This window comes from Pelophylax lessonae (genome assembly GCF_965119305.1).
Source record: "Pelophylax lessonae genome assembly, chromosome: 2".
In the NCBI taxonomy this organism is placed as follows: domain Eukaryota; kingdom Metazoa; phylum Chordata; class Amphibia; order Anura; family Ranidae; genus Pelophylax; species Pelophylax lessonae.
Window position 1 is genome coordinate 128,276,531 of NC_138769.1, and position 144,179 is coordinate 128,420,709.

A 144,179-nucleotide genomic window follows, 5' to 3' on the forward strand; every position below is an offset into this window, starting at 1 on the left:
AAACCATGCTGAGAGCTAGAGGCAGCAGAGAGGAAGGGGGAGGAGGGTAACATATGTTAGGCAACAATGGTGACTTTGTGCTATGGATAAAATGCTCAGGATTTCGTCTTTACATAAGGCAGTTTACCAAAGAAACCATCATCAAAGACACACATTCAAATGTGTCTTTTGTTTCTTGTTTCAAATTCTAACCAACGGTTGCATACATTTACACTAAGCCTGTTTTTTTTTGTTCATCCTTTAAGGAATACTCCACTATGACAAAAATAAATGCTATAATGACCTTTGTATGGCAAGCTGTTGCTGCTGTGATTTCCCAAAATGGACCAAAATTGGAAATGTTATTTCTTAGCAAACATGGCAACTAGAGGAGATCTGGACAGTTTGTGAATGGATAGATATTTCACCTTCGGATTTTTGGTTTACTACTGCAGAGCTTGAAATCAAATTACAGACAGCTTCCACAATGGGAATGTTTATAATTGGGAACCGATTTTAAATGCTAAGCCATGTGTTTAATGATAAATAAGGCCATACGGTTTCTTATTATTATGCTGATCTGCAATAATTATGGTTGCAATATCTTCAAAACAGTGAAAGTAAGAATCTGCTACGTTCTCTGATATCCATGTAATCTGAAAGTAGAATTTCAGCCTAACACTTACTAGCCTTACATTTTCTCCCCTTCTTCTGCTACCTAATCTATGTAAAAAAGATTTTTATACTCACCTATTTTTAGTCACTCTGGCCCGGTCATGTGATCCCCCTGTGCCAGTGAGCAGCAGCTGCAGGGGAGTGGAGGGAGTGCTCGACAATGGCCAGGAATTCCAGGAGCCATAACATCACCTATAGCATGGGTGTCCAACCTTTTGGCTTCTCTGGGCCACATTGAGTGTAGAGAAATTTTCTCGGGCCGCATATTAAATATATACTATAGTTAACCGCCTTAGCGGTAATCCCGAGCGTGACTCGGGGTTGATTTTTCATTGCAGGAGCGGTAACCCCGAGTCACGCTCGGGGTGGATTGCAGAGAGCGCAGCGGAGCTTCTCTTACCTTATCCTGGCAATCCAGCGATGATCTCTCATTGCTGCGACCGCCAGCAGAGAGTCCCGCCGCTCCTCCGTCCCTCCGTCGGTACGATCACTTCCTAGTTCCGTTCCCTGCAGCAGCAATGCTGCATGGGAGCGGAACTAGGGAGGGAAATTCAAAAAAAAAAAAAAAAAAAAAAAACGTTGCACAAAACACACTTTATATTATATTATATATATATATATATATATATATATATATATATATATATATATGCATATATATATATATATATATATATATATATGGATGCATATATATATATATATATATATATATATGCATATATATATATATATATATATATATGCACATATATATATATATATATATATATATATGCATGCATATATGTATATATATATATATATATATATATAAAATTATATTATTGATTCAATTATAATTCATGCGTTATATATTATATATATATATATATACACACACACACACACACATATATCTATATATAATATATAATGCATGAATTATAATCTAATCAATAATATAATTTTATTATATATATTATATATTAAATAATAAAATAATATTATTGATTCGATTATAATTCATGCGTTTGTGTTTCAAATTTATCACATCTGGGATGTCTACTAGAGTCTTCTTTTGGTCAGGTTTAAGTCAGTAATTACTAAGAATTATAGGCCTATAATACATAACGCCAAATTTCCATGAAAAGAATTGTACCGCTTTTGGTATGTAATTCCAGACATAATCATACCGCCAGGGAGGTTAAGGTAGATAAGTAATAAAATGCTGCCGCGCCCTTCCCGCGCCGCCGGGCCCCCCCGCACTAATTTAACACAACTAGAGGATGATCAAATGAAATGGAATCAGTATACAGAGGTTTACTTCTTCTGAGCGATAATAAAGGAACACTCTAACCACCATGACCACTTCAGTGATTTGAAGTGGTCATGGTGGTAGGAGTCAGAAACACTGCACATGCTCCCCTCCCCCCTCTGAGGTAACCTCTGTCTACCGTTAGTTGGAAGCTGCTGTGGCTGTGCCCCGACCTGACTTCCTTCCCCCCTAGCAAAAAGAAAATTGTTAGGGGGCAGTGGGCCGCATTGCCTGAGGTTCTGGGCCTCAGGTTGGACATGCCTGACCTATAGGCTCCCATGTCCCAGGCTTTGCTGCCACTCCCTCCCCACCCCTGCAGCCGAGCCATCGCTAACCAGAGCTTTGGATCATGTGACCGGACCAGAGAATATTAAAAATAGGTAAGGAGGGGGAAGGGAATAATTTTAAGATTGGTTATTGGTAGGCTGGAATTCTAATTGGCCAAAAGTTTCTCTACACCTGCTCATCACATCTATGTGTATGATGTATGTATATGTATGTATAATAAGGACATCCTATTGCAAAACCATGGACATTAACATGGAGTTTCTCCCTCTCCCCCAATCCTGGTGGCTATATCAGTCTTCACCTCCTTCCTGGGAAGGCTTCCCACAAGATTTGGTTGGAAAATGTCTATAGGAAAAGCCAAAAGTGTCATGGTGAGGTCATGTTCTGAAGCTGGATGAGAAGACCTGGATCTCAATCAGCATTACAATTAATGCCAAAGGTGTTACTAGGGTTAAGGTCAGGATCCAGTGCAAACAGTTTGGGTTTCCCCACACTAAACTGGTCAAACCATGTCTTTATGGAGACGGCCTTGTGCACAAGGGCACAATCATGATGGAACAAAAAAGGACCTTCCTCAAACTGTTGCCACAAGGTTGAAAACCCAAAATGGTCTAAAATATATGATGCAACAATAACAATATCCTTCATTCAAGACACCTGAACTAATTTGGAGGAGTGTTCACATAACTTTGAACATATTTACACTTGGCAAAGGAAATTTTCTCTTTAGTTTAGTGCAGTGTTAATTTCGTCGACTAAAACCGACTAAAACGTTTTCGTCGACTAACACAATTCAGATGACTAAAATACGACTAAAACTAAAATGGCATTTTAGTCTTAAGACTAAAATACGACTAAAACTAAAATGGAATTTTAGTCAAAAGACTAAAACTAAATCGAAATTTGCTGCCAAAAATTAACACTGGCGCATGCTCAAACCATAAATAATAACATATTAGATTTTTCACTCCAGGACCAGCAGTAGTATATAATGAGTTTGGAAATTGTAGAGAAATGCTTAAATAATGCATTACAAATTACAATTGAACTACACCCATTCGATTATAGATGACTAAAATGAGTTTTAGTCGACTAAAATATACAGGAGTTTTTTTTTTTTTTTTTTTTTTTAAATATACAGGAGTTTTAGTCGACTAATTACGACTAAAACTAAAACACTTGCAGAAGACTAAAATAGGACTAAAACTAAAATGCCATTTTAGTCCTAAGACTAAAACTAAAACTAAATTGAAATTTGCTGCCAAAATTAACACTGGTTTAGTGGATGTGGTGAAAATTCACTTTGCAAAGAACACCCAATCATGCGCAAGGAAAACAAAAGAAAGTCGGCATATTTGTTTGCATATAAGGATAATGGAAGTTAGCAGGGCTTGATCCCATTCACTAGGTTAAGGTAAAATTTTAATATCCTATTTACTTTATGAAATAAACATCATAGTGCATTTCTGTTTTTTTTGTTTTTTTTCTCAACAAATTTTTACTTTAAAGATTTTTTGTGTTATATTTTATAGCTTATTTCTGTTAGAATGTATTTTCTGTTAACTGGATTTAAAACATCATAAGTAGAAGCAGACACCAATATAGTTCCTTCAATAAAAATCTTCACCCTGAGTTTTTGGCTAAGACTGCTTGATTCTTATTATAATTTTCCTATGAAAAAAAAATGTATGCTGCATCTTCATAACTTTAGAACAAATTGTGTTCCAATAAAATGGATCAAAATGTATGTGTTAAACGATAATTAGGCAATCCAGCATCAATACAAATGTTCAAAGAAGAAAATGTTATTGGTGTAATGTGTGGACATGAGCCATTCTACTACTAAAATAAATAACATTTCTGCTGAATCAGTAAATGTCTGGATTATTGTTACAATATAATCTTAGGTTCATGTTGGGGACAGACATTTTGAATGTTTAACTGCCGTTTCCAAGCTTAGAATGGGTTTGAGATTTCCCAACTCCAATTTTCTACCATACGGATGGAGATATAAAAATAGGTTGTTAAGCTGCATATTTTTCACTGTCAATGTGAATTTAGGAAATAAAGTTGATTTTATGTCTCTCGCCAGTCTCAGATTCAACAGGATTTCAGTACAATCCCAAGGTCCCATTGTGTAGCATATGCTACTGCTGGAACACTTGTAAATAAGGTAACCCACAGAACACTGGTGTCCCCTCTTACCCCCACTGAGCACTAATGGCGTTTTTCTACTTTGGTGAGTATTTGTTTTAAAATTCTAGCATAGAAAACAAAAGTATCAATTTTATTTTTATTTTTAATGAGACTAAAATCACTTATCTGGTACAAAGGAATAGCAAAACTATTTACAAATAAAAAAAAAAACTTTTGTCATACAAAAAACTATTAATAAACAAAAGGAATGACAAATAAAAAAATATTAAAGGGAAAAAAATTTCAAGGTAGAAAATGGGATTTTTATGGTGCTAAATATCTTAGGAATTAACATAAAGCATCGATATATGCTGGGAGCGAGTACCCAATTGGATAGATGTACAGTAAACCCCCCTCCATTGCGGGTGTTACGTTCCGGACCCAGCCGCGAAAAGTGAAAATCCGCGAAATAGAAAAACCCTATTAAAATGCATTGTAGGCATGTTTTTTTTACTGTCACTGTACGTGTAAAAGCATTTTAAGGTCTTTAAACACACTTTTAAAACAATAGAAACTCATTTAAACACATAAAAGATACTGAGAGATAAAGCAAGAGCTATGGAAAACACAAAAATATTTTTTAATGATTTATATAGTAAAATAACATTACAAAAAAAAACGCAATATACCGGGACCGCAAAAACTGAACCGCGATGGAGCGGGGGTTTACTGGAGTTCAGATGCATTTGATTTTTGGATGGTTCTATGATACATTTGTTTTGTAATACACTTTGCTGTGTAAAGTGGGTTTAGGGTGGTATTGTGTCTGGCATCTGATATACCTACTTTGTTTTTATTATATTGGGCTATAACCATGTGCCCAGGTTTTATAAAATTATTTGTAATAATAAAATATCTTTTTTAACCATTCATTACTGCTTTATGTTAATTTCTGGGATATTTAGCACCTTAAAGTCCCATTTTCTGTCTTGGAATTATTTTATGGCTTTATAGGGATGTGGTGCTTTACTTACCACTAGTGCCCTCCTTTCTATAATTAATGGCAAAAAAAAAAAATCTGCAGAAATGTAATGTAAGGAATAAGTTAAATAAAGTGGTTGTAAAACAAAAGTTTTTTTTTTACCTTAATCATTATCTGCATTTTGGTAAAAACCTTCCACTAGCTGTTCCCTCTCACCCCTAATTAAACACTTACCTGAGTCCTTTCTTGATCCAGCGCTGTGCCCATCTGCAGGATTTGATTGACAGCGGGACCATGCTGAGTTTTAGGGATAGTGTTGCCACACCCATTTTCAGCATTGCGCTCTGCCTTTGCCGATTTTTTTTTTTTTTTTCAAGGCTGTCCCTCTTTCTCAACTGCTCATGTTTGGAGGTATAATTATTTTATTTAAATTAGCTTGCCCCCAACACAGCTTTAGGAATTAATTAAAGCCAAAATCCAGACCAGCATCTAAATACAAATTTGATATGTAATGTATATGGGTTTTCTATTTTATTTACAAAAAATTATTTTAAAACAGAACACAATTGCACTGTTGTACAGAGCCATCTTCTGTACTGAAATTGCTTGCTCCAACTTTCCTGCACATTGTGAGCTTCTCACAGTGTGCATTAGAAACTGCAGCAAGTCAGATGGAGCCCTCTTCACTTCCTGGCTGGAGGACATACAGCGTCAGCGTCAGCGTCAGCGTCAGCGTCATACAGCTACAGCGCCATCTAGCCATTTCCTCCCCATCCTGACTGTTCTTGCTCACCCATTTCATTAAAGAGGAAGAAAAGCGCTGCCTTTGTTTTTTACTAGCACATTATGTAAAAACTTCCCTGCAAACAAAGCCCTAGTTGTCACAGCTGGAGGCCGCATGCGCATGGGAGCCGCCGATCACGGAGTAAATATCTCCTAAACGGTGCATGTTTAGAGGATATTTACAGTACCTATAGGTAAGCCTTATTATAGGCTTACCTATAGGTACAAATAATCGATGTAAGTTTACTCCCACTTTAACTGGAGTTCTTTCAATCACTGAGGTTCAGCTCAGGCCTAGAAATGCCCACTCCCCCTGTCTGACATCCATACATCAAGGCAACTTAATATTTACACAATTTGAATCAGGTCTGAGGGCCCTTCAGCTTTAAAGTGGGGTACACACTAGTAGAAAATCTGCCGAAAATTCCCGTCCGAAGTAAAATCGTACGATTTTTGGCTAGTGTGTACACAACTTTCAGCAGCCGATGCGGACACTTTTAACAAAAAAAAAACGGAGGGACAAACACCAAAATTTTTATCGTCCATCCCCAGATGACCAATTTTCGTTTAATGTATATGCAGTACGTCCGCAAAAAATCGGATATGAAAGACCGCGCATGATCTGAAGTTGCTGACGACCCGGAAGTCTAGAAACAAATGTCCCAAAAAAAAAAACGGACGAGAAATTTCATGAATATTATGCACAAAAAACGGTTATGACCGCTGAGCATGAGAGAGAAGAATCTGATGATATTTTGTCCGATTTTCGTCAAGTGTGTATGAGCCTTAACTCTGTACAGCCAATCCTGTAATTAACACACATCTACTACATTACATAGCCAGACAGGTAACACAATTCAGCTTCCTTTGACACATTTCCGCCTCCTTATTTTATGTACAATGAATCAGCACCTTCATATCTGTCCAGTGGGCAGGGTGATAATACAAAAGTAGCAGAGTGATATGTAACAAAGGTGTGAGATTCACAACAACAGCCAAACAGAATTGCAAATTCTTTCACAGACAACACAGTAAACATGTAGGTTTTAACTTGTAATTGTAACAGTTTGTTCTGCATTTCACTTTACAGAAGGACAAGGGGAGCATGAAATGTGAAGACAGTTTTAAGAGTTTGGCAGATGTTAACTGTATAAACATGTAGCAGATTGTTTTATAAGGCAGGGGCGCTTACATAAAACATTTTCTCTTTCTGCACAGAAAATGGAGCAGCCTTTTCATTGTGTATGTGGGATGAATTATATAAAATGTTACTAATAAAAATTATTGCCGGCACGCTCTGGATTGCTGTCTCAACGTTTTCTGTAGCAGATGTAATTTTCTACGGTACTTAACACTGCAGAGTCAATCAGTTAACCCTATCTCCAAGCCCTGAAGACAGTGCTTTACTTTACCCCAAAAACATTTTGGCTTTCAAGCTATAATTATAGCGGAGTTCCGGCCACAAAAAAAAAAAAAAAAATTATTTCAATGAACATACCCCTGGGACAGTCAGGGCTAGTACATTCCACAATGGCTAGCCTCTGATCTGTCCCGGTTCGCACTTACCTGCAAGAAGAAATACTTACTTATAAAATTTCTTCTCCAGCGTTGCCATCTCGGATGTGGGCAGCTGAAGCCAGTGCGATCCTCTTCTGCATCCTCTTCCGTGTCTTCTTCTCCCAGAATGCGCCTGCACCGGCCCCTCTCGTCACTTCCGGCGCGGCGCCGCATTCCTCCACAGCTTCTGGGCATGCCCAGAGCTGTTTAGCAGGGAATGCGGCGTCTCCCCGGAAGTGACGAGCGGGGCTGGTGCCGTCGCATTGATTCCTGGGAGCGATGACGTTCAGCTCCCAGGAATCATTGCAAACCGGAAGTGACGGTGCAGGCCGCCGCCGCCGAGGGAGGAAGTGGAAGAAAGGTGAGTATTTCTTTCTACAATAACAAGGTAAGTAAAAAAAAATCCTAACTATCCATTTCCTTTTCAGGTGAAGAAAAGCAAGCGGATGGCCACAAAATCGGTTAGGTCGATTTTGTGGCCGGAACTCCGCTTTAAAGACAATCATGTATGCCTAACCATCTTATCAATTCGTCCTTTTCAGGTCTCCTTTTCTTCTAAACCTCAACTCTTCACCCAAAGGCCCTCAATGTGTAGAGAAGACCTTCTCAACCTTTTTAACACAGAGAAAAAATGTTCTGGTTTCAGGAAACCCCTGCTAATAATTACTATATCTACAGCTCACTGTACATTATCATGAAGATCATTTGTAAGAAAGTTCCTTACATTTTTGGTCGGTTGGAAGAGTCCCAAACTTATATTTCTGGTTCCCCTATATAGATCTTTAGTGAGACCTCATTTAGAATACTGTGTCCAGTTCTGGAGACATCACTTACAAAAAGATATTGAGAAGTCCAGAGACGGGCCACAAACTTGGTGAAAGATCTGAGGGATAAAACATATCAGGAGAGACCTCAAGAACCTAATATGTACAGTCTGGAGGAAAGAAGGGAAAGGGGAGACATGACTGACTGAAACCAAGGGGTTATATAAGGTTCAGGAGAGAAGTATTTTCATAAACCAAGATCAAATTGACAGTGTTATATAAGTACCTGTATTAAACAAATAAACAAAATAAATACGATAAATAACATAGGGACATGACCTCAAACTAGCAGGAGGGAAGCTCAAATCTTAGAATGCTTTATTTACACCAAAGAGTAGTTGATGCTTGGAATAGATTTCCAGAAGAGGTAGTGAAACATTCAACAGTAATGGCACTTTTCCACTGCAAGTACCGGCTCGGCTCCACTCGGCCCTGCTTGGCTCGGTTTGGTATTCCACTGCATGGTACGGTGTTGGAACGATTCGATACGGTTTGGTACGGTTTGCTTTTCCACTAATAGTAAGTGGGTGGGATAACAACGATTCTCTGACCAATCAGTGGCTAGTAGTGACAAACAGTCAAGGCTGCATGCAAAGGATTGTGGGATATGGTACCAGTACGGCCCCCTTGGAACCCCAACTGAGGTGGCACTGTTTAAGCGAGCCGTACCGTTCGGTTCCATGTAGTGGAAAAGCGCCGCCGTACCGTACCAAACCGTTGCAACACCGTACCATGCGGTACCATGCAGTGGAAAAGAGCAAAAGCGAGCTGAACCGTTCGGTTACATGCAGTGGAAAATCGCCATAAGTGGACTCCAACACACTTTGAACAAACATAGATCTATACTCACACAAAAAAAAAATAGGGCAAATTCGATAGACCACTTGGTCTTTTTTTCTGCCATCAATCTTCTATGCTTCTATGTAACCCTTACAAATAGCTAAAAGATCATTGGTGTTAGCGGTTACATTTCTGAGAGGCAAAAATTACTCATTGTTCAAGGAACCCCTAGCAACCTTTGAAGAAATCCCAGGGTTCCACAGAACTCTGGATGAGAAAGGCCAATGTAGTGGCTAACCTTTGTGTAACCTTGATGTATAGCAGCTAACTGCTATACCGATGCTGCTAATGCTACAGATCTCTACCTTGTCATGGTCCATCGACTCCCTCAGGTCCAGCTGCAATCCCAACCCTTCTACTAATAAAAATGGGGTACATTTATAAAAATGTAAATCAAATGAAGGTTTTGAATCCAGTGGCTTATGTTCTAACACCGATTACATCTCTCAATGAACCAGAGCAAATCAAATGGTCTCAGAAACTCTTCCTGCATGCCTACTCTTATGTCCCCAGTTATTGAGGCCTGAGACTTTGTTCCTGGGCTGGTGGATCCAAAGTTTCGGGCTTTCCTTCTATCTAGCCAGTTTCGGTTCCAGCATTTCCTACAAATTGATCACTGGTGGACGATTCCAGAAATTCAGGACGTCCTCCTCTGGACAATTGCAAATTAGAAATTTTCTATCTTCTTCACCATTGCGGAGCATGTCTTTGGCTCTGATTTTTCAGTTTAAATATCATTGTCTGGATACTTCACCACTTTGCCATAAGCTGTCGATCTCTTATTCACTAGTGAATAACCCACCAGAAGGTTATGTCCCACCGTTTTTACAAAAATGGAAGTGGAGCTTGAATACAACTCTTACAGATAAACAGGAATTATGTTGTGTTCTTCGCACACAGGTCCTCTATTTATAGTAGTCAACAGGAATCGGGTTATAAATTGTTGACTTTACGGTATAGGACTCCATCACTTTTAAATAAGATCCTCTGTGGTGGTGATGTCTTTAGGACATTGGCACATTGCTCCATATCTTCTGGTTGTGCCCACGTATACGTCCATTTTGGGAAGACATCAATAGACTGATCTACAAACTTACCAACATTACACTAGCATTTCACCTGGAGGTATTTTTCCTATGTTTTATCCTACTTTCAAAGTGCAGATATAAACAAAAATCTTGTCTGATCCATCTTCTCAATGCCACAAAAGTGTGCATTCCTCAAAAATGGAGAAGTACGGACCTGCAGAAGGTTGAACAATGGATAACAGTGATAAATTAAATTAATGATACAGAATGCCTGATGGCTGCTCTGGAAAGTACAGATGAGCAATTTCTCAAAACATGGTTTAATTGGCACAATTTCCACTACACACTCGACTATGCTGCGAACTTGGCAGATGCAGTCACCCGAGACCCCATGTAATGAGTCAGGATTGGCTCATTCTTCCTTATTTTAGATTCATACTAGACCTATGAACCCCAGCCTCCCTTTGCCCTTGCCCCCTACCCCTTTTTTTATTTTCTGTTCTCTTCACACTCCTCTTCCCTTTTCTTGACTTCTTCTCTTAGGACTCCACCTTGCCCTTACAGGACCTCTCCGTGTTCTGTTTCCCTCCTTTTATTGCTTTCTTTTTTAAAGCAGTCCTTTCAGCTTTTGCATAGTCGGTGCTTATACCTAGATTTTACAACTACATGTGAAAATAGCACGGTTGAATCATCTACTCCCTTAATTGGGATTTTAAGATTCCTCAGTGTCAGGGTTTGTTTTTGTAATTTCTAATTTTTGTTTACCCATGATTTCCATGTTGCTTGTGTACCATTTACTGTTCTGGAGAAGTTCAGTTCATTACTTTTGGAATAAGGGTCCTTTCACACGGTCCGTCTCCTTTGGTGAACTCCGTGCTGCTCAGCGGGGGATTGATCCGCCGATCCCCGCTGAGCAGGCAGGTGACAGCTCCCTCTCCACTCTGTGTGCGGAGAGGGAGGTGTCAGAGCACCGCTGCTCTCTATGGGGGAATCGGATGAGAACGGACCGCTCTCATCAGATCCCATCCGATTTGATTCCCTGGATGGATGAAAAATAGGGTTTCCATCCGTCCGGATTTTACAGACAGGATCGGAATTGGATAGCAGTGAGTGTCAGCGGACATGTCTCCGCTGACATCCGCTGCCCCATAGGGATGCATGGAGGATCCGATCAGATCCGCCTAAAAAACTGACAGGCGGATCTGATCGGATCGTTCGTGTGAAAGGGGCCTAAGTCTTTTCCGCTTCAGATATGTATCTTTTCTTTTCTATACTTTGAACTGTATGCTCTGCTGAAGGAAGCAATTAAATTTATAATTATAACAATGTCTGGTTTTGTTTCAGATCAGCGATAAAAAAAGTAATAATGAAGCTATCGCATCAGCAACCCTTAGCAAGATCAAATCAAATGTTAGCTGACTCCAGTAAGCTGACATCTGATTGGTCATCACTGTCTTTACATCCCACTGAACTGTTTAAAAAATAAACCTAAAAGTAAACTAAACTAAATTTGATCTTCAATAAATACTCCAAGATTCACAAATTGGTTTGTTGGTTGCTATGGTGATTATTCACAAGTTATTAACTAAATAGGAATATTGAAATGCTTAAAATTACCAACACCTGGTGCTTAATGGATCAGTTCTTAGATCACAGCACGTAATACAATCTCTGCACTTTAGAGAGAATTGTAAAAAAAAACAAAAAACATAAATGTGTTTGGGCTCTTATATGAGCAAATGTATTCATAATATTTGAAGGGATTGTAGTACACAGTGATTGGATATGTTGAAAAGGTTATAGCTGGCCCATGTGTTAACTGATTTACAATCTAACAATTTACTTTGCACGATATTTTCTTTTTGCATGCCATTATACTTAAAACGAATAGATTGTACAGTCAGGCTAGGACAAGTGGGCATTTTCTTCTATACCATATATAAATAAAGTTTGAATGATACAAAACAATTTCTTCAAAAAAAAAGAAAACACTAATTAAAAATAGTAATCTATGGCCAGCTCTGTACTAAACTTATTTTGTATGTAATCCTTTTACCTAAATATTCAGCATAATTGTGTAGCCAGGTCGCACGGCTGGCATTGTTCAAACTGTTATCTGTTATTAAAGTTCTGCAAAGACAGTGACTCTGGAATTATGGGAGAAGATGACTGCTGTGAGAGAGAGAGAGAGACTCTTCTCCCAGGGAGCAATGGGAAGCGTGAAGCTTGCTGGGAGTGTCTTTATAAAAGGGGGCGGGATCGATTCTCGCTCTCTTGCCTCGAAGACAGCGCACTGGAAGGAAGGGGAAGAGCTGCTGCGGATTGCAGGAGAATAGGCTGAGGTCTAGTGGAGGACACCGGAGCTGAAGCGGGCGGTGTGAGTGTGTGGCGAAGTCTCGGTAGCGTGACCGAGCGGAAGATTGCTGGCAGGCAGAAGGAGACGCTGAGTCGAGCGGGGCCTGGCCGCAGCGGAGAGCGGAGTTCCCGGTTTGGGTGAGAGACATCCAGTATCTACACATGCATTAATCACAGACCTAGGCTGAGGTAGGGCAGGACTATCAAACTGTTTGCTTCAAAAAGGCCATACTGACATATAGTTAAAACACTGGACACTGCAGTTATACATATAGTGCGAGGTGGGTGAACTAGGCCTCAAGCCCTCCACTCAGTCCTAGGCTGTTAGTTAGACACATCAGGATCTGTTTGTCTACCTCTCTGTGGATTACAATTATTGGTTGCTTTGGGGAATACAGTTCATCATCATTACCTTTATTGGATTACAATTACTTTCCTTGGATTGTTGGGATTTCCTTGCCGTTGAAGACTAGTGAGGCCTCACTCTCCAGGAGACTCTTGCAATTCAGCATAAAGGGGGACCCGTTAATACACAGAGTGCACTCTGATAGTAATCTAGCATTGTTATATTCTTTATTCTACATTAACCACTTAAGCCCCGGAGGATTTGGCTGCTAAACGACCAGGGGGTATTTTGCGATTCGGCACTGCGTGACTTTAACGGACAATTGCGCGGTCGTGCAAAGCTGTACCTAAACGAATTTGGTGTCCTTTTTTTCCCACAAACAGAGCTTTCTTTTGGTGGTATTTGATCACCTGTGCGATTTTTTGATCATGCGCTATAAACAAAAAAAGAGCGTCAATTTTGCAAAAATAGCAATATTTTTCACATTTTTTTATATGAAATTCCCCCCAAAAAAAATGTAAAAATCAAAATTTTTTAACATTTTCGGCTAATTTGTTTTATGCTACATATAAATAATAGGAGTAAGAATATAAAAAACCCACTCAACCCAGCGCTAATATAATAGAAATTCTAAAAACAAAGCAGCCGCTATAAAAATCAAATAATATCAAAAAGGTGTATAATGAGAAATGGAGGAAGCTCACATACACTAGCAGCGCTAATTATATTAACTTATGTAAACAATACATCAAAAAATTATAAAATTATACATCAAAAAAATTATTCTCTGTAAATGATGTCCATGCAAAGTGAGTAATGTCCATAAATGCTAGGTGATACAGTTCATATACTGAGTGGGGTCCTGGAGTGCAAGCCCATGAACACCCAATGGTGCTTCCTGTTAAGGTGGACCACCGTCACCACACCTCAAAGTACGTGCCCCCCTAGGTAGTAAAAACTCACCACAGGATGGCAAAAGGGACGCCTTATATGGGATATATTCCACAATGTGGTGAACGAATTCCAGGTAACACCTCTCCGGATTGACCAAAATCTGATATATAATCAGGACTTCCGTTCAGCATAAACTGCACCAGACACCAGACCATAAGAAAAATGCTCGATAACACTTGGTATATTTTCCCAATGGAGAGGTAACCTCAGGGTCCCAATGACAATCCGGGCAAATCACTGATAAATACCACGATGTACCACTTATTGTGCCTAGGTGGCCTCTCGGACCCCCTAATGCCGCAAGCTGAGCCGCTGTGGTTCTCAGGGTTACAACGCCAGACCAGCCTTTCCAGAAGAAACACAGGATTTTGGAGTGGAAGGGATGGATGGAGGCATCAGGATTCAGGCACCATCAGGTGGAGAGGTCGGGAGGAGGATTTCTTGGATTTCCAAGAAATCCTCCTCCCGACCTCTCCACCTGTGCTTGCCCCGCCCACACTCCCCAACAGTTTTCCTCTCAGAAGATGAGGTATGGGCGGGAAGAATTTGCAGACCAGGAACAAGAAGAGTAAAGATGGTGCCTGAATCCTGATGCCTCCATCCAAAAATAATTTTTTTGATGTATAATTTTATAATTTTTTGATGTATTGTTTACATAAGTTAATATAATTAGCGCTGCTAGTGTATGTGAGCTTCCTCCATTTCTCATTATACACCTTTTTGATTTTATGCTACATATGTTTGGTAAAAAAAATCGCAAAAAGCGTATTTTGATTGGTTTGCGCAAAAGTTATCGCGTTTACTAACAAAGGGAAAGATTTTTGTCATTTTTGTTGTTTTTTTTTTTAAACGCGTAATGGCGGCGATCTGCGATTTTTTTGCGGTACTGCGACATTGGGGCGGACAGATCGGACCCTTGACTGACATTTTTGACACTTTTGGGGTTACCAGTGACATTTCTACAGTAATCAGTGCTATACATATGCACTGTTACTGTAAAAATACACTGGTAGTGAAGGGGTTAACTTTATTTGGGAGGGAGGGGCTGTGTGTGTCCCTAGGGGCGTGCTTTCTACTGTGATTGGCTGTGGCTTGAGCTGTAAGGACACTGATCAACGGATCTACATAGTAGATCCGTGTGATCAGTGTCTTTACACCGAGGAGAATGACAGGCAGCTTGTTTACACAAGCTGCCTGACTTTCTCCCTCTCCCCCGCCGATCGCAGAGTGGCCGGCGGACATCGGGTCCGCCGGTCACACGCGCGGGGGGGTCCGTGACCGCGCGGGAGCGGGAGCGCGCCGCCGGCGGCGCGCGCTCGCTCCCCAGACCCTCCCAGGCTAGTGACGTACCGATACGTCACTCTGCCTGTGAGGGGCTAACTGCCGCAGTATATAGTCGTGCGGCGGTCGGCAAGCGGTTAAGTTACTAAGTGTAGTTATTCTAATCTGTGGTCACTCTCTAAGTACACTAATACAGTTCAATGTGTCTTTATTGTTGCTGAACGCAATCCTCTAGCATACATATGAATTTATTTGCATATGCATGTGCGGCTTGTGTTCCAGATTCTGAGTGCTGAACTAAACTTAAATCTTTGTTTGGGAATTCAGGATCTACTTCCTTGGCAACATTTGCATTATCTTTGATTCTGTTTGTATACTCTTGTTTATTTCAAAAGTCAAAAGCAGTAAAATGATTCTTCACTGCAATACTTGTGGTCTCAATCATTCAGAATGACAGGACAAATAGTGTCAGTTGGATCGGAGCAGGCTCAGGGCCGAAGAAGTGAAAAGGATACCCATGCAATAAGCCACCCCCTTGGGGGCAGGGCTACAATTGCTTGCCTGATTTGTATGAAATTTTATTTTTTTTCTTCTTCTCATGTGTGCATTAGAAAAATGTTGTGGAAGAAAAATTGATTTTACTGTTTTACCTTCACCTTTGTTAACATATGTTGATGTTGAGTGCAGAAATAAATCTGTAGCTACTCTTTGATCTTCTGAATTTCTATAGAAAACAAGTACAGTCCTTTGACTGCATACCCGAAAAATGTAGTGTAACAAGTTAGAAGGGATGTCACTTCGAGGAATGGCAGATCCTGTAATCCCTTTGGGATCTGCCAGCCTTTAGGCATCCTAAGGGGCCACTTGTTTATCTAGGAAACCTGGGAGCTGAAATATATGGTCTTTTTATCTGGGTTCCATTTATAGCAGGCCTAATGATGGGCTTCAGGTTTTTGGTTAGCTCAGGGCAAATGCCTCCTGATTATAAGATTACTGCACCTGTATACAGCTACCTGCACCAGCCCTCATAATTATATATACTCTTATCATGTAAATGTGTAATTGCTTTTTTCCCTTACACAACTATGAGTGACTCATCACATGAGTAATAACAGTTTTATCAGTGATCATTGATGTATCAGTGACATGTTTGTTACTCACAAATCTTACATAACCTTTGGGTTATTACCGATTTCATCTATTAGTTTGTTTCCTTACTGATAATGCCTATCTAACCTTTATTAATGGGTTTAGAAATGGCATATTTGGGGTTTATCAGCTTTGTCATATTATATCATTATCAATATTATGATCACATGGTCTCAGCAAAGCAATGTAAACCACTGGAAAGAAATTCTGAAGAAGCTTAGTATCGGTAAGAGAGACCACCTACTGTTTTATGGCAGGAAAACATAATATATAGGGTATGTCAGATAGTAGATCTTATCTATCAAATATGCAAAATATTGCTAAGGGATAAAATACTGCATTTAACAGAATGGCTTGGTGCATGAGCCAGCAGTTGGTGTGAATCATGTCGGCTGCATTATGCAGGTTTTGATGTATAGGCTACATACCTCACAACCATCCCAGATTCTGCGGGACTGTCCCAGGTCTGAGCTGAAGTCCCGCAGCCCACTGCCAGAGCAAGTTCCAGCACTGGGCTCCACTCAGTGGGATATCCTCAAGAATGCAATGTGTACTCTCACAGACTGCACTCCATGAGGATTCCTGCATGCCTGCGCTCTCGCTTCTCCCCCTCCACTTCAGTCTTCTTCCCAGCCCCTGGTTGCTAGGACCACCGCCATCCTAGCAACCGATGATGTGCTTTGTCACCCACTCTGCCGCCAGATTCTGGCTCCCGCTTACTGCCTCCCAGCATCTCCCGACACTGCATCCATGCATAATAGGTGTCAGGCGCTACAGCTGCGGTACGGGTTAAGTAGCCCCCTACCTGCCGCTCCACCCTAAAACAAAGACCCCCCTTCCCTGCCTCTCCACCCTTAACAAAAACTCTGTGTTTAAGGATGGGATTAGTATGGTGGAGGGGGTCCTGTGTAATGATGTAGGAAAGAGGGTCCTATGGAACAATGGAGGACAGTATTGAGGAAAGGGTCCTGTTTAATGATGGGGGTAACATGGGGGAGGGAGAGTTTGTGGTAGGGAGGATTTGGGGGATAATATAACAGGATTTATGCTAGAAGGAGGGGTATGGGAGAAGTATTTTTGTTTAACCAAGCCCCTTAAGCCCTCGCATTTGTTAACAGTCTGGCCACACTCACTTTTTGGCGTGTCGTGGTGTGGCGTGGCATGCCTCGTGCTTTCATCAGCCTCAAGTGTTCCTCATTCTCAAGTTCTAAAGTTGGGAGGTATGTTATAGGCACATCTTACAGCATACATGCACATCCACTTCTCAGTAACAGGACTGGTGCCAGCTTTTTGAGCAGTGGAATTTGAAAACATTACCACCAGGTGTGCTGTTCCTGCCAAACTCATGTGGATGAGCCTTAAAAAAGAATTTCAGGAAAAAATGCCCGCACTGCATGGGTTACTTGCTCATTTATGTCTAGGGGTAAGAAGAGCGGAGATTTACCTCCAATTGCAAGACTAGTTCCTGTCACTCCGGCCCCCCAATTCCAGCAGTCTTGTGCATTAACTATTCCTGTCATTATCGCGCCTATAGACCGGGTCTAGACATGAGGATAGCAGGAACAGTCCACCGCTGGATAGAGGGGAGCACTATTTTCTGGAGGATCAAAGAATCGGGTAAGTATAGTCTTTCCGTGCGCCCATGGATGGGCACAGCCATGGGGAAAAATAAAAATCTTCTTTAAAACCCAAAATCCAAGAATCATTGTCAAATTTTTGATTAAAGTGATGAAGGGTTCTACCCTTTAGGGTTTTTATTAGGGTCCTTGTCCATGCTGGAGAGATTTACTCTCTTGGTTTGTCCTGGTGGCCATTGTCACCTGGACTGAAAATTAGGGATGCACCGATATATCGGCCGCTGAAAATTATTGCCTGAAATTTGTGTTATTTGCAGTTTGTTGAATTGTCAGTAGAGAAAAAATGTGTCGATAATGGCTACCAAAAAGCACATGATATTTTACTGCGTTTATCAAAGGTCAAGTGATTCAAAAACCACAACACGGGTGCGTTTTTGATGCGTTTTAGCGGCATTTTTCATGCATTTCAATGGAAGCGCAATGGACCAGTGTAAAGACATACATAGAATATGAAGGGATGCATTTTTCTTGAGCTTTTCTTGCGTATTTTTTAATATAAATAGCTTCAAAAACTATTAATTAAAAAGTCGAGCATATTACAATTATATATAAAAAATACATATATATATATTTTTTAAAAACTGTTCATTTTGATTTTCGGCCAAGTGTATCCTGAATTTCCGGTTTTGGTCCAGAATTTTAATTTTGGTGCACCACTACTGGAAATGAGGAGAAACTCAGAATTTTGAGGAAACGAAAAGAGCGAAAATCTCCTAAAGGGGACAGTTGTTAATAATGACAACTGTCTGGGAGTAGATTTCCCTTATAGAGAGATTTCTTATCACATCCTGTGGGTTCATATATTTGCCATACACTAGAAAAATGTTGTTTAAAAACTTTAATTTCAGGAATGTTGTTCGGTTTTCAAACTGTTAGTTGGGTCAAAGTGATGGACACATTTCTAACACTGAATATGGTACTCATTCAGGAAATCACATTCATTCCAAAATCAAATGTTCAAACCAAGCAAAATTTTGAAGTACCTTTGAATGATATTAGTCAAGCCATTGAGTGTATTGATGAGAATTTTTGTACCAATGCTTGAAAAAATTCTACTAGTGTATGGCCAACTTAAGGCCCCTTTCACACTGATGGACCGATCGGGTCTGCTTGTCAGTTTTTCAGGTGGACCCAATTGGACCATCCATTCCTCTCTATGGAGCCGGGGATATCAATAGACATGATCGGATTGAATGACAGTTGGATGGAAAAGGACAGGCATTTTGTTTCCACCCAACAGCCCATAGAGGAGAGCAGGCGGTGTCCATGTCTGCTCTGCATCAGCAAAGCAGGCAGGGAGGGACCTGTCATCTGCCTGCTCAGTGAGCATCAGCGGAGAGATCCACTGGTGGATTCCGCCAGTGTGAAAGGGGCCTAAGGGACATGAACTGAGAGGAATTAATCCAAAATGTATTTGTGTGTATTTGTTGATGGGCATCCCTTAGGTGCTTGCAGTCAGCTTTTAGAGGACATTAGTATTTTAACAATTTAAATGAAAGGTAATTATCTCCTAAATTGGTCTGTTGTTCTGTGTCCTTGGGCTGAAAGTGCACAGGTTTATCCAGTCTGTCCAGACAAGAGATACTAATGATAATATAGACACATCTAGGACAGCTCAGTGATACTGTATAGAATAAGAATAGCTTCAGGGGTGCATGCAGACTGCCCCCTCTCATTTACAGGATGGACCAATAAACACTGAAGGTATTGTAATATTTGCAACTATAGCTAAAACTGCTTCAGCAGCATTTAGAAGAAAATTTAATTGCCTAGGTTAAACCTAGGCATTTTTTAGTGCATTTCGCAGATTGCAGAAATGCACCACAGTCCACTTTCCTATAGTACACACTCACATCTATGTGCTTTCCAGCCAGTGCGTTTTTGGAAAGGGTCAAGGACTTTTTTTTCCTGCAGCAGATTGCGTTTTGCATTTAATAGACTTCAATGGTCCAGCGCCAGAAAACACAAGTGTTTCGTTTTTGATGTGTTTTTACAAGCGTTTTGCAGATTGTTTTTTTTTTTCTCTTTAACAGTGTACAACTGGCTGCTAAGGTTTAGGCCGGGAGGCTGGCTGTCGCGTCCTTAGGGACTGATGAGTCATCAGCTGTCAGTGGCTTTCCTGCTGACAGCTGAATGTAAAAACAAGAATTGCTGGCAATTAAAAAAAAAAAAATCTGCAAAAAAAACGGCGTGTTGTCCCCCCATCCGAAGGGCCTGGTATGGATTTCGAGGGGAACCCCACAGCAAAAAAAATGGGATGGGTCCCCCTTCCCCCCCAAAATTCATACGAGACCCTTATCCGAGCATGTAGCTCGGCAGGTCAGGAAAGGGAGGGGAGAGGCGTGTGCACCCCCCCCTGAAGCAACCCCAGAGCACCTTGTCCCCATGTTAATGGGGACAAGTGCCTCTTCCCCACAACCCTGGGCTGTGGTTGTTGGGGTCCACTGGCGAAGGGCTCATCGGAATCTGGAAGCACCCTATGTAAATGAGTATGGGGTACATAGTACCCCTACCCATTCACCAAAAATGTGTAAAAGGGAATAAAGACTTTTGACAAGCGCTTTATTAAAAAATAAAAAAACAATGTCCCCAGATGTAGATCCATCATCAATCATGACGCCTGCCATACCGCTTGACCCAAAAAAAATTAAAAAAGGTTCTGCTCGCGCGAACGCTCCCACGGTCTGCCTGCTCCGCCTTGAGCCATTTCTTAAATAGCTAAGAGGCATCAGTGAGCCTTAGCTGCCCATGACCATGTTGCTGGTTTTCCTTTCTTGGTCCTTTCATGATCACTGCCTTCCACAAGAGCTGCGGTTTTGGAGTTGCTCTGACCCAGTCATCTAGCCATTACAATTTGGACCAAAGTTGCTCAAATCCTTCCGCTTGCCCATTTGTTCTGCTTTGAACACATCAATATGTTGTAGCATTTACACCTACAGTTTTTTCTTATTCCCTCTAAAAAGGCCCACAAATAGTTGATTTTACCAGTGAAGTCTACCTAATGCAGCTTTCTGTGATGGGGTGGTAGCGGTGCCACACTCTTCCTCAGTTCAGAGCAGTGTTGCCACCCTCATGTGTACACTTGTTTGGGATGTTTGTACTAATGTTGAATAATTGGCTTTGCTATTGGTGTAGGCTATTTATGTACCTCCTGAAGCCTGACTGGGATACTTCTAGGATGTTTGCTAAGAGAGGCCTAACTCCTACTGCTCACTTCTACCATCAAAGTGAGATCTTTCTCTGATTCAAACCCCCTCACATACTCTCTTCCCTGATGCAGTAGCTCTGAGCTCATCACTTGAGAGCTCACTCCTGTGATGGTGGAGGTGAGCAGTGATGACTAGGACTCTCTTAAGCCCTGTACACACGATAAGAAATTCGGAAGGGAAATTTCGTCCGACGACCGATCTGCCAATTTTCGGATTGTTAGTATGGTGCTTTCGACAGCCGATTCCGACTTTTCGGCTGACAAAATCCTGATGTGCACGCATTAAAATTTATGTCGTCCGTAATACAACGTCCGATTTTCGTCTCATTAGTACAGATTTTGACAGGGAAAAATCTTATGAGCAAGACTAGGCATGCTCAGAGATGAAAGAACACATACAAAGCAATCCAACACACGACATCACTTCTGAAGTAGAATTCTGTCGTACGGGAAAATTAGTGTGCAGTCTAGAGCACATTCCAACCAACAGACACCACATATCCCACTCAGGCTTCAGGAGGTACATAAATGGCCTACGCCTATAGCAAGGGTATTGTTCAACTTTAGTAAGCGCTACATACAGTTTGTAAGTTTTATCTGCATAGGCAGTTTTTTTGGTAGCGATGAACTAATCCTTTAAGGCTGTATTCACACCTGAGCAGTGTCTTTGAGCGTTTTTCTGGCGTTTTTGAGCATTTTTATGCGTGATTGGCATGTTTTTATATAGAGTTTTTGAGCTTTGGCGTTTTTTTTTTTTTTTTTTATTAGCCAATAGAGCAATCAATCATCTGTTAACCATTTGTTGCTAGGTTTTTCAGCTTGTTTAGCTTTTCCATCAGCTTTTTTTTATTATTATTATTCTTTTTTTTGTTAGGTTAAGGGGTTAGAGTTAAGTTTAGTTTAGGATTAGGATTGGTGGTTGGGTTCAGGGTTATTTATTTTTTGTTGGAGTGTTAAAGGAATTGTAAAGGCAGTAGGTTTTTTAAAAAAAAAAAAACCTTCCGTGTGCAGCAGCCCCCCTAATACTTACCTAAACCCATCTTTATTTATCGATGTTGCAGGAGTTTCTCAGCTGCCGGGACTCCCCTCTTCATTGGCTAAGATGATAGCACAGCGATATTGGCTCCCACTGCTGTCAATCAAAGTCAGTCAGCCAATCAGGAGGAAAGGAAAGCAGGGCAGGGTCGCTGCTCCGTGTCTGAATGGACACAGGGAGCTGTGACTCGGCTCGGGTGCCCCCACAGCAAGCCGCTTGCTGTCGGGGCACTCAACAGGATGGAGGGGCCAGGAGCACAGAAGAGGGACCCGAGAAGAGGAGGATTCGGGCCACTCTGTGCAAAACCACTGCACAGAGGAGGTAAGTATAACATGTTTATTTAAAAAAAAAAGAGAGACTTTACAATCACTTTATTACTACTACTACTAATAATAAATAAATAAATGTAAAATAAACACACAAATAAATAAAATTATTTATAAATAATAGAAAAAACAAGTAACTAAACATGCTAACACAAACTAAAATATTATTATTAATAATAATTAAATAATATTCTTTTTTTTTGGTCCGGTTTGGGTGTTTATTATTATTTTTTATTAATATTAACATTAATAATTTATTTAATATATTTTTTAAGGTTATGGGTTATTTATTTATTATTACATATTGGTAACATTTTTTATTAATAAAGATTTTAAGCTATTTGTGTAAAAAATTTTACATTTATTCATATATTATTTATTTATTTCATTTAAAAAGAAAATTGTGCAAAAAAACGCACGAATGCCGTTTGTGAATTTGCCCAATTGGAGCTTTTGAGGCGTTTGGCTTCAGGCGACTTGGAGTAGAGATGTGAACCAACTCCATAGAGAATATTTGATTTTTTTTTTTTTTCTCTTTCAGCGTTTTGGAGTTTCGAGCTTCAATCTTCAAAACATTGAGGTAGGAATGGGGTCTAATAGTTTCAATACTTTTGGAGTCAATGACCTGTAACAAGTAATGCAGCAGGTGTAATTCACTTTCTGCGAACATGTTTGGTCTCAGAGTCACAACTGAAGCAATTGGATCCGCATTTTAGCTTAGTAAGTTGAAGGTTTGCAATTAGTCTATGTATTTCTGGCAGCACAAATTCCCTTTGAAGCTGATAAAAACCTATTTTCACATAAAAAAAAATTGCAATTTGAAAATTGAATTCTACATTTTAATCTGTGGCTGATAAGATTTTCTTAAACTGCCAAAAAATGTAACTGTAACTACTTTGCAACTACAGGCTGTTTTGCACACTGTGTACAGAATAACCCCAAATATCTACTCTTCTGCTCATGTGACTGACAAACTGCTTCTCCCTGAAGTCTATAAAGAGCTTGAAGTCAAATTACAGACTCCAGGAGCTTTATTTTTGGTGAGACACTTTAATCCTCGACTACTTTCTTCTTACTACTACCCTGGGACTGCTCAGCCTGTGCTAATGAAGGTAAATCCTTGCACTTAGCAGTCAGTTTGAAATAGGGCAAAACTAGGGCTACACTTCTGATTATATTGCATCTCTAGGCAAAGATTACTTGGATAAAGTGGGGAAGTTATTTGCTGTTTTTTTGTCCCCATTGGAAAGATTCACAACTGACACCAAGAAAAAGAAAGTGAGGGGAAATCCAAAATTATAGAGTTGTCCCCAGAAGAGGTAAGTCCCCTTTCTAGGAATTTCCCCCTCACTTTGAGAGATTTCTACCAACTTCTTTGTGATTCTGGGACAGGAAGGGAAATTTCCCAAATAGTACATAGACTGAAAAATATAACCTGGCAGGGGGAAGCGGGAAGTTTAAAGTCAGAAGAAGAGACAAAAATATTTGCCTGAGCCTCCATATAATGGGGTAAGTAAGCTCTCTCTCCTGCCTCAGTATATAAAAGAAATGTAAGGGGGGCTCTGTGTGTGTGTGGGGGGGGGGTGTCTCTGATGTAAGGGGTCTCTGTGAGGGTCTCTGATGAGAGGAGGCTCTGTGTGGTTCTCTGATCTAAGGGGGGCTCTCTGATGTAAGGGGGGCTCTGTGTGGGGGGTATCTGATGTAAGAGGGGGCTCTGTGGGGGGTCTCTGATGTAAGAGGGGGCTCTATGATGTAAGGGGGGGCTCTGTGTGGGGGTCTCTGATGTGATGGGGGCTCTATGATGTAAGGGGGCTCTGTGTGGGGGTCTCTGATGTAAGGGGGGACTCTGTGGTGGGTCTCTGATGTAAGAGGGGGCTCTGTGAGGGTCTCTGTTGTAAGGGGGCTCTGTGGGGGTCTCTGATGTAAGGGGGGGGGGCTCTGCGGGTGGTCTCTGATGTAAGGGGGGCTCTGTGAGGGTCTCTGATGTAAGGGGGGCTCTGATATAAGGGGGGTCTCTGATGTAAAAGGGGCTCTGTGGGGGGTCTCTAATGTAAGGGGGGCTCTGTGAGGGTCTCTGTTGTAAGGGGGGCTGTGTGGGGGGTCTCTGATGTAAGAGGGGGCTATGTGGGGGGTCTCTGATGTAAGGGGGGGCTCTATGGGGGGTCTCTGATGCAAGGGGGGCTCTGTGGCTATGTTGATTAATTTTTTGCACATTGTAGAGGTTATGAATATTTGTTATTTAGTAGTGGTATATGATATGTATACCATAGTAGCCATGCAGATTTAATTAAAAATTTAGCACTGTGCACTTTTTACAACAGAAACAGATTTGGGTGACCTATTTATATATCATTTTGGGGTAAATACTTAAGAGTATTTTTGCGCAGATTTTTTCCCTGTTTTTATCTTGCTGCTGCACCCACTTGCAGTCAATTATACTCTTAAATAGTTTTTCAATAGATACAGCCATGTTTAGGGGGCAAGGGGTGAGGATGGGGGGGAGGGGGGAGACGCCACAGGATTAGCTCGCACGGGGCAAAAGGACACTGACACCACCATGTTTCACTGTAGGCACCATGTCTTTTTCTTTGCACTCTTCACCTTTGCAATGCCACACAGTTTTGAAGCCATCAGTTCCAAAAAGATCATCACTCCAGAGTACAGAGTCCCAGTAGCCTTCTTTTTTAGCATGGGCTCTGGCAAGTTCTAGGTGGGCTTTTTTGTGCATGGACTTTAGGAGAGGCTTCCTTCCTGGACGATACCCATGCATGCCATTCCACTGCAGTGTATGCCATATTGAATCATTGTAAACAATCACCCCAGTTTGGCTTTCTACTTATTTAGCTAACTGCAGTGAACTTGCATGGCGATTTTCTTCAACCCTTATCAGAAGACGCTCCTGTCAAGGTGTTAACTTACATGGATGGCCTGGACGTCTCTGAGATGGTTGCAGTTCCATCTTTGTTACATTTTTATATCACTTTTGCTACAGTATTCTGACTGAAAGGTAAAGCTTTGCTGATCTTTTTGTAGCCTTCACATTTCTTGTGTAAATTATTTTCTTTCTCAGGCCTTGTGACATTTCTCTTCCATGTGGTGCCATTTCTGACAGCAGGTAATGGGAAGGGGTTTTCTTTGTTAACCGCTTGCCGACCGCCGCAAGTAGATTTACTGCGGCGGTCAGCCCCGGCCAGGCAGAGTGACGTTAATTAACGTCACTAGCCTGGGAGGGTCTGGGGAGCGAGCGCGCGCCCGCGGAGGCACGCTCCCGCGCGGTCACGGACCCCCCCCCGCGCGTGTGACTGGCGGACCCGATGTCCGCCGGTCACTCGGCGATCGTCGGGGGAGAGGTAGAAAGTCAGGCGGCTTGTGTAAACAAGCCACCTGTCATTCTCCTCGGTGTAAAAACACTGATCAGACGGATCTACTATGTAGAACCGTTGATCAGTGTCCTTACACCTCAAGCCACAGCCAATCACAGTAGAAAGCACGCCCCTAGGGACACACACAGCCCCTCCCAAATAAAGTTAACCCCTTCACTACCAGTGTATTTTTACAGTAACAGTGCATATGTATAGCACTGATTACTGTAGAAATGTCATTGGTAACCCCAAAAGTGTCAAAAATGTCAGTCAAGGGTCCGATCTGTCCGCCGCAATGTCGCAGTACCGCAAAAAAAAAAAAAAAAAAAAAAAAAAAAAAAAAATCGCAGATCGCCGCCATTACGCGTTAAAAAAAAAAAACAACAAAAATGACAAAAATCTTTCTCTTTGTTAGTAAATGCGATAACTTTTGCGCAAACCAATAAAAATACGCTTTTTGCGATTTTTTTTTTACCAAACATAGGTAGGATAAAACAAATTGGCCGAAAATGTTAAAAAATTTTGATTTTTACATTTTTTTGGGGGGAATTTCATATAAAAAAATGTGAAAAATATTGTTATTTTTGCAAAATTTACGCTCTTTTTTTGTTTATAGCGCAAAAAGTAAAAAGCGCACAGGTGATCAAATACCACCAAAAGAAGGCTCTGTTTGTGGGAAAAAAAGGACGTCAAATTCGTTTAGGTACAGCGTCGCACGACCGCGCAATTGTCCGTTAAAGTCACGCAGTGCCGAATCGCAAAATACCCCCTGGTCGTTTAGCAGCCAAATCCTCCGGGGCTTAAGTGGTTAAGTAACGCCCTTTTATAATCAACTGTCTGCTGGACACCTGTTTGTTTAATGAATAATTAGACTCACCTGTAGGTGATTGCTTGTTAATTAGGATTTTGTTGTCTAAATTTTAACTTTGCTCTTTATATAAAACTCGCCTTGATTCCTTTCGAACTGGAACCTGCAATGTTTCCCAACATCTTTGCCATGTGCATAGCTTACCTTGAGGGTATTTTTTTTTATCCTTAAAAAAAGTAATATTTCACTTAAGAGTTAAGAGCTAAAGTTTGCGAGACTATGGGGTTGATTTACTAAAAGCAAATAGACTGTGCACTTTGCAAAGTGCAGTTGCACTCTACAGGTGCAGTTGCCCCAGAGCTTAGTAAATGAGCAAAAGCTTGGCTGACTTCCATCATCCAATCTTGTGCAAGCAAAAATGCTTTTTTTTTTCCTTTTTGTACTCCTTGCAAAGTGAAGCTTTACCTCATTTACTAAGCTCTGGGGCAACTGCACTTGCAGAGGGCAACTTCAACCCCAATGGACTTTTTTGGTTATCTTTCTAAATGACTTAAGGCAAACATGTGCTTTGTCCATGTAGGGCTAAGCAATAAGTTTAGTCCCATTTTCAGCAACATATACTCACCATTTTTTGCTCACATTGCTCAACTGCCAACGAGCACAAAAACCTTGTATAAGCTTCAGTTTTCTCTAGGTGGATCTTACATAGGGTTGGGGACTGTCGCCTTACCCTCATAAGACAGTGCTGGGCCAAGCACCAAAGCACATACAAGGCTGGGTCCCTACTTAATGGTAATGCAGCAGATATACTGTATTATACAACACATTACTGTGATATATCATTTCAATATACTCAGTATTTCTATTGCTATTTTTACACTTCCTTCCATAGTAATTGCATTAAAATGTACTTAATTTAGGAGATTGTAAAAAAAGAATTAAGATTAGAAAGAGGAAAGGATAGCAGCAATAGCTGGCTGTATAAGAAATAATCCCAAAGCTATTGAGAGAACAGTACGTCGGTTATGTAGGTACACACTGGAGCTGATCTTCAGTAGTCTGTTCCATCATTTGCATATGTTCATCAAGCGAACAGAAGAAAGATATTTGTGTCAGAGCCGATCCTCTCCCAGAGAGCAGACTCACACAGTAAAGGTTTGTGTTCCAGACTATGAGCACAGCATATGAATGTGCTTCAAGGAAACTGACTTCTTTCTTTCCCTTTTTTTTTTTTTATATATAGGAATTCTGTCAACTGCAGAACACTTGGTGAAAACCTGTCATTAGGGAAACATTGAGGCTGCCATTGCTGTCTTTTTGTCAAATGCTGGTTTGACTGGCCTCATGCTGACCCTACAGCTTTAGTACAGAGATACTGACCTTCAGCAAGTTTGCAAATGAGAACTACGAACCTTCTTGATCGGCATACTTGTTTTGGGTAAGTAACACACTATGGGGTTGATTTACTAAAGGCAAATAGACTGTGCACTTTGCAGTTGCTCCAGAGCTTAGTAAATTAAGTAAATCTTCACTTTGCAAAGAATACCCAATTACGAGCAAGGAAAATGAAAAACAACTGCATTTTTGCTTGCACATGATTGGATGATGGAAGGCAACAGAGCTTCTGCTCATTTACTAAGCTCTGGAGCAAATGCTCTTGCAGACTGCAGTCTATTTGCCATTAGTAAATAAACCCCAATTTATTGAAGCCAGTGGCTTAGTACAACAACCAGGCAACAGGAGTAAGGCTGGCCATACACTATACAATTTTCTTGTTCAACTTTGCTTTAGATTTACCAAAACCATGTGATATAGGGTCAAACCTAAACACTTTCAATGTGTATGCAATCTGGCAGGCCCTTGCACTACATAGTTTAAAGGTAAATCTAAAGGAAATTGAATAAGAAAATTGTATAGTGTATGGCCAGCTTAAGAAGTGGCAGCCTTGATCTGAGGAAGGAAAAAAATGGGGCTCACAAATAAATGTGCCACATCACAGCAATACTGGACCTCAGGCCCCTTGTGGCATAAGAAAGATTAAAAATAGTGGTCTCTCTGCAGATTTACTTTGAGAGCTCACAAAGCTTCTCAAGGAATGTAATCAATCCAGAAGAACCACACATAATCCTAAAACTGCATTTATGGGACACTCACTTTACTGGATATACCACACTACTGTAGAGACAGCATAAGGTTTTAGATCTCTTGCCTTCAATCCATGGATGCCTATGAATTAAAGTGGACAAAAATATGGGAGCTGCCACTGCTGGCTTGAAAATAGGGGCCTACGTTGATGAGCTTTTGGTCACATCAGACAGGTTTTGCATTTCCATACAGGTCAGTAGGGGATCAAAGGCACCTGTCAATGTATTCTGAATAATCTCAGAAGCATCTCATAATGATGTAACCGATACAATCCCAGGGCCTATTGATACAGGTGTGGAATTCAAAATGTGTTCCCTATCCTGAACACAAAACTTAGTTAGTGACAGACCTTTATATTGGATCTCTTCCTCTTGGTGATGCCTGATTTTACTTGGACGGTGCTCCTTCACAGCAATAGCTTTTGCCAGCAGTTAAGTGTATCCAATCCCAAAAACAAATACAAAATATTGGTGCTTACCAGTGCTTAGATTCTCTTCTAACAGACGAACAAACCAATGCATTTAGTTCAAACCACTGATGGACTTCATCAGGACGTGGGGAAAAAGCATTGGAGTATTCTCCTGTTTGTTCTGGGCCACTCCAATTATAGCCTTTTCGACTACATTGAGGGGTGATAAAAGTTATGTTGGATATATGGCAGAAATAGTTTGCATTCCACTGGTTTTTTTTCTTTGCAGTGGAGAAGTTGACAACATCTCTACTATAGTTTTAGGACTATTAGACCCCCAACATGAGCATAAATAGATACCCAGGACCACTTATTTCAACAGAGGGTTGCAATAGTTATAAGTAGACCTTTACATCAGTCCTCGATTTCTTTCAAGGTATTTGATGATTACATTATAGATCATCTAATGTGGCCACAGTTAAGCCCCGTACACACGTAGCGATTGTCGGCCGTAAATATTCGGCCGAACGATCGGCCGATTGTCGGCTTGTTAGTATGATGCTTCCGACAACCGACAGCGACTTTTCGGCCGAACAGAATCTGTTGTGCAGGCATTAAAATTTTTGTTGGCCAACACCAGAACGGCCGATTGTTCGCCAGTCAGTACAGAATTCGGCCGACAAACAGCCGATTAGCAAGACTGGGCATGCTCAGAAAAGAAAAAACACACGGAAAGTTAACCATCACATGACATCACTTCTGCAGTCGGCTGTTGTTGGCCGACAAAATTCATGTGCAGTCTTTTGCAGTTTTCAGCCGACAGGACAGCACCGTACAAAAGACGGCCGATCGTTCGGCCGACATTCGGGACGTGTGTACGGGGCTTTAAAGTGATTGTAAAGGTTATACTTACCTGCTTGGGCAATGGTTTTGCATAGAATGGCTCCAAACCTCCTCATCTGGGGTCCCCCACCAGCGCTCCAGGCTCCTTCTCTTCTTAGTGTGCCACCATAGGAAGCCACTTCCAATGGTGCACATAATGAAACGGGGATGTGCATTCCTACACACCAAAAAGCCACAGGGCTAAAACCTAACTTTTATTAGGATTCCAATAAAAATGTATGTGTGTCAACTGGATATGTATATTTCACTTACAAAGAGGAAGGTGGGAACTCCAGAAGGCTCTCGACACCAATGAAGAAACTTCAAGGAGTTTGATGGCTCATATGTTTAGGGCCAAACATAATTATATTTCTGCAAACATGCCCAACAGGCTGGAAAACACCCTCGCAGTAACAAACAAAAAAGGACTACACAGTTGTACCCCCAGATTCTAAATAAGGCTTTGGCTTTACTCTCAGGGATGCAGTGACTACTGAAGGGCCTAACTAAGCTACCTGAAGCCCAGCATGTCAACTGCTCTGGCCCAATTTGCACTTTGTGCTTACTTCGTTTTCAGACCAAGCAAGAGATCATTTACTTAGAGCAATATTGAGTTCCAAATACCCTCCTCAATAGCCACCAGTTTCCAAAAGAAAAAAGGTAAAAAAAGAACCCAATAACATGTTTCACTCTCAAAATGGAGATCATCGTCAGGGGTGCAAAAAGTAATGAAAGGAGTGTGTCAGCTTTGGTCACAAAAGTAGCAAATGGTTTGTGGCAATGTGCATTTTGTGATTGCCACATACGTGTACATAGGTATCCTACTGTATATAATAAACAAGCAAAAAGTTGGGGGAGCAAAACCTGAACATGCATTTCTAAAGCTGGTGCAGCTATGAACCAAGCGACATGCATATTAAAAAAGAATAGAGCACACATGCAAAAGAAATGACTACCAAATATGGAGACAATCCATAAATAAAAATGGGGATTTGGTCCCACCATATGGCCATATCGTGCTCAAGCCCACCACTACGTCAAAGTACCCCATTGTCAGTGGGTCCTACACTATCCATAAAGGATTAATCCAGCCTCTCTAACCCTTGGAGACAACACTCCTTGCTGGGAGAGATGTGCTAATGCACTACAAGGGACTCCTCCTATATATACTTGATAGTTGACACTGATAGAGTACAGGTGTGTGTGTGTGTGGGGGGGGGGGGTGCTTAACCCCAGAAGTCTGGTCAGACCGAATACAAAATAAACAAGCAAAAAGTTGAGGGAGCAAACCCTGAACATGCATTTCTAAAGCCGGTGCAGCTATGGACCAAGCGACATGCATATTAAAAAAGAATAGCGCACACATGCAAAAGAAATTACTATCAAATATGAAGACAATCCATAAATAAAAATGGGGATTTGGTCCCACCATATGGCCATATCGTGCTCAAGCCCACTACTGCGTCAAAGTACCTCATTGTCAGTGGGTCCTACACTATCCATAAAAAAGGATGAATCCAGCCTCTCTAACCCTATCAAGTAGATATAGGAGGAGTCCCTTGTAGTGCATTAGCACATCTCTTCCAGCAAGGAGTGTTATCTCCAAGGGTTAGAAGGGCTGGATTCATCCTTTTTTATGGATAGTGTAGGACCCACTGACAATGGAGTACTTTGACGTAGTGGTAGGCTTGAGCACGATATGGCCATATGGTGGGACCAAATCCCCATTTTTATTTATGGATTGTCTTCATATTTGATTGTCATTTCTTTTGCATGTGTGCGCTATTCTTTTTTTAATATCCTACTGTATATACCTGACGTTTATAGTTTGGAACACTTCCTATGGTTGCATACCTGTAAACTCGATCCTGAGCAGGGCTGTATCGACCCAGTGCTGTGTCCAGCTTCAGTTCTTCTGTCCCGCTCCCTCCTCTCGTAATTTGACTAACAGCTTAAGGAGCAAATGTCTCCCACTGCTCTCAGCCAAGCTTGTGAGAACAGGGAGAAGGAGAGAAGAACTGAAGCCAGGCACAGCGCTGGATAGATACAGGACTCAGGTAGGTTTAGGGAGGGGGCACTGCAGTTGTAAGTTTGTTTTTTGTTTTTTTTTACCCTTATGCAGAGAATGAAAAAAAAATGCCTTTACAACCACTATAATTGAGCACTTTTAGTCCAGAAAGGGAGATGTTTGTGAAAGGTTTTCTTTTTTAACTTCATGAAGGATTTATGGATTTGTAATTTGTTTTGTACTCCTGTAGAGCAAGTAGTAGCCCCCCAACATCTGATGGAGAAACCTGGTGATCAGGCACATACTGAGAGAAAACACACAGACTACATATTAATCAAAGAAAGAATGACATCATAAAGCAGCAGCGCATAGAACATTTGCAGGAGATAAAGGTAGATTTGGTCTAGGACATGCAACGCATTTGCAAAAGATTAAGTGAGATGAAGGGCAGCGCTCCTGCATCTACAGTACTGAACTCTTCAAGTTTACTGGTGAGGTTCGGAGTTGTACACCTCTAGCAACTATGAAATAAACAGACAAATGAACTTTAACATGGAGAGGATTTATTATACAAAAGTATAAAGGCAATCAGCCACCCCCTCCCATCCAATACATTAATTCTTCATTCAACAGAGATTTTTTAGACAATAAATAAGAAAAATAAAAAACAACAAAATAAGAAATCAGACACACTATAGAACATCAATATCACAGTTGCCAGATCCATCTTACTATGTTTCTAGATCTAGAAATGTCAATAGGTTCCAGATTTTCTACATAAGCAATCAGATCATTTCATCATAGCACCATCACTGTACTGTACAGTGCTGGATGTGGCTCGTTAGTCACACTGTTGTAAAACCCACCACAAACTGTGCACAGCAAGATATTTATTATTGGCATTTCAACAGTAAAATCATTTGTATGACTCGTTATCAGAATTTAGACAATTTTATCATTTTATTATTCTGGGATAGTGCAGGTTATTCTGAAAGCTAATTGTATGCTTGCCAAAAAATCAGACAGTGCTAAACTGCCTTTCTGGTAATAACAAAGTACCTACTGATCTGCGATTTCCAGTCTTCAGCACTGCGGACCTCATAACTAGAAACAGGTTGTTTCTGCTAGCGGAGGACAAGCAATGGAAGCAGGTCTTTAAAGTGGCCAGTGCTGTCAAGAGTCAGATCCTGGTGGACATAGCATGGTACTAGTTATGGGATCAGTGGTGCTGGAGCCCATAAACAATGCATGCAGTCCAATAATGTCCTTGCAGAGACCCATAGGTACTTTGTTGTCATTAGCAAGGCAGCCCAATGCTGCATCTCTTATCCTTTTTGACCTGACATACAATTAAATGCATATTCCAATCAAATATAATATTACAATTAGCCCACCTTAATTTCACTTTGTCCACCACGGTAATTAAAATGATATTAGTATATGTGATACTCTGAATAGCCTTAAAATGGGGATTATGAGAAGGCAAGCCTCTGTTCTCAGGTGCAGCAATTGCTCTCTCTCGCTTTGTCCACATACACAAGCATGTCAGGGAGGTAGCAGCGTTGTACCCCAATCATGTGACAAAAGGCTGCAGTCCCCAACCTAAGCCCTGCAAGAAGCTGTCTTAAAAGGAGAAGTTCACCTTTAAAAAAAAATAATGCACATTTTTTTTTGCAGGTAAAAAATGAGCATTTATTTTTTATTATTTTAAGGAGCCCACAGCAGATCGCGGGTTCAATGCGGGGCTCCAGCAGACTGTCAGTGGATCTGTCTGCTCGTAGCTTGTATGGGCAGGCAGTTACACAATGACAACAAGAATCAATTAACTACCGAAAGCACTCAACAGCGCCCTGGTAGTTCATTGAGAACTACAAGCTGTCAGCCACAAAAGGCTGTCAGTAATTGTAGTTCATTCATTCACAGAACTCTGTAAATGATTAACGTGGTTGTGTGGGTGGAGCCCCGAATGGTCACGCTCTTTTCAAATCGTGACAGCAGGTGTGGGAAGAAGATCCCTGGCCCCCCTGTCGCAGATAGAAGGGGAAGCGGCTGCAAGAGTGGGAACATGTCACATGTTCCACCCTAAAAAACGGATGGCACATGTATCATGTTCCCAAAGATGAACTTATCCTGTAATCTAGCTGACTGGGCTTTTATGAAACTCAAACGAGGGAAAGCAAAGTAGTCTTTCCGATTTAAGCACAATGGGAGAGCACAGACATTCACTGGCTGACTTCACAACAGTAAACTTGTCATAAGAGAAAAATGGAGGATGCCATTGCAGGCCTTCTTCTGAAATGGCTACCTACCTGGCCAATATGGAGACTGCTTAAGCTTTCATTTTTATTCATTAACCAGGAACATGTACCCAGGAAATTTTGTATACTTGTTCTAGATCAGTAATAGAAGGCATTCAACCAAGAAAATTCTCCTAGAAACAATCATTTTCAAAAGTGATCAGCTATGGCAGCATCCATTTTTCTGCAATTTAAGATTTCCTTTAATTTAATATTACATTTGAAGGGTAGTTAACTTATCTTGTTTAAAACAGTTGTAACACTTTCCAGTTGAACATAAATTTGCTTCAGATGGCTACCAAACCACGACAGTATCCCACAATAGGTGATCTCTGGGTATAGGTTATCTAATGTAGGTTTTATATGTGATACAATGTCATCTTGAGAACAGACCAATAACAGAGCCATGCGTGTCTTTCATGGATTGATATGCCAGAAGATTTTTCATTGAAATGTATAGATTAAATAGTGCCACAGCACTCCTATTAGACACATTACATCAGACAATGATTTCCTGTCATACGACTGATCAGTAACAGAACATCCCCAGCTAAGAAATCATCAGAATTAAATCCCAAAGCTGTCCCGCACATTTAATTATCAAATGGTCAATTACAAAAGGAGTAAAAATGCTATAAAATTTAGAGTAGAAAATCTTGCTGCCACTAGAGGCCACGTAAAATACAAACAACCCTGGCAGCCATCTTGAGGAAAAAAGGACCACAAGACATGGTCCCACTTTGTCACGTGGCATTTTGCTGAGAACTTATTGGCTTTTACTTGTTTCTCTCTTAACATTGACCCTTTTGTAGCCAAAAGACTCATTCAAGTTACCAGTTAAATATTCATCCTTGCACAGGACTCCAGCACCACAAATATTCCTGAGGTAGACCCACCTCTGCTCTATTGCATGGGGCACACCTCAGGGTTCTCACTCTGATTGGACACTTTGGCTTCATCTTAACACCTGGTCTTTAGTTCTGAATGATGAGCTCTCAGGTAAAAACTGCTGTTGACCTCAACAACAACAAAAATGCCTAGCAGAGCCTTCCACGTCTCACAGTTAAACCAGTTATCCCTTGGTGCCAGATGTTTAGATATATTGCACCAACCATATGTAAAAATCCACTGTTGTGTGGTGCAAAGGAATGTTATTCAGTATAGGCACCCAATGTGTTATTGTTAAATGCCACGTGGCAGTTTCAGACTATTGCAGCAGTTGTCACACTGTTCCCATAAGAGAAGAACAAAAGGTGAACATTTTGGTCATATACACATTTTGCTGTTTATTCAGGGACACCATCCCCAAAAAAGCATTATTGGTGCAGTGAACCACCGTTTTTCACAAGGCATCACAGTTGACTTGGTCATAATAACTCAAAACTATCTGTTCACTGGCTAGAGGACAAGATATTTGCAGCTCTTCTGTAACCATCCTCCTTTGTGGAGCTAGAGCATCTTGAGTAGTGATCAAGAACAGTAAATAATGAACCAAAACACTACTAACTTCTAATAGGAGTCTCTTTCGTTTTTACATGTCCAAGCTCTGTAATTATGCAATTATTTTCTGAGGGATATCTACAGATGCTCGAAGGAATACAGCATTGTCACGTACATAGTTACGTTTCCGTATGTCCTCATGAGAGATAAATTTGGGGTATCCGAAACCAAGTGTACTTTCATCCAAGGAATTTCGGGAGCCACTTGGTTTCTGGAAGTTCTTCCAGTTAGGGTCAGGGTTGAAAGTTTTGGTAATGTGCTGGGGTTTGGACAGCGAAGGATCACTCTGGTCAAGAAGTGAAAACGTAACACGATAAGAGAAAGGCCATTCCAGTAGGTTGTCATAATCTCCAGGAAGCACCCGAATATAGACTGAAAGGTAGCTTCCTTCACCACTACCATTCCCATTCAAAAAGGCAGAAACCTGGAGCTTGTAGCCATATCTGTGTGTGTAGAACGGTGGACTAAATGACTCAAAGTTGCCTCTGACTTTGGCTTCCTGTAGTTTGCGGGAGTAGTCGCTGATCTTCCAGATAAGAACCCCTTCACTGCTCACAGTCATATCTTCCACCTGCTTCCTCAGCTCTTGGATCTCCTGCCTCTGTCGGCTTACCAGAGAAGACATCATGCTGAGGTGGGCCCTCATATTCTCTTCCAGGTGTCTGCTCATGCCAAGCTTGGGGCACTAAAATGCAAGTTGAAACACAGCAAAATAAATTCTTTAAACTTTTTCTAAACAAGACAATGTCTTTCATACATACAAAAATACTAGCAGTCCTGCCCAGTAAATATTTTAGAAGCATTATTACATATTCTAAATGAAAGTATATTTAAACGCAAAACATGGCCTTTTGGCCTGTTAAATACACTACTGAGAGTATTTCGTTACGTCTGACATGAATAAGAAATAACCTGTTAAGCCCCCAAGAAATCTTATTGATAACCTTCTGTGCTCTCCACCTATGCTGAATGCTATTAGTTAGCATTGTTCCCAGTTCTCTCTTTGGACTACAAAACAACTCCACCCTATGTTGAAGAGAAGAGGGAGGTGTTCTGTGGACCCTTCCCAGAGCTTATATTCTATAGATTTTAAGAAGTGAGCCTTGTCACTCTAGTACAGGAAATGTGTTTCTGGTTGGATCACCAGGTGAAAATAAAGGGGGGAAAAAAAATCTGAAAACTATTGCAGCCACAACATCAAAGGATTGGTAAGCTGCAATATATTACATTTTTGTTCTTGAGTTTAAATACACTTTAATGAAAACATGTAAACTCCTCCAAGAAATAAACACCTGACAGATGTAAAAGATGAATAAATTAAAAATCTGTTATATATTTGCACCTCCTAAATGTCACTCTAAAGCCGGCCATATATGGATCGAAAATTTGGCCTGTTCAGCAAGGACCAGCCGAATTTTGATCCATCCATGGGTAGACTGGCTGAACAGAAGTTGATGGACTTCTGAATATCCAGCCTGTCTGGTTTTTTTTTGCTCAGCAGCTGTAGCCGGCAACAATCAATGATCATTGTATTCTGATAGCAGGGAACTCTCCACGCTGTCAGAATAAAAAAACTCCATAGGAAGGAATCACCCATCAACACCAAGTATGCTGATGTAGGAGTCGAGTCTTTTTTTTTTTTTTCATTTTTGTGGTAAGTGGGTAGACATGGAAACTAAGGTTCAAAGATTTCTAGGGCTGGATTCCCACTGAGCTATAACAACCAGTGAGTGATTCAAACATCAGGCATCTAGGCAAATCTGCAATATTAGAGACTCCAAGCAATTGTCAGAAATTGATTTAATAACAGCACAAAGAGCAACAGTGAGCGGCAACCTACAGCAAAAATAAAATCAGTTCAGAAAAACGACTGATTACTAGGAGTTACAAAACACCTGTGCTCTTATCGCTATACGATTTAAAAAAAGCCATCATAAGCCAATCATTTATATTTTATAAAAATATCAACTTGCTATTCTGCATCTGTAACTGATTTGTTGCGAAATGTATACCAACGTTCTTTGACTTGTCTTTGTTCTAACACTACTTTTGAAAATACCTTAGATCATTATTAGATTTAAAAGTGTTTTTCAAAAACAGGAGCGAATGGGCAGACATTCTGCAACTTCATCTCATACCTAAAATGTGTACTGTATGTTGAATTGATATCTTACCTTGTGTTTACATCCAGAATCTTTGAAAGGGCAGAGCACTAATGCAGAACTACAACTGTCCTTTAGGTGCCCACTTAGGTCTTCTCTGGCAACATTGGCGATGCCACACTGGTTAGGACAGGAAACCGGGTACCGAGGACACTGGAACTGATGACTCTGCAAAGATAAAAATACACAAACTCCTATTATGCATTGTTCTGTCATCCTTGTACAAGATGCATTTGAAGGAGTATGAAGAAGCATGTATACGACTGGACTGCATTTACATTTATTATGATCATGGTGGTGGGCAGAGGAGGGGATGAAGAAATCAAGAGAAAGAACAGCTACCAGTGTGCTTGTACTGAGGCCTAGAAGTAAGAGGGGACCTTTTTAGTCAACTGTAAGGCTCTGAAGGAACAGGTCATTCTACAGTGGCCAGAAAAGTATGTAAACTCTTGGGATTAGCTGGTTTTCCACAGTAATATGCCATAATTTGTGATCTGATCCTCATTTAAGTCACAAGCGACCAACACAAAGTGCTTAAGATGATAACAGACAAGCAATTCTAATTTCACCTCATAGAACACATCCATTAAACATTTACAGAGCTGGAGGAGAAGGTAATGGAACCATTGGAGGCAATAGCTGGTTAAACCTCCTTTGGCAGTAATGACTTTAAGCAAGTGCTCTCTGTAGCTCTGGATCAGCCCTGCACAATGCTCAGGAGGCATTTTTGGTCATTCGTCTTTACAACTCAGACATTTTTAGGATATCTGGTGTGAACGGCTCTCTTCAGGTCCTTTTAGAGCATCTCTATGGGGTTAAGGTCTAGACTGGGCCACTCCAAAAAGGTGCATTTTCTGTGGTGGATTTACTTCAATGCTTCGGTTTATTGTCCTATTGTTGCGATTTATTTGAGGATCCTTTTTATGGCAAATTACTGCAGAAAACAAGTTATTCCAAAGGTTCACATACTTTTCTTGCCACCGTATAGTCCTGGCACTTGGGGCCTGGCCATCTCTGAAAGAAACCATTTGCTTACACCAGGGTTTCCCAAACTACGGCCCTCCAGCTGTTGCAGAACTACACATCCCATGAGGCATTGTAAAACTCTGACATTCACATACATGGCTAGGCATGATGGGAATTGTAGTTCCTGAACAACTGGAGGGCCGTAGTTTGGGAATCCCCGGCTTACACAGTACAAAGCTAAACACATTGTTTGCATTGCTTCATTGTAAATTACTAGGCGACATCCATAAAGCCATCGTTTATAGCTGCCTGTAATGACAAGCTGTCACTGTCAGTGTCTTCCTGTCATAATTAGGGTTAGCAAATAGATGTGGTTGTGTAAACGCACATGATTTACAGAATGGAAAAAAAAAAAAAAGGTGTATACCTGCAAAGAATGCTTCTATATAGAGAGAGACGGAGATATACAGCATTTACAAATAGGGCCACATCAAACAATATTTCACTTAACAAAAATGGAACATGTTTAAAAAAGAAAAAAAAATATTGAAGGTTACTGAGATTAGATGACAGATAGCTTGAGGCCTAGTCAGGGAGTCAGTATCCGAAACCCACAAACATTCATTATGACTCACACTACAAACAGGTCAAAACGAAGTTCAAAAATATTACAAAAAACTTAAACACAGACATTTCAGGCATACCATATGTATATAGAGAGAGGAAAAGGCAATTTATCCTTCCTAAATCATTGAAGAGTTTAAGTGCCGGTTCCCACTTTAGCGATGTCAGACATCGCATGTGATTCGCACCGCATTGTTCTGCAAATCACATGTGTGCGATGCAAATTCAGCCATGCAGATTTTGGCTGAATTCCCATTGCATTCGGACCAAAGTCGTGCCGGACCCTTTTTTTGGTCTGCCCCAGAATTGGATCGCATGGGTGTTCACACCTATGGAATCCAATTTCTGTCTGAATTGACCGATAATCAGGGGGTGTCATTAACTTTGTTTTGATACTCCCAGCAGTTCGCATATGGCAAGATGAACTACCTACCTGCGAGTCGGGTGTGATGCGGGAACCCGCAGTGCAGTCACAGGGTTCCCGCATCGCACCAGTGTGAACCGGCACTAACATTCCAATCATGCATTTACATATTCTAACATTTTCCTGTTCATGTGGAATTCCTAAAACAGAGGCTGTGGATAATTCAATACTTATAAAAAGACACTATAAAGCCATTAGGGATCAGCAATATCACCACAACAGGAAGCATTGTGCCTAATACCCAAGTCATGTTGCTAGTTGATAAAGAACTGGTAGGGTAGGTTTTGGTTCGCCCACATTGTAGTTTTTAGCCTTCTGACACCCTCACTCTTTCATATTCCCCTCCCGATTACAGGCCACCATACTATTTATTACCTGAATGGTGTCAAAAACAAACTCCTTGCTGCAGTACGGACATGGTTGAGTGCGCTTCGGGCACTCCGACAGGGAATGTTGGGATAAAACACGTCTCATCATACGAGCCCCACACTTGTTTTCACAATAAACGCTCTCTTGAGGACAGCAGCCTTGGTGTTCCTACAGGGCGAGAGGGTTGGAACGGGTTAAAACACAGAACCATTGGAGTCTTCTCTGCGGAGACAAAACGGGCACGATGTACTCAGCGTGAGAAAGATGAGAGGCGTTTAAATCTTTGACAGTGCTAATACATCAAAGATTATCGCTCCAAATTGTAAATGTGTAAGTCATTAGCTGGAAATGTGAAATATTAGGCCAGGGAAGAAGCTGAAAAATAGTGGCCTGCATTACAAGGATTTTCTGGGGTAAAGTAAACTGCCTTATATGGTCTCAAACATAGGAAAATAAAGATTAAATAAAATCATTCAAGTGTAAATGTTTAGGGAAACATATGGATATAATCCCATTCTCACCAAGAAATGTACTGACATCTGTTTTTAATAGACAACAAACAATAACACATCTCAATGGGAGGGTGGGTGCTAAAAATATATAAATATGTTAATAACATTTTAAATTTAAAGTGTTACTGAACCCAGGAGCCTGCATTCACTATATCTTGTCCCCCACACTACACAGAACATAAAAATGCAATAGTGCACGTAAATATAAACTGCTAAATACCTTTTTTTCATCAGCAGTCTTGTGACTTCTATCAGTGTCCAGCAAAGCACTGGTTAAAACTTGTAGGAGGAGTTTTCATTCTCCCCTGATTGTCCTATGAGGCTGCAGGGCCCCCCGAACCCTCTGTCTGGACAGTGCTGATTGGTCCAGTGCACTCTCCCAAGAAAAAAAAACTCTAGCAATACACACCAAACTGAGCATGTGCAGCTTGTCCCCAAGGCTCTGTTCTACCAGGAGATGGTTTGGGGACTGTGGAAGAAGGGGAGGATCAGAGAAGACACGATCAAACAGCCTTTTTACACAATGCAGAGGATTAACCCCTTTAGTTCCACAGTGAGTATAACAAGCATGCTTTAATGCATATACAGACTGATTTTACTGTTGTGGGTTTAGTAACACTTTAAAGACTGAACAAAGAATGGCCAAACATGATACAGCATAAGAGCCCTCCTGAACTTGTTTGAATCATATACAGCAAGTGATCCAGCAACAATTTTGTATTAATTTAACATTAACAATTGTATTTTTATATGCAACTAGCTTTTTTACTTAAATTGTGTGACTTTGAGGCTCTTGTACAGTAATTTGCTGGAAGGAAGATATCCACTATCAGTCCTGGGTGCTGGACCTTGGATCGCCACAACAAACAGGAACATAAAAAGAAAGCGGCCACACACCAAACGATGACTTGATAGTAGAAAAGGGTTTATTGTACAAAAATGGATACAAGGTACAACAGAATGGAAGTGGTAGACGCGTTTCACACGACCAACAGCGTGCTTCTTCACTACCAACAACAACAGTGAACAAGCATGCCGTTGGTCGTGTGAAACGCGTCTACCACTTCCATTCTGTTGTACCTTGTATCCAATTTTATACAATAAACCCTTTTCTACTATAAAGTTTGGTGTGCGGCCACTTTCTCTTTATGTTCCAGTAATTGGCTGGACAGCAGAATAGAAGAGGGAGGGGCAGCACTGGGAGCGAAGTAGGTATACTGCATGCAAACATGCACAGGACAAGCTGACAGGAGGAGAGAGCAGTGTGAGGAGAGAGTGCAATTTTCTGCTCTTTTATAGTCCAGATACCCGCTGAGGGAGAGAGGTGACCTATAGCAGTATTGCTTAATTGCTGTGCAGTATAAGGTCACTCAGCTGTGTAAACTCTTAGGACTGGGCGGATGAAAAGAGGTACCTTGTACCATGCCAGCCATATCATATGATCCTATACAGAAACAAATGAGTACAGGGGATGTTGTAGATGTGTTCTCACCTCATAGGCCTCCCCTGTGAAATCGCTGCCACAGAATTCACAGCGAACTTTGCGCTTAGGACAGTCGTGCTGCATGTGCTCTGGCAGGTCTCTGCGGATGAGTTTGGTGCTACAGCGATTGGGGCAAGGGATCACATTAAAGGCACAAACACTGAGATGTGTCTGAGGAAACAAAAATTAAAGATTTAATGACATGGAATTCATTTAAAAAAACAGAATCACAATGTTAGTTTGCAACGTCAATCTCTTTCTTTAGTCAGGATTTTGCTTACCAACAAGAGGAAAGGTTCCTGTAAACAAATGTTCCTAAAGCCTCAAAGGTTTTTCACCTTCATGCATTCTGTGCTGCAGCCCCCCCAAGACCCCCCCCCCTTTTCTTACTTGAGTCCAACCCGATCCAGCAATGTGCACAAGCGATGCGGCTCCAGCCACTGTCTCTCTCCTCATTGGACAGAATGATAGCAGCAGGAGCCAATGGCTATCACTGCTGACAAATCCAGTGACAGTGGCGATTGGGTGTGAGGCCAAGTCCCGCTGCCTGTGTCAATGGATGCAGCAGCGGGACTCGGGAGCGAGCCTGCATAGATGCCCACAGGGAAGTGGCTTTCCGAGGGGGCACCTGATAAAGAAGAGGGGCCTAGAGTGCCAGCAAAGTACCCCAGAAGAAGAGGATTGGGGCTGTTCTGTGCAAAATGATTGCACAGAGCAGGTAAGTATAGGCATGTTTGTTATTCTTAAATAAAAAAAAAAAAAAAAAAAAAAAAAAACACAAACTAACAAAACCAACATGTTCTACTTACCTGCCCTATGCAGTTGGTTTTGCATAGAGTAGCCCAGATCCTCCTTTTCTCGGGTCCCTCTTCTGTGCTACTGGCCCTTCCCTCCCGTTGAGTGCCCCCACAGCAAGCAGCTGGCTAAGGGGGCACCCGAGCTGAGCCACAGCTCCCTGTGTCCATTCAGACACAAAGCAGCAACCCGGCCCTGCCCCCTTTCTCTCCTTATTGGCTGACTGACTTTGACAGCCAGTGGCACCCTGCTGCGGTCTCATCCAATGAAGAGGAAAGCCCCGGGCAGCCAAGAAACCTCTGAAACATCGCTGGATCTACATGGACCTCAGTTAAGTATTCAGGGGGCTGCTACACACAGAAGGCTTTTTATCCTGACCATGAGGGTTTACAACCCCTTTAGGTCTCTTTTAAAAACTCTTTTCAACATTATACAAAAAGTCACAAACAAGCAAAAAAAAAGGAAAATGAATTGCTCTTTGTTTTGCTGTATTTGTCCAATTTCTACTAAAAGTGTACTGAATGACAGTTATGTTTAAAACATGTGCAAGATATTACACAGTGCTTTTCAAAGCAAATGTTCACCTCCAGCAATGGCAAGTATCTGGATGAACATTACAATTTAAAGTAGACTTAAACACTAAAAGGTAGGTGCAAGTGATGCTTAAAAATATCAAATCCCTTTCTGGAAAAAAAAATACATCAAGAAAATATAATACCCTAAATCCGGCCATAGATGGATTGAATCTCGGCTGGTTCAGCAGGGACCATCTGAGATCCGATCCATCTATGGGCAGGCTGGTTGTACTGAAGTAGATCCATCGACTTCAGTACAACCAGCCTGTTGGATTTTTTTTTCCATGCGATTCTTGCCAGCAGCTATAGCAGCCAGCTGTAATCGTGTTAGGCTGGCAGGGAAGGCTCTCCGCCTGCAGAACACAATGGTGCTGCGGGAGGGATTTCCCCATCAACACTGACTGTTGATGGGGAAATCAAGCAAATTTCTTTCCTTCATCCCATGACGGAAGGAAAGAAAACTGCATAATCAATGGGCTTTTTAAATATTTACAACACAACTGATCTTAAAGCGGAGTTCCACCCTAAAATTATACTTACCTCCATCTTCTTGCTCCGGGTCACCTGAAAAACAAATGGATAATCGCAATTTTTTTTTACATACCTTGTTTAGAAGATAATATACATACCTTACTTCCTCTTCCTCCCCTCGGCGGCCACGGCGATTTGTCACTTCCTGGCTTGCAATGATTCCTGGGAGCTGAACGTCATCGCTCCCAGGAATCAATGCGCCTGCACCGGCCCCGACGTCAGTTCCAGTGCAGGCGCCATCATACCTTGCTAAACAGCTTCTGGGCATGCCCAGAAGCTGTGCAGGGATGATGCTGCTGCACCGGAAGTGACGGCAGGGCCGGTGCAGTGCATCGTGGGACCGAAGACGACGGAAGAGGGCACAGAAGAAGCCAGCGCGATCCTCAAGCTGCCCACACCTGAGATGGCAGCGCTGGACACATTTTCAAGGTAAGTATTTCTTCTAAAAGGTAAGTGCAACCCGGGACAGATCAGAGGCTAGCCATTGTGGAATGCACTAGCCCTGACTGTCCCGGGGGTATTTTTATTAAAAAATACTTTCCCATGGTGGAACTCCGCTTTAAGTACATCTTACAGATGGCAAACTACCACACTGCAGCCAGAGAACATCTTTGAATAAGGCTGCTGGATCTTCTGCATGCACTACGTCTCAAAGAGTACCATTAATACAGAAACGTGTGCTTCTTTAATAAGACCTACATGCTTATCCAATCAGGCAGTACATGACAATGGGAGCCTCTCTTTGTTTAACTGAATAGATCCCACACCAATTACCGCTGGGACTCTAAATATAGCTGCCAATTGCCTCACCTGGAGTTGCTTCAGCTGGCCACTCCAGCGACAACCCTCTTCACTATGTATACATCGTATAGACAGACCAAGGACTTGAGTTTCCAGCTCCCGATCTGGGTAGATCTGCAAAACATTCAGGAAAAAAAAAATGCATTGAACTTTCAGAAATCTTTTTCCACTAATGATACAGAGACAGTGTATTCTGCCAAAAACAAAGAAAGCATTTTCATCGGGGTGCCACCTGCCGTGTACCTAGTGTGTCCACAGCTAAATCCATGCCAACGGTCACGTTCCTGAGAAGTGTGACAGCTGCCAGTTCAGCTGTGTCTCAATCATTCAACGGAGCATTTGTCATAGACTGGCACAAGAGGAAAAAAAGTCTTTGTAATATTATGTCAGAACATTCCATCGATGTTACAGAACACGTGCAGCAGGATAGGGGTATAGATCTAGAAGGAGGAAGGGTAGAGCTTTGTAACCATGGATAATAGTAGACCATATTCAGACTATCCATTCATAGTACAATACAGCCAATACAGACCAGCACTGCCTCTCCTGTACTGCTGCGACCACAAAGCCTCTTTCTCTCGTGCATCTCAATACTGTACTGACGTTGCTTTATCTCCAGTCAGCGCTGGGTTTGGCTCGGACACAAGGCACAAAAGCATGGTTTATACTCCTCTAGGAGCTGCATTTAAAAAGGCGCCTGGAACAGAAGGGCATTGTTGTGGGCCAGGGTGTCGCCTGGGCTCAGCTTATGGTGGTTCTGGAGAAGTTTTCTTTGGCAAGGGCTCCACTGGCTGGGTCTGCTTAGGGGCTATTTTAGAAGACAGATCCTCAAGTAGAACAAAAAATATCTGTCACCGAACTAATCTGCCGCATACTAACAAACTAATCCTTCCAATGACTTGGAACACTTCTTCCAAGATGAAACAGTCCTTTTGTTCAGGTATGACATTCACGCATAAGACCATGTTTACCAAAGCTCTGTAAATAATGGGGGAAATATAAAGCTCCTTTCTTTGAGTCATCACTTTAAATCTTTCCTGAAAAACACTTTGTATACTTTCAGAGACTAGAGATGGAATTACAGTTTCCTGTCATGGTTTGATGGCAGACCAAGACTTGGATGTATAAGAATAAAAGTGTTTTGCTATATCTGTTAAGTGCAAAAAAAAAAAAAATACCAGTTGATCCTGCCAGAAATCAAGTGAGCTTATAGCTTCCAGTGCATTCTGTCTGTGCTGCACTGAAACCCTAAACCATTAAATCAGCCCTACCCAGTTCAGTCTGTAAGTAAGTGTTGGCATCGTAGGACAGGAAGTGTGTTACTGGCAGGATCACGAAAAAAAATAAAGCCTGGAAAAAGGAATAACCGATTCGACTACTACATCTGAAGCATGCTGATATATATATATATATATTTTTCTTTTTTTTGGGGGTTAAGTTACACTCCAAGGAGCCCTGCTTTTGCAGAAAAGTATAGAGATAGTGAAGGAGTCGGATATTTATCAAGCAATCCGTTCTTCTCTTCCTATTCTGCTGTTAAATGCCAGTTCTCCTGAATATGCATGCGCCAATTTGTTCAACCCAAGAAGAATCAACAAATTCAACAACACCAGCAATCTGTATTTGTGAATGGCTCAGTTCTATGTAGTTTTATTTCTGCTAATACATAATCAGATAATTGCCCAACTGTGATTTACTTATCTCTACTAACCAGAAGTGTTTCAGCATAAAGTCTCACTGGTGAATATATAGTATCTACAATATGTACAAGTAGAGATTGATTAGGAGTGAGAGTCGCATGTCCTTCTTTAATAAGCCAGTGCTTAGAGGAATGCTAAGTAAAATAACTAACAATCATATTTCAGGTAATGCCGTCAGATCAGTTAAGACATTAAATCCAAATTGTTGCCTCTTCATAGCTGTCGGCACTGCCTTACTAGATACATTTAATTAGAGAGAACACAATCTGTAGCAATGGCTGTAGATTTCTTACAGTCACTTGGAAGTTCACAGCAGGGCAGGGATAAGGGGTGGTCAGGGGGGCGGCTGCCCTGGGCACTATGGTATCATGTGGGGTGGGAGGGCTCCGTAAGGAGAATGGAGGAGGGGGGATTTGTGTTGGAAGCAGGGCGGCAGGCGGTAAGAATTGCTATACAAGGGGAAATCTGGGGTGGGGGGTTGGAGTGGTGATTTAGGGGTCTTGTGCTAGAAGGCGATATGGTGGGGAGGAGGGATTGCGTTAGGAGGGTATTTTTTTTTCCTGGGAGGGGATTTGTGTTAGGAAGGAACACAGGGACTTGTGCTGGGGGGTTTGGAGTAAGGGGAGATTATGTGTACTTGGAGGGGAAATTTTAGTGGTAAAGAATTTATGTTAGGAGCAGTGATTAGGGCAGCAAAGATTTGTTCTGGGTGTGGGAATTTCAGCAGGGGGGCAAATTTCTACTGGGAGAAGGGGGAATTTATGCTTGGGGGGTAATCATGCAGATTACAGCTCAGTTTTTTTTTTTGGGGGGGGGGTTATTTGTTGACACGTAATGCCCATGCATCTTGGGGGGTTCAGTGTGGCATGCTCACCCTGGGCTCTAGATGATCTTGTCCCGGCACTGGTTCACGGATATTGTATTATCAGACATATTTATTAAAGAGGTTGTAAACCCATACAATTTTTTTTTTTTTTTTATGCAACCTGAAAGAGAAACACATAATGAGCTAGTATGCATCGCATACTAGCTCATTATGAAATACTTCCCTTAGAACGAGCCCCCGCCGTGCCGCCCGCTTACCTGTATGACGGGCGACATGTCCAGTCGCCCGTCTTCCAGCATCGCGGCATCCGGCTATCTGATTGGCCGGAGCCTCTGTGACGTCATTCCCGCGTGCGGGAGCCGACGGTCACGGCACGGGGCTCTGAAGAAACGGCACCAGCGGCCGTTCCTTCAGAGCGCATGCGCCAGTGACGTCACTGGCTGCATGTAAGGTAAATAGCTCTTAAACGGTACATGTTTAGAAGATATTTACAGTACCTATAGGTAAGCCTTATCATAGGCTTACCTATAGGTAAGAGTTGCAGAGGAGGGTTTACTTCCTCTTTAAGACAAATGTGCAATAATGAATAACAATCCATTAGGAGGGTGACAATCAGCACTTCAGGCAGTGGGAGAATCTTGTTGCCACACAGGGAGATATTGCAAGTTTTGAGCAGGCCTGACCCCTAACTCTTCTGTAGAGTGTCAGATACGAAGTACCATGTATGCACCGCAGTCAGCGCTGTGCGACAATTGTGTCGGCTCCTGTTGCTCAGAATATCTTCCCTCCCATTGTTTAAGTTATGTAGAAATATGTGCTCCTCTATAGCCAAAGTTTCCATTTGTTCAAAGGACCTTGGGTTATCCAAATTAAGAGTTTTTCAACAGTTTTTGGGTTAAAAGGAAAACAAATTGGGTCTTACCTTTGCGTAGTCTAGTGGAAGCTGGTCTTCTGGGCATTTAAAAACTCCTTCACTGCAAAACAAAAAGAGACAATTTTTCCATAAACTGAAACTTATTAGGAGCCACCATTATTATCAAGCAGAAAACAAAATAATTGCAGTGTTGTAAAGATGTGTAACACAGAATGAAGATCTCCTAAGCCGCTATTAATTCATCCAGGTCCGTGTTTAGCACAAACCTCGTGTGATGCAGTGTGTCAGTTGCATTAGTATCGCTTAGAATATGAAAACGTCACGTCGCACTTGGTGGAACTTCCAGGAAAAAGTGAGAAAAACAAATGATCAGGGGAAAGAGAAACTGTGCTAGCTTTACTAGCCATGCATGAGATAAAACCTGCATAACCAAGTCACAGACATGTTATGTAAGAGACCAATGTTACCACTGACATTTATAGGAAAATATTCATACATTTATACAGATTACTGTGATAGCGGTGGACTAAACCCTACTCTCTATCATAATTACCGAGCAGTTATTAATGGTAAGACGCTTCACCTTCGATCACTCACAACACAGAACAAACTGATGCGGCTGAACGATCATTCACGTTTTCTAATCACCAGTCGTTAAGAAACTGCATGGCCATACTTTTACGTTCATGTTAAAAATAAGAATACCACATGAAAATTTACATTTTCAAACGATTTGAACAGGCAAATATTAGATCCATCCCAGTACCTACAGATAAAAGGTGAATTACCTAAACAAATGACACAGGTGGGAACCTGTATTAGGTAAACCTCAGATATCGAAGGTCTGGTCTTCACTTTGCTATGGATTTGTGTGGTGTCATTATGCAAATCTCAAAAGGACTCTTTAATGCCTGGTATACACCTAAAGCAGGCTGAACAGGAAAAAAAACTGAAGAGGAGGAGCTGCTGTACTAACAATCTAGTGTTAGTACAGTGATCTCCCCTCGCTGAGCCATTTTGTTCTGACAGGGGGAAGGCCCCTCCTGCCAGAACACACCGCCATTGGCTGAGAGCATTGATCAGGTGCCGATCACACCATTTTCGGTCATGCACCTTCGATAGAAGCCAGCCCAACTGCTGGTTTCTGTCGGACCGACTGCCATACACACGGGCCGAATGTCGGCTGGTTCAATAGAAACTGCTGTCCAATATTCGGCCCGTGTGTACAGCCCTTAGGTACTCAGAAAGAAAGCCGCCTACACGTCTGAAGAGAGAGAGAGAGAGGGCCAATCGCCGATCTAAGTGTAGCAATATAGGCAATTTATTGGACACACAAGAAGAATCTTACTCACAAAGGATGTATAAAAGCAGGCATCTTAAAAGCAGTGAGGGGTCTCTGAACTGCTTTTAAGATGCCTGCTTTTATACATCCTTTGTGAGTAAGATTCTTCTTGTGTGTCCAATAAATTGCCTATATTGCTACACTTAGATCGGCGCTTGGCCCTCTCTCTCTCTCTTTGGATTTATACAGGGTTGCTTCACCCTCTACAAGCCGGCAGCCAGCAAAGTGTACAAGCAATCTCACTGGACTTTTACCATTTGCCCACATCATAGACTATTGCAGCAACCCGCTCAGTCCGTTTGCGCCAATCTCTCCCCCCCTCCGCCTACACATCTGGCAAGGGATTTAAATCATTCAACTGTAAGGACAAAAAAGGACATTAACCTACAAGTGTCTTAGATTTCAAATGATTGCTATGTTATCCAGGACTGGCCAGCTTAGAAAATTCAGCCCAAGAGCTGACAGCATGAGGCTTAAAAGAAGTCTTCAAGAACCCCAACCTTTCATGGATATATCTGCAGGGTAACTTCTGAAAGAGCGCGAACGTGCATCTACAATCAGAATGAGACTGCACCAAATAAACCTGCATTGGATGTGTAATGTGGAAAAAGCCTTTGCTGTCCACAAGAACATTGGATCCAGACTACCATTTACCACTAACAGTAAGCGAGTTTGGTACAAACTGATGACAGCATTTTAGGTGAAAAACATTATACCAACTGTGAAGCATGGTGATAGAAATGTTTTGGCTTGGAGTTGCTTTGCTGCTTTAGGGCCCAGGCAACTGGCAATCCTCATATCAACTAAGAATTCTGTATCATATCAAACGTATGCTTGCTGAGCATGCAGGGTCACTATTCAAAAGTTGAAGATATACGGGAAATTATTTAAACAAGATAATGATCCAAAGCACACTACTAGAAAATCCACCAAGGAATGCTTTAAAAAAAGAAGACATAAAGGGTTATAGACTGCTTAGTCAAAGCCCTAATTTGAATCCCATTAATATGTCATAGGAAATTTTGAAAAGGCAACTCATGCAAGAAAACACAAAAACATTTTGCCAACGAAGGAATGGAGAAGTGGTCGAAAATTGAATATTGAAAGACTGGTGGACAATTAGGCAAAATACCTACAAGTAGTAATTTCTTCTAAATGGTAGAATATCAGTTTCTGAGGCCACAGGCATACTTATTTTTTTCCACACTACAGCATTGCATCTGTTGATCATTTTATTGAAGATGCAAAAAAGTATGAACACTTTTTATCAGTAAGCACTTTGAGTGAAGGTCTACTGTTTGCTTGCTCAATATGTGGAAAAAAAAAAAAAAAAAAAAAATCACAGATTTTCGCTGTTTTTACATACTTTTTACAAGACTATAAACTATATGCCAGAGATCCTCAAACTACGGCCTTCCAGCTGTTGCGGAACCACACGTCCCATGAGGCATTGTAAAACTCTGACATTCATAGACATGACTAGGCATGATGGGAATTGTAGTTCCTGAACTGGAGGGCCATAGTTTGAAGACCCCTGTCATAAGCTATCAGTTATACAATGACCGCATATACCCGTGTGTATGGTCATCATAACACATTTGCTTTGTCACTCACATGCTTTTGAAGATCAGTAGGAAATTGAAAGATCAATTAAAGATTGTGCTATACAATTATAGGTCATATTTTTTTTTTTTATTATTTGGGTAGACCAAGATTAAAGCGGAGTTCCAGCCTAACCGCCCACTCACCTGTCCCACGGTCCAGCGATGCGCCGTCTTCTCCCTCTCTGCTCAGCGGCGCCGGCATCACTGATGTGGGCACCCGGCTGTGACAGTTTGCGGCTTCACAGCCGGGTACGCACTGCGCATGCGCGAGTTGCGCTATGCGTCGCGATTGGCCGGCAATCTTCTGGGACCTCTGACATGTCCCAGAAGATTGCAGGGAGGGAGGGAGAGAGGAGAACTTCCGCTCAGTGCGCCGCGTCGCTCCGAGCGGAAGTGGGAGCGGGTGCATGTCAAAACTAGGTACCCGCTCCTCCTCCCCCAAAAAATGACATGCTAAACGTGGCATGTCAGGGGGTTAGGACTATTTAAAGCGGAAGTTCCACTTTTCGGTGGAACTCCGCTTTAAGTACAAGACTGGTTTTAAGATCTTTCAGTTAATGGGAGGTTTGAAACATGCTTACCTGTTTAAATTAGAAGATTCAGTTACCAAACATCTAATGTATAGAGAAACCGTGTCCATCAACAGTCATCTCAAGTATCATATCTTTTCATTTTCTAGACCCTATAGACGGATCTTGTGATAGAACTTTAGATTAGGTAAAGTGAGCAAATCTAACTTTTCAACATATGTTTAACAGTAAAAAAAAAAAAAAGCAACAATACTATACATCTGTTAGACCCTGCCACGTGGTTAATTGTCCCTTTCATGTACTGATCTGAATCTAGGCTAACTCTTCCACTTTCAACTACTTCCAAAAAAATGAACAAGAAAGACCGGTACTTATTTATAGGGCAGAAAATATTTAGCGGCTATTTAGCAGCCAAATAACTTTGAAATGGCCCACAGTCCTAACCTTAATAATATAAGAGAAATGTAAATTCTGCCTCTATTCAGCAAGCTGGTATGTTTTTCATCTTTTATATCAAAGACTTTAGCTTGTCACTTGGGTTAGCATTTGCTATATTTAATGAGCGTAAAGTACAGTAGTAACCAAACTGAACACAAGATGGCTGGCCCCAGGCCATGTTCTATAATGTAATAAAAATATAATTATGTATATCAACCACAACAGTATTAAAAGTCTTTACTTCAAGATAATTAGGAGGAAATTATATTATTCCAAGTTGGCAAATTAAATAATGCATGAAAAGCAATTTAGCACAAAGTAACCCTGGACTGTAACTAATAGGGACTTACGATATAATGTGTACTCAAGTTTACCATGTGAGCAAATATACCCACGCATATCAGTTAAACTGTGGTCACTTACAGGCTTACTCAGTAACCCATAGCAACCAATTAGAATTAATCTTCAGGGATCTGAGTTTACCAAAAGCTGCCAACGTTTTTCAGCGGATGTCATCCCGGTTTAGCTGTAGAGCAGAACGGAGGGAAAACAGCCAGATGCATTAAGTGTTATTAAAGGTTTTTTTTTTTTTAAATAAAATACATGTCATAAGTCATGTCTTTTTCCACGCAGAGCACAGCTGCCCCCCTTCTCTTCACTCGCTCACTGGCTGGGATTCCCAGTAGCGGGAGCCAATGGCTACTGCTGCCATCTCAGTCAATGAGGGAGAGCCGAGGCTCTAACTGGATCAAGATGGGGCGCAGGTAAGTATTTGGGGGTGAGGGGTGGAATGTAGACTGCATAAAGGTAAAAATACATTGAGCCTTTGCAACCACTTAAGGTGCTAGCTCACCTCAGGGGGAAACCCCCCCCCCCCCCAAAAAAAAACACCTTAATGGAGCATTCTTCCTGCAATCTGTCCAATCAACTTTCTCTCCCCAAGATCAGTAAGCCTGGCAGCAAGATTATTGACCGAGTCAGCTGAAAGCAACAAAATCTAATGACACTTCAACTGGAACTTCACCCAATATCGGAAGTTCCACTCTTCCACGGCCTTCCCCCCTCCTCAGACATATTTGGAAAAATATTGTTTTTTTGGGGGAAGTGGGTACATGATTTTGACAGATACCCATTCCCACTTCCACTTGGATCACGTAGGCGATCCATTCCTGCCTTCTGGGACACATCACAGGTCCCAGAAGATTAGGGACTGTTCAGCTAGAACATTCGCAGAAGGCAGCCGGTTGCCCGCAGTTAAACTGCCAGTGCAGGGGACTGGAGACCAGTGAAGACACAGGTTCGGGTGAGCACAGCTCTGGATCCTGGGACAGGTAAGTGTCTGTTTATTAAAAGTCAGTAGCTACAGTTTTTGTAGCAAACTTTTAATTGTCCCATAGGTGACTGAAGCTCTTTAAGCTGACCATAGAATTTTGATCGAAAAGCCTTAGAGAAAGTCTTAAGAAAGTTTTTATAAACATTCAAATGTCGTTTCCAAAGATTTAATTTGCTTTTAACATTTGATTTTGGAATTAATGGACTTTACCAAATGAAAACATACGGATAGAAATTTGTTTGACAAAAAATTTTCAACCTGCTCTTTCAAATGTTCTGGTCACTGCAGTTGAAAATGAATGTTGATTTGACCCACTAAAACAAAAACAAACTTTCTTAGAACCTGCTTTTCCTAAGAATTTTCATTCAAAATGCTACCCGGCTATGGCCAGCTTTACCAAAAGCTTATAGTTGTCAGAATTAGCCAGCAATAGAATATGTACAGCCACCCTGGAATTGGCGTTTATTGAAGATACCAACTGATAAGAGACAAATCACATACTTTTGGCCAACTGATCTTTGGAGGAAAGGAGGAGGTTTATTAGTTGGTTAGACTATCTTGGCCAACAGATTGTTTCCCCCAACTAGGCATACACAGGGGTATATGAGGAGTACAAGAGACATGTATGCTCATTTATACCAAAAGTTAGCATCTACACTTCATGAGGAACGGATGCCCCTAAAAATAATTAAAGGACCTTCATGTTTGAAAGAGAGGGTTCTAAGCACATGTAAAAACCTCAGCATCTGCCCATAGAGGTGTAAAACAGTGCTGTGAAGCACCAACCCATTCTGCCAAGACCTTCTTTCTCCAAGCTGATGTAACAGCTGCAAAAAGATGTTTTGTCATGGCCTACATTTGGGTGAACTACTTTAAGGCCCCGTTCACATAGGGGCGACGCTCGGAGCAGCCGCCACGGACTTCATAACATTGAAGTCTTTGGCGGTCGCCTCCTGGTCGCCCCAAAGAAGCTCCGGACCCTTTTTCTAAGTCGGAGCGACTTGTGTCACTCCTATTAGAACGGGTCCGCAGCTTCCCTATGGGAGGCGACCTACGGCGACCTGTGAGGCGACCAGGTCGCCTCACAGGTCGCCTCAGTGTGAACCGGGACTCACAGATAGAAAGTAGAAACAGCAAATTACATTTTTTCTAATGTTGCTCACTAATAAATATCTATAGAATGGCAGGAAGAAGTGACTTGTCTACCAAGCTTAAATAATACCTTAAACTAAATAAATGAGGCAACACAGACAAAAGAGTTTGGAAATAATAAAAGGCCGCTTATTACTGGTTTAACAAAATACTAATAAAAATACCAAAATATACATAACATTACAAACCACAACCCAGTCATAAACAACTCAGGTTGTACAATAAATACATTAGGATAAATAAAACCATCCATTAAAACATACAACGCCTTGTCCCCCTCTGCAATGCAGAGGTGACCCAGCCAGATAATAATTGTGGCCGCGACAAACCAAAGGCGAGGGAGGGGAATGCTGGGATGAGATATCCTGAAGATTGAGATCTATAGTCACCAAGCCCTGCTTAAATAGCCCCCAAATCAGGTTCTGGCTGGCTCTTAGAGCAGGACTAAAAAGCGGGAAGGTACCCCATTCGCTAACAAATATAGAGGTGGTCAGAAACTGCCCAGATACTCAGCCTAAGCTCCCAAGATACCGAAAAGAGCGGGAAGGGGGTCACAGGGAAGCTAGAAGTCAAAAGGTCAATCCCTCACTATCAGTAGAAGTGATAAAATGGCTGAAACCTAACTAATACAATTAACATTGCCCCCTTCCGCCATCCCATAGGAAAGTGGGGGCTGAAGTAGCCCCTCTTTCTCATATTTCTTTACACAAATTTAATTAACTCGATTTATAATAGTCTTCCAGAGGGTGCAAGATCTGCAGTTTACATACACAGAGATACAAGAAGGCACCTTAGAAGAAGACATCTTACAGTACTGTAAACGACCTTATGTCAGGACTGGTTGCTTTTCTGCTTTAAAATTAAATTTTTTTCCAAAATATATTTTAAGTTATCATGTATTCATTATTTAGGATATCATCCATATCCGTGCCAAAATAACAAGCACTATAACCAGTAAGCTGAAGCCCTGCAGAACTCATGTCAAGCTTTACCCAGGGGAGCCTGGAGGTCTCATTACATGAATACGCACTCTTTATAACCTTACGTACAATCTCCCAGAGGTATTGAGATCAGTTGAGAGAGATTTAGTAAACTAGTTTCAATATATCTGGCACTCCTCCTATGCTACAAATGATTCAATATGAGCCCAATTACGGAGCACATCTGGGCTAACTTGCAGATGCTGCTACAATCTACTGTGCCAGCTGGCAGCTGAAGGCTTTCATTCTCAACCCTCTCCCCTCTCATGTAACTTCCTCCCTCTGTATAACCTCAGCTCTGCTACAAAAGAAAATACTTGACACACTGGCTCATGTGTTTCACACAACATGCTGCGTGTTTCGTCCTCATACAAACTCGAAGGTGTGATGAACCGACCCCAAATGCTCTGCAGTAGTCCTGAACAAAATGATTCTGTCTGTTCTGCTGGTCCGAACTAGGGCAATCAAATTCTTCATGGTTTTCTATGCCAAAGTATCCAATGTCCTCTGCGGGACACATTGTTATATAATTACATAGTAGATAAGGTTAAAAAAGAGCCAGGTTCATCAAGTTCAATGTGTTTTAAGTAATGGTTATGTATGAGCATTTTTAAAACGATTTCTATTAGAGCCGGTTAACACCAGAATGCAGCACAGGAAAGATGAATTCTGTTCGCTCTTCCCATGCAGTATTCAAACTGCACTGCCTTTGCAATCTGCTGCGGGTGGCAATAAACTGCTAATGGCACCCCAAATGTAGATCGCAAATGCACTGCTAGATTGCATGGTTTCCTTCTAAAAATCTTGATGGATTTGATGTAAAGTATGGTCGTTGGTGGTGATTACATTTTGATTTATCAGATTATCAGTGTTTTCCTCAATGCCTTACAAGTGTTGGTAATTCTTCATATTTTGATCCCGAAGAAGCCCCTGAACAGGGTGAAACGCGTTGGTCCTAAATTACCCACATTGTATCCATTTGATCCCGCTGAGTCAGGTATACTATATATGTAGTGAATTGTGTTACACTGATCATCTATAGGTTGATTTTAACATTTGATGTATCAATAAATTATTCATGTTTTTTATATTTGTGGATCGTAGATTTATTAAAAACAAATATTAGGCCCCCAAAAAATCCCCCCTTTCTTCCTGCCTATCTCTCTATGTGGAGAAAAGGTGGGGGACCTTCTCCTTTTAGCACTATTTTTTGGTGTTCCAGTGGGATCTGCAGCCAATTCAAATGTATAGGATGCTAAATCGCACAACAGGGGAACGCACAGGAAAGCAGAACGCATTCCTGTGAGATTCTGGTGTGAACCAGCCCCTAGTCTTACCAATGTGTTTGCAACTTATCTGTGAGGTTTCCATGGCAGATTTGTATTTCTGCTGGTGCAGTCTTATTATTTACAGGTATTTAGGCCCTGTTCACACTTGGGCAAAACAGAACGCACTCAAAATAATGCACTTTTTTTGCAGGCGTGCAAAAAATAGTAAATGGCCAGCACACTTTGGTAAAGTGCATGAAAAAAATGAAGGAATTCCCAGGAATCAATGCGTCTGCACCGGCCCCGCTCGTCACTTCCGGTGCAGGCGCGGCATTCAACTCTAAACAGCTTCTGGGCATGCCCACAAGCTGTGCAGGGAAACCGCGCCTGCACAGGAAGTGACGAGCGGGGCCGGTGCAGTGCATTGTGGGACTCCAACGTCACGGAAGAGGACACGAAGAGGGACGCTGCGGCTTCAGCTGCCCATACCTGAGATGGCAGCGCTGGAGAAGAAATTTTCAAGGTAAGTATTTCTTCTTACAGGTAAGTGGGAACCGGGACAGTTCAGAGGCTATCCATTATGGAATATACTAGCCCTGACTGCCCCGGGGGTATTTTTAGCTCAAATTGACCCCCGAGGCCGGAAATCCGCTTTAAGCACAGGGAGAAAAATGTCATGCAGACAGTGTCCTAGCCAAGATTCAAAATGAGGACCTTAGTGCTGCAAGGCAGCAGTGCCATCGATAAAGCCACAAAGCTTATAAACTGTTCCCCACTTATTAAAAAAAAAAAAAAAAAAGACCAAAACACAGTTCAAATCTTCAGAGCTGCTGAGCGTTGCCTCAATGTTGGGGGCCAACGAGTAAATCTTTTAGGTGGCTCTGTGGACACCTCGAACCAGAGAACTTCACAAATAGGAGCTCCAGACCATCCAGAAATGTCCAAAACACAGATCTGGACTGTTCATATATCATGCCTTACCCCAAAAAGGAAAAAAATTGACAACGTGCCACTGCCTTTCACCATCAGTAATCTTAAACCTTGTAAAGAGAAATAAGAGAGAAGTTTGCATAATCAGGCCAGGCTCAGTGTCTCTACCCTACTGAGAAGAATACCCCCTCCGAGCTAATATTTAACTTCACCTCTTGCAGAGAAAATAAACAGCCATCTGAATGGTCAAATACAAGGACACAGAGGTTACTGTAACCTTAAAGCAAACACTCAGCTTTCTCCCGATCTGTAACAGAGTTCACGTCATTCACCCACCTCGGAGATCAGAAGCATGCAGCAGAAAACCACCAAAACCAGAAACACAGGACAGTACCATGCCGAGACGGACGCACACTAAACTGTCTGGATTCCCACGATTGAGTTTTGCAACCAGCATAACATTGCAGCCCTGGGAATAGGGCCATCCCTGAGTCAAGTTATGACACATACAATTGTAGAGATATATTACCAAGTCCAAAAGGGCAAAATGAGAACAAACCCTGTTAGTAAATAGTTTATTTCCACCTGGAAGATTCCATGAAAGTTTCCTGCAGCACGCAGAGCTGTGTACAGCTTACTATAGTGATAGTAATTAAATATGCATAAAGCACTGGATGCACCAGTGTACTGAGCCATAGGGGAGCAAAGGATCACTATTGTTTTTTTATTTTATTACATTTATTATATAGCTCTCTCTCATATTTTACAACGATTTAGTACAGAAAATTATTACACCACTCCCATTAGATCCATGCACACATATGCGGTGAGGGAAACAGCAATCCCTGTGCTTTTCCCACACTGCATTGCAATTGCACTGCGTTTGCGATTCACTGGGGGTGTGGATACAAGGTTAACTGTGAAACAATATATAAAATCAGCGGAATATTAAAGAAAGAAACTCTGTACAAACTAACATTCGGTGGCCTTAAAGGGTAACTCCACTTTCGTGGGGGGAAAAAAAATAGCAAATAAAGAAAAAACAATATAGCATATACAATTGCGACACAAATCGTAATTGAATGTTATTAAAAATGACCTTTCCTTTTCAATCTGCAGCTGTTGTAATTTTCTGAAAATACAATGCAATATGGCTACCTGGAGGTGTTTTGTACACATAAGGTGTACTGACCACACCCCCAGAAACATAATTTCCTGCTTGTGTGATTGGCTCACCAATTTTCCCAGAAGTCTAAACGAAGATACAAGTCAGATTTCCGGCATCCCCTGCAACAAAAATGTCATTTTTGGTGAGATACTCCCAATAGGAACACGTCTAAAGGGATGCAGGCCCAGATTTCCTCAGAGCCCTGCAGCTGCCACAGCTGATAGATAATTATGAAACCAATCCCATTAGACCCACTCAGCACAGAGGAACAAACAGTGATTTCTTCAGAATAAGAAAAGGTAGGAATCTGCAACAAAGGTTGTTATAATCCCTGCAATGTGCAGAGATCACCCAGAAGGGAATGTTTTTTTCTCAACAAAAGTGGAGTTACGCTTTAAATTTAGACCTATTGTGATTGCTGTCATCACCTATTAGAGAGAGTCCACCTGTGACTCTCCACATCAAAATCAGTATAATATAATCAGCGCAACCAATATAAAATACAACCAATAATATAATCCAATAAATAAAAACAAAAAGAAAAGTCCCAGTTTTTTTTGTGTGTGATTTCCATCGTTGTGTAACTCAAAGTGATAGTTCAAGATAATATTTCAAAAAATAATGTGATCCAGTGAATTCAGTGACCGCCACCTCCGGCTGGAATGCCGGCTCACCTCCAAATTATGACCCCACTACAGAGTCCCAATCGCTTGTTAGGATGTTTCTCAGGATGCCACGGGGGTACTCCTCCACAGGACGTCCCTCAACCATTGGTTTTGCATACTCCTGGATTCAGCATTTTCCCTCTCTACACTTCGACCTGACTTCCTCATGCATCAATACTTACATTTAAATATAAAAAGATAAACTAGTATAAAGAATGAAAAGCCTGAAAACCGGATACTGAGAGCTCACTGCCATATCTTGCAATTCTGGAAATGTCATACCACTGCCCCTTATTTATTAGCCACTAGAGGGAGCTCTTAGTGACCCAATGCAATTACATTCCATCTTGCACTTAACTGTGGGGAAAAAATGCTCCATAGGGAGTGCATTGTTTTCAATGAGTCCGTTCACACAAACTGGGTTTCCAATGTGAAGAAGCAAAAAGGCAAACCATTATGTAGCAAAACAAAGCAGTAAAGCCTCATTAACATTTGTTTTTTACTGCCCCACAACCTCCCTCTTAAGATGCAAAGGCAGTGGACAGGTTATACATCATGGCACAGAAAATATATTTTACCTGCTGTCGCAATACCGCCATACCCAGGCAACCCCTTTAACTGAATAGGGGCACCCTCCAATCACATGCAATGCACACGTTTGTGGCACGCTAGTGCGAGGTTTAAGGGGACAAACAGGCAGTAAGAAGGCCTGTCTGTCAAATGCCCTCAGAAGAGAGATCAGAACATGCTTTTCACTTTTCAGAGGGTACCACGTATAAAAGAAAGGAGCCTGCATATGTAATGAGGAAATATACCTGTCCCCATGTACAGATATGATTAAAAAATTATGAATACTGTAAGTGGTAGCTAGAAACAAATTGCTTAAAGCGGAGTTCCACCCAAAAAAGTGGAACTTCCACTTTTTTGCTTCCTCCTCCCCTCCGGTGCCACATTTGGCACCTTTCAGGGGGGAGGGGAACGGGTACCTGTTTTTGACAGGTACCCTTCCCCACTTCCGGGATATGGCGCACGGCGCCATCCCTCGGAAGTTTGGCCCCCTCCTCCTTCCCCCGCTGCCGAGCCAATAGGAATGCGCAGCGCGCTTCACACATGCGCAGTAGGGACCCGCCCGTGAAGCCACAAGGCATCACTGCCGGATTCCCTTACCGGCAATGGCGGCGGCAGCACCCGCATCACTGGACTCCAGGACAGGCAAGTGTCCTAATATTAAAAGTCATTTATTTTTTTAATAACCCTATACGGGTTGACAGTTAAAGCGGAGTTCCGCCTTCCCCTCCACCCCCTCCAAAAATCAAAAGTCAGCAGCTACACATACTGTTCACATACTGTAGCTGCTGACTTTTGATTTTTGGAGGGGGTGGAGGGGAAGGCGGAACTCCGCTTTAACTGTCAACCCGTATAGGGTTATTAAAAAAATAAATAAATAAATGATATGTAATTATATATATATATATATATATATATATATATATATATATATATATATAAACAGTAATAATAATTTTATTATTAATAAATATTATACGTATTAAAAATATATGTATATTTATAATGAATATTATTATTAATAATAATAATAATAATAATATTATTAACAATAGTGTGCTTTTTTTATAGATTTCAGGATTGTAAGTGACATTCTAGTTTAAATCAAAGCGTTTTTATATTAGACCAGAGCTGGTCTTGCCAGGCTCACTGCTGTGCATACGTATTGTAATAATTACAGACAAGTCTTTCTAGTAAGAAAAAGTATTGAAGCCAACTGTAGATTCATGTGCACATCTGGAGCATATAATACATCTTTATTAGTCTTCTTATCCACACTACCAGAAAGCTGCATCCCGTTTCCAAGAATCCTTTTACTGTCAGATGGGGGAATGAGCTGATCCGTGGCAAGGAGTAGTGAGTGTTAACAACAGGAGGCTCCGCTATACAAACAGCTGATGTAACACACAATAGTGTGTATCCTACAAAACCCAGAACCTCATCTCCTGTGCCAGGCAGCTGCTCCTCTCCAAACCCAAGAATGCTGTGGGAATTCTCTGGAATTTCCACTTTTGCTGAAACGGGCCAAAGCCTTTCCCTGCCAATCACCTGCTGTGCGATTTGACATCGGAATCCCCAGTGGAAGCATTACAGTATCAAGTGTGTACAAGCCTCGGACACCTGTCCTACTGCAAGGCCATATACAATGCATAGTTCTTGGAAAAGTAAAATGGACCAAGCTGTCAGCCATAAAAATGGATTTCCATTCCCATCACTCTAAGATGTATAGAGGTCAGATGAAGTTCAATGTTCCCTTCAGGTTCTAATAAAGTACAGATGTAAGCTTCATTATGGGACTTTGTTAGGCATTAATAAGTCAGACCATGCACAGGTTTCATTCTGACTAAATCAGACCACAGGTTGGTCTATTCATTTTTGTCTTCAGCCTTACATTTCTCCTATAAATGATCCTTAAAGTGTTACTAAACCCACAACAGTAAAATCAGTGTGTATATGCAGGAAAGCATGCTTGTTATGCACACTGTGGAACCTGAGGGGCTATTCCTCTGCACTGTGTAAAAAGGCTGTTTGATCCTGTCTCCTCTTCTTCCACAGTCCCCAATCCATCTCCTGATAGAACAGAGCCTTGGGGGCACACTGCACATGCTCAGTTTGGTGTGAATTGCCATTTGTTTTTCTTGGAAGAGTGCATGTGATCAGCACAGGGCCAATCAGCACTGTCCAGACAGAGTCAGGGGTCCTGCAGACTCATAGGACAATCAGGAGAATGAAAATTCCTCCTAAAAGCTTTAACCAGACACTGATAGGAGTCACAAGACTGCTATATACTGCTGATGAGAAAATTTATTTAGCAGTTTATATTTACTAAAACTTTTTTAGCATGTTCTGTGTACGGTGGGAGATCAGATAAAGTGAATGCAGACTCCTGGGTTCAGTAACTGTCTGTTAGCACAAAATACAATATTTCAACAAGTCCGCTGTGTCAGTGGCTACCCAGTACAATTATTTCAATGATGAGTAGATGTCATTGTTGCCTTCATCACACAGGGATTTCACACCACCGACTGATGTACTGTATGCTTGCATTGTAGACGTAGCCTTGTCCATCTGCTTCATACCATGGTTGGCTCAAGAGATGTGCGTCACACATCTGTGGCCAGCTTAATGAGACACTGTCACTAAATGCAAGTAAAAGCTTAAAAAAAAAAAAAAAGAAAAATCATCTATTTTAACTTGCTTACTTGTAGCATTCCCCCCGCCATAAACAATTTGTATTGAATTGCAATGTGCCTCTAAACTTACTTGTAAATTTACTACTTTAGGAAGATTCCATAGGGGCAGCAAAGTCTACAGTGAAACGCGTTGATAGCTAGATTTGGAAAAGCACACCTCTGAATCGTATGACATCTTTGTGTACCCAGCTGATATACAATATACTTATCATAGGTGTTTACTTCCAATCCACTTTGGCCATTACCGGATTATTCTCCCTAACCGGATTTTCTTTTTAACCACTTGCCGACTGCCTGCCGCAGTTTTACTGCGATAGGCTGGCTTGGCTGTGCAAAACTATGTAGTACTATGTCGGTCCCGCACGTGGTGCAAGGGGCCAGCAGCCCACTCCCGCCCCCACTAGGCAGCGGGGATGGCGATGCACAGGGCCAGCGGCCGCGATTGCCGCCGGGCACCCGCGATCGCTCTTCGCTGAGAGAGAAGGACGGTCAGCTGTTTTAAACACAGCTGACCGTTCTTCTCTCTGAAATGATCACAGAGCGCCTGTGATCCTTCTATATAGGATCTTAGGTCTCTATGGTCATTTCACAAGCCCCTCCCCTGAGTTAGTAAACACTGCCCTAGGCTCACACTTAACCCTTAAATAACCCCTAGGTTAGCCCCTTCCCTGCCAGTGTCATTATTACAGTAACCGTGCATATTTTTAGCACCGATTACTGTAGTAATGACACTGGTCCCCCCAAAATTGTCAAAAAAGGTCGGATCTGTCCGCCGCATTATCGCAGTCCTGCTAAAAATCGCAGATCGCTGCCATTACTAGTATAAAAAAAATAAATAAAAACTGACAAATCTTTTCCCTAGTTTGTGGACACGGTAACTCGTGTGCAAACCAATCAAAATACGCTTATTGCAATTTTTTTTTTTTTTACTAAAAATATGAAGCAGAATACAAATTGGCCTAAAAGGATGAAAAAATTAGATTTTTACATTTTTTTGGGGAATGTTATATAGCAGAAAGTGAAAAATATAGTTTTTTTTTTTTTTTTTTTTCAGGATTGTCGCTCCGACCCAATCCCACACTGAGCTGTCAGCTGCGGCTTCGCTGTGGAGGCACAGCCGACAACGGAAGCCCCATAGTAAGTCTATGGGTGACGTCACTCCCCATTCATTTCATAGCTATTGTTGGCCATGTCCTCTGCAGAGCTTCCACCACTGGAGATCAGGCCGGATCGGCTTCAAATAAAGGCAAGTACACAGATTTCTTCTTTACAGGGCTGGACAGGTTAGTGTTAAAATGTGGAGATCTATAGATGCAGGGATTTTAGATTTAGGGGGGGACTTATCCTTTAAAGTGTCAACCTTCATAGGCATTTTGATTGTTTCTTCAAATATGTAAAAGTAATACAAAAACTATTAAAAGGACTATGTGGCCAAAAACAAACAGCTGAAAGTTTTTGGTTTTCTACCAGCTGATTTCTCTCGGACCCTCTCCTATTTTTTAAAAACTTCAATTATCTCCTTAAATGACCCTCCCTTCACTGCACTTTCATTTCCCAGTCTAAACCGTTTGGCTGAAGGCGAGACAATAAGCAGATTTTTTTTTAATTGTCAGTTTCCTCCCACTCAGCAACATAACGCACCCCGTCAATAAAGCCACAGACTTATGTGTAGCATTTACAGGCAGGTAACACAGGGATATTAATGCCTTTACAAGGAGTAGATACCAAGAACACATGCTGACCTTCAAACTAAAAAAAAGTCGTCTTGCAGTTGAAGTATAAAATTCCCCTAAAAGAAGGTTTTTTATTTTTGTCTGACTTGCAAAGTAAAGACATAATGTGCTAGTATGCATCGCGCACTAGCACATTATGTGAAACTTTCTATGCACACTGGAACCACCGGTCACGGCACAGGGCTCTGAAGAAACAGCATGGGTGGCCGTTTCTTCAGAGCGCATGCATCGATGAAGTCATCGATTGCATATACAGTAAATATCTCCTAAACTGTACATGTTTAGGAGATATTTACAGTGCCTATAGGTAAGCTTTATATAGGTACAAACAATCAATGGAAGTTTACTTCTTCTTTAAGTAGTACATCTAGAAAAATAAATTAGTTATAATTGTAGTCTGGTGTTCTGCTTCATCCAATAAATTCTTGCATCCCTTTGGAATTCCATCAGCAAGCTGGGAAAACCCCACAAACGTTTCTGGCATTGTTGTCAACCATCCACTATGGTGTCTCCTTGAAAAAGGGGGTCAAGAGACAACTGTCACATATTAATGTGCAGCTCTGGAAACTTAAATTAAAACTACACTGCATCTGAGCACCACAAACCAAAAATTGTATTTATTTCATTTTTAGCAATCTTACCCATCCATGTCCCCATGCTTTATTTTGCTGAGAAATCACTTTGAAAAACACCTCCTAGCATTTCTCTCCTTGGCCATCTTGAGTAAGGCCAGAGGATTCATGTAGAATTTACTTCCTGGAATCCAGCTGCCCTTAGCGCAGGCATGCAAACAGGAGGGTATGCTTAGCTAAGCTATCTCCTACTCCTCTCCCGAGGATCCCTGGGATGTATGACATGTGCCTAGGCTGGGAAACCAGGAAGTAAACTAAAGCAATTAAAAAACAAAGAAAAAAAGTTTAAAAAACGGGTAAATATGATATACTTTCCTATCTATCTACTTACCCTAGAAGCATAAGAAAAATTGACAATTGACGTATCGCTTTAATAAAGGAAGGAAGGAAGGAAGGAAGGAAGGGCAGACAGACGGACTGACTTTTTTTTTTGGTGGGAAGGTAAACTAACAACAGAAGATACAGGCATGCTGTGTATTGGCACAGCGTCCTGTAACTCCAAGCAGGGAGCCCAGGTATGTAAACTGACCACACCAGCACAGATCTGCTTCCATGCTTAGAGTGGTCAGATTGAAACAGGAGAGAAGGAGAACATGAAGGATCACCAGGCATTTCTTATCAAATGAAGAAATAATAAAAAGAAAGAAGACTATATGAAAGCCCAAGAGACTATGAAGCAATTTTTTGGGGGTAACATACACTTTAAGAAATGACATTTCACAACAAAAGACTGTGACAATTACAGGAATATACAACAAATGAAATATAACATTTTGGGAGGATGTTGTGGTCTTAGTTTCCTTGTCAATATGGAGGGAGTCGATGCACAGAGATCCACTGCGGTTTATACTGATGATTTTGATACTTTCATGGCGCATTTTCAAACAAAAAAATCAGAACACAAAAATGAGCAAAACATGTTTATCACCAAGAAAGCAATAGTCGATCCAATCATGATTGGCTGGCCATAAATGCCCAATGATCCAAAGCCCAATATTATGCTGGACCAACTAAGGCTGAATAATACACACTATACCAGTGATGGCGAGCCTTGGCACCCCAGAACTACATTTCCCATGATGCTCATGCACTCTGCAGTGTAGTTGAGCATGATGGGAAATGTAGTTACAAAACATCTGGGATGCCAAGGCTCGCCATCAGTGCACTATACAATTATCTTTAGATTTTTTTCCTTACAATTTACCAAAACCATATATATATATAAATATATAATATGAGGTCAAACCTAAACACTTTCAATCTGTATGCAATCAGGCAGGCCCTTGGACTACATAGTTGACTGTAAAGCCCCGTACACACGTCCCAAATGTCGGCCGAACGATCGGCCGTCTTTTGTCCGGTGCTGTCCTGTCGGCTGAAAACTGCAAAAAACTGCACACTAATTTTGTCGGCCAACAACAGCCGACTGCAGAAGTGATGTCATGTGATGGTTAACTTTCCTTGTCTTTTTCTTTTCTGAGCATGCCCAGTCTTGCTAATCGGCTGTTTGTCGGCCGAATTCTGTACTGACTGGCGAACAATGGCCGTTCTGGTGTTGGCCAACAAAAATTTTAATGCCTGCACAACAGATTCTGTTCGGCCGAAAAGTCGCTGTCGGTTGTCGGAAGCATCATACTAACAAGCCGACAATCGGCCGATCGTTCGGCGGCCGAATATTTACGGCCGACAATCGCTACGTGTGTACGGGGCTTAAATCTAAAGGAAATCAAACAACAAAAGTTGTATAGTGTGTATCCAGCCTTATGGGTACATGGTGGAACAATAGGATGCCCATTTTGGGCAGTCTTTGAGTGATCTGACCATTTCAATCTCTTGGGAGAGTTATACAATATAGTGGAGGTCCTACTGCGATCAAAGACGGGCGGATATCTGGCCCATCTATAGCAAGCTTTCATGGAGAGAAAGGTTGAGTTATATGAGTAACAATAACTGTCTACTCAATCAAGTGCAAACTTTCCAGTCAGGTTTATACCTCCAGGCTTCAACAGAAAACTGCAACTACTCTTTATCAAATCCCTTGTCAGTTGAAATGAAGACAATAGTTCCATAGTAAATAGTAAGACATAGGGTATGTTTTGTATATTTGTGTGTGAGGCAGTTATTTGGTTTCAATGCAATGATGCCCTACAGACACGCGCCATTTGGAGTAACCCTTTACAGATCGTATCAACGGCAGCAATGTGCACCTGACCTTTTATGGAACAATGGAATTTATTTATATATTAATGCCTCGTACACACGGTCAGCTAATCGTACAAAAAAAAAAAATTTTGAATTGATCGCACAATAATCTGATCATTAGTACACAGCTTTCGACAGCCGATCACAACAATTCGTCCAACACAATTTGAAGGGATGAACATAAAACTTTTGTGGTACTATGATAGCCTAGCGAACGACAATTGTTTAATCAGTAGTACAGTATGCATCCACTAAAAATCGATAGACAAAGACCACGCATGATCAGAAACATGAAAATAACCCGGAAAAAGCCTGGCTGTCAGTGTTTTTGTTTTGCACTATCCGGTACGTAGCTACGCAACCAGGAAGCTTTTACAGAATCGTACAAAAAGTACACATTGTTGAATTTGAAACTAGTATCATGCAAAAAAAATGCGAACAATAAGTCGTCTGATTATCTGATCGTGCGTACGAGGCATAAGGGTGCGTTATTTGTGCTATAAAATGGGAAACCCACACCCTTTATGTTCTAGGAGTGCAATGGTTCCCGTAGTGGGCTTCAATGGTATGCAGAAAATAATACAAAGGGATAACCGAACGAAAAAAAAAGTCAAGTGAATATATGGATTTCGTGTAGGATGAATGACCTTTGCTAAAAAACTCACTGCATCAGTTTAATAAAAATGGTCGACTAGACCTAGTGAAGCAACTGCAATACTACTAAGTGTATGAAACTATATACAGTACATTGAACAGGCCCTGCAATGTGCCTCACCTGTGTAACCTAATAGAAGTGCATTATCTGATGAGCTGCTACTCCCAAGTCATTGAGACACTATATATGATACAGGGCTGCCCTAACAGACCATAGAAGCCAGATACTGGTGTCAGAGCTTCTGAGTGGTAGCCAGATCCCGGTGTCAGGAAAAAACACCAAACAAATGACTTGTATCAGACACAAAGTGCATCCAGAGTGCAGAGAGAAATAGAGAGACCATTTACCACATCCAGAAACAATAGCGACTTTTTAAACTCAAACTAATCCAAGTGATGACTTCATTTGATTATGTGTTGGCGAATCACAGGGAAATAAAGTAGGTTAATTCAGCAGTTCCCAAATCCCAAAATAACCTGTATTGTTTATGTATTTTAAAAGAAACTCAAGATATCAAAGTGAAATTTCCCAGTAAACTTCCAATGCAATCCAGGGAGGACTGCGCCTTAAAGAGGTTGTAAACCTCAGACATGAAATATGATCAAAGTATATCCCTCTATAGCAGTGGTGGCAAACCTTGGCACCACAGATGTTTTGGAACTACATTTCCCATGATGCTCACCTACACTGCAGAGTGCATAAGCATCATGGAAAGTATAGTTCCAAAACATCTGGGGTGCCAAGGTTCACCATCACTGCTCTATAGTGTGTACTTGGAGCACTAAGTGTCATTTCTGTCTGCTACCTCCTTCCTCTGCTATCAGCATAAATCACTTCTGACACGTTTTCCTGACAGTGAGAGAAAAATGGAGGAGGGATCTCCAGTTGATGGACAGCCTCAGATCTGTTCCTGTGTTCTGTGTGAAGGGGGTGTGTCCCTTCTCTCCAATCAGCTCTCAGAGCTCTCCTCACTGAGCTCTGCAGAGTGTAATTTTCCTCTGAGCTTTAAGGTAATTCTTTGCAATGCTATCCTTTAAGCTCCCACATGTGCTTTTAAAGCGGTTGTAAACCACTGGAAAAAAAACCAAACAAACTGCAAGTGACAATAACATAATGTGCTAGTATGCATTGCATACTAGCACATTATGAAATACTCACCTTAGAATGAAGCCCTCTCAGCAGCGCCCGGTCACCACTGAAAAGGCTGACATGTTCTCCATCCTTTCTTCCATGATCGCTGTGAGCGTGTGGGAGCCCTCAGAGTGCATGCGCCGCTTACATTAGCGGCTACATGCAGGGTGAATATCTTCTAAACAGTGCTTGTTTAGGAGATATTCATTTTACCTACTGGTAAGCCTTATCATAAGCTTACCTGTAGGTAAAAATAACAAAGCGGGGTTTACAACCACTTTAACTTTTACTAGAATCTAAATAAGGAAGAGGCTTGACATTTGACAACTGTTGCCACTTGTTGCATGCATCTGTGCTATGAAACTTACTGCTCTGACTTTTATAGGTACAGTACATACAGAAGGTGGAACAGAATACTTGGCTCGTATATCTCCAGACTCAGAGGCTACAGTTCCCACAATGTGACTTGATTGGTGAGAAGCAATTCATTGGCCTTGAATTTTATAGATGTATAAAAACACAAACCTTGGAAAGTGTTTCCTGCCTAAAGAGGAACGTGCCAATGGACTGTGGCACAAAACATTTAAATGCTGAACATTAAAAAACTGAAGTGAATGAGAAGTGTAAATCACTGGACCTTTACTAGAATCTAAATAATCTGACAACTGTGCAGGTCCTATTCTTCAAGGTGACAACATCTTGAAGAAAGAACTGGTTGGGTACTTAAAAATGTCAGATTTCAAAAAAATCTATTTCCACATAAAGCCTGAAAACTGATTGCATCGAGTGCTAGCCTGTTTTCCATCATTTTTACGAACACCACCACTCTTGGCTGTGCACCCAAAGTAAAGGATTGTCTTGAAGGAAAGTGGAAGGATAGACACATATAATGATTATACTAGAATCTAATGGCATGGATTTCTGGAGGAATGGCACAGCTACTTCCACAGTCTGTAGAACCGACTACAGTACCCTTAATTAATAGGTATGGTATGGAGCTGCCCTATGACCCGGTTATCCTACATACCGGCCATTTATTATACCAACATTATCATTATGAGGTTCCTGTACTCATGTGAACTGTATTCTCCAAGCTCACATACACACTGCCACATGCACAGCTTGCCTCAGAAATACACACATCCCAGATCTCCCACAAGGTGAGGAAGTCTCTCGCATTTGGGCTGCAACTCCCTGACACCCGCAAGAGTTGTGCAATATCCCGGCTGTCGGCTGTCAGCCGTAGCAGCCCAAGGCCGTATACCTGAGCATTACTGTGAAGAACGGAGCCGATGCTTCCTGTATAGTTCCGGCTCCTCTCACAGGCGGAGGGATATCCAATGCACTCCGCCTGCCTGTGAGAGGAGCCATACAGGAAGCATTGGCTCTGCTCTCTACTGCAGCCGAATGCTTCCTCTATCACCGCTCCTGTCACACTCCATTTGTGTCTCAGAGGAGCCAGCAGTACCAGCCCTGGAGGACAGCCAGCAGCAGCCACCAGCTATACTCACCTGGGGGACAGCAGCAGCCAGCGATACCTGCAGGAGTCCTGAGGGAAAAGTGAAGATTGAGGTCAGTTGAGGTGCAGGTAAACCGCAGTGCATCCGTGTGAAAGCAGGCTTAGGCCCCTGTCACATGATCGGTAGCATGTGTAAATTGTTGCAATATGTTTTTTAATAACTAGTTGTGTTCTGTCATAATAAATGCCATGTCCTTGTTCATACATGTATGAACAAGGACATGACATTTTCTGGCTGCCTCACATGTCACATGCGCTAGAGGTGCAACTAGCCCCCAGCACATAACTGTAAATATCCCAGTATTTCTGACTCCTACCACCATGACCACTTCAAATCACTGAAGTGGTCATGGTGGTTAGAGTATTCCTTTAATATCTCTCATCAGAATGAAACCTCTGTATACTGATTTAATTTCATTTGATTATCCTCTACTTGTGTTAAATTGGTGGGGGGTGGGGCACAGAGTGCCACCTCCCTGAAATTAGTTTGCTACCTCACTGAAATGTGTTTTTGCAGGTTGAGATGTCTGGAAGTAGATTCCTTGGATTAAAGCCTCAGAAATAGGTTTCTTGGACTAAAGAAGAACCATTTTTGCATTCAGATACTGGGATCTAGGTCTTCAAACTCTTTAAAGTAAAATAGTAAATGAGGCTGTATAGTAAGTACCCTAAAAGGGTCAAAATGACAACCACAGCATTTCTGTAAATCTCAGCTAGGTGCCACTGGTGTTGGAGAAGATCCCATGCAAACAACAACTTGGCACAGGATGGGGAATTCTCATCCCCATGTGACAGCTCTCAGGCATTGTGATTGATTGCTCAGGCACAGAGTACTGCATTATGGGATGAAGGAGGGGCATGCTTTTTCTTCCATAACCAGAAAGGTGGGTTGTTCTTGTGTCTCAGCCAGTGATCATAGGGTTCATAATACAAAACTTAATACAAAATTAAGCCAGCCATAAATGGTTCCAATCTTGGCCGGTTCAGCAGGGACCGGCCAAGAGAGGAACCATGTATGAGCAGGCTGAATGCACCCAAGGTGACTGATCAATCAACCAGCCTGTCTGATCTTACATGCAATTTTTGCTAGTGGCTAGCAGTGTCTGCTGGGAGCACACAATGGCTTTGTTGTAGGGTTTCCCCCATCAACACTGAGAGCCGGTTCACACTACCACGACCAGAAAGTCGCCACATGAAGGAGCGACTTTTTAGCGTGACTTTGAAGAGACTTGGAAGCGACTTGGAAGCGACTTGGAAGCGACTTAAATGATAGGCGACTTTGTCTGTGGGGAATGCCTGGCTAGTCTTTTTCTTCTTCCTGGAAAGTCAGATAACAAGTCGCTTGAAATAAGATAAGGATCCGACTTAGAGGCGACTCCCATTGAAGTCTATGTGCACAAGTCGCATAGAGGTCGCCTTGAAGTAGTACAAGAACCTTTTCTAAAGTCGGAGCGACTTCAGTAGTGCATATTAAGACGGCTCTCATTCATTTACATTGAATTTGTGATGACAAGAGACTTGGGACACGACTTGTGTGACCTCAAGTCGCCCCAAGTCGGAGTAGTGTGAACCGGCTCTGACTGTCTTGATTGGGAATCGAGCGACTTATGGTTGCAGGAAAGAAAATCTCCATCTATGGCCGGCTTTACTTTCACTCTATTTTTCTAAAAGTAAAGGATTGCTTCACGTAGCCCAAAGACACTGAAGTCAAGTTGTTTTGGTTAAAATGGACAGAAATCTCACATATATGGTGGCAGGCAGATGCCAACCAATGGAGAGGGAGTTACAGCAAACAGATTGGAAAAGTAAGATATTATGTTGACTACATTATATCTATTACTAAGAGACAATGGTTTTTCAAAAGCTGCACAGTCCATTGATAGGATGTTGTAGGTAAACAAATTCAAATACTGTTGTAAAGGCAAACTTTGAACTCCACTGATTGACTGGTTAAACAATTATGAAACATTGACCTGAACTTTGAAAGAACATGTGCAGTCAGTTGTCTGAAGCAGTCATAACTGTCTGTCCTTCATGCCCAGGCACCATTACTAGTCTAATTCCCCAGTCCTAGTTGAGAACTACATTTAACAGATAAGGCCTGTATAGTGTATACAATCATAGCTTGTACAGGCTAGTCTCATCAATGGAACGTAGCCTTCATAGCACAACCTTATTCACAAGATAAGCAAGGGAGAAAGTGTTACATTGTAGTGTGTGGCGGATAGAACATTCACATTTCCTTCCCATTCACCTCAATGATTCCAGCAAGCGGCATTTCCAGGCTGGGGTTATTCTGGGGCAGCGTGACAATAAGGAGATTCTGTTCTCTTCCAGCTGACTTTGCCAATACCTGCCAGCGTCTGACAGCTCCTATCAGGGAGATTTGGCTAGGATGTTTGTGGTCGGGGAAAGCAGAAGCACTTAGCTTTGAAAACGAATTAGCCAGCATTAGGAAAAAAGACATTTTATCTTAAAGCAAAAAAACTATTGTTCACATAAAGCTGGAGAAGTCAAAAGAGCTTTTATTTAGCTGATAAGCCAGTCAGACTTTATTTGCAATGGAAGCCAAGTAGGTTCATATAACCTACACGCTCCTCCTCAAACACCAATGAGGTGCTGTAGCCCTTAACCAATCAAAATTTCCCCTTTCATCTAAAAAAAACAGAAATCAGAGAACAGAGATTTGTTACTAAACACTGGACTTTGTTCTCTTGAAAGGCAAGTGCATTTTATAAAATTTGTGGTTAAAGCGGTTCTAAAGGCAGAAGGTTTTTTACCTTAACGCATTATTTGCATTAAGGCAAAAACCTTCAGGGTGCAGCTCCACCCCCCAGTCCCCCCTTATACTTACCTGTGTCCCACCCCCATCCAGTGATGTGCATGAGAGCAGTGGCTCTCCCAGGTATCTCTCTCTCCTCATTGGCTCCCGTTGCTGTCAATTACAGCCAGTGATTCAATGAGGGGGAGCGAGGGGCGGGGCCAAGTCACGTTCTGTTTGTGAATGGACAATGTCCAGTCACGGGAGTGCGGCTCAGGAGCAAGGCTGCTCAAGTGCCCCCATAGCAAGAGTCTTGCTTTTGTGGGCAAGAGCCAGGATAGCTGACAGGGGACCCAAAAAGAACAGGATTGGGGCTGCTCTGTGCAAAACAACTGCACGGAGCAGGTGAGTATAACATGTTTGTTATAAAAAAAAAAAAAAACACACCTTTGGAATCACTTTAAGGCCCCTTTCACATGGGGGCGGATCCATTTGACAGATTATGCTTGCTTAGCGGGGATCGCTCTGCTGATCCCCGCTGAGCAGGCAGATGACAGATCCGTCTCCGCTCACTATGCAGAGACAGACCTGCAGAGTCCTGCTCTCCTCTATGGGGAGATACGATTAAATGGACTGCCTGTCCATTTTCATCTGATCTGCCAGACGGATGGAAAATAGGACCACCATCCATCTGGATTTGGTGGACAGGGTCAGATGGGATAGCAGCGGGTGTGCACCCGCCACTCCATAGGGGTGAATGGAGGGTCAGATCAGGTCCACCTGAAAAACTGATGGGACGACCCGATCAGACCGCTTGTGTGAAAGGGGCCTAGGTTTGTTTGTTTTTGTGTAGCCCTTCAAGAATCCTGGCAACCACATTAGGACCCATCTGCCAACTCAACCTAGCTCATAAATAGAAGGAAGTTTTTTTTTTTTTTTTTTAACAATTTGGTTAAGTCTTCCAACCTGCACTAGATTAAATATGAAAGCACACACACACACCTTACTGGGTGGGTAAGTGAAACCCCTCCATTTTCATCTGCATTAGTGGAAATGGCTTTTACAAATCAGACCCATTCACTGTGGAACTGCAAGACTGTCAGCTTGTGCTTCCGGTTTACGATGTTCACCAGCCAAAAAAATTAGGATCACGTCCAGTCCTCAATACTGCCAATACATAGTGGCGAGTGTCTGCCCAAGCTTCATTCAGCATACATTAGTCAATTCCTGCAACGGATACAACATATCCTAGTAGCAGTTGTAAAACACTGGTAGTATATCAATATAAAAATTACCTGCAAGCACAACAAAGCTTTACAGCATGGCGACAAATATCCCAGCATCCAATGTGCTCACCCCACTGTACTCAGTATGAACTCATACAAAGAAATAAAGGGAACCGATCCAGGCTCTAGCAGGTCCTTATATGACGACAATCGCTGGGAGTGCAGGCAGAGAAAGTTTGTCTCAGCTCCACAGAAGTCAATGAAGGAAAAAATGTTATATATATATATATATATATATATATATATATATATATATATATATATATATATATATATATATATATATATATATATATATATATATATATATTAGAGCTGCACGATTCTGGCCAAAATGAGAATCACGATTTTTTAGCTTGGCATAAAGATCACGATTCTCTGTGTAACAAAAAAAAAATTGGGATAACTTTACTGTTACTTTTTTTTTTATTCATTAAAGTTTATTAATTGCGTTTGAAAGACTGCTGCGCAAATACAGTGTGACATAAAATATTACAACAATCGCCATTTTATTCTGTAGGGTCTCTGCTAAAAAAATATATAAAATGTTTGGGGGTTCTAAGTACTTTTCTAGCAAAAAAAACCTGATTTTAACTTGCAAGCAACAAGTGTCAGAAAAAGGTCTAGTCTTTAAGAGGTTAAACTTCCTTTCTCCCTGGCAGAGGGAAGGAAAAGATACAATGTAATCATTTTGTTTATAGTTACTGGGAGTTTTCCAAAGCTGTTTTCTCTGCTCCCTCAGCTATGCAAAGAATCGAGCATATGTCAGGTTTAGATCGTCAGGGGGGTGAATCGAGATCGCGATTTTCATACGATTAATCGTGCAGCTCTAATATATATATATATATATATATAAAAACCATTTTTATTCCCTACATGAATTCCCCCATTTTTACAAAAGAGCGATTGTTTTTTTTTTGAGCCAACAAGAAAAATAAAAATAAATAATTGCTCATGCAGGGCTAGTTTTGGGTTTGGATCAGCAGACCCACTCAACAGCAGTCTATGCCATTTTTTGCAACTGGATAGATCTGACCAATGTGGCCATTTGCCATGTGTGCCACCTGAGAACAGCAGACCTATATTAGCGGTGCCCATGTGTCTAAATCCCTGCAGAATATTGAAAAAAACAAAACACACACACAACAGAACAATAATGCCTGGCCAAAGCCAAATGGTCCAGCTCTGCCATCAGTGTTAGTTTCAGTGATACTGGCCTTTGACCTCTGCCCAAACAGAAAAAGAGAAAACATATTGCAGAAAGCATTGACACACCGACAACCATTAGGACCTCTCTAAGAAATTAACATGATATTGAGGATCGCTTTACACTTCCTGCACCTTCCCGCTGATGGCTCCACTCTGGGGAGGCTGAACTTGAGCTGCACATTGATTTGTAATAGAATTTCATCCAGGAAATTATCATTTCTTTGCAGTCTTTGGTAGTGATTTTAATAAGGGGACAGCAGCCAGAGCATTGACAATACAATGCAAATGGTAGAAGGGCAGCTTTCCTAGGAATAGAACAATCCATAGCTATCCTTCTTTGTATGAAAGGCAGATCCCAGAACAAAGCCTAGGTCTGCCTCTTCACACCTACTCTGAGTAAGCAGATGTCAACATGGCTGCACCATCTGTTGCTAGGCAGAATGTGATCACAAGAGGGGAAGCGCAACCTATGCAAAATTTCCAAGTCGAGGCATTACATGCTCTGTGATTTTTTTTTTTACTCTGCAATTAACCTGCAGCGCTAACATTATGGATTATAATGGGCCTCAAGCTAACTGATTTCTGTCAACATCTACCTCATTCTGCTATACAAGTTTTGTTCTATATTCAACAAGCAGCGGTTGCTCAGCTGGCTGTCGTGGAATGTTGCAGCTTGCAGTTCCCTCAGGAAGCCAACCTCAGATCTTCAACTACTCATAGGCTTTAGAAGGGAATGGATGTAGAAGCAAAAACCAACCACCCTCCCTTGGTGAAGATAATTTTACAATCTTGGCAAAACCATCCATAAGCATGATTCATTTCTTCCGGGGGCAACAGAATCTACCATACCATAGTAACGTAAAAGCATTAAACTTCTACCTGCATCTACAGTCAATTTGTTATCCAGGCATATATACACTTCTCAGAAGTTAGCAACAGCTCTTTCAAGAATGAGAGGAAAATGGAAGGCTGTAATAAGCCCCCTTTTCCTCATGGGAGAGTGGCTGGAAAATAAGATAGGTTTATGAGGTATTATTTCCCTCCTTTTTTCCTCAGGTAAAAAGGGAGGGAGATTTAGGCTATCCTGAGGCAACAGCTGGAGTGGGCATAACTTTGCAGGGGTCGGAGCACCTATAGGAATAGGTTTAGTGTAGAAGCTTCTAGAGGCCCCTATATAAACGGTTGCTCGCCTCAGAGGGGCTCATTCGCCTCAGAAAACTCAGCGGTGTGAGTTTCCCATCCCCCCTTCCTTGTCGCGGCTGTTATTATGTGGTGGGTCACCTTTGCTATAGCAAAGGGGGACGGTTTTTCATATTTGAGTTGAAGTTATGGTTTTACCTGTATTTTTATTTATCCAGCCTGAGCCGTGGTGGCTAGGCTGTTGAGTGTTGAGGTTTTATTATATATTTATTTAAAGTTTTAAAACCAATAATAAACGGCCGCTGCCAATAATTTTTCCAAAAAATACAGGTGTCTGCTTTTTTATTTTAGGCTTAAAGCCCATTCACACTGAGGCGACACGACTTCGGGGGGCGACCTGTGAAGTCGCGTGTCGGCGCAACTTGCAGGGACTTCACATAATGGAAGTCTATGCAAGTCGCTCCGAGGTCGCCCCAAAGTAGTACAGGACCCTTTTTCTAAGTCGGAGCGACTTGTGTCGCTCCTATTAGAACGGGTCCTGTACTACTCAATGGACCGCGACTTGTCAGGCTGACAAGTCAGCTGACAAGTCGCAGCACTGTGAATGGGCTCTAAGTGTTAATGATAAGAAATCCTGCCTACTGTCCCATGTGGGTGATGTTGTTGAGCCGAAGGACCTTCAAATGATCATTCTACCACATTAATACAAAAAATAAAAAATGGAATCCGAAAAGGCACCGATTCAGTGTTTCAGTCAACTGGGTCCTCAAGTGAAATGTTTTGGAGGGGCTGCCGATTCCCTTCTAATTATGAATAAATAATCTACCAAGGACTTGGAAGGGTTTTGGTCTTTATTAATGGAACATATAAATGCCTTTGTGAGTTGGTGCTGCAGATCTCATGCCACAACTGATACATATTTTGGAATCAATATATACCATAAATCATCTGACCTGAAATGATGGAGATGTATCAGTAAAATGTCTGGGAATTTTGCGTTACAAGTGGGGAGTGTTTAACTACTTGCCATCCGCGCTACAGCCTATATACGGCTGCAGCGCGGACTCGAATTTTCGGGAGGCCGTTTTTAAACGGCCTCCCAGTGACACGCCCCCCGCGCGCTCCCGCGAGCGCGCAGCGGGGAGAATCTGTGTCGGCCGTGTCCCTTGGACACGGCCGATCACAGATCGTGGTGAATGGCCAATCACAGCGGCCATTCACCACGTGATCGGATCATCCAATGAGAGATGATCTCATATGTAAACATATGAGATCATCTCTCATCGCCGGCGCTCCTTCCTCACACGGAGCCTGCAGTGTGAGGAAGGAGGGAGAGCTGCACAGCGCCAGGGACAAAGAGACATGTAATCAGGGCACTGATCACCAGTGCCCTGATTACTACAAGGTAAAAAACATACACAGTGCCCCCCCATCAGTGCCCACAGTGCCCGCCATCAGTGTCCCCATCAATGCCCACAATCAGTACCCATAGTGCTGCCAGTCAGTGCCCATCAGTGCCTGCTCATCTAGGCACTGATAAGCACTGACTGGCAGCACTATGGGCACTGAGTGTGGGCACTGATGGTGCTGCCCATCAGTGCTCATCAGTGCTGCCCATCAGTGCCACCCGTCAGTGTCCATCAGTGCCATCCGCCAGTGCCCATCAGTGCCGCCTCTCAGTGCCCAGCAGTGCCGCCTCATCAGCGCCCTTCAGTGAAGGAGAAAAATTTATTTTCAAAATTTACTCACAGAAAATAAGAAACTTTTTTTTTTTTTTCAAAATTTTCTGTCTTTATTCTTTTTTTTTTGTAAAAAATAAAAACCCCAGAGATGATTAAATACCACCAAAAGAAAGCTCTATTTGTGTGAAAAAAATGATAAAAATATCAAATGGGTACAGTGTAGCATGACCGCGCAATTGTCAGTCAAAGTGTGACAGCGCTGAAAGCTGAAAATTGGCCTGGATGGGAAGGGTGTTTAAGTGCACAGTAGGCAAGTGGTTAACTACTTGGTAGTGCTTTGCCGTGAGATCAGTACACATCAGATATTTTGGTTAAGGGCCTGTTGGCCCACTTTTATTTAAGCAGAAAGAAATGTCCAACAAACAGCTTCCCTTGCAGGGGGTTTACACTTTCCACCATCAATAGGAAATTAAAAATATTCAGCCTCCTGGCTCATTAGGATGGCACCCATCCTAATGTACGACCCACTAACTGTTTATACCTAGACTACTACAAGATTTTTGTTTACACATTGGATCCAGATACATCAGAAATGTAGGTACATTTTATCCGAGTCATATACAGGTCACAAAAACATTAATAACGGGAAGTTGCAACTCTAAATTAAGGATGATAGTCTATGAGTCCAGGTTAACAAAGAAAAGGGTCAAAACACATACTCATTTGATAGGCTCTAACCAGTGTAAGGCCCAATTCAAGCGAGCTTTAGCTTTTGATTACTAGTCTAATGGAGGAACATGGGCTCCCCTAAAAACAAATAAGATGTCTAAAAGTCATTTCAATGCAGAAATGTTGGTTTTAAGGGGTGAGGTTAATGATGGTAATCTAAGTTTCAAAACTTTGTGTTGCATTAGAGAGCTTAGTTTAATGGGAAACATAGGAAACAAAAAGGGGTGCTTAACACAAATGAACACCTCCAAAATGTTCCCAACTTGCCAAATGCTGACCAGAACATTGTACACGGTGTTCTAGCTGTACGATCCTATAGATTTCGATTGCTACTTCCACCACATTGCACTCTTTAGAGGGATTTGGCTTTCCTGACCTGATGCAAGCTGAAACAATATGGGTGACAGATACTCTGCTGCATCCGCTACTAATATGAACATAGCTTTCAGCTTCAAGGTAAAATCCGAGTTCACATGTGTGCTGCACATTTTATACACATTTATGGGTGTGTTACTATTGACCTCTATTAGAATACACACTTTAATGAAAGCACATCAAAGATGGAGCATGCAGAACCTGGATACATTTTCATGAAAATGTGTGTTCTAATAGAGTTCGAAGGGAGTGAGCATAAAAACGCACTTAAAAATGCACTGTGCCAAGAACACAGTGCATACATGTGAACCTGCAAAAAGTTTTAGTCCAATTAAAACCTTTTTTATTTCACTTTGGATAATGCAAGAAAACGTAAGAATTTTCATCAGGTATTTATTGGCACTGGCGTCCCATTTGGAGTTATTTCCCCTCACTTTCTATCTCAATAACAACGTTACGACTACAACAGGGCAGTGAGGGAAAATCTTTAAGGAGAGCTCAGACATCATTGAAAAGCTGATGGAGGATTTAGCCTTCCCTAGGGCACTAAAATAAATATTTATATATATATATATATATATATATATATATATATATATATATATATACATACACACACACACATACATATACATACACACACACACACAAACACATATACATACACACACATATACATACACACACACACACACACGTTTTAACTGCTCCTTATCTATGTTTGAGAGATCTCTACTCCTTTCCCCATTTCTGTGACATGTCACAGGGCTATAGGTGAGGAGCAACCCCCCAAAAGGGGCACAGACAATACAACACTTCGCATTATCCAAAACCTAAAGTAAAATTCCCATAAACACATGATTTACTTTGTCCTCTTTTTGGCATCAGGAACCAAAGCTACAGACAGAATTGCCATTAAGATCTGTATTTAACACTCCCAGACTAGAATTTAATGAAAAGGCTTTGAGAAAGGTGCTCATGCTAGCTGATAAGATAAAAGCTAATGCAAACTGGGACTAATAAACAGCAACAGACATGAACTCAGTCGCAGAGGTCTCAGCGTTGTCCAGGGTCACTGCTACAGCGATGAGATACAAAGAGATGTGTCTTTTAATACATTAGCCCTAAAATTCATAAAACCAACACTTACTTATAAATAAAAAATAGTAATTTTCAAAATCAATGATATTTTAAAAATATAATCACATGGAATTATTCCTTATCCTTGCGTTAAATCTTTGTGAATTAAGCCCATTATATTTAAGAGTAAGTCGGAAACTCTAGGAACCCCACAAAAATTCTGGATTACTAGACAGTGTCACGATCCTCAAGTTGAGCACCTCTAGTCTAGACATCCATTATATAACAATTGCATGGAAACACAATAAAAACAGTGATTCATTCCTCAGTAAAACCCATTCTAGGAAAGAGGTTTGTTGCTCTATTTACGTCAATGCCATTGTGCCTCCCTTGTGGTATTAGGGTGCTGAATGCACTCACAAAGACACCTATATTCAATAACTTGTATAGAAATGGAAGAGATTATACAGACTAAGTCAATAAAAGAGGGACAAGTAGTAAGAAGATGAGACTTTGAACAACCTAAACATGAAGTCATGCTAAATGTTTATAATCATATGTGCGTCCATGTGCATCACTCTCAAGTTCTTTGCTGATAGTAGGACAGGTATGAGCAGGCCCCTTACCTGCTCCTCATGCTTTCATCACTTGAGGCTTACACAAGACTCAGCCTGCTCCCCACGCTTGTTGTACAGGCAGTGCGGAGCAGAACTTCAGGAGGTGTGATGGGAAGATTAATGGTAATCAAGATAAGGCAACTATCCCAACACTTTTAGGGCTTCCGGCAAACACTACAGGGATGTCTAAATGGACCAACAACCATTTCCACAGTTTATTGCTAAAGCAGGGTAGAAGTATAAAAGAGAACACATGACTGCTTGTTATTGGCAACAGTGGTTAGCACTCCTGCCTGGCAGCACTAGGGTCGTCGGTTTGAATCCTAACCACAGCACCACCTGCATAGAGTTTGCATGTTCTCCCTGTGTGGGTTTTCTCCAGGTACTCCAGTTCCCTCCGACACGCCAAAGACATGCTGGTAGGTTAAGCACTGTGTAAATTGACGGTGCTGTACAAGCACTTGTAATAAATAAATATTGCATAGTGCAGGTCAATGACCAGACCTGCATGTAGCTCTCCAATTGTGTCCGTTTGCCTTATATTGGCACCATAAATCCACTAAAACAGCCTGTCTCAACCAGGGTTCCTCCAGAGGTTGCTATGGGGTTCTATGAACAATTTTCACCTGTCAGATAAGTAACTACTGATGTAAATGATCTTTTTAGCCATCTGGAACAGTGATTCTTCCCATTGAACACAAATTCGAAGAGCATTTTTCCACTGACCATCACAGAAAGGTAGGTCTGACCAGGGAGGGATCTTTTTGATGCAGTTGCCAAGTTTGAACATTAACTGCAAAATGTGCAAACCACTAATTCCCTTTGTATGCAAAATGTGTCTAGTTATATAGCAGCGTGCAAAGCATTAATTCAGAATCTTGCTTGCTTCCCAACACCTATGGGAGCCTAGAATGTGCTTATGAATTGCTGGATGACCTTAGCCAAGACCCACCGCAATAATTCGATTTTAAAGTGCACCTGTCCTAGCAACCATGGACATTAATGGGCCTCATAATTACATTCTGCTGCACACAGTGCTGTGACCTCAGCCAAGACCCACACCAAATATGAGATTTTAAAGTGCACCTGTCCTAGCAACCAGGGACATCAATGAGCTGCATTCTCAGGGAAAGTATTTTTGCCAGTAAAGTAGCAACAGTGTGAAGATGACAGGTGTAGACGAAGATGACAGTAACCTATTGCAGCTAATAGAAATGAATGCCATTTCAGCAATAATCAGTCTACTGGCTGCTATGGGATAGTGCTTTTTGCACATGATTATTCCTCTTTACGCTTCCTTATGGAATATTCCTGCTAATGAACAAACTGATGAAGTTATGTTTTCCAAAACAGTTTAATTCCCATTTCATTTCCTGTCAGATCCTGTGGAGAGAGTTTTCTTTGAACAGATCTTTTATCTGACAAAACCTCTAGTAATTGACAATTCCTAAAATTAACTGTCAGCACCAATATAAACAGGAGAAATGCCTCAATTAAAAAACTATTTCTCCTCTGTACCCTGCCATATGGACATGTATTACACGTGGTTGTGGTGCAGTCCGATTCACGTAAAAAGGGGAACATTTGGCGGTGGTAAAGCCTCTAAGAAATTTGCCCCAATGTGACCGCAGCAATGTACACCAACATGCCTGCTGGCAATGGTAACTTGGTGGGTGGAAAAAACACTAATCAACCCCTGTCTTTACTGCCTCTCTGCCACCAATGTGAATGAGGCCCAGCAGTATATGGGCACATATCGCAACACATCAATGAGTCGGCCTTAGGCTCCATGCACACTAGCCTTTTTTAAACTCCTATAACAGGGGTCTCCAAACTTTCTAAGCAAAGGGCTGGTTTATTGTCCTTCAGACTTCAGGAGAGCCAGACTGTGTCCAGCGGGAGTGGAAGTTTTTCTGGCATCAGTGGGAGTACACCTCACATTTGGCATTAGGGGGAGGAATTAGTGTCCCATCGTTTGTATCATAGGGAGGAATAGTGTCCCATCGTTTGTATCGTAGGGAGGAATAGTGTCCCATCGTTTGTATCGTAGGGAGGAATAGTGTCCCATCGTTTGTATCGTAGGGAGGAATAGTGTCCCACCGTTTGTATCGTAGGGAGGAATAGTGCCCCATCGTTTGTATCGTAGGGAGGAATAGTGTCCCATCGTTTGTATCGTAGGGAGGAATAGTGTGCCACCGTTTGTATCGTAGGGAGGAATAGTGCCCCATCGTTTGTATCGTAGGGAGGAATAGTGTGCCACCGTTTGTATCGTAGGGAGGAATAGTGCCCCATCGTTTGTATCGTAGGGAGGAATAGTGTCCCATCGTTTGTATCGTAGGGAGGAATAGTGTCCCATCGTTTGTATCATAGGGAGGAATAGTGTCCCATCGTTTGTATCATAGGGAGGAATAGTGTCCCATCGTTTGTATCATAGGGAGAAATAGTGTCCCACCGTTTGTATCGTAGGGAGGAATAGTGTCCCATTGTTTGTATCGTAGGGAGGAATAGTGTCCCACCGTTTGTATCGTAGGGAGGAATAGTGTGCCATCGTTTGTATCGTAGGGAGGAATAGTGTGCCATCGTTTGTATCGTAGGGAGGAATAGTGCCCCATTATTGGTGTCCGATGGCAGAATAGTGTCTTGTATCAGTGGGAGGAATAGTGCCTCAGGAGTCGGATTAAGGCAAGCAAAGGGTCACATCTGGCCTCTGGGCCACAGTTTGGGGACCACTCCCCTAGAAGCTGTTATTAGCATTTTTCGCTTCTGTTCCTAGAAGCTAAATAGTGTTATCCTATGTGTCCATGTACACTACTTTGACTTTTAGCATTTTTTTGAGCTTTAGCGTCTAGGAGCAGAAAAAAAATGTTTTTTGTAGCGTTTCCTAGAGTTTTTTTCCAGCAGAAATGCTCCAAAACACTCCTAAACACGTTTAATTTTAGCTTTTTTTTTTTATATTTCTTTTTTTTTTTTTAAAGGAACTGCAAAAAAAAAAAAAAAACTAACGCTCCCAAAACGCTATTACAAAAAGCTATTACCAGCGTTTTTTGTCCAGCATTTTTTCTTAGCGAATTTTTAGCTAAAAAAAAAAAAAAAAAAAGCTAGTGTGTATGGAGTCTAAATGATTTTTCACCAACAATTCTAAAAATCAAAACACAAGTTTGCTGAGGAAAAATACATGTATGGCCATCTGGCTTTGTAAGGCCTCATGCGCTCTGCTGCTCCTTTTGGCACTTTTGCCGTTTTTTTTGCCTGAACCCCTGAATGCACCTCAAGGTGTTTGGCCTTTATTCATGTTAATGGCCAGAATTACAATTTTGGCCAAGGAAAATAAAAAAAACACCCAAACACAGCTGAACACGTTCGAAAAAAAACATGGCCTAGGTGCATTTTTAAAGCAGATTTTCTCCTGTTAGCAGAAACAGCATTTACAATAAACCAGTGTGCATGAGGCCTAAAGACTATGAACTTCACATCAACATTCTTTTATGATTTTATTGCTCTGTGTGTCAACCTGAATGTTTCATCCATTGTTAACCCATATACACATAATTCTCAATTTTCCCCACACAGGAAGCGTCCTTTATTGGCCATTTCGATTGTGGGCAGGTACGGCTGTTCACACATACAGTATAAGCATGAACGGTAGAGGTAGGTTTGTGCTGAACATGCAGAAAGTGATCCCCCATCTCCGGCTGCCCTGATGCACAATCTCTGAATCCTGCACAGAAATGCATTAATCAGACTGACAAGTGTGAATAAAGTGGCCCTGGGCAAGCAGAGAAGGGGGGGTGGGGGGGGGGGTGGGGGTATCCACCATACACGTGTTCAGGGATCCATAGGAAAAAAACAGCTGCTGAATGAGCCCCCCTGCCTCCTCTCCTTATGATTATCCAACTCCTCCCCATGTCAGTCACAGCACAGCGACCATTGTGTGGAAGCCAAGTGCCACTTAATGAAGTCAGGGATTGAGAGGAGATGTTCATCAGACCCGAGATGAAGATGGGGGAGGGGCTGAATAAATGGCTATGGAGCTCTTATCTTCAACCCCATGCTTTACTCATAATTATGCAATCTACTTCACATACACACAGTAGTATTAAGTACTCTGCAATGCTTGGACACCATCTCTCTACAGGTTTTATGTACACAGTAGACAGTGAAGACTGGAACATAACATTTCTGTAGAAGATCTGCAGATAAAATTATTTATAATTTAAAAGGGTGCCTATAATAAAAACGCAGAAGAGGAAGAGGCCAACCAACATCTCGTCCTCAGCTGGAGGAAGGTCGATCTGCAATTGCAATCCGCATACGCTCGTTATCTGAGATGCATAAGAATTTCATACCCATGCCATGTCCTTCTACAATCACCTATTCTATCTCAATTCTATATTCATATGGATAGCCGTCAGCCTTTCTAGCAACTAGGACAACTACAGAGCGGGCAGAGTAGGTCTACAGCTACAAACATCAAGGCCTCATGCACACAGGATAGATTTTTTTTACTCCCTAGATGCCTTTTCTCCTGGCAGGGAAAAATGTAGCTAAAAAAAAATATAAAAATACGCACCTAAAGCTGCCTTTTGCATTTGGACGTGTAAAGTGTTTGGGCATTCATTCCATTGGCCAAAACATTACTTTATTCTGGCGACTGGAATGAACACTCAAGCACTAAACACACCTAGCATTTACACACATTTTGGCATTTTTTTTGCCCAAAATCTCCTCTCCTGAACACACAAATTTTATTTTACCCTTAAAACGCTCCTAATATGCCTATGTTTATATGGACGCATAGCCTAACATAGAGGTGCGTTTAGAGGCTAAAAAAAAAAAAAAAAAAAAAAAAAAAAAACACCCGTAGGGCTCTTTCACACGGCCGCTCCGTGTGAAAGCTCCGCTGCGGTCCTTTTTTTTTTTTTCACGGAGCGGATGACATTTCTGTCATCCGCTCCGTATGCCCGCATATCATCCCATCCGTTTGCGGATGATATGCGGACATAATGTAAGTATATGGGGATTGCGGATGTCAGCGGATGACACCACTGACATCAGATTTTCCTTCCTTTCCGTTTTTTGAATGGAGGAAAAATAGGGTTCTGTTCCGTTCCAAAAAACGGAACAGAACTGACAGGAAGAAAATTGGATGTCAGTGGATGGTATTCCGCTGACATCCGCAATGCCATAGACCTACATTATGTCCGCAAATCATCCGCAAAAAAATAGGATGATTTGCGGACATACGGAGCGCCCGTGTGAAAGAGCCCTAAAAGATGCACAGTAGGAGTAAAGCTGATCACATACATTAGTAGATGGGTAGACAACTTGACTAAGCCCCCTCCACCCCTGAGCCTTCGGTAGTGTGTACACTTGAATTTGCTTACCGTGCAAAATTTCATTGTTTGTAATTGTGCCTGTTCACATTTCAAACACACTGGCCATACGTTAATCATTTTTTTTTTTAACCAGCAGGCTGAATGAAAACTACCCAATTCCCCCATCCACACACTCAATGTGGATGGTGATAATCACTCCCGCTGTGCTATGGTGGTCTGACAGCAGGTAGACTACGCTGCCATCAGAACACATTGATCATTCCTGATGGCAATAGCCGGCTCCACTGATCGTTCAGGAAAAACCCGACAGGCTGGTTGTACATTAGTCTATTGGTAGATTCTGTAAAACCAGTCTGTCCATACATGGGTCAAAATTCAGCCAGTCCCTGCTGGACCAGCCAAATTTCAATCCATGTATGGCCGCTTTTACCTGTACATGACGCCCTATGATTCAAGAAGTACAGGAGCGGTAGTGTAATCATGCCTGATTTTTGGGACATGTTAGTGTGCTGGTAGTAAATGCATCACATAATGCATGTTACCACAATGCACACGTGTACATGGGCCCTTATTAAATAATTTATACCTACACTTTGAAAGGCCAATCATGTGTTCCACCTCCCTGATTCACCATTGGACCATTCCAAAATTCCTAGGCAAATATTTACTTTCTGAAAGTTAGTATTTCTTCAACAGGTTAGGGCACCCCCTTCCCCTATATGACAGTGCTCACGCCTGGGGATAAGTCACCCAGGTTCCCTTGGGACTCTATTGGATTACCAACAACTATGTAATGGAACCTACTTTGGGGTGGGGGGTGGGTGGCGAGTCTGTGTGAGTGAAAAATGCCATGGCATCGATAGGAGAAAACAATGACCTATCATTGTTATTAGTGGGAGGCATAGTGCCCCATCATTGGTGTCAGGGGGAGGAATGATGTCCCCCCTCTTGGTGTCACTGGGAGTAGTGCCCCAAGGGCTGGATATAGCCACGCAAAGGGCTGCAGTTTGAAGACCACTGGTCTATACCAATACACGCTCAGGCGTGTCTATGTTCTTGTGTAGCATAGCTTTAACTGTTCAGGGAGAAAACAATGACCTATCATTGTTATTAGTGGGAGGCATAGTGCCCCATCATTGGTGTCAGGGGGAGGAATGGTGTCCCCCTCTTGGTGTCACTGGGAGTAGTGCCCCAAGGGCTGGATATAGCCATGCAAAGGGCTGCAGTTTGAAGACCACTTGTCTATACCAATACAGGCTCAGGCCTGTTCATGTTCTTGGGTAGCACAGCTTTAACTGTACAGCCCCCAGCAGGGCCTGGGCCTTGGGCTTTGGGCCTTCACTCTCCATAGTGACTGGAGCTTATACATAGATTGCATATTCTGACTGTTATCTAAATTGTGAAAAGTGATGTGGAATGTGATTAGAGAAGTAACGCAAGATCCCCAGAACGTGCTAGTGCATCAAGTTACTACACATCTTTCATTTGGAGGGCTGCCTCCAAATCGCTTCTTGTGATAAAATGGGGTTAATTAGGCATCAAAAGTCATCTGAAAGTTTCCAGCTTGCCCAGATACAGGGGACGACAGGATCTGCTTACACAAAGCACACGGAGAAGGACGCTCTGGGATGAAAAAAAGGCTGTTAAAATGTGCAAATATTTGCTCAGGTTGAACTGTTTCGCATAACTTGAGCAGAACAAGCCATAATAACAAGAACCTTCTGCAAGTACAGTATGAGCCAAACTCGGAAAACCACATACGAGCTGCACAATGCATTAAACATTCATAATCTCTCCACTCAGCTTTATTAATAATCTCATGCAGAGTCAAGAATGTAAAGCTCCCCCTCCAGCAGAACTGGGATTCTAAATCACTCACGTGTGTTGTAATAAATGATATCATCACAACTACTGAACATTTCACATTACATTGGTAAAGGCTTAATGTTCATTTTGATGATCCATTAGAAGAATCTATACACGGTGGATAATTGCGGTCTGATCTAGACAATTGTTCAGAGAGAACTTTGAAGTTTTTAAAAGCTTTTGTTATCCCAACACTTCATATTCCTGATATGTGCCTGCTGTACCAATTACTTGTATGAGAAAGTTTCCTGTTCTCTTTGTATTGCTTCCCTTATGTGAAATCCCTGGTGTTCCTGCCAGTCCCCTTGCTTTCCTATTACAAACTGACCACACTATGCAGGAGAGCCCACCGTGGTCCATTCTCTAGCTATGCTGGGAACTTTGTGTGCTCTCCTCTAATGATCAGACTTGTCCTGATATGCCCCCACTGCACAGCCATTCACTGGAGAGTTCAGTGTGCTGCTGCTTCTCCTCTTCTCCCAGCTCTTATGGAGCTGAGAACAGAGGGAATGTGATCACTTATAAAAAAAAAAGGGCAAAAAAAAAAAAAAAAGTATAATTTTTTTCTTAAATCTATACACAAATATTTTGCCTTTCACTTTTTAAACTGAATAGGTTGTTTTACAAGGTGAGGGTTTACAATCTTTTTAAGGCAGGGTAGATTTGATTTAAATCACTAGTAAAAAGGCTTGATTTAAATCATTATTTTTAAAAAGTGGTAATAACCCTCCCCCCTTTAATGTTTGTACCTAAAGGTAAGCCTTATTATAGGCTTACCTTTAGGTACTGTAAATATCTCCTAAACTTGCACTGTACCAGCGGCTCCTGTGCGCATGCGCAGGAGTGACATCACACACCTCCAACCAGTAGCACAGCCGGAGTCCGGAAGGAAGACGGGCGAAGATGGATGTGGCCTCCAGCAGGGACGACAATGGCTTAGTTTGCCTTACTTTCCAGGTAAGAAAAAAACAACAGCCTTTACTTCCTCTTTAAAGAGCAACTGTCATCTCTGTTCCGCAGCGGCTCCTCCTCTGACCCGCTGTTGACTCACAGACAGTCCCATTCACTTTAATGGGGCTGCTGGTGATACTGCAGTAACACAACAAGGTGAGCGACCTGAAGGCAGCAGGTAAATGGATGCCCACTAACAGGTGCTGCCATGATGGATCTGAAATGACAGGTGCTCTTTAAATGTAAGGACACATTCTTGCTGGTAGTTAGCGTGAAATTGTGTAAATGCATCAATGCAGTGCATGTTCTCAGCTTGCAGAGCTTGGATTTCTTGAATGAGTTTACCCAAAAAAAAAAAAAAAATGTAAATATTGCAGAATATACAGCCTCATGCTATATAACTAAGCTCCATTTCTTGCTGAAAAAAACTAAAGTATTTATGTATCTTTAAACAGAAAAAAAAAAACTATATTTAAATAGATTTTTACTCCAAAAGCATGTGTTTTAAAAAAAAAAGCGATAAAAATAAAAAGATTTTTATAAAAAAATTATATATATATATATATATATATATATATATATATATATATATATATATATATATATATATATATATACACACACACATACATACATACATACATACATACACACACACACACACATATTATATTTATTATATATATATATATATATATATATATATATATATATATATATATATATATATATATATATATATATATATATATATATATATATATATATATATATATATATATATATATATATATATATATATATTTTTTTTTCAATTAAATCATTGATTTTTATCCACCCCGCTTTAAGGACTGGATATTTTTAACACATCTCCGGGTTTTAGCCCGATAAACCTTTCCTAAGTAAATATATAGAAGCAGTCATTGCTGACCTCCTTGCACAGGGGATAAAAGTCTAGCTGTGATAGGAATGCTTCTTGGGTCTCTGACACATTAGTATGCAGATCAGGAAAGTCAGACTTCTTTTCTGCCTACATGTTCCAGGACAGAAAATGCAGAATGGTAAGTCGTGGCAAAGTGACGGGTATGATGTTTTAGGTGGATTGGCCGCTTGGTTCATTTGTCCAGTCCTGGATTAGGGTCACAGAAAACATTACAAAAGATACAAAAGGAAAGCAGCTGCAACTTCCTCTTTCATTTTCATTCAGGTGTGTTTTAATAGAATAGGCTGAACCTGCAGGACTGGTCTAGGTTACCTTGTAATGCAGTTCTAAAAACATTCCCCATGAAGGATATGTAAAAAGCCAGATCAATAACCGAAGCAGACATCTGATCATGCTGACCACTTGACATGAGAGAGAATGTACTACACAGCAATGAGTCCTCTCACCAACCTCTCAGATGAGCACATCGCTCCTATGACTGCCTTCTAGTTGGAGTAGTCTTTGCATCAAACAAGTATTTTCCGTCAACAACACACAATTGACAGCCTTACGCCTGTAAGAATTACCGCTGTGTGAGATCACCTTGAACGCTGACAAGTTCCCTCTGGTGGCTGCAATGAGTGTTCAGCAAGGACAAGGATTACAGGACAGCCTGGCACACGGCACGGAGGAAACTGAACTTTCCACAGCTACTGCAGATTATTTCCTCAATAGAAATGTTTATTATATTTCTACCACACCTAGGCTACATTCACACACGCCTCCTGCGTTTGGTTTTATTTAATGTAGAAGTATGAAAACACACTTCATGCTTCCCAGATCAAAGTTCTCCTGTGATCAGATTTCACTTTCCTCTAAACATTTCTGTGCCTGAAGGTAGGTGAATGCACAGTGTGAATGAGGCCTCCTGCACACAGGCACCCGAGCATTGTAAATTCCAACGCATTTCCCCCACCCAGAGAGCCTAGGTGCCGCGTACAGCCCCCCCCCGCAGACATAAGTGGCTGGTACAGGTCGGTGGCATGGTGCTAATGTAAACACAAAGATAGAATAGTATCTTGGAATATGCCTATACGCTATATTCATGTTTGCCCGAGGACTGGCATATACCAGGGTACAGTAGCACTAGTATGGGATGCTGCGTTACCATGACATAAAGTGCAAGATAAAATATAAAATGATGACAGCGTAAGTACATGAGAACGTAAATTTCCAGCAACAAGAGATACCGCTGCTCAAGGTCAGTCCACGCACAACACCTCACACGTCAATCCACGGACAACACCTCACACACCTGCCAGAAGGGTGCTCACCCAGCTCGCATTCTGCACACAAGGTAGAAAAGAAATCCCGGGTGGCGGCACTCCAAACTTAATCCTCTTTATTAGAATATATAAAATCCAAGGCAGTGCTCCATACAGTGGGGAAAAAGGCAAGGTTGACACATTTCAAGTTTGAAGGTTATGAGTAAGCGCTAACGTGCGAAACGCGTCAACCTGGCCTTTTTCCCCACTGTGTGGAGCACTGCCTTGGATTTTATATATACTAATAAAGAGGATCCAATTTGGAGAGCAGCCCTCTGGGATTTCCCTTCTAACATGAATATACAATTATTATTCCACATTTTAGTGCCAAAAAAAAAAAAAAATAATATATATATATATACATACATACACACACAGTCTATCTCAATATCCACCAATTATATTGTCCAAATGGTAAAGTTCAGTGATCCAATAAAGTAATATCCTCTGTGCAGGAAGTAGATTGTCCACTGTATATCTTCCAACCCCCCCCCCCCCATGCAAAGCTTAAATGATCTCTTCAAGAAGTGTTTCACGCCATTATTCCACCTCTTAAGTGCTTTCCACCACCATTCATAATTGCCCTCACTTTCAAATGGGGGCCTAATTAAAGAATAATTAAAAGCAAAACTTTTTTTAGTTTTGATTAGAGTGGAAAGGGATAAGAACCCCGGTCAGTTTTTATTTCTGTCTATGCCCCCGTTAAGGAGATTCAACCCCTGTATTTGTCCTGTTTATCATAATCATTTAAAGCAAAAGAAAATCCAAAATTTTGGGTTTTCCCCAGAAAAGAAACAGAGGGGAAATCTTCTAATGGGGACACCAATTCTGGTGACCTTGGGGTCCCCAAGGAATTCCCTTTAATTGCAGGGATTTCCTCTCACTTCCTATTTGACTATGGGACAGGAAATAAAGAGAAATTTCTGCAATGGGACACAGATGGCAAAAAAAAAAAAAAAAAAAAAAAAAAAAAAAAAAAAAAAAAAAAGCCTATAGCTCTCCTTTAAACAAGCCAACCAGCTCTTTCCTCTTTCAAGGTCCGTAGCTTTAGTGCCGGTTCACACTGCAGCGGCACGACTTGGGGGGCGACCTGTGAAGTCGCGTGCACCGCGACTTGCACGGACTTCATAAAATAAATGTCTATGCAAGTCGCTCCAGGTCGCCCCGAAGTAGTACAGGACCCTTTTTCTAAGTCGGAGCGACTTGTGTCGCTCCTATTAGAACCGTTCCTGTACTACTCAATGGACCGCAACGGTCTGCGACTTGTCAGGCTGACAAGTCGCCTCGCCTGGCAAGTCGTACTAGTGTGAACCGGCACCTCCTTACACCTCCTTCTTGCTTTATTTACTCCAAGGGGACGTTGGTTAAAAAACATTAAAAAAAAGACTATGTTGCTTTCATTCTTAAAAAGCATTTATTAGAACAACAATATAAAACTCATTTGTTTGTGCACAAATCTGGTGCACTACAGTAGAATCACTGCATATAAAACTCTCCTTTGTTGCTTCCTGTTCCTACGTTCTGGCTCCACCCTACGCGTGTTGTCACGGTGTCATGTGACTATCTCAGGGGTGCGCCTGAGAAATTATGCAGCTGGATGCTGTTCTGAGCGGTAATCGCATTAAGAGCCATATGCATCAGGGACGAATGCTCCTGCAATTGGGGCATCCGTCATCGAACGCACGTGTCCTTAAATGTAAGTACCACTCAGAACAGCGTCCAGCCACCTCATATTTCAACCTGTCAGTGATTGTAACAGCAACCATGCAAGCGGAAACAAGCGCACTCCTCCCTAATTTCCATAAGGAGATTGTGTAAGGGTGGTTCCACTTTATGACAGTGTAGAAAAATGAGAAATATCATTAAACAACCCACAATACAGCTCCCACTTCAGAAGCTCTGTGATGTGGGGAATCATCAGCCCTTACTATATACACACACCTTTATAAATCCAACATGAATCCTCAGCTACAACTCCAAAGAAAAGCAAGGCCTCCCACCCCCCAGGCACTACTGCCTGGTCAGGCAACAATTCTACTAATTGCCTATTGTGTGTATTTAGCTGTTTACTCTCAGTGGCAAATAAACTTGTAAATCAAAGTGACCCTTCACCTGTACGCGCTGGATGTAGCAGCTACTTAGCAGATCAATTCACAGGGAGCTAAAGACTTTGCTACCTTTATGGGTAATAAACAGGTATTCTTTATTCTCTTCTTTAAAAAAAAAAGAAAAAAAAAAAAAAAAAAAAAAAATCACAAACCCGCACAGGTATGTGACTGAACATTTCCTTCTAAAAATAGAAAGATCATACGTAGCCAGAAGGCGTTTTGATAAGATCTCGATAAAACAAGGTGTGCCTTAGAGAAAGAGCCGGTGGAAAACACTGAACGAGAGTGACAAACTGCAATCATGAACATACCAAAGGTTGCATTAAAAACCTACAACCTACAACAACCATAGAAATCTATTAAAAAAAAGGGACGTCTGATTGGCTACTTCACATTTCTTTGAACAGTTTGATATTTTAGAACAGGAGTCTTCAAACCTTCTAACCAAAGGGCCAGTTTACGGTCTTTCAGAATTTAGAGGGGTCCAGACTGTGGTCATTGGAAATAGAAAATGTTCCAGCATTGGTGGGAGTAAACAATGCCCCGTCGCTGGCGTCACTGGGAGGAACTGTGCCCCGTCGCTGGCGTCACTGGGAGGAACTGTGCCCCGTCGCTGGCGTCACTGGGACGAACTGTGCCCCGTCGCTGGCGTCACTGGGACGAACTGTGCCCCGTCGCTGGCGTCACTGGGACGAACTGTGCCCCGTCGCTGATGTCACTGGGACGAACTGTGCCCTTTCGCTGATGTCACTGGGAGGAACTGTGCCCCTTCGCTGATGTCACTGGGAGGAACTGTGCCCTGTCGCTGGTGTCAGGGGATCAAGTTTTGTCCAAAAGGTATAAAAGCAAGCCAAGGGCCACAGTTGGAGACCACTGTTGTAGAAGGACCTTTTGCCAAACGTATTAGTATGGCACTTGATGGCTATTCAGATTACTACCAACTTTTTTCTTTTTTACAGCAGAAGCAGTAGTATTGCAAAAACCCACGAGACAGACCACGTAGCATGCACAGGATACATCATTGTCATTTAATGACATTTCATCTTAGTTGTTGGGAACACCACGTGCCTTTGCATACAGTTTCACGCTGGAGTTGGCATTTCCCAGCTCAGAGCATATTACTGGGTTCATTTAGGGTACAGAGCAGTAGCAAGTTACCCAGAGCAGCCAAAAACATTTTATCTTTTAAAATACTAAAATTTGATGCCAATCACCAGTACCTGTAGCACGTACATTCACACTGGCCATCTCTGCGTTAAGGTTATTTATACATGGGAGAAATTATCTGGGAAGTATGAGAAAATGTTGCATGTACTGGTCTGTAACTAAAATTACTGGTTATATGGCAGAAGGATTCGGAGTAAAAAAACAAATGAAATAGTTTGTAAGGGTCCTTTCACACGGCGGTCCGATCAGATTCGCTTGTCACTTTTTCAGGCGGACCTGATCAAACCCTCCATTCATCCCTATGGAACGGCTGATGTCAGCGGTGACATGTCTGCTGACACCCGCCGCTATCCGATCAGATCCTGTTCACCAAATCCAGACAGATGGTGACCCTATTTTCCTGCTGTCTGGAGGATTGGATCAAATAAGATCGGGTGAAAACGGACAGGCGGTCTGATTTCACCTGATCTCCCCATAGGGGAGAGCAGGACTCTGTCTGTCTCTGCTCTGCACAGTGAGCAGAGACAGACCTGTCATCCGCCTGCTCAGCAGAGCAAAGCGGAGTCCGCCAAGCAAATCTTCCACGTGAAAGGACCCTTAGGTGCTTGTGTGTACTTGCATATGGATGCATGAACCTCTGTACAGCGTGCATATGCATGTACATGGGTTTAAAGGGGTTGTAAAGGTTCAGATTTTTTAAAATAAAAATAACAAACATGTTATACTTACCTGCTTTGTGCAAGGGCACTCCTGACTCCTCCTCTTCATCAGGTGCCCTGATGAAAAGCCTCTTTCCCTGGGGGCACCCATGCAGGCACGCTCCCGGGTCTTGCTGCTGCATCTGTCCATTGACAGACAGCGGGGCACTGCCCCGCCCCCTCGCTCCTGTGTCACTGGTTTTAACTGACAGCAGCGGGAGCCAATGGCTTCTTCTGCTATCAATCTGTCCAATGAGATGAGAGCCAGGGACTAGAGCCACTGGGCTCATGCTCGGCACTGGAATGTAAGAAAAAGGGGCGGTCTGGGGGGTGCTGCAGCAAAGAAAGTATTTCACCTTAATGCATAGAATGTATTAAGGTGAAAACCTTTGAGGCTTTAGAGTGGGTTCACACTATGGCAACACGAAATCGGGGGCGACTACTGAAGTCGCCGTGCACCGCGACTTCGGCGCGACTTGCACCGACTTAACATAATGAAAGTCAATGCAAGTCGATCCGACTTCGGTCAAAAGTAGTGCAGGAACCTTTTTCTAAGTCGGAGCAACTTGAGTCGCTCCTATTAGAACGGTTCCCATAGCACAGAATGGAGCACGACTTGTGAGGGGACCAAGTTGCCTGGCAAGTCGCAGCAGTGTGAACCGGCAGTTACAATCACTTAAGGGCTTACTCACACAGGCGTCTAAAACACAGCACTTTGATTCCTATAGTGCAGCGACAACGAACCTTACACCCCCTGATGTTTGGAACTTCATTTCCCATGATACTAAACTATACTGCAGAGCACATGAGCATCATGGGAACTGTAGTTCCAAAACGACTGGGGTGCCAAGGTTCGCCATCTCTCCTATGGTGTATAGTTTTGTACAATTCTAAACTCAGGACTATAGAGTACATATATGCAGATATTTCACGTGCAAAGACGTATATGCATAAAGCCAGAAGAATTGCACGTGCAAAAAGGCTGTAGGTGTCTAAATGCGATTATTTGGTGCGTATTTTAGGCGGAAACTTCTGCTAGCACCTGCATCTATAGGCTGCTTCACACCAGATGCAGTCCAGTGTGTTTTTATACTGCATGAAAAAATGCATGGACAGTGTTTAGCCTATTCCAATGGTCCTAGTTCACTCCAGTGAAGTCCTCAAAAGCGGAACATGTTACATTTTTTTCTGTATGGAACGCAGCAAAAACGCACGTCCTTAATTCTCTTCAACTGAGATGCAAAAAAATGCACTGGATTGCATGCAAATTGCATCACAAATCCAATATACAGAAACTCATCCAGAATGTAGAAATTGTGATGTGAATTGTGCAGAAAATATGAATTTGCCCGTATGAATGAGCCCTATATGTGTAAACTACTGACCGCATCTGAATGCAGCACAAGTTTATGGATCTTTACATATAGAAAACAACAGAACTGCATTCAGCTCTGAAGAAAACACATATGAAAACCCCGAAAAGGGCAGTATTGTGTTCATGAACCCTAAGGCTTCCCAGACCAGGTTCTCCGTTGATATGTACTTAGCCATACATGCACAGAGTATCTAATCTGACCCTGGACGCACAGAATTTTATTTTCTCTAGATGCAGCTACACTGGAAGAACCTAAAACTCACACAGTGAACTACAGGCATACCCTGCTTTAAGTACACTCACTTTAAGTACACTCACTTTAAGTACACTCGCGAGTAAGGACACAGCTTGTTCAGCTTGGCATGACACTACTCCCGGTTTTTAACATTGGCGTCTATAGGAAATCTTGGTCAGCTTGACATGGCACTGCTCCCAAACCATAAGCGACGGGGAGACCAAACTTAGGGAGCACCGAAAGGGGACCCAGGACTACAACATATCCTGTTTGTGGCCAGCCAGCTTGCCTAGGTAATCTACTATGTCATAGTCCTGGATCCCCTTAACATGCTCCCCAAGCTTGGTGTCCTTGTCACATGGTTTGGGAGCAATGCCACGTGAAGCTGACCAAGATTTCCTATGGAGCTAGTGTATTTACATGCATTGATAAATGAAAAAAGTATTGCTTCACTTTAAGTACATTTTCGTTTTAAATACATGCTCTGGTCCCATTGTGTACTTAAAAGTGGGGTATGCCTGTATACTAATTAAAATCATCACATGCACATATGTGCGATTAGGAAACGCAGGTCCGTCAATGTCAGTGTGAATGAGGCCTTACAAGGTTCATTCAAGGCACAGAGAAGCAGCAAGTTACCCACAGCAATAAACATTTCATCATTTAGTGTTCTGGAATCTGATGGCAAAGCGCTTTTTGCACATCATAATCATTATCGCTACATGTAGCACCTTCCACATAAAGAAACATTTGTTCCCATATGAAAGGACCATGAACAAGGTTTCCATGGAAGAGCTTCACACAGCCAAGCAGGGCAATCCCCACAGACTGCCATCTAGGCTAGCGTGTTGATGTCAGACACAGCCGGTATACGTTGGGGAATCGGTCTTGCAACCCAGATGAGGTTTTTGGCAGTTTTACAAGCAGCAGAAGAGCTGAGGACACTGCAAATCCTGACTGGAAGAGGCAGAAGGGATCTGAACAAAGGATTAAGTTGAAGGACACGCACAGCCCCTTGTTGTAGACATGATTCTACTAACAGCTTCATCACACCTATCACCCCCCCCCCCCCCCTCAATGTACAATCCCCTCCGCTTCACACGCCACATTCACTTTTCTGCCTTCTGTTTGTTGACAACCAACAACAATGCAAAACAATGAGAGCGGCCGCTCCATTCACATGGCTTCCTTGTACTGGAGGTGACATTCAACCACAACCAGTAGAGCAGCTTCAGGAGCCGGGAGAGAGAGCTCCAGGGGAGGAAGGAGGGAGCACAGAAAGGCTTCCACATTTACATTCTCTATACACAATATTTACATCCAATAGATGCTACATTTACATTCACTCTACACAATATTTACATTTACTGTACACAACATTTACACTCACTGTACACAACATTAAAAGTCAGGAGAAGCATTGAGGAAACCCTCCAGAAGGGTTTGTTTTGAATCCACAAATCAACCACAAAACAGATTCTGATTAACCGATATCTACATCCAATACCAAAAATCGCAGTTTACTGGTTCTTCCAAACTGCAGCTTTTTTTTTTACCGCTTAATACATTTCTTGCAAGTACAGAAAAATAAGATCCTGCCATAAACCAGCAACCAGCATCCTTTCCATGCATTTAACCCAAATCTCAATGTTCTCACTGGCTTAGTATTGGTAGTGACAGAACACCTCCCCTCTAGGTTCTGGAGATCAGGAGACAGGGAGGTGTTTGGAGGTCAAGGGAGCAGCCTAGGGTGACAACGCTCCATAGGTTCAATATGGTGGAGTTAGCGTTGTCACCTGAGGGCAGGAAGTGTGTTACTGGCAGGATCTGCAGGTGAAATATAAAAGAGGAATAAAGTTTTAAAAAAAAGAAAAATGAATGTAACCAGCGTATCTGTGGACTGGTATGCTGCATAGATACATTTTCTTTTCCACGGGAAGAACTTTTTCTCCCCGTTCCTCGTTTATGGACCCCCTGTACCGGTTTCTGGCTGTGCGGCCAAATGCTTCCTTGCCTAGGTGAGAATGACGTAGGGACCAACTCTTCCTGGGGTGTCCACATCAGATCTCCCAGGAGGCAGGGTGATAGGTGCATGTGTGGACCAAGAATTAGGGACCTGCGGCATGTCTAGACATGCGATTTTGCGCATGTGCAAAAATGTCACTGGTCTCTGTATGATCCAAAAAAAAACCCAGTCTCAGGAATGTGCGCACATACGCGGGTACCCCTCACACATGTGCAGAGGTGACCTGGCAGAAACCTGCAACACATGTGCGCCCACGCGGGATATTTAAAGATGGTGGCATAGTGGTTGGGTGCCTCTTTAGGAAAGGCTGGTGAGATGGCAGTGTACAGGGGGTCCAATGAGGAGGAATGTGCGCACATAGGCGGGTACCCCTCACACATGTGCAGACGTGACCTGGCAGGAACCTGCAACACATGTACGCCCACGCGGGATATTTAAAGATGGTGGCATAGAAGTGGTTGGGTGCCTCTTAGGAAAGGTTGGGGAGATGGCAGTGTAGAGGGGGTCCAATGAGGAGGACCTGTCACCCCTATGCCAGTCTTACCTGAGGAACTCCTGCAGACAGGTGTCACAGAATCGGTGGCCACAGGTGGACACCTGGACCGGCTCCCTCATCGCCTTCCCGCACAGCGGACATATGAACTTGCGGCGGAGCTTCTCCAGGAACTTGTAGTCATAGCCCGGCATGGTGGCTGGGAGCCGAGCGGAGGAGGAGGACGGGGGATCCGGGATCGCACGGTACAGCCAAGGTCGCCTGTGTCACCGCAGCCCAGGAACATGTATAGGAGGAGGCCGGGTCCCCGGAGAGGAGGGCTGAGCATACAGACCGGAGACACACCGGGCACCGCCGCCTGTCTGTGCGGACACTGGATCTGTCTGCTCCGCCAAGGTACATGAGACTGCCGGAGCCCCTCCTCTGTACAGCCAACCGGGGAGGAGAGACACGGAACAGCGCCGCCCTCCTCCCACATGTGCAGCTGCAACATACACACAGGAGACAGCACAATGGAAGGGAAGAATGTCACCCGGATCTATAGAATATCACCCAGATCTATAGGAGGAGATTGTCACCCGGATCTATAGGGGGAGAATGTCACCCGGATCTATAGGGGGAGAATGTCACCCGGATCTATAGGGGGAGATTGTCACCCGGATCTATAGAATATCACCCAGATCTATAGGAGGAGATTGTCACCCCGATCTATAGGGGGAGAATGTCACCCGGATCTATAGGGGGAGAATGTCACCCGGATCTATAGAATACCACTCAGATCTATAGGGGGAGAATGTCACCCGGATCTATAGGGGAGATTGTCACCCGGATCTATAGGGGGAGAATGTCACCCGGATCTATAGGGGGAGAATGTCACCCGGATCTATAGAATATCACCCAGATCTATAGGAGGAGATTGTCACCCAGATCTATAGGGGGAGAATGTCACCCGGATCTATAGGGGGAGAATGTCACCCGGATCTATAGGGGAGAATGTCACCCGGATCTATAGGGGAGAATGTCACCCGGATCTATAGGGGGATATTGTCACCCTGATCTATAGGAGGAGAATGTCACCCGGATATATAGGGGGAGAATGTCACCTGGATCTATAGGAAGAGATCACCCGGATCTATAGGAGGAGATTGTCACCCGGATCTATAGGTGGAGAATGTCACCCGGATCTATAGAGGGAGAATGTCACCCGGATATATAGAATATCACCCAGATATATAGGAGGAGATTGTCACCCGGATATATAGGGGGAGAATGTCACCCGGATCTATAGGGGAGAGTGTCACCCGAATCTATAGGAGGAGATTGTCACCCGGATCTATAGGGGGAGATTGTCACCCGGATCTATAGGAGGAGAATGTCACCCGGATCTATAGGGGGAGATTGTCATCTGGATCTATAGGGGAGAATGTCACCCAGATCTATAGGGGGGACTGTCACCCGGATCTATAGAGGGAGATTGTCACCCGGATCTATAGAATATCACCCAGATCTATAGGAGGAGATTGTCACCCGGATCTATAGAATATCACCTAGATCTATAGGAGGAGATTGTCACCCAGATCTATAGAGGGAGAATGTCACCCGGATCTATAGGGGGAGAATGTCACCCGGATCTATAGGGGGATATTGTCACCCTGATCTATAGGAGGAGAATGTCACCCGGATATATAGGGGGAGAATGTCACCTGGATCTATAGGAAGAGATCATCCGGATCTATAGGAGGAGATTGTCACCCGGATCTATAGGTGGAGAATGTCACCCGGATCTATAGAGGGAGAATGCTACCCGGATATATAGAATATCACCCAGATCTATAGGAGGAGATTGTCACCCAGATATATAGGAGGAGATTGAAACCCGGATTTATAGGGGGAGAATGTCACCCGGATCTATAGGAGGAGATTGTCACCTGGATCTATAGGGGGAGAATGTCACCTGGATCTATAGGGGGAGATTGTCATCTGGATCTATAGGGGAGCATGTCACCCGGATCTATAGGGGGACTGTCACCCGGATCTATAGGAGGAGAATGTCACCCGGATCTATAGAATATCAACCAGATCTATAGGATGAGATTGTCAACCGGATCTTTAGGAGGAGATTGTCACCCAGATATATAGGAGGAGATTGTCACCCAGATCTATAGAATATCACCCAGATCTATAGGAGGAGAATGTCACCCGGATCTATAGGGGGGATTGTCACCCGGATCTATAGGAGGAGATTGTCACCTGGATCTATAGGGGGATAATGTCACCCGGATCTATAGGGGGAGATTGTCATCTGGATCTATAGGGGAGAATGTCACCCGGATCTATAGGGGGACCGTCACCCAGATCTATAGGAGGAGATTGTCACCCGGATCTATAGAATATCACCCAGATCTATAGGAGGAGATTGTCACCCGGATCTATAGGAGGAGAATGTCACCCGGATCTATAGAATATCAACCAGATCTATAGGAGGAGATTGTCAACCGGATCTTTAGGAGGAGATTGTCACCCAGATATATAGGAGGAGATTGTCACCCGGATCTATAGAATATCACCCAGATCTATAGGAGGAGAATTTCACCCGGATCTATAGAATATCACCCAGATCTATAGGAGGAGATTGTCAACCGGATCTATAGGAGGAGATTCTCACCCAGATATATAGGAGGAGATTGTCACCCAGATCTATAGGGGAAGAATGGCACCTGGATCTATAGGAGGAGAATGTCACCCGGATCTATAGGGGGAGAATGTCACCCGGATCTATAGGGGGAGATTGTCACCCGGATCTATAGGGGGAGAATGTCACCCGGATCTATAGGGGGAGAATGTCACCCGGATCTATAGGGGGAGATTGTCACCCGGATCTATAGAATATCACCCAGATCTATAGGAGGAGATTGTCACCCGGATCTATAGGGGGAGAATGTCACCCGGATCTATAGGGGGAGAATGTCACCCGGATCTATAGAATACCACTCAGATCTATAGGGGGAGAATGTCACCCGGATCTATAGGGGAGATTGTCACCCGGATCTATAGGGGGAGAATGTCACCCGGATCTATAGGGGGAGAATGTCACCCGGATCTATAGAATATCACCCAGATCTATAGGAGGAGATTGTCACCCAGATCTATAGGGGGAGAATGTCACCCGGATCTATAGGGGGAGAATGTCACCCGGATCTATAGGGGAGAATGTCACCCGGATCTATAGGGGAGAATGTCACCCGGATCTATAGGGGGATATTGTCACCCTGATCTATAGGAGGAGAATGTCACCCGGATATATAGGGGGAGAATGTCACCTGGATCTATAGGAAGAGATCACCCGGATCTATAGGAGGAGATTGTCACCCGGATCTATAGGTGGAGAATGTCACCCGGATCTATAGAGGGAGAATGTCACCCGGATATATAGAATATCACCCAGATATATAGGAGGAGATTGTCACCCGGATATATAGGGGGAGAATGTCACCCGGATCTATAGGGGAGAGTGTCACCCGAATCTATAGGAGGAGATTGTCACCCGGATCTATAGGGGGAGATTGTCACCCGGATCTATAGGAGGAGAATGTCACCCGGATCTATAGGGGGAGATTGTCATCTGGATCTATAGGGGAGAATGTCACCCAGATCTATAGGGGGGACTGTCACCCGGATCTATAGAGGGAGATTGTCACCCGGATCTATAGAATATCACCCAGATCTATAGGAGGAGATTGTCACCCGGATCTATAGAATATCACCTAGATCTATAGGAGGAGATTGTCACCCAGATCTATAGAGGGAGAATGTCACCCGGATCTATAGGGGGAGAATGTCACCCGGATCTATAGGGGGATATTGTCACCCTGATCTATAGGAGGAGAATGTCACCCGGATATATAGGGGGAGAATGTCACCTGGATCTATAGGAAGAGATCATCCGGATCTATAGGAGGAGATTGTCACCCGGATCTATAGGTGGAGAATGTCACCCGGATCTATAGAGGGAGAATGCTACCCGGATATATAGAATATCACCCAGATCTATAGGAGGAGATTGTCACCCAGATATATAGGAGGAGATTGAAACCCGGATTTATAGGGGGAGAATGTCACCCGGATCTATAGGAGGAGATTGTCACCTGGATCTATAGGGGGAGAATGTCACCTGGATCTATAGGGGGAGATTGTCATCTGGATCTATAGGGGAGCATGTCACCCGGATCTATAGGGGGACTGTCACCCGGATCTATAGGAGGAGAATGTCACCCGGATCTATAGAATATCAACCAGATCTATAGGATGAGATTGTCAACCGGATCTTTAGGAGGAGATTGTCACCCAGATATATAGGAGGAGATTGTCACCCAGATCTATAGAATATCACCCAGATCTATAGGAGGAGAATGTCACCCGGATCTATAGGGGGGATTGTCACCCGGATCTATAGGAGGAGATTGTCACCTGGATCTATAGGGGGATAATGTCACCCGGATCTATAGGGGGAGATTGTCATCTGGATCTATAGGGGAGAATGTCACCCGGATCTATAGGGGGACCGTCACCCAGATCTATAGGAGGAGATTGTCACCCGGATCTATAGAATATCACCCAGATCTATAGGAGGAGATTGTCACCCGGATCTATAGGAGGAGAATGTCACCCGGATCTATAGAATATCAACCAGATCTATAGGAGGAGATTGTCAACCGGATCTTTAGGAGGAGATTGTCACCCAGATATATAGGAGGAGATTGTCACCCGGATCTATAGAATATCACCCAGATCTATAGGAGGAGAATTTCACCCGGATCTATAGAATATCACCCAGATCTATAGGAGGAGATTGTCAACCGGATCTATAGGAGGAGATTCTCACCCAGATATATAGGAGGAGATTGTCACCCAGATCTATAGGGGAAGAATGGCACCTGGATCTATAGGAGGAGAATGTCACCCGGATCTATAGGGGGAGAATGTCACCCGGATCTATAGGGGGAGATTGTCACCCGGATCTATAGGGGGAGAATGTCACCCGGATCTATAGGGGGAGAATGTCACCCGGATCTATAGGGGGAGATTGTCACCCGGATCTATAGAATATCACCCAGATCTATAGGAGGAGATTGTCACCCGGATCTATAGGGGGAGAATGTCACCCGGATCTATAGGGGGAGAATGTCACCCGGATCTATAGAATACCACTCAGATCTATAGGGGGAGAATGTCACCCGGATCTATAGGGGAGATTGTCACCCGGATCTATAGGGGGAGAATGTCACCCGGATCTATAGGGGGAGAATGTCACCCGGATCTATAGAATATCACCCAGATCTATAGGAGGAGATTGTCACCCAGATCTATAGGGGGAGAATGTCACCCGGATCTATAGGGGGAGAATGTCACCCGGATCTATAGGGGAGAATGTCACCCGGATCTATAGGGGAGAATGTCACCCGGATCTATAGGGGGATATTGTCACCCTGATCTATAGGAGGAGAATGTCACCCGGATATATAGGGGGAGAATGTCACCTGGATCTATAGGAAGAGATCACCCGGATCTATAGGAGGAGATTGTCACCCGGATCTATAGGTGGAGAATGTCACCCGGATCTATAGAGGGAGAATGTCACCCGGATATATAGAATATCACCCAGATATATAGGAGGAGATTGTCACCCGGATATATAGGGGGAGAATGTCACCCGGATCTATAGGGGAGAGTGTCACCCGAATCTATAGGAGGAGATTGTCACCCGGATCTATAGGGGGAGATTGTCACCCGGATCTATAGGAGGAGAATGTCACCCGGATCTATAGGGGGAGATTGTCATCTGGATCTATAGGGGAGAATGTCACCCAGATCTATAGGGGGGACTGTCACCCGGATCTATAGAGGGAGATTGTCACCCGGATCTATAGAATATCACCCAGATCTATAGGAGGAGATTGTCACCCGGATCTATAGAATATCACCTAGATCTATAGGAGGAGATTGTCACCCAGATCTATAGAGGGAGAATGTCACCCGGATCTATAGGGGGAGAATGTCAGCCGGATCTATAGGGGGATATTGTCACCCTGATCTATAGGAGGAGAATGTCACCCGGATATATAGGGGGAGAATGTCACCTGGATCTATAGGAAGAGATCATCCGGATCTATAGGAGGAGATTGTCACCCGGATCTATAGGTGGAGAATGTCACCCGGATCTATAGAGGGAGAATGCTACCCGGATATATAGAATATCACCCAGATCTATAGGAGGAGATTGTCACCCAGATATATAGGAGGAGATTGAAACCCGGATTTATAGGGGGAGAATGTCACCCGGATCTATAGGAGGAGATTGTCACCTGGATCTATAGGGGGAGAATGTCACCTGGATCTATAGGGGGAGATTGTCATCTGGATCTATAGGGGAGCATGTCACCCGGATCTATAGGGGGACTGTCACCCGGATCTATAGGAGGAGAATGTCACCCGGATCTATAGAATATCAACCAGATCTATAGGATGAGATTGTCAACCGGATCTTTAGGAGGAGATTGTCACCCAGATATATAGGAGGAGATTGTCACCCAGATCTATAGAATATCACCCAGATCTATAGGAGGAGAATGTCACCCGGATCTATAGGGGGGATTGTCACCCGGATCTATAGGAGGAGATTGTCACCTGGATCTATAGGGGGATAATGTCACCCGGATCTATAGGGGGAGATTGTCATCTGGATCTATAGGGGAGAATGTCACCCGGATCTATAGGGGGACCGTCACCCAGATCTATAGGAGGAGATTGTCACCCGGATCTATAGAATATCACCCAGATCTATAGGAGGAGATTGTCACCCGGATCTATAGGAGGAGAATGTCACCCGGATCTATAGAATATCAACCAGATCTATAGGAGGAGATTGTCAACCGGATCTTTAGGAGGAGATTGTCACCCAGATATATAGGAGGAGATTGTCACCCGGATCTATAGAATATCACCCAGATCTATAGGAGGAGAATTTCACCCGGATCTATAGAATATCACCCAGATCTATAGGAGGAGATTGTCAACCGGATCTATAGGAGGAGATTCTCACCCAGATATATAGGAGGAGATTGTCACCCAGATCTATAGGGGAAGAATGGCACCTGGATCTATAGGAGGAGAATGTCACCCGGATCTATAGGGGGAGAATGTCACCCGGATCTATAGGGGGAGATTGTCACCCGGATCTATAGGGGGAGAATGTCACCCGGATCTATAGGGGGAGAATGTCACCCGGATCTATAGGGGGGGAATGTCACCCGGATCTATAGGGGGAGATTGTCACCCGGATCTATAGGGGGAGAATGTCACCCGGATCTATAGGGGGAGAACGTCACCCGGATCTATAGGGGGAGAATGTCACCCGGATCTATAGAATATCACCCAGATCTATAGGAGGAGATTGTCACCCAGATCTATAGGGGGAGAATGTCACCCGGATCTATAGGGGGAGAATGTCACCCGGATCTATAGGGGAGAATGTCACCCGGATCTATAGGGGAGAATGTCACCCGGATCTATAGGGGGATATTGTCACCCTGATCTATAGGAGGAGAATGTCACCCGGATATATAGGGGGAGAATGTCACCTGGATCTATAGGAAGAGATCACCCGGATCTATAGGAGGAGATTGTCACCCGGATCTATAGGTGGAGAATGTCACCCGGATCTATAGAGGGAGAATGTCACCCGGATATATAGAATATCACCCAGATATATAGGAGGAGATTGTCACCCGGATATATAGGGGGAGAATGTCACCCGGATCTATAGGGGAGAGTGTCACCCGGATCTATAGGAGGAGATTGTCACCCGGATCTATAGGGGGAGATTGTCACCCGGATCTATAGGAGGAGAACGTCACCCGGATCTATAGGGGGAGATTGTCATCTGGATCTATAGGGGAGAATGTCACCCAGATCTATAGGGGGGACTGTCACCCGGATCTATAGAGGGAGATTGTCACCCGGATCTATAGAATATCACCCAGATCTATAGGAGGAGATTGTCACCCGGATCTATAGAATATCACCTAGATCTATAGGAGGAGATTGTCACTCAGATCTATAGAGGGAGAATGTCACCCGGATCTATAGGGGGAGAATGTCACCCGGATCTATAGGGGGATATTGTCACCCTGATCTATAGGAGGAGAATGTCACCCGGATATATAGGGGGAGAATGTCACCTGGATCTATAGGAAGAGATCATCCGGATCTATAGGAGGAGATTGTCACCCGGATCTATAGGTGGAGAATGTCACCCGGATCTATAGAGGGAGAATGCCACCCGGATATATAGAATATCACCCAGATCTATAGGAGGAGATTGTAACCCGGATATATAGGGGGAGAATGTCACCCGGATCTATAGGAGGAGATTGTCACCTGGATCTATAGGGGGAGAATGTCACCTGGATCTATAGGGGGAGATTGTCATCTGGATCTATAGGGGAGCATGTCACCCGGATCTATAGGGGGACTGTCACCCGGATCTATAGGAGGAGAATGTCACCCGGATCTATAGAATATCAACCAGATCTATAGGATGAGATTGTCAACCGGATCTTTAGGAGGAGATTGTCACCCAGATATATAGGAGGAGATTGTCACCCAGATCTATAGAATATCACCCAGATCTATAGGAGGAGAATGTCACCCGGATCTATAGGGGGGATTGTCACCCGGATCTATAGGAGGAGATTGTCACCTGGATCTATAGGGGGATAATGTCACCCGGATCTATAGGGGGAGATTGTCATCTGGATCTATAGGGGAGAATGTCACCCGGATCTATAGGGGGACCGTCACCCAGATCTATAGGAGGAGATTGTCACCCGGATCTATAGAATATCACCCAGATCTATAGGAGGAGATTGTCACCCGGATCTATAGGAGGAGAATGTCACCCGGATATATAGGGGGAGAATGTCACCTGGATCTATAGGAAGAGATCATCCGGATCTATAGGAGGAGATTGTCACCCGGATCTATAGGTGGAGAATGTCACCCGGATCTATAGAGGGAGAATGCCACCCGGATATATAGAATATCACCCAGATCTATAGGAGGAGATTGTCACCCAGATATATAGGAGGAGATTGAAACCCGGATATATAGGGGGAGAATGTCACCCGGATCTATAGGAGGAGATTGTCACCTGGATCTATAGGGGGAGAATGTCACCTGGATCTATAGGGGGAGATTGTCATCTGGATCTATAGGGGAGCATGTCACCCGGATCTATAGGGGGACTGTCACCCGGATCTATAGGAGGAGAATGTCACCCGGATCTATAGAATATCAACCAGATCTATAGGATGAGATTGTCAACCGGATCTTTAGGAGGAGATTGTCACCCAGATATATAGGAGGAGATTGTCACCCAGATCTATAGAATATCACCCAGATCTATAGGAGGAGAATGTCACCCGGATCTATAGGGGGGATTGTCACCCGGATCTATAGGAGGAGATTGTCACCTGGATCTATAGGGGATAATGTCACCCGGATCTATAGGGGAGATTGTCATCTGGATCTATAGGGGATAATGTCACCCGGATCTATAGGGGGACCGTCACCCAGATCTATAGGAGGAGATTGTCACCCGGATCTATAGAATATCACCCAGATCTATAGGAGGAGATTGTCACCCGGATCTATAGGAGGAGAATGTCACCCGGATCTATAGAATATCAACCAGATCTATAGGAGGAGATTGTCAACCGGATCTTTAGGAGGAGATTGTCACCCAGATATATAGGAGGAGATTGTCACCCGGATCTATAGAATATCACCCAGATCTATAGGAGGAGAATTTCACCCGGATCTATAGAATATCACCCAGATCTATAGGAGGAGATTGTCAACTGGATCTATAGGAGGAGATTCTCACCCAGATATATAGGAGGAGATTGTCACCCAGATCTATAGGGGAAGAATGGCACCTGGATCTATAGGAGGAGAATGTCACCCGGATCTATAGGGGGAGAATGTCACCTGGATCTATAGGGGGAGATTGTCATCTGGATCTATAGGGGAGAATGTCACCCGGATCTATAGGGGGACTGTCACCCGGATCTATAGGAGGAGATTGTCACCCGGATCTATAGAATATCACCCAGATCTATAGGATGAGATTGTCACCCGGATCTATAGGAGGAGAATGTCACCCGGATCTATAGAATATCAACCAGATCTATAGGAGGAGATTGTCAACCGGATCTTTAGGAGGAGATTGTCACCCAGATATATAGGAGGAGATTGTCACCCGGATCTATAGAATATCACCCAGATCTATAGGAGGAGAATGTCACCCGGATCTATAGGGGGAGATTGTCACCCGGATCTATAGGAGGAGATTGTCACCTGGATCTATAGGGGGATAATGTCACCCGGATCTATAGGGGGAGATTGTCATCTGGATCTATAGGGGAGAATGTCACCCGGATCTATAGGGGGACTGTCACCCGGATCTATAGGAGGAGATTGTCACCCGGATCTATAGAATATCACCCAGATCTATAGGAGGAGATTGTAACCCGGATCTATAGGAGGAGAATGTCACCCGGATCTATAGAATATCAACCAGATCTATAGGAGGAGATTGTCAACCGGATCTTTAGGAGGAGATTGTCACCCAGATATATAGGAGGAGATTGTCACCCGGATCTATAGAATATCACCCAGATCTATAGGAGGAGAAAGTCACCCGGATCTATAGGGGGAGATTGTCACCCGGATCTATAGGAGGAGATTGTCACCTGGATCTATAGGGGATAATGTCACCCGGATCTATAGGGGGAGAATGTCATCTGGATCTATAGGGGAGAATGTCACCCGGATCTATAGGGGGACTGTCACCTGGATCTATAGGAGGAGATTGTCACCCGGATCTATAGAATATCACCCAGATCTATAGGAGGAGATTGTCACCCGGATTTATAGGAAGAGAATGTCACCCGGATCTATAGAATATCAACCAGATCTATAGGAGGAGATTGTCAACCGGATCTTTAGGAGGAGATTGTCACCCAGATATATAGGAGGAGATTGTCACCCAGATCTATAGAATATTACCCAGATCTATAGGAGGAGAATGTCACCCGGATCTATAGAATATCACCCAGATCTATAGGAGGAGATTGTCAACCGGATCTATAGGAGGAGATTCTCACCCAGATATATAGGAGGAGATTGTCACCCAGATCTATAGGGGAAGAATGACACCTGGATCTATAGGAGGAGAATGTCACCCGGATCTATAGGGGGAGAATGTCACTGGATCTATAGAGGGAGAATGTCACCCGGATATATAGGAGGAGATTGCCACCCGGATCTATAGGGGGAGAATGTCACCCAGATCTATAGGGGGAGAATGTCACCGGATCTATAGAGGGAGAATGTCACCCGGATATATAGGAGGAGAATGTCACCCGGATCTATAGGGGGGTATTGTCATCCAGATCTATAGGAGGAGAATGTCACCTGGATCTATAGGGGAAGAATGTCACCCAAAACTATAGGAGGAGAATGTCACCCGGATCTATAGGAAGAGAATGTCACCCGGATCTATAGGAATAGAATGTCACCCCGATCTCTAGGAGGAGAATGCACCCGGATCTATAGGAAGAGAATGTCACCCGGATCTATAGGAGGAGAATGTCACCCGGATCTATAGGAAGAGATTGTCACCCGGATCTATAGGGGAAGAACATCACCCGGATCTATAGGGGAATAATGTCACCCGGATCTATGGGGGATAATGTCAACCGGATCTATAGGGGGAGAATGTCATCCGGATCTATAGGGGGATAATGTCACCTGGATCTATAGGGGAAGAATGTCACCCAAAACTATAGGAGGAGAATGTCACCCGGATCTATAGGAAGAGAATGTCACCGTATCTATAGGGGAAGAATGTCACCCAAAACTATAGGAGGAGAATGTCACCCGGATCTATAGGAAGAGAATGTCACCCGGATTTATAGGCATAGAATGTCACCCCGATCACTAGGAGGAGAATGTACCCAGATCTATAGGAAGAGAATGTCACCCGGATCTATAGGGGGAGAATGTCACCAGGATCTATAAGAGGAGAATGTCACCCGGATCTATAGGAGGAGAATGTCACCTGGATCTATAGGGGGAGAATGTCACCCGGATCTATAGGAGGAGATTGTCACCCGGATCTATAGGGGGAGAATGTCACCCGGATCTATAGGAATAGATTGTCACCCGGATCTATAGGGGAAGAATGTCACCTGGATCTATAAGAGGAGAATGTCACCTGGATCTATAGGGGAAGAATGTCACCCAAAACTATAGGAGGAGAATGTCACCCGGATCTATAGGAAGAGAATGTCACCCCGATCTCTAGGAGGAGAATGTACCCGGATCTATAGGAAGAGAATTTCACCCGGATCTATAGGGGGAGAATGTCACCAGGATCTATAAGAGGAGAATGTCACCCGGATCTATAGGGGGAGAATGTCAAAATATGTAGCAGAATACAAATTGGCCTAAAATGATGAAAAAAAAATTGATTACATTTTTTTTTATTGGGAATTGTTTTATAGCAGAAAGTAAAAAATATTGTTTTTTTTTTTCCGGAAATGTCGCTCTTTTTTTGTTTATAGCGCAAAAAAAAAAAAAGCAGAGGTGATCAAATACCACCAAAAGAAAGCTCTATTTGTGGGAAAAAAAGGACATATATTTTATTTGAATACAGCGTTGCACGCCCGTGCAATTGTCAGTTAAAGTAACGCAGTGCCGTAGCGCAAAAAATAGCCTGGTTATTGGGGGGGTAAAACCTTCTGGTCCAGAAGTGGTTAATATGGTTATATTCGCCTTTCTTGGTTCCTACTTTCACCTCTCATTAAAATATTGATCTTTTTTTTTTTTAACCTCTTCCATTTTAATGACGTACTTTTTTTTAAACCTAGTGATCTCATCACTGGGTCTCTTTGCTTCTCTATGGAATGCTGGCATATCATGGCTGGTGGGAGGGGCTGGCAAGGGGCTGTACATGGCTTCCTGAAAACATCAAAGCACCCTGTCTCAGTATTCCTCTCAAGAGTCCTCTGCCCTGATGCAAGCAGTATGAGGGCTCTTTGACAAAGTGGACGTCAGTCTGGGGGATCAGGAGTTCCTAGGCAGACTGTATTTGCATGTAGATCACGCAGATAACACCCACATGTGATTCCGAGTCCATGATTGAAACAATTTAAATCCAGTAAATGAAAGTGGTGGTCCAGGGACAGTACAGCTGGAGAGGAAATAGCTAGAAAATTCTGGATGTCCAAATGAGGCAGGCAGCTTCTAGGGCACGCTGTGAGAACCTCACCCAGGGGTGTCAAACTGCGGCGCTCCAGATGTTACAGAACTACAAGTCCCATCATGCCTTTGCCTTTGGGAGTCATGCTTTTAACTGTCAGCTGTGCAATGCCTCATGGGACTTGCAGTTTGGAAACAGCTGGAGGGCCGCAATTTGACACCTGTGCGTAGGCGGTCGGAGTATGTAAAAGGGCGTTAGGCGTGTAGCTCTCACTTTCCACCACTAGATGGCCCCACTGTCAGTTTCTTAATTGGAATAATTTTGCAGGGGAAGTGCCTTTTGTTCTATTTAGGGGCACGCCAGGTATGGCACCAATGTGTCCTGCCATAGACGAAGGGAGCCATTTTGGAAGACTCTGTGTCTGATCGGACACAGTGTTCTATCAGGATATGGGCTGCCATCTTTCAGACAGAGGGGTCATATATGGCTTCTGCTGTGTGATTTTGGCATGCCTGCAGTGGGGGAAGCTTTATGTAAGCACTGAGACCCATTTGTAAAGGAAAGATAGATGTAGCATTAGGGACAGGTTCCGGATTCAAAGGGACAGTTTAGGGAACCCCCAGGACACCCTTGGAGACTATCTGGTGTCCAAGGAGGGTACGCTTACCAGTGTTCCCGCTAATTGGTTGGCACATTTTTTTTCCCATCACTCTTCTAGGACAGCATCCCTTTGGGGGGAGAATACTGTATTGTTATAACTGCTGAATAAGCATAAAAATGCGTTACTGCGATTTGCACCTCCGATTTCATTGCGGCTTTCGACTTTATATTACAGAAGTCTATGCAAGTTGCAATGAAATCGGAAAAAACGTAGTGCAGGAACCTATTTTAAAGTCTCTGCGATATGAGTCCATTGCCGGCCATGGGGTGAGACTTGTCATGGGATTTGGAACTGTCAAATCGAATGACAAAGCGCACCGGTGTGAACGAGGGCTAACTGATATTTATGTTATCTTTTTATGTATAACTTTATCTGTTATGATATATTTTGATCATATTATTTACCTGTTATTTGAAAATAAATAAAACTTTTACTGAAATAAAAAAAAAAAATCCTTTCTGATTTTCCAAAGGCAACCCGATCACAATTCTACATTGTCTTTCCTATAAATATTAGTAATTTATAGTTTATTATTTTTACATCTTGCCCTTGTTTTGAGACAATCTAATAGGTTTGCTGCGACCAGTTCCCTCTGGAAGTCACATTGTTACAGCTCTTAATTTGGCCATACATTACCCAAATTCTCCCCGTTTTCTGATGAGCCATACGAAAGTCACTTTGTGAGCAGCCCTGTCACCACCCAACCGCCCGACATCCTTCAGTTGAAAAGTCAAAGGAGCCATGTGGAAAAAATATCGGCAAATTGTGGCTGCATCCAAACAGACGCAGCCACTGTTTGGATATTCTGACAGCCACAATGGTGTATTCGTCCATCCGCGCCGCATAGCTTGGTCAGTATATATATTGACCCTGGTCAGTATCACTCAGGGCTCCTGATAGGTGATACTCTTTCATAGAGAGTGGTTTATTGATATTATGGGGGGGGGGGGGGGGTAGTATGTGTTTAATTCTATGGATATACACTCAACGGCCACTTTTATTAGGTGCACCTGTTCAATTGCTGGGTAACACAAATTGCTAATCAGCAACTGATTGTGGCACCAATGGTAGAAACTCAATGCATTTAAGCCCCGTACACACGTACCTAATGTCGGCCAAACGATCGGCTGTCTTTTGTCCGTTGCTGTCCTGTCGGTTGAAAAGTGCTAAAGACTGCACACGAATTTTGTCGACCAACAACAGCCGACTGCAGAAGTGATGTCATGTGATGGTTAACTTTCCGTGTGTTTTTTCTTCTCTGAGCATGCCCAGTCTTGCTCATCTGCTGTTTGTCAGCCGAATTCTGTACTGACTGGCGAACAATCGGCTGTTCTGGTGACAGCCAACAAAAATTTTATAGCCTGCACACCCGATTCTGTTCGGCCGAAAAGTCGGAGTCGGTTGTCGGAAGCATCATACTAACAAGCCGACAATCGGCCGATCGTTCGGCAGCCGAATATTTACATGGTGGACATGGTGGAGATGACTTGCTGAAGTTCAAACTGAGCATCAGAATGGGGAAGAAAGGGGATTTAAGTGACTTTGAATGTAACATGGTTGTTGGTGCCAGACGGGCTGGTCTGAGTATTTTATAAACTGCTGATCTACTGCAAATTTCACGCACAACCATCTCTAGGGTTCACAGAGAATGGTCCAAAAAAGAGTAAATATCCAGTGAGCGCTGGTTGTGTGGATGAAAATGCCTTGTTGAGGTCAGAGGAGAATGGGACTGATTTGAGATGATAGAAAAGCAACAGTAAGGGCCCTTTCACACGGCCGCTCCGCTTGTCTGCAAATCATCCTATTTTTTTGCGGATGATTTGCGGACATAATGTAAGTCAATGGCATTGCGGATGTCAGCGGAAGACCATCCGCTGACATCCGATTTTCTTCCTTTCAGTTCTGTTCCGTTTTTTGGAACGGAACAGAACCCTATTTTTCCTCCGTGTAAAAAACGGAAAGGAAGGAAAATCGGATGTCAGCGGTGTCATCCGCTGACATCCGCAATGCCATAGACTTACATTATGTCCGCATATCATCCGCAAACGGATGGGATGATATGCGGACATACGGAGCGGATGACACAAGTGTCATCCGCTCCGTGAAAAAAAAAAAGTCCCGCAGCGGATAAGATCAGCAGAGCGACCGTGTAAAAGAGCCCTAAGGCTGGCCAAGAACAAGTCGAACCATTAATGGGCAGGCTGTATGTACCAAGTTGATTGATCGACCAACCTGGGTACAACCAGCCTGTGAGATTCACTTACAATTATCTTAAGGGGCTGGTAATAATCCCTGCCCTCCCACTGAGCGAAGACAATGACCCATAAGGAGGCATTCCTGCATTCACATAGGCTCCCCAAAATTGGACAATAGAAGATTGGAAAAACGTTGCCTGGTCTGAGGAGTCTTGCCTTATATCAACCATTTAGGCTTGTGATAGTGGTGGTGTAATGGTGTGGGGGGATATTTTCTTGGCACACCTTGGGCCCCTTTGTACCAATTGAGCATCGTTTTGGCCTACCTGAGTATTGTTGCTGACAATGTCCAACCCTTTATGCTTACAGTGTACCCATCTTATGATGATTCCTTCCAGCAGGATAATGCACCATGTCACAAAGCTCAAATCATCTCACCACTGGTTTCTTGAACATGACAATGAGGTCACTGTACTCCAATGGCCTCCCCAGTCTCCAGATCTCAATCCAATAGAGCAGCTTTGGGATGTGGTGGAATCGGGTGCGAGAGATTCGCATCATGGATGTGCAGCCGACAAATCTGCAGCAACTGCGTGATGCTTTTATGTCAATATGGATCAAAATATATGAGGAATGTTTCCAACGCCTTGTTGAATCTATGCCATGAAGAATTAAGGCAGATCTGAAGGCAAAAGGAGGTCCAACCCGATAATAAGAAGGTGGACCTAATAAAGTGGCCAGTGAGTGTATCTGCTGGATGTTCTACAAATGCATAGTGTTTTGTGACTTACAATAAAGTTGTCTTATGATTCTTCGTAGATAGTCTTATGGTGCAAATAATATTGTAGGGGTTTCCCCTTTTCTTGTGTGTTTTGGTTTTCATTGCTACCTGTGAGATTTGTTGGGGGAGATCCCAATGGAAACCAAGACTGGAAAAGAGGGGGAAGTTAATAAAGTCTTTCTGTAACTGCGGTCACAGTTCATTAGTTCCATTTGAAATCATCATTCGGCAAACGAAAAAGATTTTTAAAAAATAGGATTTTGGGAGACATTGCCTCCTGAATGCCTGGAAGTCATCCTAGCCATCCTCTGAAAACTGATATAGCCTTTTTAGAGATGGCCGCAGTGTAAACGTTGCCATAGGCTCCTTTCACACATACGGTCCTTTCAGTTCATCAGTTCAGTCACGTCAAAATGTATCCGTTTTTTATTGGTTTTCCATCCATTTTTCATCCGTTTTTTTTACATCCTCTACCAATGCAGACCGTTTGTCCGTTTACATCCGTTTTTCATCCGATCCGTTTTTTTTACGGATGAAAAATAGGGCATTCATCCATTCTAAAAAACGGACATTGACGGAAGTAGATGAAAACGAATGTTAGCGGATAATCATCCGTTGTCATCTGTTTTTACATAGAGATCCATTGATGTCCATTTTTCATCCGTCAACGGATGGATGAAAAAACAGACAAACGTAACGTATGTATGAAAGGGGCCTAAGGCTCGATTCACACCTATGCATGTTGCTTTTGAGCATTTCTGCTGTTCTTTCCATGTTTTTTTACAGCGATTTTGTGGCAGTTTTACGGGTTTTTTTTATTAGAAAATTTGTTGTTGGGCAGATTTAACCACTTCTGGAGCGGAAGGATTTGCCCCCTTAATGACCAGGCCATTTTTTTGCGATTTGGCACTGTGTTCCTTTAACAGACAATTGTGCAGACGTGCGATGCTGTACCCAAATAAAATTGATGTCCTTTTTTCCCACAAATAGAGCTTTCTTTTGGTGGTATTTGATCACCTGTGTGATAGAATTGAGCGACAATTCTAAAGAAAAAAAAAAAAAAAATGTTTTTCACTTTCTGCTATACAACATCCCCCCCCAAAAAAAGTAAAAATCTAAATTTTTTAACATTTTAGGCCAATTTGTTTTCTGCTACATATTTTTGGTAAAAAAAAAAAATTGAAATAAGCGTATTTTGATTGGTTTGCGCAAAAGTTATCGCGTCTACTAACTACGGGGAAACATTTAAGTCTATTACATGCAAAACGTTGCATTGTTCAGGAAAAAAAAGTCCCCGACCCTTTCCAAAAATGCAGAGGCACAAAAATGCATTGATGTGAATGTGTTCCATAGGAATCCATGTTAAAAAATGTAAATGCATTTCTGCAAAAAGCATGAAAATACGCATTAGTGTGAATCAAGCCTCTTTCCCCACCATTTCCAATCAAAAGAAAAAAGAAATGACCAGAATTATTCTTTCCTGTATCCATTTTTACAAGAATAGCAAGTGGAGAACAATGAGTATCTTGAAGCAAAGATGTGCTGATAGCTGTGCGTTATTCCCCCCATTTCTGCTGAATTATGTGATAGAAGCTTTTCAATATTGCTAAACTATCAAAATGATCAATCGCAATATAAATATTATGACCATTAAGTGCCATTTGTACAATTTCACATGCAGCTGATCGATATTTACTGATCATACAGGAGCAGATTTATAACAGACATCCTTGCTGGCACATTAAGGCCTCATGCCCACTGCATTTGTCTTTTTTTTTTCTCAGCCTTAAAAGCACTTCTATGTTAGCCTATGAGTCCATTCAGGAGAGGAACTGAAAGGTGGAAAAAACGATGAATGCTGCTAAACGCATGAAAACCCATCTAAATGTTAGACAGGCTTAGGCACATTAGAGCATTAATGCATTCAAATGACCGGAATAAATATTCTGGCCAATGGAATCCATTAACACTCAAACGCTTGACGCGCCTAAAGACGCGTGCAATACACAGCTTTAGGCCACTTTCACACGATTGGACCGATTAGGTCCGACTGTCTGTTTTTAAGGCGGACCGAATCCGGCCACCTAGTCTCCTCTATGGGGAGCCTGGCATCTGATCCCACAAGATCCTCTAAAAACGGATGGCGATACGTTCACCATCCGTCCAGTGGGCTGGATCAGATGGGATCTGATGAAAATGAACAGGCTATCCGTTTTCATCTGATCTCCCCATAGAGGAGGGCGGCACTCTGACAGGTCCGACTCTGCACAGTGAGCAAAGACAGACCTGTCATCCTCCTGCTCAGCGGGTATCAGCAGAGAGAATCTGAGAGATCCCCGCTGAGCAAGTGGAGTCCGTCAAAACGGATCCGCCCCATGTGAAAGGGGCCTAAGAGGCGTTTTTGGGCAGCTTTTCTCCGGCCAGGAATTCTGCCATTTACCATCTGCATCAGTCACTGTCCTGAAGGAGATCATAGCCTACTGTCCCTGTAGGCCACTTTGATCAGCTACCAATTAACTTACCAGTGGAATATCAGAAAATATTACTTTAAAACAGGGTGTTAGAAAATCCCTTTTTCCTATAGCTAATGTTTTTTCTTTTTTTGGTATCATGAATGTTTTGACAGGTAATTGCATTCATCAAACTGGTCAAATGATACAAAAAATAGTAAATAAAAAAAAAAAAAACAGCTCATCTGCAGTTCACACTATAGCGATGTCAGACATCCCATGTGATTCACACCGCACTGCTCTGCAAATCAAATGCGATGTCTGTGCGATGCAAATGTATGGCTGAATTTGCATCGCATTTGGACCAATGTCACGTAGGACCCTTTTTTTGGTCCGCACCAGAATCACACCTATGCGATCCGATTCCTGTCCGAATTGACAGTTCGCACTGCGATATGCGAACTAATCTGGGGGTGTCATTAACTTTGTATTGACACTCCCAGCAGTTTGCATAAGGCAGTGTGAACTGCCTACGAGTCAGGTGCAATGCGGGAACCCGCAGTGGATTTGCAGGGTTCCCACATTGCACCAATGTGAACCAGCACTCAGTGGCGGAACACCAAATAGGCAGAGTAGGCACCAGCCTATGGGCCTCGCGCCGTGTAAGAGCCCCGGGACAACAGATTCAAATATTATTGATTTCATCTTGAAAGAAAATTACAATGAAGCTTTAATTGTTTACAAAAGATAGAAAAAATGAATCAACTCAAAGAAATAGAAGCTTTACAATAAAAACTCTAGAGAAAAAAATACTGTATGAATTTAATGTACCAATAACAACTTAAAGTACATAAACCATAGACATCAGCTTCACAGTACAGTTTGTTTCCGAAAAGATCATCTTCTTTCAACTATCAATTTGTAAAAAAAACATTAGTGCAACCTCTGTACATGTAATGTACAGTAGTGATAGCCATCTCCATTTAGCAGCCGAGGTGCACACTACTTATGATGTTATCCCACTAGACTCGAGTGTGCGCACAAGAGACCTCCAGAAACCTGCAAGGGGGGCTCTGAGGTTTTGACTGCCTAGGGGCCTCCATAAAGTTTAATTAAGCACTGGCTACACTTATATATGAGTTTAAGCAGGGGTCCCCAACCCCCAGACCGATAGCTGTCCACGAGATGAGCAGTGACCGCAGTCCGCACAAGGCTATTACAGACCGCGGTCGCAGCTCAACTCCTGCTAGGTGACCATGCCTGTTTGTCCTCTCCCGACTCCTCCACTCACCCGGCCAACAATGTCATCCAATCAGAAGGGGGGGGGGGCAGGAGGAGTTGCAGATCAGAATCGAGAGCCCCTCCAGTCCCCTGCCCTGCTGATTGGATGACTGATTATAGCCTCTGCCCTGCTAAAGGTACGAGTCCTGTGCAGGGGAAGCAGACTTTGGAACAGGGAAGTGTCATGTTAGAGAGGGGGGGGGCAGGGACACTGTGATGGAGGAGGCTGTGATTGCTAGGGGCACTGTAATATAAAGGGGACTGCACTGCAAAGGGACACTGTAATCATTACAGTGCAGTCCCCTTTACATCACAGTGCCCCCTTTACAATGCAGTCCCCTTTACATCACAACCCCCCTTTACATTACTGTGCCCCTCTTACTGAGCAGTCCCCTTTACATTACAGTTCCCCCTTTACATCACAGTGCCCCTCTTACTGAACAGTCTCCTTTACAATACAGTTCCCCCTTTACATCACAGCTCCACTTTACATTACAGTGCCTCCCTTACAGAGCAGTCCCCTTTACCTTACAGTGCCCCCTTTATATCACAGCCTCCCTTTACCTTAAAGTGCCCCCTTTACAGAGCAGTCATCATTACATTAATGTAAAGGGGCATTGTGATGTAAAGGAGACTGCACTGTAAAGGGGCACTGTAATGTAAGGGGGGGGGGGCTTTAATGTGAAGGGGTACTGAGGACACTAATATAAAGGGGACTGCTGACTTTAAGGACCTGTCTAACCAAAAGATGTATATTTTTATACATCTTTTAATTATAGATTAAGCCTGAGAGTTTAGGTTTGACCTCTTATATGTCTCAGATGTAGAAGTAGTGGGGAATTGGACATGGATTTTCATAGATTATCAAAATGTGGACAAAGTCATTACTTGAGCCCAATTAGCCTGTATTCAGCGACTCACCACAAAGAATGGGATCCACCAGGAGAGGACATTCTTCTGAGCTGAGAAATCCAAGAACCCCCTTGCTACGCTTACTGTGAACAAGTGGTTTATCACATCCTCTGCCTGCAGATCAGTCTACTTTGGAGTCCATATACCATTCTCTCGTTTCATTCAGCCTTGATGACGCAGGATTGCGTGGCTCTCAAAACGCGTTGGCTGTCCTTTTCTCTGCCTGATGTAACCAGTTGAACAATAGGGACTTTGGACTCCTAAGATTTTTTCATTTGGCACTCTCTTTAACCTTTTACTCTAGGATTTGTCTTGTACGTTTTGACCACCTTAACAGTAAGACCTCCTTCCATTATTCCCAGCTGACTTCCTGTCCTGAGAATTTTGTGTGTTCTCGCTCAGCTTTGCATGTTCTAGCACATCCTGTTGGATTGTCCATAATATAAAGATTAAAAAAAGAAAAAAAAAAGAAATTTAGGAAACCAAGAGGTTTAGGAAATTGTCACCATCCACTAAAAATTGAAATATCAGTTTTGAGTGGTCTGGCCCTTTAATCATTTCGCTGGGTTTTTTCTTTAATACCAGCTTTGTATTTTCATCAGTAAAACAAAATAAGAGCCCGAATGCCGCATTTCCTCTACAGGAAAGAATGCTTTCCCATCGTCGCACAGTCTCATACATATGAAATTTGATAGGATGCCTGAGGACGTATTTTGTTTCTGTTCTACTCGCTTTCGGAGTATAACATGGGAACATTTGGTAACACTTAGGGCTTGTTTGTACATGAACATATTTATTTATTTTATAAATACATTGTGTACGTGCTTTGTAAATATAGCATATAGCATTGCATGTATTCATGACTTACACAAAAGCCAGCCTGCCACCCATGAAATGCATTTGCCATATGTTATGCTGGTCTTGTGGCATTTCCGTAAACCCACCTGTAAATATGCTGCCTCCAAAACTCTATCCCAAAGCTTGAATATGGAAGTTAGAGAGCCTTTGGTAAAACCTTTAGGCTGGTAATATGTCATAGTGTTGTACTAGCCCCTTTCAGGTACAGATCATTAAAGGAAAATGCTCCTTTAGAGTACATGCCTATAAATGGTGAGAGGTGCAAGAGGGCTCTGGCATAAAACTCCCCGGAAGTTTTATATACCTGGGAAGCCGCAGGTGGTGCCTACAGCTGTCCATAGAAGTAAATGGCTGTATGCACTTGTAGTCACGTGTATCAGGGTTTACCTGTGCCACCTGCGGCTCCCCGGGCATGAGAAAATGACGCTATACAGTATCTCCCTTGCGCACATTTATAACATCTGGTCAAAATTGTTTTTTTAGTGTTTTTTTAAATGAGCGGTTAATCCCTGTTGGGTTTAAACCATACCTCCCAACTTTTGAACTTCAGAATGAGGGACACTGAAGAAGGGAAAAGACCTGTAGCGCGCTCAGCTCACCGCTGCAAAATGCGAACGTGGCCAAGTGCTTAGCAGTGGGAGGGGCTTAAGGGATGTAGTTAAACCTATTAAATATGCTTTGATTGCTTTATCTGAGCCTACCTTAAAGCAGAAATTCATTAAAATAGTCAGGGACTGCATAGCAAGAAGCAGTTGTTTAGACAATGAACATTTTGGTGAGAAGTCTACAGTATAATGTACAGAATTGTGTATATAGTGCAGGAGCATGTAAAGCAGAGCACAGCAGTGGCGGATGTCCAATGCACTCAAATGCTGCAGTCAATGTCAGGTTTAAGATCCATTGTGTATTGAGTACAATCAGCGCTATTATTAATAAGTGACAAATAATATAAAACATTTTGAAAAAAAAAGAAATACAATTTTGATCCAAACAATATATATATATATACAGTGGGTACGGAAAGTATTCAGACCCCCTTAAATTTTTCACTCTTTGTTATATTGCAGCCATTTGCTAAAATCATTTAAGTTCATTCTTCTTCCTCATGAATGTACACATAGCACCCCATACTGACAGAAAAACACAGAATTGTTGACATTGTTGCAGATTTATTAAAAAAGAAAAACTGAAATATCACATGGTCCTAAGTATTCAGACCCTTTGCTGTAACACTCATATATTTAACTCAAGTGCTTTCCATTTCTTCTGATCATCCTTGAGATGGTTCTACACCTTCATTTGAGTCCAGCTGTGTTTGATTATACTGATTGGACTTGATTAGGAAAGTCACACACCTGTCTATATAAGACCTTCCAGATCACAATGCATGTCAGAGCAAATGAGAATCATGAGGTCAAAGGAACTGCCTGAAGAGCTCAGAGACAGAATTGTGGCAAGGCACAGATCTGGCCAAGGTTACAAAAAGATTTCTGCTGCACTTAAGGTTCCTAAGAGCACAGTGGCCTCCATAATCCTCAAATGGAAGATGTTTGGGACGACCAGAACCCTTCCTAGAGCTGGCCGTCCGGCCAAACTGAGCTATCGGGGGAGAAGAGCCTTGGTGAGAGAGGTAAAGAAGAACCCAAAGATCACTGTGGCTGAGCTCCAGAGATGCAGTCAGGAGATGGGAGAAAGTTGTAGAAAGTCAACCATCACTGCAGCCCTCCACCAGTCGGGGCTTTATGGCAGAGTGGCCCGACGGAAGCCTCTCCTCAGTGTAAGACACATGAAAGCCCGCATGGAGTTTGCTAAAAAACACCTGAAGGACTCCAAGATGGTGAGAAATAAGATTCTCTGGTCTGATGAGACCAAAATAGAACTTTTTGGCCTTAATTCTAAGCGGTATGTGTGGAGAAAACCAGGCACTGCTCATCACCTGTCCAATACAGTCCCAACAGTGAAGCATGGTGGTGGCAGCATCATGCTGTGGGGGTGTTTTTCAGCTGCAGGGACAGGACGACTGGTTGCAATCGAGGGAAAGATGAATGCGGCCAAGTACAGGGATATCCTGGACAAAAACCTTCTCCAGAGTGCTCTGGACCTCAGACTGGGCCGAAGGTTTACCTTCCAACAAGACAATGACCCTAAGCACACAGCTAAAATAACGAAGGAGTGGCTTCACAACAACTCTATGACTGTTCTTGAATGGCCCAGCCAGAGCCCTGACTTAAACCCAATTGAGCATCTCTGGAGATGGCTGTCCACCAACGTTTACCATCCAACCTGACAGAACTGGAGAGGATCTGCAAGGAGGAATGGCAGAGGATCCCCAAATCCAGGTGTGAAAGACTTGTTGCATCTTTCCCAAAAAGACTCCTGGCTGTATTAGATCAAAAGGGGGCTTCTACTAAATACTGAGCAAAGGGTCTGAATACTTAGGACCATGTGATATTTCAGTTTTTCTTTTTTAATAAATCTGCAACAATGTCAACAATTCTGTGTTTTTCTGTCAGTATGGGGTGCAATGTGTACATTCATGAGGAAGAAGAATGAACTTAAATGATTTTAGCAAATGGCTGCAATATAACAAAGAGTGAAAAATTTAAGGGGGTCTGAATACTTTCCGTACCCACTGTATATACATATACTGTATATATATATATACACACACACACACTGGTGCTTAATTGATCAGTTGCAGCTATACATTACTTAGTGATTCTACCACACTAAAACAAAACTTACAAGAGAACCAATATAGTGCAGAGCTACTGAACAGTATTTATTTATTTATAATTCCTTAGTTGTGTAATACTAACAAAATCCTTTCAATCCAAAATTCAAAGAATGCAAACATACTGTAAATATAAACAGAGTCCATATATATATATATATATATATATATATATACTGTATATATATCCACCACTGTGCTCTTCAGTCCTCTTGCTAAGTTAGAGTGCCTGCCAACACCAGGTGAAAAAAACTGCCCACTTCACTGAGGAATATTAAAGGCTTCTCTTTATAACTCCTAAGATTCTAAGATTCCCCCTGGACTGCTCACTTGTCTTTCCTCTTGGGATAAGGCACTCCCTTAAATCACTCTCTCATATGAACCACATGTGACAGAAAGGCAACTACATAGTTCTCTCCATTTCCATAATTTATTAAAAGCCCCCGAATAAAATACACTTACAAAAAAATACAAGTAAAAGCGCTCATATGCAGTATATCTGTCATCAGCTGGCTCACCAGTCCACTCTGATCACGGTGGCAGCGTGACATCAGAGGCTCAGCTCCTCCCTTCTAGACACATCGCCCTCTCATTGGGCTTCCTCAGTAGGTCCTACTGAGGAAGCCTAATGAGAGGGTGACTCGCATCAATGAGGGAGGAGCCGAGCCCATGACATCACTCACTAGGTCCTACTGAGGAAGCAGAGAGAGCAGAGTAAGATGGGAGTTGTTAAACTGCTATCTAAGGTACTATTAGAGAGATTTCTCCTCACTTAAATGGTGACAACTTTTCACTCTCTAACGGTAACAATGGTAACAATGGTTTTACTACACAGGAAGTGAACAGTGAACACAAACAAAAATATATAATAAATAATAATAAAAATATAAATCAGAGTAAACCATAATTAGATAAAACATCTACTTTTTAATAAAACTCAGTAGAAATTAGCTTTTTCAGTAAAGAACATTTGTCTTATTCTATAACACAACTCCAATTCCAAAAAAGTTGGGACGCGGTGTAAAAAATGCCTAACTATTGGGGGGGGACTAGTGACACGACTACAGAAATCAGTGCTAATAATATGCACTGTTACTGTACTAATGACACTGGCAGGGAAGGGGTTAACACCAGGGGAGACCAAAGGGTTAAATGTGTCCCTAGGGGAGTGTTTTCTAACTGTGTGGGGGATGGACTTATGGAATGAATACAGGGACCTGTGTTCCTAAATGGAAGGAACACAGGAGCCTTGTGTTCATTGCTGACAGAACAGGGGTCTGCCGTGTTTATAACGGCAGACCACCATTCTGTCTCCACGGGGAGCGATTGCGCATGCAATTGCGGCCGCCTGCCCTGCAGATCAGCTTCCCCTCCAGGGAATGGGCGCGTGTGCGAGCCCCCACTAGCGCTCCCGCGAAGCAATCTTCCAACCTGCCGCAGTATATGTACGGCTTTATATGGCTGTACATATGTATGTATGGCTATATGGCTGTATATGTGCGGCTAGTTGGCAAGTGGTTATACTACTGTAGCGGGTTTTCTAGGCCTTGAGCCTAAGGTGGGTCTGCCATTGTTACCGGTAACACTCTCAGCCCATCTGAGCTGTAAACCCAGGTGTGAGAACTGAGACAATAACCATTCCAGCATCTTTGGTTTGTTTGTTTTATAGTATGTAGGGGATGGGAGAAGGGAATGAGTGGGATACTCCTCTGGCTCAACTAGGTACAATTTTAGGACTCTTCTAGAACAATGCCTGTTAGTGCTGTCTTGATGCCAGCCGATGCTAGCCAACGCTTCCTGACACTTGAATATACTGTATCACTGAAAACTGTGCTAGAAATTTCAACTTTAATTCAGAAGATCCAGGACTGTAGAATACTTGACTTCTGACACTGCTTTGCTCAAAAGTCACGGAATAGCTCCCTCCAGCTCTGTACTAGCTTCAGGTAGCTCTTTGTTAATTCCTGTGCTGCTGCAACTCTCAACCTGTACACTCTACACTGTACAATGACTCTTCAGAGCCCAAACTGCAGGCGCCCCCTTTAACACTTTCAGGGTCCTCAACCTAGGTACCCCCTCTAATACTTCAGGGTCCTCCGACCGGGCACCCCCTTTACAGCTGGCTGACTCTTGGATCCCAGAACCTTCGGAGTGGTCCCCTCTGACACTAGGCAGACCCCCAGGGGCAGTCCACATTACTCACGACCTTTGTAGGCTTTCCTGGAACTGGACCCCTCCGCTGGTTCTCGGGCACACCGGATCCCCTTCAGCTCAACTCAGCACCCTCTGGATTCTCAGGCAGCACTCAGAGACATCCGCTTCCTCTGACAGGAGGAGAGACAGCCGTACTCTCCCTCTTGGGACTCTGCTTCCCGCCAAAGAGGTAGAGTCATGAACTCCCCTCAAACTTATACACACTCCCAGAATCTTCTGCGGCAGAATTTTGCCTTCTGGGGTAGTTACAGACCTGAATGTGTCCCTGATTGGGTTTCCTCCACTGCCCTATGAGAAACCTCTCCCAGAGCCAGTGGGGAGACTGCCCCCTCAGTAGACACACCTGGAAACCATGACACCCTGACCAAAAATAAATCATGGCCCTGCTGTTAGGCAGACAAGGCCCACTATGCATTTACCTAGCACCTACCTGTAGGGTGCTACACTACTTAGCGCATTAGCTGTAACTAATTTAATATAATCTGCCTCTAGGTGGTCAGAAGTTCCATCAAGAGCAATGGCAGCGGAGACATCAGCCTTGCCAAAAAAACAGAAAGGGTGCACCAGTCTATTGCATTATCCAAAGCACCATTTATTCGTATTTTTGCTCTGAGGAAGAGGGACCACACTCGAAACACGCCAGAGTCTGTGATTTGTCAACATGGGGCTTATGATAGCTTTTTGAGTTGGAGCTTCTCCTGGTTTATGTCATGAGTCTTTTGCATGTTTGTGAGCATAATCTATTTGACTTCTTATAAAATAAACAGTGCTTTGGATAATGAACTAGGCTGGTGCGCCCTTTCTTTTTTTTGTGCATACATGGTAGTGTCCTGGATTTCCCCGGTCTGCATGGCGTAATGAGCACTGGATATCCTGGGCAAACACCAGAGACTAGGAACCCGAAAAGTGTATATATGCATAGCTCCCAAGTTCCAACTGTCTCTGATTTTGAAGGATCCTGATTTGGATCAAAGCCCCACTGTCCCTCCTTCCTCCTCATTTGTCCCTCATTTTAGCCTGATCTATATAGTTGTGTATAGCTTTTAAAAAGTGTTTTCCTTTGCTAAACCTTTCATCCAATTTCTAATTTGCTGCATTTGTAAATTTAAAAAGCCAATATAAAAGGAAAAGTAGTGGTAAAAAAAAAAAAAAAGTACTTGTAGGTTTAAAAGAGATATATGGCTTTTTTTCCCCCCAATAAAACCTAGGTGGATGCAGCATCGGTCCGCGTGGCAGGGGGTGTGGCGGCTGGTGCGTTGGGGGCGCAGGGGTGCCGCCCCCCCATCCATGCATCCGGCCCCCTAATCTACATGCGGGGCACCAGACACATGGAGTTCAATGGGATTCTTTTTTTCCTGAAGCATGTGATTAGAGCCAGAGGCCACCCATTTGTGTGACAATAGCGTATTAATATTCGCTATTGTCACACGGATCCTCCTCCTGGCCAATCAAGAAGCGGGTCCGAGACCCACTTCCCGATTGGCCGAAAGGCGAACCCGTGCCATTGGCCATGGAGGAGGAGGAGGGTGGACTCGAGGAGACGTGTATGGTGCGGTCCGTCTGAAGCCCCCCCCGGCCCATGGATTACCAGCCACCACTGTCCACCACATGTCCCTGACTTGAGCGCAGTAGAGTGGTTTGGTTGTGCTCTGGGGCATAAGATATCTCTGAGCACATTGGTATGTTTCTGGGAACCAGCATAGGGGGTGCATGAATGCTGAAATACTTGTTCCTAAACCACAACAGTAAAAGAAGTTAGCAGTGCCCACTCACACAAAGAAAGTTTCTTTTTGTAAGGAACTGTCAATCCTTTTATGCCATAATGATTACTTACAATGACTTAGTATACATTGTCACCTCAGAGGGAAGCAAAAATCACACTGTTGGTTGTGCCAAGAGCTTCACAGCGGGTGTGAAAGCTTATAGTAGTCAGCCCATGAGATCCTGTGACATTAAATTACTTATGAAGTATTTCAAATTTATTGTTCACCCTATTATCCGATAAATGTTCGTGTTTATGTATATTAGTCAGAAGATAGTGGGGTGGTAATAATGGGAGATAATGAAAAGAAAGCAATAGATGTAGGTGGGGTATACCCCCACTCAGTACAGTAGGATGAAGTTGCAGCTAAGTGATACGTTTAATGCTGTTACTCACTTATAACTGTCTGTGGCTGAGTGTGGGCTTCAAACTGAACTATGACTACAGATTGTTCTGTACTATACCATAAGCTTTCTGATTTCATACTATGGGCAGGAGATGTCACATTTCATTTTAAATTGACTCATTGTCAAAGTTAATTTCAACAATTAAAATGAAAAAAAAAAAAAAAAAAAATAAGAACTTTTAACAAGACACCCATGCATAAGGTAGCTGGGCTGTTTACTTTAGACCTAATCTAGAAATAATCCCTCATGCATGTTTTAAAATGGAGATTATACTGTGACTCACTTAAAAAAAAGTTTTGTTGGCAATCAGAACCTGAACTTTGGAAGACGAATAAGTACTGTGTGAACCCTATGTCCTTTGCAGCACAGTGTAAATAAGGGCTTCAGGTTTTATCTTTGAAGAGGGATGTAAATGGTTAAGTTACAGGGGGCGTAACTACAGGGGTTGCAGGGGTTGTAATTGCAAATGGCCCCATGATCCAGGGGGCCTGTGCGGCTCCCCTGTACACCTGCAGCATGTAGAGAAATCACTGTCCTCCTTTTTCCTCCTGTAGCTGCAGGAGGAAAATAGAGGAGATTGGTTCCTCTGTATGCTGCCCCCACCAATCCTATCCAGTTCACTTGTGTTCTGCTGACTCTGGGCCCCTGTGTGCTCCCCTCGTCCCCCCTCTACTGTGCTGCCCCTCCACTGTGCTCATTTCGCTCTCCTGCCGGCTGCTGCAGGGGATGTGTCACAATAGAGAACCAGGAAGGGGTCGGTAAATATGAAATTTTTCCAGTTCCTTCCTTTTCTGAATGGACAGAGTCATAGTCAGTGACATTGTAAAAAAAAGAAAATAAAATGATAAAAAAGAATACAATTAAAATACTAAAAAATAAAAACTACTGACACCAGTGGGTGAACTTCCAGGATCACAAAGGTCGCACTTGCGACTGGGGCCCTGGCATTCCACCACCCTGGGGAGGCCCCAAGATGGTGGGAAGGGGGCCCACTACAGAACTTGTGAAAGGGTCCCACTGAAGGACTGTAATAAAGGGCCGAGCAACGAGAGTAAAGGGCCCCAGGATCAGTGGGAAGAGCCCCAGGCTGGAAGGAAAGGACCCCAGCCAGGGGTCCGGGGGGCCCTTTATGGTTTCTTGCACCGGGGCCCTGAAGGTTCTAGTTACGCATCTGTTAAGTTTTCCTTGATTGTTCCTTAATAGAGTTGAGCGGCACCCGAACTTAACCCGAACTTGACCCCGAACCTGAACCCTATTGAAGTTAATGGGGACCCAAACTTTTGAGCACTAAAATGGCTCTAAAAAAAGTAATGGAAAGGGCTAGAGGGCTGCAAATGGCAGCAAAGTGTTGTTAGGAGCATGGTAAGTGTTTTGCAAACAAATGTGGCTAGGGAAATAACTTAAAATAACATAAAAATTAAAAATAATAATCTTGACGTAGGTCCATATGGAGTAGGAGGTTGAGGTGGCGGTCGATGTGGCGGTGTAGGTGGAAGCGGCGGCGGTGGAGGAGGACGAGGTAGCCAACACTGGTTTTTGTTTTTAATTTTATTTTTTTTTAAATTAGGGTACACCCCAAACGAGTGAGAAAGATCAAAAATACAACAATGGCTGGGTAAGGCCGGTATACATGTCTATTCTGCACAAGGCGTAAAGGGCAAGCTCAGGCCATATGCCCAATTTGGAGACCCAGAAGTTAAAGGGGGCAGACTCGTCATTCAGTACGTCTAGGCATGTGCACACATACTGCTCCACCATGTTGATGAAATGCTGCCTCCTGCTAAGACGTTCCATATCAGCTGGTGGTGCTGGTTGTTGCGGCATGTTGACAAAGCTTTTCCACATTTCGGCCATGCTAACCCTGCCTTCTAAGGTGCTGGCGGTTCCCCGGCAGCATTGGCTACCTCTTCCTCCTCCTCTGCCTTCGCCTTGTGCTTCCACTGTGCCCCCGCTGTCAGGTGGGAATGCCACCAGCAGCGCGTCTACCAGCGTGCGCTTGTACCCACGCATCTTACGATCACGCTCCAGTCAGGGAATTAAGGATGGTACATTGTCCTTGTAACGGGAATCCAGCAGCTAGGCCACCCAGTAATCAGCACAAGTTATAATGTGGGAAACTCGGCGGTCGTTGCGGAGACACTGCAGCATGTAATCGTTCATGTGTGCCAGGCTGGCCAGAAGCAACGAAAAGCTGTCCTCTGTGGGAGGTGTATCGTCTGTGTCCTCTCTATCCCCCCAGCCACGCACCAGTGATGGCCATGAGCTGGTCTGGGTGCCACCCTGCTGTGAACATGGTTCCTCCTCCTCAATCTCCTCCTCCTCATCCTCCACCTCAGCATCCTCCAGAACTGTGCCCTTGCTGGACAATTGTGTACCTGGCGTTTGTGGGTGCAGGAACCCACCCTCGGAGCCACTTGTGAATGACTGCCCTGAAAGCCTTGGAAATGATCCCTCTTCTTCCTCCTCCTCCTCCTGTGCCACATCCTCTTCCATCATCGCCCGAATTGTTTTTTCAAGGAGGCATAGAAGTGGGATAGTAACGCTGAGAACGGCGTCATCGGCACTGGCCATGTTGGTGGAGTACTCGAAACAATGCAACAAGGCACACAGGTCTCGCATGGAGGCCCAGTTATTGGTGGGGAAGTGGTGCTGTTCTGCAGAGCGACTCACGCGTGCGTGCTGCAGGTGAAACTCAACTATCGCCTGCTGCTGCTCGCACAGTCTGGCCAGCATGTGCAAGGTGGAGTTCCATCTTGTGGGCACGTCACATATGAGGCGGTGAGCGGGAAGGCAGAAGTTGACAGGCGAGCAGCAGCAGGGTGAGAACGCTGAAAGTGCACACAGACGGCCTGCATTTTCTGCAGCAGCTCTGACATATCGGGGTAATTTTTAAGGGACCTCTGCACCACCAAATTCAAAACATTCGCCAGGCAAGGGATGTGCGTCAAACCAGGTAGGCCCAGAGCTGCTACGAGATTTCGCCCACTATCGCACACCACCAGGCCAGGCTTGAGGCTCACTGGCACCAACCACTCATCGGTCTGTTGTTCAATGCCCCTCCACAACCCCTGTGTGTGGGGTTTTTCCCCCAAACAGGCAAGTTTTAAAACTGCCTGCTGTCGTTTACCCCTGGCTGTGCTGAAGTTGGTGGTGAAGGTGTTATGCTGACTGGATGAGGAGGCGGTAGAGGATGAGGAAGCGGAGTAGGAGGAGTTAGCAACAGGAGGCAAACTGAAGCACCCTGCAATCCTCGGTGGTGGAAGGACATGCGCCAAACTGCTATCCGTCTCAGGCCCAGCCGCCACTGCATTTACCCAGTGTGCTGTTAGGGAGATATAACGTCCCTGACCGTGCTTACTGGTCCACGTATCCGTAGTTATGCGCAATGCACACCTGATTTTGTCCCCCACTTGGTTGTGCAGGGAAGGGATGGTTCGCCTGGAAAAGTAGTGGCGGCTGGGCACGACATACTGTGGGACAGCCACCGCCATAAGGCTTTTGAAACTCTGCGTCTCCACCAGACGGAATGGCAGCATTTCAAAGGCCAGGAATTTTGAAATGCCAGGGATCGCGGGTGGGTAGGGGGGTACTTCCTCTTCCGCTCCAGTGTTTGGGAGATAGAGAGCTGAACGCTTCCATGGGGCATTGTGGAGATGGTTGGTGACCCAGGTGGTGGTGTTGCTGGCTGACCCTCTGTTTACGGGGTGGCAGGTGCCACTGTCACTACAAAGGTGGATGAAGAGGCTGAGACTGCAGCAGAAGAGGAAGCAGGAGGAGTCAGAGACCTTTCTTGGTTTTTGAGGTGTCTACTCCACTGCAGCTCGTGCTTTGCACTTAGATGCCTGGTCATGCAGGTTGTGCTCAGGTTGAGAATGTTTATGCCTCGCTTCAGGCTCTGATTGCACAGCGTGCAAACCACTCGTGTCTTGTCCTCAGCACATTGTCTGAAGAACTGCCACACTGGGGAACTCCTTGGAGGTGGCTTTGTTGTGCTCGGTCCCTTGCTGCGTTGGGCAGTAGCAGGCGTACTGTCTGGGGGACGGCCGCTCCGCTTTTGCACCCTGCTTTTGCACCCTGCTCCCTCTTCTGCTGTGTTGGTGGCTCTGTGCGACCTGCATGAGGTTGATTCCATGTGGGGATGAGGTCCTCCACATCATCTTCCGCCCAGTCTTCACCCCTGCCCTCCTTGTCGGTCTGCACAATTCCGAAAGCCGTAGCAGTTGGCACCTGTGTTTCGTCATCATTCGAGACGTGCTGCAATGGTCCTCCATTGTACTCATCTTCAAACATAAGTGGTTGGGCATCGGTGCACTCAATCTCTTCCACTTCTGGGGCAGGGCTAGGTGGATGGCCCTGGGAAACCATGCTAACAGAGTCATCGAAAAGCAGAAGAGACTGCTGCATGACTTGGGGCTCAGACTGCTTGGCTGATTTGCAAGGGGGTGAGGTGAAAGACTGGTGGACATCGGCTGCAGGTGCCAAATCTGATCTTTCAGCAGGAGACTGGGTGGGAGACAATGTGACGGCACTGGAGGCACTGTCAGCAACCCAATCTACTATCGCCTGTACTTGTTCTGGCCTCAACATTCGTAGAGCCGCATTAGGCCCGACCAAATACTGCTGCAGGTTCTGTCACCTACTCGCACCTGAGGAAGGTGTTTCACTTGTGCGCGTAGCTGGCACAGATCGACCATGTCCTCTCCTTGCAACAGGAGCTCCACCAGCAGCACCACGACCGGGGCCACGTCCCTTATTTGACATTCTCCTCATATTTCTCAAATTTAGGATCTTGCCCTAAATGGGTGTTTTTTGAATAACAGAATAGAACAACAGTATCTAAAGGGTGTATCTCACACGTAGAGATACAGACTAGGCCGCAATTTAAGATTTTTCCACTAAACGGGTGTTTTTTGAGTAGCAAAATAGAACAACAGTATCTAAAGGGTGTATCTCACAGTAACATATGCAGCAAATGCTGCAAAATAATTTTTTTTGCCCTAAATGGGTGTTTTTTGAATAGCAGAATAAAACAACAGTATGGGGTGTATTTTGCCCAAAAAGGGTGTTTTTTTACAAACACAATTTGACAGCAGCTTGAATTCTACATGTACAGATGCAGCAAGCAAGGGCTGTAAAATTGTGCATTTTGCCCAAAAAGGGTGTTTTTAAAAACCCAGAAAATTATAGCTACGTATATATAGCTTAAAATGCACACTAAATATGCTGGTGCACTGAGCTTGCATAAAATGCCCTCCCCGCCGCCCACCTAACTAACAGACGGATAAAAGTATTTTTTCTCTGTCACTGGGATCAGGGCAGGGTAAAAAGATTGTGCACTGCACCCACATAACAAAATCTATGTAGATCGCTGTGAGATTCTGTCCTCCTCCTATTCTCTCCCTCAAAGCGGCAGCCGCAGCCTTTCCCTAGTACACAACAAAATCTATGAAGATCACTGAGTTGAAGTTCTGATTAAAGAATAATGAATATGATTCTGTCCTCCTATTCTCTCCCTCAAAGCAGCACCCGCAGCCTTGCCCTACACTAGATAGAGGAGAGTGACGTGCGGCGCTATGTGACTCCAGCTTATATAGAGGCTGGGTCACATGCTGCACTGGCCAATCACAGCCATGCCATTAGTAGGCATGGCTGTGATGGCTTCTAAGGGCACACCTGTTAAACGCTTGTGGATTGGCTGCCCTGCATCTTTTTTTAACGCGCCATTAAATTGCCGAAAACCGAACTCGATAACGAACATACAGTTCGGGTTCGCTCAACCCTATTCCTTAATTTAGTTATAGGGAATGTATAGTTTTTTTCCCCAAAATATATTTTCTTTGTTTATATACAGTATTAAGGTAAAGACTAAGTGCCGGTTCACACTAATCCGACTTGTCAGGCGACTTGGTCACCTGACAAGTAGCTTCCAATGCTGTGCAATGGAACCGTTCTAATCAGAGCGACTCAAGTCGCTCCGACTTAGAAAAAGGTTCCTGCACTATTTTTTGGCAAAGTCGGAGCGACCTGCATTGACTTCTATTATGAGAAGTCGTTGCAAGCCGCGCTGAAGTCGCGCTGCACGGGCGACTTCATTAGTCGCCCTAAGTCGGGGTGACTTTGAGTCGGATTAGTGTGAACCGACTCTAAAAACTATATTTTAAAAATATATTTTTTTAAGTATATTTTTTAGTCTGGTAAATATTTTACATTTTTTATTTTGCAGGAAAGTCTGGTACTTCTAAGATTCAGATGGATGGTTTACTGCAGTGCTGTGAAGGCTGGCCTGAATATTAATTATTTCAGATTTCTCCGAATGAGTCTTGAATAACTCACAGGAGCATATCTCCTCCTTCCTCCTCTTCTTTAGTCCTGGTTCACACTATAGCGATGACAGACATTGCATGTGATTCGGAGCGCACTGCTCTGAAAATCAAATGCGATATCTGTTCGATGCAAATTCAGCCACACAGATTGTATGGCTGAATTCACATCAGATTCGGACACAACACAGGACCCTTTTTTGGGTCCGCAGCAGAATCAGATCGCATGGTGGTTCACACCAATGCGATCTGATTCATGTCCGAACTGAGAGTTCGCACTGCGATATGTGAACTGATCTGGGGGTGTTGTTAACTCTGTATTGACCTCCTTAGCGATTCGCATATGGCAGTGTGAACTGCTTGCGATTTGAATGCGATGCAGGGACCCGCAGTGGATATGCAGGGTTCCCGCATCGAATATATGTGAACCGGCACTTAGGCTACGTTCACATCTTGGCGTTGCTATTTACAGGTGTTTTTTAGGCATTTTTTTCAGGCGTTTTACAGGCGTTTTTGTGCAGGAGTTTTTAGGTTGACTAGTGACCAATGGAAAAAAATAAAAATGCCTGTAATCTGCCCAAAAAGAAGCTTGTGTACTTTTTTGAACGTTGGGCGTTTTGCTTAAAACGTCAAAACGCTCAGATGTGAACAGGGGCCATTGAAATGAATAGGATTTGTCATGTTGGGCATTTTTGAACTGATCCTAGAGCAGAAAAACTCCCCAAAAACGCCTACATGTGAACTTAGCCTTAGAGACGGTGCCATCTAGATCTTCAGTCAACAGGGGCAGTCAAAAAGTGTAGAACTAGTGCTGGACTTTCTTAATAGATAAGCTTAACAATAAAGCATATAAATATCCTGTATGAATGGTTTATTAGTAAAATATATATTATATAAATATTAACAAAAAAAAATAAAAAATTGTTTATGCACTTATAAAAAGAACTACAGTTTCCTGTTAAACTGAGTAACACAATCAGATTACAAGAATGTGGAAATTATATGTGGAATTGTGTCCATAAAACACATTGCATTTTCTCTGCTTCTTACTTAAACAGCATGCCTCGATCAGATATTGTGTAATTTGTGGAAAGTTTATATTATGTTCCTACAAATACTTCTGTAACTTGCACATTCATTCTTAATCACACAAGACGATCTGATCTATTCAAGAAACTGGAAATTACTGTACCTGGTGAACGAGAAGCAGAAATCAATTTTCCCGTAAATTCACCCTATTTGTAATATTACAACATTTCAGTACCTGGGCAAATATGGAAGACTGAATGATGATTCACATGTAAAAGAAAAACAAAAAAAAATCAGAGGTGATTTCTACAGAAGCCAATGTGGGGGGTTTACTAAAACTGGAGCCCAGAGAATATGATTCAGCTGTTCATAGTAACCAATCAGCTTCTATATTCAGCTTGTTTAACCAGTTCTGGACCGGAAGGATTTGCCCCCTTAATAACTAGGCCATTTTTTGCGATTCGGCACTGCGTTACTTTAACAGAAAATTGCGCAGTCGTATGACGCTGTACCCAAATAAAATTGATGCCTTTTTTTTCCCCACAAATAGAGCTTTCTTTTGGTGGTATTTGATCACCGCTGTGATTTTTATTTTTTTGAGCTATAAACAAAAAAAGAGCCACAATTCTGGAAAAAAACGATATTTTTCACATTCTGTTATATAACATGAAATCAAATTTTTTCATTATTTTAGGCCAATTTGTATTCTTCTACATATTTTTGGTAAAAAAAAATTGCAATAAGTGTATTTTGATTGGTTTGCGCAAACATTATCGCGTCTACAAACTAGGGGAGAGATTTATGTCATTTTTTATTTATTTATTTATTTATTTATTTTAACTAGCAATGGCAGCGATCTGCGATTTTTAGTGGGACTGCTACATTGGGGTGGATAGATAGGACCCCCTGACTGACATTTTTGACACTTTTGGGGGGACCAGTGACATTACTACAGTAATCAGTGCTAAAAATATGCACTGTTACTGTAATAATGACATTGGCAGGGAGGGGGTTAACCTAGTGGGTGATCAAGGGGTTAAATGTAAGCCTAGGGGAGTGTTTACTAACTGTATGGGGGATGGGCTTTTGAAATGACCATAGAGACCTGTGATCCTATATAGAAGGATCACAGGCGCCCTGTGATCATTCCAGAGAGAAGAATGGTCAGCTGTGTTTACAACAGCTGTCCGTCCTTCTCTCTCAGCGGGGAGCGATCGTGGGTGGCAGGCGGCAATCGGAGCCAGTAGTCCAGTGCATCGGCATCCCCGCTGCCTAGTGGGGGCGGGAGCGAACCGCCGGCGGCACGCGGCCAATGTAGTACTACGTCGGTTCGCACAGCTGAGCCAGCCTGCCGCAGTAGAACTGCGGTGGACGATCGGCAAGTGGTTAATGAAGCTTTGACAAAAACACCTAGTAGCTGATTGGTTACTACTGTATGCACAGCTGCGTCAAATTTTATGTCAACTGTGTGTCAACCTGACTTTGCCCATAGCTATGGCAAAGTTTTTGCTATCGCTAAGTGTGGGGATAAGAAGCAGGAGCTCAGGGCAAGGTGAGCATATGCTGCATAAGTGCTTGGTTTAGAATTCGAGAATAGGAGTTAGGTTAATTTAATGTTGAGGTCAGAGGCAGGGACATTGCTAAGATTGTGAAACCTTGGGCAAACAAAAGAGAGGAAAGTTGAGCACGTAGCATGACACCATGAATGGATGCACTTGACCACAACTAACCAAACATTGATGATATTCTCCCCTACTTTTGTGGCCAGTTGGAGTTTAGCTAAAAAGATCATTGGTGTGAGTAGAAACTTACATTCGACAGGAGAGGTTACACTTTTATGTGCTGGCTATATTGAGTGACATTGGTGTTGTAACTATGCTGACACTGTTGGGTTAAAGATCAGTTTACCTAGTATTGCTTGCAAGCCAGCAGGGTGTCATTAGACCCAGGACACCGAGCAGGATACCTATAATATGTACCCCAGGTCTTGGGGGTCTCTCAGTGCCCATGTTCTAATGTAAGAGGCTTTCATTTAACCTTTTTAGGGTAAAGTTTAGGTTTTAGGGAAGTGGTTAAAGCGGAGCTCAACCCAAAATGGGAAGCTCCAGTTGTTTGTTTCCTCTCCCCCTCCGCTGCCACATTTGGCACCTTTCAGGGGGAGGAGCCGATCACTGTCAAAACCAGGTACTTCCAGTTAAGATCGCCGTTATCATTGTGCAGCAATCTACAACATTTCCAGCCCTTCCTCCTTCCCCTCCCGCTGCCTTTTCAGAGACACACAGGTACCAGAAGACAGCGGGACCATTCAGAAAACACAGCGGAAACAGGCTGCAAGGCTACACTTCCTGTTTTCTTTAGTGGAAATGCCGTCACCTGCACCCGGAACCAATTGACGGATCGGCTTGGGGTGCCGAAATCGCGGGATCCCTTGAAGGTAAGTGTCCTTATATTAAAAGTCAGTAGCTACAATATTTGTAGCTGCTGGCTTCAATTTTAATTTTATTTATTTCTTTTTTTTTACAGCCTGGAACTCCTCCTTAAGCATCAAAGGTTGGCTTGCTTGCTTTCAGGCTTTCTTTAAAGAGTAACTCTTTTATTTAGAAAAAAACACCCCCCTCTGGGTGAGCTATGTACATTGCAAGGATTTGTTGCAGATTCATACTTTTTGTTATTCTGAAGAAATAACTGTTTGTTTCTCTGTGTCCATATCCTAAATGAGTCTGTAGGGGAGTGATTTTCTAATAATCAGCTGCTGCACATGCAGAGTTCTAATGAGAAAAATTGCAGGTTCTGCATCCCTTTAGATGTGATTTTTCCCCAAAATGACATTTTTGTTGCAGGGGATGCTCAAAATCTAACTTGTATCTTAGTATATTAGTGTAGGGATTTTTGACTTACCGTAAAATATATTTCTCTGATCATTGACGGACACAGCTCCTGATCTTCTTACTTATTGGGTTATACTGCCCCCTACAGGAGTCGATATTAGGCAGAAAAATAACTTGACTACACCCATGGGCAGTCCCAGAAGGTATACTCCCCCTCTCTGCTATAGGTACTAGTTTTGTTATAAGCAGTGTCAGAAGTAATACAATTCCAGAGGGGGTGTGCTGTGTCCGTCAATGAACAACAGAGAAATGGATTTTACGGTAAGTCAAAAACCCCCTTTTCTCTTTCATTCACTGACGGATACAGCTCCTGATCTTCTTAACCATTGTGATGTCCCATAGCAGTGTCAAACAAGAGGGGTGGGAACAGCAAGAAAAAATTCCCAAGGCCAAACCGTAGCCAACCAGGTAACAGGAACTCAACCAAAACAACTGGAGCCCACCTGAAAAAACATTACACCCCCAAAGAGGGAACAAGCCCCCTAAACAGCAGCCTGCAAAACCTTGCGGCCAAAAGAGCCATCTGCAGATGCCATTACATCCACTTTATAAAATTTTGTGAAAGTGTGCACCGACGAACAAGTAGCCGCCTTGCACACCTGTGTTATTGATACCTGAACCTGATGACAGAAGGCCCAAGAAACACTGAACGCCCGCGTAGAGTGCGCCTTCACAGGGAAAGGAGGAACCTGACCCCTAATCGAATAGGCCTGAGTCACCATCTGTTTGATCTATCTAGAAATGGTCGCAGGAGAAGCTAATAGTCCTTCTGAGGCCCATCCATAAGCACAAATAGCAAGTCTGACTTCCTAAAAGACTCCATAGCTGCTAGGTGCACCTGAATAGCAAGAACCACATCTATGGAATGCAACACAATTTCCTTAGGATGTTTTGGCCTGGGACACAGGGAAGGCAACATTATGTCCTCATTCAGATTGAAATCAGAGACCACCTTTGGAAGGAACGACGGACAGTGGTGAAGAACTACCTTACCTTTGTGGACCACCAAATAAGGGGAACGACAAGACAACGCTGCCAATTCTGATTCCCTGCATACAGAGGTGATAGCCACCAAAATGGCCACCTTTTGGGATAGCATAAGCAGGGAAATCTCCTGAATATTTTCAAAGGGAGGCTTCTTCAGAGCTGAAAGCACCAAGTTGAGATTCCAAGGCGGTAGTGGGGACCGAACTGGTGGAGTAGAATGTTGAACCCCCTGAATAAAAGTACGCACAGGGAGTGCGTGGCCAAGGGTCCTTCAAAGAAGACCGCCAAAGGCCGACACCTGGCCTTTAACCACTTAAGCCCCGGAAGATTTTACCCCCATTCCGACCAGGGGGTATTTTGCGATTCGGCACTGCGTGACTTTAACGGACAATTGCGTTGTCGTGCGACGCTGTACCTAAACGAATTTGGCGTCCTTTTTTTCCCACAAACAGAGCTTTCTTTTGGTGGTATTTGATCACCTGTGCGATTTTTTGATCACGCGCTATAAACAAAAAAAGAGCGTCAATTTTGCAAAAATAACAATATTTTTCACATTTTTTTATATGAAATTCCCCCCCAAAAAAATGTAAAAATCAAAATTTTTTAACATTTTCGGCCAATTTGTTTTATGCTACATATGTTTGGTAAAAAAAATCGCAAAAAGCGTATTTTGATTGGTTTGCGCAAAAGTTATCGCGTTTACTAACAAAGGGAAAGATTTTTGTCATTTTTGTTGTTTTTTTTTTTAACGCGTAATGGCGGCGATCTGCGATTTTTTTTGCGGTACTGCGACATTGCGGCGGACAGATCGGACCCTTGACTGACATTTTTGACACTTTTGGGGTTACCAGTGACATTTCTACAGTAATCAGTGCTATATATATGCACTGTTACTGTAAAAATACACTGGTAGTGAAGGGGTTAACTTTATTTGGGAGGGAGGGGCTGTGTGTGTCCCTAGGGGCATGCTTTCTACTGTGATTGGCTGTGGCTTCAGCTGTAAGGACACTGATCAACGGATCTACATAGTAGATCCATGTGATCAGTGTCTTTTCAGCGAGGAGAATGACAGGCAGCTTGTTTACACAAGCTGCCTGACATTCTCCCTCTCCCCCGCCGATCGCCGAGTGGCCGGCGGACATCGGGTCCGCTGGTCACACGCGCGGGGGGGTCCGTGACCACGCGGGAGCGGGAGCGCGCCTCCGGGGGCGCGCGCTCGCTCCCTAGACCCTCACAAGCAAGCAACGTAGCCCTACGTTAGTTTGCCTGTGAGGGGCTGACCGCCGACGTAGATAGTCGTGCGGCGGTCGGCAAGTGGTTAACGGTACTCGAGGCCAATTTCTGCTCAACCCCTCGTTGAAGGAAGGTTAAGACCTGAGCCACCGAAAAAGAGCGAGGGTGAACACCAAGGCAGGGGGGAGTTTCTCATCCTCCAGGTCACGGCGTAAAAGCTTAGCCCACCCTGAACAGAGTTTGTGACACCAGGGCAATGGTGAAGATTGGTCTGAGTACCGAGCCAACCACAGTGAACATACTGCGGGCCACAGCCTCCGCCTCCGCCTTTCTGTCAGCTGGATACTTAAAAGGCAGTGATTTTTCTACCGGAATCATCTTGCCTTATTAAACCTGAAAACCAGGGGATCCACCATGAGTGGAACAATCCACTTATTAAGGAGGGACTCTTCAAAGGGGTACCTCATTGCGAATTGCTTAGGGATCACAAAGGAACGTTTTGAAAGTTCCCAATCTTTTGCGAAAAATCTGTCAAAATAGGAAGGAAACGGAAACACGTTCGCCACTCTAGATGGCTTGTGAGTGCCAGAGGGAACCAGTGCCTCCACTGCAGCTTCAGCTGCATCCTCCATTTCTAAAGTCTCATGCACAGACACAATCAGTGCGTCCACCAGCGCTTTTTTTTGCGCAGCTACAGGAGTGGAGGAATCATCCTCACTATCTGATAACTCAAGGCGTGAGGCCGCAGACCCGTCAGGGTGGGACCCGTCTGCAATGGCCAGATCTACCCAGGATATAAAAGACACCGGGACCGCCGTCAGTGCATCAACGGATGGTTGGGACCTGGAGGGCCCCATAGGCTCTGAGAGGGGGTCAGGTAATAAAATGTGTTCCAAGGACTCCATGAGGGATAAGGGTATCCCAAAAAAAATGCAAAAAGACACTGCCAAGGGACACCCCCATTGCGCTGGTAACACCACCCGGTCGCCAGCCACAGAGCACCCCCTAAACCTGCAGCAGAGAGAGGGAGAGGACCCCACCAGACTTACCACCTCACCAGGCAGTTATGGCAGCACCAGGATTAAAGCACTCCACGTGCAGCATCCAGGAAGGAAAGAGGCACAGGAGTCAACCCCAAGGGGATAAGGAGGGGCTCCCATAGCTAAAATGGCCTCCCAGAAGGCTCTACAGTAATGGTTGCAATTCATTTCAATGCCAGACTAACGCAAAATGCCCAGGGCTGCTACACAATCATGGCCGCCAGCCTATACAGAAAATAGGCTACAACAAAATGGCGGCCCCACGTGGCTCCATGTGGCTACCAGGGACCTAGGAAGGATCCCATTGCCAGTACAGCACCCAGCCCCGGGAGGTAGCCAGACCACCATATGACCCCAGTTTAGGTGGAGGGGGTTGGGGGGCAGGGAGGGGGGATAGAAGACCCACAGGACCATCAGACTCAAAGGGGACCTAACAGGAAGGAGGG

The 144,179-nt window shown here is 43.1% G+C and overlaps 1 protein-coding gene across 1 annotated transcript; it reads right to left on the minus strand.

The window, feature by feature from the left end:
* Window positions 1–34,867: 34,867 nt before the first annotated feature.
* TRAF4 (TNF receptor associated factor 4) lies at window positions 34,868–101,003 on the minus strand. The gene is made up of 7 exons (XM_082246276.1): window positions 100,709–101,003; window positions 48,783–48,834; window positions 45,344–45,448; window positions 42,642–42,803; window positions 40,644–40,805; window positions 38,267–38,422; window positions 34,868–36,777 (listed from the first exon to the last, which is right to left on the minus strand). Exons 1-7 carry the CDS (start codon window positions 100,849–100,851, stop codon window positions 36,145–36,147), a joined length of 1,413 nt encoding a protein of 470 aa, XP_082102402.1. The 5' UTR covers window positions 100,852–101,003; the 3' UTR covers window positions 34,868–36,144.
* Window positions 101,004–144,179: the final 43,176 nt, after the last annotated feature.

What these genes read in the sequence shown, in the direction of transcription:
- TRAF4 (XM_082246276.1), bottom strand. Translation starts at nt 100,851, where the DNA reads ATGCCGGGCTATGACTACAAGTTCCTGGAGAAGCTCCGCCGCAAGTTC. An exon ending in TGTCTGCAGGAGTTCCTCAG is followed by an intron (nt 48,835 to 100,708) that starts GTAAGACTGGCA and finishes TTTGTTTTGCAG; the next exon opens with TGAAGGAGTTTTTAAATGCC. An exon ending in GCCAGCTGAAGCAACTCCAG is followed by an intron (nt 42,804 to 45,343) that starts GTGAGGCAATTG and finishes TTGTTTCCTCAG; the next exon opens with ACACATCTCAGTGTTTGTGC.